This window comes from Callorhinchus milii, unplaced genomic scaffold (genome assembly GCF_018977255.1).
Source record: "Callorhinchus milii isolate IMCB2004 unplaced genomic scaffold, IMCB_Cmil_1.0 Scaffold7, whole genome shotgun sequence".
NCBI lineage: Eukaryota > Metazoa > Chordata > Chondrichthyes > Chimaeriformes > Callorhinchidae > Callorhinchus > Callorhinchus milii.
Window position 1 is genome coordinate 2803717 of NW_024704748.1, and position 140199 is coordinate 2943915.

Genomic DNA, 140199 nt, shown 5'->3' on the forward strand with positions numbered 1-140199 from the left:
ATAGATCAAGCAGAGAGCACAAAAAATCAATGCTTGTCATGATTTCCCACCCCAGGGAATATCAATTTGACCCACACCCACACTATATGTATATATTTTTGGCTAACCTGGAATTTGACACATGCAGAAACGCCTTGCCATGTGTAACCGTCTCCGATTCCAGCTGTTGAGAACTCACAGAAGCAGAGTAATCCGTTTGCCTTTTCTGAAGTGCATAAGCCCAGGAAACGCAGCTGTGTGTGGGTTGGGCCAGGATCCCTCTTCATCCGTTTAGGTTACCGCTGAAATTCGCTCGCCTTCAAAATAGAAAGTCACTACACTTTTCGGCATGTGCATCCTGTGAAGCACTCCCAGACCCCGTATGGCGCGAAGGGCACTATATGAATGCAAGTTGTTGTGAAACGCTTCGAGATGTCTTCCTGATGTGAAAGGCGCTACAACAAATGCAAGAATCATTATTATGAATTAAACTCGATAAGGCAAGATCAATTGCGTGACAGGGTCAATCGTCAATCGCAGATTATTATTATTCTTCCCGGCCCATTTCTAGTTCTGCGAAAATAATCCCCAGCGTGAATATAGTAAAAATACAGCAATTGGGATCATGAAAAACCTGGGTTACGCAGCATTAAGCGGAGTGGAGAGGAACACAGTCATCAAATGTTTGTCCCTAATGGGAAAGAAATCACAGTGAATGAAGAATGAGGAGAGGATGGAGATTCCCATGCTAAATTCAATGCCTCTAAACACATCCAGATCATCCAATTGTTCCATTGTCTGCTGTTTTTTTGCCTTCACATCAAAGTAATCCACTGTCACGTGTAGCAAGAGAATTCCATCCAGTTTCCTTGGAAACTTCTCGAATTGTATTGGGTTATATACCAACTGAATGGACCTCTGGTTCAGCCCCACCTCGGGACTTTGAACTGACACCCCCAGTGCAGTGGGTGTGCTGCATTGCTGGAGGTGCTGTCCTTCGGATGAGATGTCAAGCTGCGGTTTCATCCACGCCTGTTCAGATGGACGTTGAAAATCCCACGGCACTACTCGAAAAGAGAAGGCAGTTTCTCACTCCCTGTGTCCTGCCTGGCCAACAATCCCCGAAATAAAAATTTGGTCATTCACTTCACGGCTGCTTGTGGGACACACCGCTGTTGCGCGAGCTGTCTGCCGCGTTTGCCAACAAACACACAGGCACTACACTTTCCAGTAAAATCCTGTGAAGCGATTTAAGACGCCTGGGCGATGTGACGAGGCACCGTATGAAATGCAAGGACTGTTATATGTGAAAATGCAAATAGTACAAAGCTTGTGAGCAGTAAATGCACCTGAAAGGAAATCTCTCCTCTTAATCAGATAGCTGCAAGACAAAATGGAATAGGTTTTATTCCCTGTCAGCGGTAAGAGGAGAATTCTTTTTAAAGAATCGAAAACAATGACCAAAAGAGAATTGATTCATAAATAATATGAATGGTGTTGTTCGTAGCCTGGTAACTAAATGTATAAATAACCCATTATATTCAAGTACAGGAAGCACATTTCTTTGATAAAGGTTTTTGCACGAGGATATGTGATATAAAGTTACATTTGAACACAGGCTGCATCCATTTATGAATGATAGTCTGATACGAACTTGTCTTTATCAATCAATATGTCGGACAGTAAACATAATAAATTATCCTCACATTTAATATAGGAAGGCGTCTCAAAGAGCTTCTCAGGCCTAAAATGTAATGACTCTTTTTGTAGGCGAACGCAGTAGCCAATTTGCACAGACCAATGTCTCACACACAGCCATGGAGTGAATGATCAATTTTATTTTGGGGGGACTGTTAATATTAATTAATAATAATCCTTGCATTTTATATAGCGCTTTTCACGTCCTCAAAATGTCTCAAAGAGCTTCACAGAATAGACTGTAAAGTGAATTGATGGTATATTTTGTGGGCGAAACGCAGCAGCCGATTGCTCACAGCAGTGTCCCACAAACAGTCGTGGATTGAAGTGACCAATTTATTATTGTTTTATTTTATTGAGGGAATATTATCCCTGACTTTTGTCCAGGACACTGGGAAAAGCTCCCTTCTCTTTTCGAATAGTGCCATGGGATCTTTGACGTCCACCTGAATAGGCAGACAGGACTTCAGTTTAATATCTCGTCCGAAAGGCAGCAGCTGACATTGCAGCACATCCCCAGGATTGCACTGGAGTGTTAGCCTGGACTATACAAGTTCAAAGTCCCAACACAGGGCTTGATCCCACTACCTTCTGACTCAGAGGTGAGAGTGCTACCGACTGAGCTGGGTTGGCAGACTGACAGCTATTTCCCTCGGCAACGCGAGTGCTTTCATTTATACACCTCACATTACTTAAACATTAAACTGCATAAGTAGCTCATTTGCAGCCCGCGATGCCATTTAGGAGGTTGCCTGTTACTGCATAAGATCTTCTAAATAACTTACTATTGGAATTGTCCTGGGACTGAACATCATATAACAATCGTTCCATGTGCATTGCAAGCCCCTTTAATGTCAAAAAGTCCCAAAGCTCTTTATAGTAAATACATTATCAAGCGTAATCAGTAATGGAGCCATAACTGTGCCATTAAAGAAAGGTCCATTTCAGATAAGCTCTGGTGAACGTCCACTTATTAAGTTACCCACTCAATCTCCGGTGCTTGTCAGAGGCTCAGAGCTCATTCACAAGCGGAAGGCCAGAAACAGAAATAAAGTGGTTGAAGTACATCATGGCAAGTTGTTACTTGAATGAATGATTTCAAATAAGATTGTTCTATGAGTTTCTAAACACAGAGCGAAAACTAGTGGATTTTAGTGGGTCATTGCTGTTATGCAGATCAAAGTTACTGTAATACTTTCACACACAGACCTGCTTCCAATTCCTAGGATTACTGTGTTCTAATGACAAGGCTGGCAGGTCATTTTGCCTGAATGACCACAAAGTACAATGACGGAATGGCACATGTCCATCACCCATCATGTTGGCCATTAAGAATGTCACGAGTGTTAGGAATTGACATGACAACAGTGTGTGCTCGAGCCAAGGTTTCGGCTTCCGATTACTGTCCAGAAAGGGCCAGCTGGAAGGTACGTGTGGGCGGACATCAGGTGAATATCGTATCAAGCTCAATACTCCCACTCACCTTCCCTCCCTCTCTCCTCCTCACCCAACCACCCACACGATCAAAATCGGCAGCCAACACTCTCTGTCAAAGCTCGCACAGGAATAATGAATATTTGAGCAAAGTATTGGAGGGTGACCAGGGCTCATGGAACCACCCCCAAGCAAAGAGGAGTCAAACACCTTTGGAGAAGAGAAATTTGAAGGAAAATAAAACCGCAAACTCCCTTGAAGAAAGATATAGGAGCGTCAAAACTGATCTTATCACATACTGCAATTTGACCCTTTTCATCTCTAAAGCAATGAACATTACATTTGCAGTTAGTTCCTTCACTTTTACCTGTTTTTAAACATGCAGGCACTGGCCTGCTCCATGTCCCCCGCCCTGCTTGCTCCACTATCAGCGGTCAGACCTTCAGCCTCTCTGCTCCCACCCTCTGGAACTCCATCCCACAGTCCCTCCGCCTCGCTCCCTCCCTTGCCTCCTTCATGGCCCATCTCAAGACCTTCCTTTTTGACCATGCCTTTGATCACCTTCCGTCCTCCACCCCTCTCTGATCCTAATTCACAGCTCGGGTGAAAACCCCTCATTGACCAGAGCCTTGGAATGTCCTCCCAACGTGAAAGGTGCAATACAAGCGTAATTTTGAGGTTGTTGTTATTCAGCACAGTCTTAACAACAACAACAACAACAAAATTACATTTGCATTGCACCTTTCACGTTGGGAGAATGTCCCAAGGTCCTGGAATTCACCTTAAATTTTAAGGTGAAGTTTATGAGGAATTTGGGACCTCAAAACCCTGCCTCCATTAAAGCTAAATGTGACGGGATAAGAGAGAGATAGAAACATAGTCCTGTTTCTTAAAAAAATTGTAATTGATCCGTACGAGTTTCGACCCAGTGCTCTCTTCCCTTTACTGTCTATTACATTGAGGGGCGAGGGAGCAGAAGGGAGTTTAATCAAACTCAATTGTTTAAAAAAATTAATATTTTCATTGCATGTTTCGAATGGATTTTTACAAATTGTTTTAAATGAAGTATGTTTGAGAGATAACAAGATTAAAGGAAGGTTAAAGGAAGAGAAGATGATTGAAACTGATAGGAAACTAAGAGATTTATTTCACTTCAACTTGGAAACGATCGGTTAGTGGCACAGAAATGATTCGAAGTGTTTCTGTTGAAAAGTAATTCCAAATGATATGCTGCTCAGATACTTCTGTTTCACATTTTGCCCAGAATTAGGCCATTCTCACTTTCCCGAGGAAGTAGGATGCAAATAACCAAAAGAGCCACCAGAGGACAGCCTTGCACAAACGTCCAGATTTTGAAGGACCAATGTAATAACAGCACAAAACAAATCTAGATTTATATATATATATATCGTTCATGTCGGGAGGACGTTGCAAAGCACTTAACAGCACCAGTTTAGTGACCGAGTATCTTGTAGGCAAACTTGGCAGCCAACCCATGCACAACAATGTCCGAAAGACAGCCATGAAGCAAATTACCAGTCTTATTTGGATGATTGTTCTGCCAGGACACCCGGGAGAGAGAAACTCCCTTCTCTTTTCAAAGAATGCCATTAGATGTTTAACAGCCATCTGAACAGGCAGACTGGTCCTCGTTTTTTTGTCTCATCCAAAGGACTGCACCTCTGACAATGCAACACATCCCCAGCACTGCAATTGGAGTGTCAGCCCAGGCTGTGTGTGTTCAAAATCCTGATGTGGGGCTTGAACCCATAACCTCTATTCTCAGAGGTGAGCGCACTAACAACTGAGCCAGAGTGACGTATACATTGAATACAACTGGCATTTTATAGCCCGTCAATTCAATCGGGAGAGAAGAAAAATACACGCATGTTGACAAGCAAACAAAGTCACTACTGCTGTTACAGAATAAGATCTGGAGTGAAATACTGTATATTAGGAAATGGAAAAGAGACTGATCAAATGTTATGCAGTTTCATCCACAGATTGACTCACTTGCCTTTAAACTTGTATCAATTGGAAAGTGCTTTTTTTTAAATATAAGCAATAAATAATCCTTGGATTTGACAGAGCGCCTTATTGTGTCGTTGATAAAGTGTAGTGAGCCTACAGTTTGTAAGCAAATGAGGCAGCCAATTTGCGTAACAGCAATATCACACAGGCAGCCATGAAGTGAAGGACACAATTTTTAACTGGGGTGGGTGGGGTGGGGGGTGGTGGTGGTGGTGGTTGTTAGCCAGGGCACCGAGAGAGACAAACTCCCTTCTCTTTTCGAATAGCGCCGTGGGATCTTCCGGTCATTTTTTTGTGGAATTATTGCTGTGGCCAAATTGCTGTTGCGTCCGCCTGCAAAACACACTACACTTTACAGTTAAATCCTCAGCAGCAAATTGAAACATCCTGCTGATGTGAAAGAATGATTCTTAACGTTTAAAGCGTGGGAGCACGGGGACAGGGCTGGGGTGGGGGGAGGTTGGGGAGGGGAGTTGAAGAGGGTGGGTGGTTGGGATGGGCGATGGGGTGGGGGTGGGGGTTGAAGATGAACGAAAAAGCAATCGAAGAGGCTAGTCTTAAGGTGGTCTTTGAGAAGGGAGGGAGGAAGCGACGGTTTGTGTGTGTGTACGTTGGGGGGGGGGGTAACGAAAAAATTTTCAGCAAGCCTGTGATTCCAACCCACACAGCCGCACTAACACACAGCCAACCAACCGTTCAACACCTGAACAAGCAGAGAGCTACGTCAACATGCAAGAAAGCATCTTGAAATGTTAAGATCCACAACGTCACCGAGGAAACTAAGTCACTAGGACCTGCCCATGGACTGTCTGTCTGACTGGATGGGTCTCTCTCGCAGTTTGAGATAAAGGCAAAGAGAGAAGCCACTTTCCAAACGCCAGCCTGTGCATTGAAAGTTCAGAGGTGAGTTTGGTTGGCTGTGAGTCAATACTTGCATCTGGTCTGGTAATGTACAGTACAGTGAGAGGTTAATAGTTTTAACCCCCACCACCAACCACCAACCACCACCCACCCACGCAAACCGATTTAAACCCACTTTGGTTAAATGGCAATGGGGAGATGATAGGAAATAGACAAGTGTTATATGCAGCAGATATACAGTAAGTTAAGTGAGGTGTGGAGACTTGGAAGCTTTGCAAATCACTAGACTTAAGCTTTTCACACACACACACACACACAAAACCAACCCACCCACCAAGTGGCTACAAGTGCTGGTTGCATTTTGTCTTTGCATCCTGTCTTTGCATCTCTCTCTTTGCATTTTGCCTTTGCAATAAGCAGGAACATCTCTGGCTGGAGGAAAGAAGGAGCTGGTGGAGCACTGAAGGATGGGAGCATTGGAGAGATTAAGGGAGTTCAGCTTTCTGCGTTGGCTGAGGGAAGGGCGACAGTCTCGCAAGCTGATCCTGGTGATAGTGTTCATAGCTTTGCTGCTGGACAACATGTTGCTGACTGTGGTGGGTAAGTGCAACCTCGACCCTCTCCCTCCCTACCTGCAGCTTGAAGGGGTTTCAAGGTGATGAGGAATCAGACAGAGAGTCAGAGTAAGAGAGAGAGAGACTGTGTGTGTGTGTGGGGGTGAGACAGAGACACAGAGAGAGAGAGAGAGGACAGAGTCATTCACTGAAAGATTCATTTGCAGTGTTTTTCACTAGTTTTATTTATATTCAGAAGGAAGGAGAGGAAGAGAGAGGGGGAGAGTGTGTGTGTGTGTGTGTGTGTGTGAAAGAGAGGTAGAAGAAAAGAGATGGGGTGGGAGAGAGAGTTAGAGATTAAGAGAGGGGGAGAGGGGGACAGAGGAATTCACTGAAAGATTCATTTGCAATATTGTTTTCCACTTTTTTTAATTTATATTCAGAGGGAGAGACACAGAGAGACAGAAAGAGAAAGAGAGGGGGTCAAAATAATTCACTGAAAGATTCAATGGCACTATTTTTCATCGTTAAATATGTATTTCTATTCAGAGGGAGAGAGGAGGGCAGTCACATTGGCTCTTATTGTTATTTAGTAGTAATAGTATTATTATTGTAAATAAACCCCATCTTAAAAAATCAACGCGAAAAATGTACTAGACCCACATTTTGAATTGAAAGAAGTTGTAATAATAATCATTATTTGCTTAGAAAAGTACTCGAGTGCAAATGGGTTGTTAATATTAATAAGTTAGGGCACCCAAGGAGCAACATAGGTTTCTTTTTTGTTAGACAAATTGGAGAGGGTTTACAGTGGAGCCAGACAGAGGCGACCCACTGTGTCTGAAGGGAATGGTGTGAATTGTATAATAATAATAATAATCCTTGAATTTGATATAGCTTTTCACATCTTCGAGACGTCTCAAAGCCCTTCACAGGATATACTGTAAAGTGAATTGTATATTTTGTGGGCGAAACGCAGCAGCCAATTACACACAGCAGTTTCCCACAAACAGTCGTGGATTGAGTGACCAAATTATTATTGTCTTTATTCTTGAGGGATTATTACCAGGGGTATGTGTGGAGTAAGGAAACTTGCCCAAGGTTTTGCCCTGCCGGGAATCAAAACCAAGTCTCTCGCTTGTGAGGCAAGTGCTCTAACCACTGAGCTACATCCCATTTTCCTCGAGATTAGCTGTGATTAGCTGCTCTACTCTCCCTTCTCTGATATAACCCCCAAAACCTCTGGTGCTTTACACCTATCTGGTCACAGACGTGTATATATACTGTGCACTTGGTTGGCATTGTATCACAGGCTATAGTTTAGGCAAGCTGGGGTGTTAAATAAGAGCCCAATCACCCATAACCTACCTTCAAGGTTGTTCATTTGCAACCCCAACAGTTTTGTAGTTTGCAAATCGCTCCAACATTGGGGGGATCTTCACTTGCCGGGGGGTACAATACACAGGTAGCGAACAGTATTTTGTCTCAAGGCAAAATTTGTTACTGACAGAAGACAAATACCAAACCAGCCCCTCTAGGGATTGGGAATAGTGTACCAAATTGGACATTGACTCGGACACCCTGAGTGATGGGTTTAGTGTTAGGAAAACATGTAATCCTTGGGACCCTTACTCCATCCAATTAATAGAGGTGACTGTTTAGGATTGTAAAAGCTGTAAATCTTGGTTTTAGGATTATACAGTAAATCTTGCATAACTCTGATCTGTCGAAATCATATGATCGCACGAGTCGTACATTTGCTCAAGTCCTGTTGAATTTCCTGTTATTTATAAGTTTCTCATAAGTCATATCTTGCATGATATAATAATAATAATCCTTGCATTTAATATAGCGCCTTATCACGTCTACAAGACGTCTCAAAGTGCATCACAGAATATACTGTATAAATAATAATAATAATAATAATCCTTGCATTTGATATAGCGCTTTTCACGTCGGGTATTATAAAGTGTAGTTAGTGACTGTGTATTTTGTTGGCAAAATGCGGCAGCTAATTACAGTACAGTTTGTGGGACAAACAGTTGTGGATTGTTAATTTCATAAATCATATTCAAAGTGCGGTCCCAACTGATAGGATTTATGTGAGGTTTACTGTACAAACACTCTTGAGGATTTCGGTTATACAGTCTTGTGGCATAGGATTCTAGAGAGAGGTTGCTTTAGGAATATGGAAAGTGTAAACTTTGCTAAGAGTTTGTAAATACTGTACTAGGCTTGCTTTAGGTTTGATAGAAAATGTAACCTTGTTTGTGGGATAACAGTAACTATAAACCTGAGTTTATAAACTTGATTTTAGGATTGTTTTCACCCACAAAATATACGGTCAATTCACTTTACAGTATATTCTGTGAAGCGCTTTGCGAGGTCTCGAAGACGTGATAAGGCGCTATATGAAATCCAAGGATTATTATTATTGCCTTCGAAACCATATTCCAACTAAGCTAAAAATTTTCATTTCTTCAACAACAATAATTTACACCCATCCCGCAGGGTAGCGTACCAGAGCGCATTCTAATATTATAGACCAACCCATTTGAATGGCCCATTGTTGAGATAGGAGCAAAAAGAGGAAGAAAGAGAGAGAGAGAGAGCAGGGAGGTGCGGGAGGTGGGGAAAATATTTGCACAGCTCAGTGAAAATATGAGGATCGGTGCATTTTTTAATTGCCTTTGTGTATCAGGTGGAGGAGGATAATACTGATTATCCCCCACCACCACAAGCTTGGGATATTGTGAGTGGATGAAATTCATGCCTGGATAATGTTTGCATGGTGTGTGGCTTGGTGGAAGGGACACGAAATTTGCAATGAATGTGGGCTTCTGACGTGAGCTATCGGAGTCAAATTCCACCTGGCTTTAGATTTGCCCTGCGTCAGTGCACCCACGAATTGGCAAATTGCTGAATTCAGTCCTCAGCTTTGAATTCAGTTTCCTAAAATAGTACATCAAATAACTTACGGCTTCAACATTCAGTCTGGTAATAATTTGCCCAGTTTTGGATGCTGTAAAATGCCACATAAATAGAGTAAATCTATCCGCAGGTGGAATTTCTCCTCAGCATATGCTTTGCAAATTATTGTGTCCCAGTGCCTTGGGATTTCCTCCCGATGTGAAAGACACTATATGAATACAATTTGTTGTTAATGAAAATAGCTGTTTGATGAGCTATATAGATGCAGCCCCATATCCAATACACACTCATTACTCCAACACTAGCTGAGAATACAAGATAGGGTGTGGTAGTTAAATAATAGGCGAACACAGAAACTTGCTGTAAGCACTGTGATCAGTTTGCCTGACTTGTGTTATTCAGCTCATTGATTCCTAGAACGCCATCAATCTAACCAAAGCCAAGAAGTCGACCCGTTTTCATTGATGAATTTCCTTTGAGGACGTTTTATTGGAATAAGCCCCAGAACTCCATTGTTTTTGACGTAGCTCACATATGCTGCGAAAAAACAAGTTCTTTGTAAATATAGTGCATGACTGGTGAACAATTGGAGCTAATTAATAAACAGCATTTACTGTTGCAATACGACCATGTCATGGAGACCCTAAAGCCAACCGATCGAAGCTCGCTCTCTATGTTTTGAACCGATAGTTGGGCAGGTACCACTGCCAGGTACCATAGACATGTACAGAGGAACTCGATGCTCTCTGATGCAGTACGTAACTGCCCCCACACTCTGGACTCTATCCCGCAATACCTCCGCCTCACCCCCTCTTTCGCCTCTTTCAAGTCCTGTTTAAAGACCTTCCTCTTTGACCGTGCCTTTTTTTTTTGGTCAGCCGGCTGTTTGACACCTGCGAATGTGTACACTTGTCATTAATGATGATCAGTGTATACTGTCAGTCCAGCACTGATCGGCTGTGGTCGATGACAGTAACAGTAACCAACCATGTATCCCACCTACACATGGAAATCCCAGAGATAGATTGTTGGGATGGAATGCGCTCTCTCTCTCTTCTGGAGGAATGCAACCTGCTTTTCCTGAGAGTATTAGGCGCAGGTTGACAAGAACCAACGCTTGGGGACACCAGGGTGTGCATATGTGCGTTGTACAATCCTTCCCTTAATGCCGATGATAAGTGTTTTCTGTCAGTCCAGCACTTATCGGCTGTGATCGATGACAGTAACAGCAGCATTTAAAGGTTTCAACCCGTTTTAGTTGAGGTTCAATTGGCGAAGCTATGTTTTATGCAAACGGGTTGCGCTTATCTGCTTTTAGACTATCATGGGTTGACAGTCTAAAATGTATTTTAAATACATTTGTAAAATGTAAAATGATTTAAGGAAATCCCGATCTGATGAATTTTACTGTCAAATTGTGTACTTAAGCTGGTTGATAATGCAGCAGGATTGAACCAATGCTGTGTAGACACGGCTTGACTCATACGATCGTGCAGTGCTTTTGGGGACATGTACTTACAATGGTCCAGCCATCAGTAAGCAGTCAGTTGATCACGTGTCTTTCGGTGATGGATCAGTGTAATTAAAAATACAATTACTGTGTTTGTCTTTGCAGTGCCCATCATTCCAAGTTACTTACACACAGATGAATATGGACCACCTACACAGAATCCAACCCAAAATTCGCTCTCCACGGCCAGGTTTCAACACATATTTTCCTACTACGATAACTCGACGATGGTGACCGGGAGTGAACCGGCCACGACAACAGGTGAAGCGATCGGTTACAATGCCACGCACCCCCCGGTGGTCAATGACACAGGGCCCGGCGAATCCAATGGGAGTTGTATGGCAAAGGACGCGAGCTTGCTGAATGAAAACATTCCCGTTGGATTACTGTTCGCTTCGAAGGCAACTGTGCAGCTGTTAACAAACCCATTCATAGGGCCACTGACCAACAGGTGAGTAAGTCCTCTGCCTCCAGAATGCACAGTCACAACACTTTGCAGTATAATCCTATGACATGCTATGAGATGTCTCGACGACGTGTTAAGATGCATGTCAAACGTAAGGATTACTATTATTAACAATAATTTATTATTAATAATAATAATTAATAATAATAGTTTCGCCCACAAAATATAGTCAGTTCGCTTTACTGTGAAGCACTTTGCGATGTCTCGAAGATGTGATAAACTATATCAAATGCAAGGATTATCACTATATTATTAATTAGCAATGAGGCTCAAGGCATTAATGCAGGAACCAACAAAGAATAGCTGCCAACCAGTTTGGGTTCTGAGCGGTGTAGGGTATGTTAAAGGATTTCTCGGTTCAGAGAAAGCTCTAATACTCAGGGAATGACCGTCCATATGTAAATATTCCATCTGAGTAATACAATGCAGAAGATAAACAATCTGAACACACACATTCACTCTGCTAATCGCTTGGGAGATTGGATACAGTTGGCTGCGTGTGTAGCTATCCTCTGCTGACTCCTGACACTGCTCATAAGGTTCTACGCAATGTTTAACCTACATAGGTGCAGATAGTAAGGTGTAGAGCTATTGTAAACCCTGAGGTCTCCACAGCAGGTCCTCCGTACTGGGGAAGCTTTTCTTGCCTGTAGATTGTAGCAAAATAAAATCAACAGAACAAATTAAAAACGGATTAAAAATATCCTCATCAAAGGAACTGTGGCTCAGAAATATTTGCAATATCCATACATGTAAAGCTGGGAATCCTCACAATCAATACAAAATGACATTTGTATCGCACCTTTCGCGTTGGGAGGACGTCCCAAGGTACTGGACAGTCAGGGCTTTGGACCCACACATATACAACTAAGAATTTATCCACACCCAGATCAGAATACCCCACACATACACAGCCGAGGATACCCCAACACATACACAAATAAAAATACCCATATAAATAATAGATAATGCCCACACAATAATATTTTAGAGTTCCTGACAGTTAGTTATATGTACACGTACAGTGTTTTCTCTTTCAACTCTTGCATCCTTTGCAGTTTGGTATCACTACAGTAAACTGCTAAACCATGAATAGTTATATTTAAAACATCTTCAAAACATGTTATTTCAAAGATCCATATAATCAAATAATATGGGGTAAATAGTTGGGTCATCTATGGATACATTTCAAACGACGACAGATGAAAGAGTGGAATTTTTATGACTTTACACTTAACAACAAGGTTAATGGCTGCTAAATCTTTTGATGCTTAACTAAATCAAAGCACAGCACGAATCTGTATCAAACATCTGCCTGATGCAGGTAGCACCTACCCCCACAAAAAAACCTGACTCCTTTATGTGTGTGCGCATTTCTCTGTGTGTGTATTCGTGTTGTGTGTGTGTGTGTGTTTGTGTATGCACAGGCCTGCTAGTTCAGGAGAGGGCGAGAGGACTTTTTACTTTAAACAGGAGACGTTATTGGAACAAGAAATACAGCCTCATTTAGTAACATTGGGGCATTCTACGTTCCCACAAAATACAGTTAACCCACTTGACGATTATTCTGTGAAGGGCTTTGAGGGTCTCATCGACATGACAAGGCACTCTTATCAAAATGCGAGGATTATTATCCTTCTTCTTCAAAGGCAAATCCATTCATTCAAGAGGTTTGAGAGAAAGAAGCTGGGCAAGATTTCAGGACCCGTGTATCCGAATCAGGCGCTGAGCTTGATTTTATTTGCGGAAAATACAATGAGGGTGTATTGACTTTCAAACACAGAATATACAATGAAATGACATGTTTGACTTGCATCGTGAGCACACAGATTTAGCAGGATTCGAGTTGGAAGTTAGTTTTTTTCTCCCCCACAGAACAGTGGATATGTGAGGACACTTTTGATTCTGTTCATTCTCTAGACGTGAAGATCTGTTTGGGAGCGGGATTGATTGGAAGTTCTAGAGAGAGGTTTTAGAGGGAGAATTAAGACATGGCACAGCTGGGCTGTGGGTGCATGATGTTATCTGTTGAAGGAAGACATCCATGATGAAATGGAGGAATACCCTGAAGTTGTATTTTTGTTATCTGTGTAGAACAGGGAGCTTATAAGGATAACTTTCCCTCAGGCGACAGAGTGGATACGTCATTATACAACGAGGCACAAATAATAACAGCAACAATCCTTGCATTTGGCTTGGCACCTTTCATATTAGGACGACATCTCAAAGCTCTCACAGGGTGTATTGCGAAATATTATGACTGTTATGTTCGGACATATTGTGCGTCATCTGTGGAATGTCACAGTTTGAGTGTTAAAGACCTTTTCTTCTATCCTTAAGAGTATGAATGAATTGGCTGTGAGGAGATACTCTCGTTAAGAGTGTGACTATGACTATGTATAAGTCATGTTAGACAAAGCAAATGCATAAACATATGTGTGTTGTGTGTATATGTGAACGTATGGATTAACAGGATGTTTATACACAGAATCGAGAGGGTGAATATGTTTGTGCATACACATGTGGATAAGTAAAAATATGTGATAACAGAAGAGAAAGTGAATGAATGTGTTTAGATGGATGAGTGCACTGCAGATTCATATCTATATTGGTGCAGTCTCACTTGGCAGAATGGTCTCCTTCAGTGCTGTAAAATTCTATGATTTTATAATATTATATAAACTATTGTGCAACTAACCAGCAGTCCCTGAATAGCACCAGCAGTATTTAGAAAACTCGGTTCAGTCACTATTTGCCTTTGATAAAAAGTGTTCTACTTTAATACCTTTCACCGTGTTCTATTAAATGACCCCGTTCAGTACTTTTCCCACAAACATTCACATTCCCCTGGTTTGATTTCAAAGCTGTTGTCATTTGATATGCAAGGTTTGACAACAAAAGCTGAAATCAGATTAAATCGATTGTATGATTATACATAAATGCCCATAGGACAGTATGGCTGGTGAAGAGAGACAGAAAGTTCAGAAACCAGGGACACGATTGATTTTCAATTTCGGGTGGTTGACTGACGTCATGTCCTTTGTCTCGTTTGTGGCTGCATCTTTGGGTGAGAACTCTTCATGTTATCAACAAACTGAATAGTTTATTTTGCTCACAGGATAGGATATCAGATCCCAATGTTTGCAGGATTTATCATCATGTTTATATCAACAATCAGTAAGTATGTCATGTGTTGAAATTATTTTTTTCTGTTTCTCTCTTAAAAAAAAATGTTTTTCTTTGTTGCACCAGATTGTTTAAAGTCTCGGATAAACATTGTGCATTTCCTATATTAAAAAAAACTTGCTATTTATTTCAATCCACTATTCAATTTGATCAATGATGACTTTCGTTCTCTTAGCATGAATGTTTCCTTTTGCAACGATCGAATTGAATCGAATGTGTTCATTACTGTGTGGTATAACACGTCTCTGTTTACCTGGCAGTAAGTAGGAACCTGATTGTTAGTCGATTGGCGGATCGCTTTCCACGGAGTAATAAACCCTTAAAAAAAACCTAAATAATAATTATTTGGTCACTCAAGCCACGACTGGTTGTGGGACACTGCTGTGCGCAATTGGCTGCCACGTTTCTCCATGATATGGACAGTCAATTCTCTTTACAGTATATTCTTGCCTCCTTCAAGGCCGGTCTCAAGATCCTTCTCTTCGACCATGCCTTTGGTCTCCCTCCCGCCTTCCTGCCTTCCCTCACCACTCCCCCATTCTCGGGCCCCGACACCTTCAGCGCTTTGGGACGTCCTCCGAACGTGAAAAGCGCTATATCAAATGCGCGGATTAGTATTATTAATTATGACTATAAACTGTAAACCACATTTGACATTGTTTGGATGACAATCACATGCCTTTTATCTCAACAGTGTTTGCTTTCTCCAAGAGCTATATGCTTCTATTCTTGGCCAGATCTCTGCAGGGGGTAGGTTCTTCCTGCTCGTCTGTGGCAGGTAAGAAAAAAAATCAGGCAGCGAAGATAATTTTTACAGACTGTTTGGAGCAGCTAAATATCCAACATTCACGCTATTTATTCAGAATCGTAATCATAACTGGTGTCTGCTTTGTCACCCACAGGTATGGGGATGCTGGCCAGTGCTTACACCAATGATGAAGAAAGGGGAAACGCTATGGGCATTGCGTTAGGAGGTCTCGCAATGGGAGTCTTAAGTCAGTCTGGAATACCCAACCACACAGCATACAATCCGGCTGTTTCCTAAATGAGTCCAGCGTCCTAGCCTCACCCACTTTCCCCGTTCCAGCCATTAGCTGCTCTCTGTATAAAGACATACTTACTGAGATTGCCCTGAATAAACCTGAATTTGCGCTCGCCTGGCAAGGGGGAGGACCTGGGTTTGATTCCCGGGCAGGATGAAACCTGAGGCACTTTGCTTGCTCCGCACACTTTTATTTCCCTACCAGTAATTTGGAACCTGGTTGTTGGTCGATTGGTGGATCGCTTTTCTGGGGGTAATGATCCCTTTGGAAAAATAATGTGGTCACTCAATCCATGATTGTTCGTTGTGTGCAATTGGCTTGCCACAATAAGGTGCCATATCAAATGCAAAGATTATGATATTATAACTTGGTACAAACTATTCTAGTTAGCTAATTAGTGTTGGGTGGGGCAGTGTCTACACTCGCCAGCTTGATGGGGGAGCCTCGAATTAACTGAAAGCTTTGCAACAACTCCATTTGAGTCTGATTTTTATTACAGATCTTTACTTAAATGCCCGTTGCGATTAATCTCGGGAATCACAATGGATTTCAGGAGAGAAAAATTTCCAGCTGAACACACCACAAACAACACTAAGTTATCTCAGATAATTGAGTGGTTAATTGCAGGTTGTGTTTCTCCTTGGTAAAATAAACTAATGCTGGGAATGATAATTACTTGTAGTCTCTAATTGCGTAAACGCTTTGTAAAAACTTTTGTTTTCAGTTGTGTGGAGGTGAAAGACGTTGGTAGATTTTGGCAGCAAATTACATTTTTATGTAAAACAAAATTGAATAAGCTACAAAATTTGTTAAAAAAAACATTTGGGATGGTTAATATTATACTAGTCAGGAGAAGCATATGAACGCTTTGAAATTAATTTATTTTTCGCGACCAATCCCACTATCGGGGACTCCAAATTAAATGCAGAGTAGAAGGGAAACAAGCTTGATGTGTGCATGAAGGAGAAGGGAATAGAGGGGCAGGAAAGAGAGGATCATGTGGAATATAAGCACTGACAAGCACTAGTTGGCTGAATGGCCTGTTTCTGTGCTGTACCAATCTACGCAAACCAGTACTAACAATTCTGCTTAGTCTACACCTCACTATCCAACATCACAGGACCTCACATGGTCTAAGCTGACATTCCAATACAGTGCCAGGGATATGCTGCATTGTCGGAGGTGCTGTCTTTCGGAGGAGACATTAAACCGAGGTCCCGTCTGCCTGTTCAGGTGGATGTTAAACATCCCACTACTCAAAAAGAGAAGGGAGTTTCTCCCGGTGTCCTGGCCAACAATACCCCAAATAAAATTGGCCATTTGTTTCATGGCTGTTTTGGGGGACGTTGCTGTGTGCAACTGGGCTGCCAGGTTCACTGACAAATACACAGTCACTACGTTTCACAGTAAATCCTGTGAAGTGCTTTCTGACATGATAAGGTGTTATACCAAATGCAATTATTATTGCTATTAAGAACATAAGAATTTGCCAGGTGAAAGAAGACCAAGGTCCATCTAGTTCGCCTTCCACCATCCTGGCAGTCGCTTGACATGTCATGTCCCAAATTATATACTGAATCCCAAGATATTATTTTCTCACAGAAATTTATCTCATTTGTTCTTGAAACAAACAACATTTTCTGCTTCCACTCTCCCTAGGGAGTCTGTTCCATAAATTTACTACTCATTCACTGAAGTAATGTTTATTATTATTGTCAAAGTACAGTAGAAGCCAACCTTTTAGATCCAGTGATTAGCTTCCCTCTTTCCGTTGGTTTGAACGTTCACCCTCTCTTTTAACCGCAAGTATTTTGTACTGATTATCAAAGTTCCTCCTTTACAGTTGGGCCCCCCTTTGGAAGTGTGATGTATCAGTTTGTGGGCAAAACGGCCCCATTCCTGATTCTGTCAGTGCTGGCTCTGCTGGATGGAGGTGAGCCATAGCGAACGTGATGTTTGATTTTTGCCAAGCATTTGGAATGGACTTGTGCAAGGATAATGATGTTTTTTTTGTTGTTTGTTTGTTTTTTTCAGCTCTTCAGCTCTTTATTTTGCAGCCTTCCAAGTCGCAGCCAGAAGTAAGCATGATTTTCTAATTTATTTCCCTGACGTTAGAAAGCTTTTAAATATGAGCGTTTATTGCTTCAAACTTTTTTTTTGAAAAACAACTTTATTCCTTTTATATCTCTCATTTGATCTTTTCCAGAGTCAGAAGGGGAGTTCATTATTTGATCTTTTACGTGACCCTTACATACTGGTTGCTGCAGGTACTGTCTTTGCATACAGATTGGCCTTAGCCACGTATTATAATGGGGAATGGGAGGGAAGTTGGTCTTGTAACTGTCAAAGCAAAACAAGGCTGACATCGACAGAGCCTCTAATAGGTTTGTTGAGGACAAGGAGGTTAAAGTAATGAACTGACACTCTAGCCTGCAAGCAAACTCTTATAACGCCTTCATACAAGTGAAAGTCTAGTCCAGCTCTCTTCTGAGAAGGTCATAATTCCACAGTTAGATACATAAAAAGAACAATATTAATGGATGTACATACATTCCAGACTGATGCCCAACTATATAGGATTAATCCACCCCCAATGCGCGATGTGAATTGACACTGAAAGTAGTTAATATGTTGCCTTCAAAAAGAGAAGGAAGTTTCTCCCCAAGTTCTGGCCAACTATCCCCCAATATAATTAGTCATTTATAATAATTCCTTCCAAAAATAATAATAAAAATAATTTGTTCACTTAATCCACGACTGTTTGTGGGACACTGCTGTGCGCAATTGGCTGCTAGGTTTCACCCACAAAACATACATCAATTTACTTTACAGTGTATTCTGTGAAGTGCTTTGAGATGTCTAAAAGATGTGATAAGGCGCTATATCAAATGCAAGGATTATTATTATAATTCATTTCCAAGGCGGTTTGTGGACAGTGTAGTGCATAAATTAGCTGCTACTTTCGCCCACAGCACAGTCACTACATTTTACAAATGTGTGCAGGAGAACTTTCTGGAACAATACGTTTCCAGCCCAACAAGGAAGGAAACAGTCCTGGATTTAGTTCTGGGAAATGAAGTGGGGCAAGTGGAGTAGGTTCAGTAGGAGAGCATCTGGACAACAGTGATCACAATATCATTAGGTTTAGAATAGTTATGGAAAAGGACAACAATGAATCAAAGTTAAAAATTGGAAACGGGCTAATTTCAGTGAGCTAAAAAGGGACCTGGCCAAGATAGATTGGAAAGAAAGATTGGCAGGTAAGACAGCAAACGAGCAATGGGAAGCCTTCAAGGAGGAGATAGTTCGGGGACAGAGCAAATACATTCCCACAAAGGGGGAAAGGTAGGACAGTCAAACCTCGCTGGATGACTCAGGAAATTGGGATTAAAATAAAACAGAAAAAGGAGGCTTATGACAAATATCAGGTCCAAAATACACCGGATAATCAAATGGAATATAGGAAGTACAGAGGAGAAGTGAAAAGGGAAATAAGAAGGGCGAAGAGATTGTACGAGAAAAGATTAGTAGGAAACATAAAAGGGAACCCTAAGGTATTTTATAAACATATCAAGAGTAAAAGGTTAGTCAAAAGTAGGGTGGGTCCAATTAGGGACCCTAGTGGAAATCTTGTTGAGGCAGAGGGCTGATGTACTAAATAAGTACTTTGTAACTGTCTTCACAAAAGACGATGCAACCAATGCCACAATATCGCAGGCGTGTGAAGAGAAATTGGATATGATAAAAAGCAACGGAGATGAGGTACTAAAAAGGCTGTCGGTGCTCAACATAGATAAGTCACCTGGTCCAGTTGGGATGCATTCCAGGTTACTGAGGGAAGTAAGGGTGGAAATAGCGGAGGCTCTGGCCACAATCTTTCAATCCTCTTTGGACACTGGAGTGGTACCAGTGGACTGGAAAGTTGCAAACGTTACTCCCCTGTACAAAAAGGGGCAGAAGGATAAACCTGAGAACTACAGACCAATCAGCCTAACATCAGTAGTAAGGAAACTTCTGGAGACGATAATCCGGGACATTATAAATGCTCACTTAGAAAAATATGGTTTAATAAAAGACAGTCAACACAGATTTGTTAAAGGCAGGTCATGCCTGACAAACCTAATAGAATTTTTTAATGAAGTGACTGAGAGGGTGGATGTAGGTAGTACAGTAGACGTAGTTTATCTAGATTTTCAATCGAAAGGCATTTGATAAAGTGCCACATAAGAGACTTGTAAACAAAATAGAAGCCCACGGTATTAAAGGGACTGTGGCAACATGGATCCAGAACTGGCTAGGAGACAGAAAGCAGAGTGGTAGTAAACAGTTGCTTTTCTGACTGGAGGGAGGTGTGTAGTGGTGTCCCTCAGGAGTTGGTATTGGGACCACTTCTCTTTCTGATCTATAAATCTCTGAAGGTAGCAGGACAGGTAGATAAAGCTGTTAAAAAAGCATACGGGATGCAAGTAGTTTTACCAGGATGGTACCAGGAATGAAGGACCTTAGTTATGAGGAGAGGTTAGCGAAACTAGGATTATTCTCCCCAAAGCAGAGAAGATTAAGAGGGGATTTAATAGAGGCTTTCAAGATCATGAGAGGATTTTATAGGTTGAACCGGGAAAAATTGTTTCCACTGGCATGTGGGTCAGTAACCTGAGGACACTGATTTAAGTTAGTTGTTAAAAGAACAGAGCGGAGGTTAGGAAAAGAAATTCACCCAGCGAGTTGTTGGGATCTGGAATGCATTACCTGAAAGGCTAGTGGAAGCCGATTCAATCGCAACTTTTAAGAGAGAAGTAGATGAGTATTTGGGGAGGACAAGATTGCAGGGCTATGGAGAGAAAGCGGGCCAGTGAGATTGAGTTGGATTGCTCTTTTTGGACCCAGCGCAGACAAGATGGGCCGAATGGCCTCTTTCTGTGCTGTATGTTTCTATGATTCTACAGTATAACCCGTAAATCACTTTGAGATGTCCTCCTGACATGACGGGTACTATGCAAATTGTAAGGATTATTATTATTATTATAATGTTATTACAACAACAACTTGCACTTATATAGTGCCCTCCATGCAGGGTAGAGCCTCAGAGCGCTCAACAGCTATTACAGTTTAAATCACTCTGTAAAGGTAATTTATAAGTAGTTTTCAGTGATGGGTCAGTCAGACCAATAACACTGCCACTTTACATATGAATGGATGTTACTTTTCTTAGTATATTTGGAGTTCCTAAAATAGCTACCGTTCATAGGAGGTTGATATTTTGTTCACCAGGTATTTTGCCAATTAATTAATATTGTTACTAATATTTTACGGCATATGGATTTTTAGTGAAGTAAGGACAGTGTACATCATGTTAGAAACTGGTCACTGTATTAACTGCAGGGTACACAACTCATATACGCAACATATAATAATGCAGAACACTATATGGGGAAGTGTACAGATATCTTTACTGTGCAAAGGCCACTTTCTAAACATTAATAGGTCCAATAACCTTTAAAATGGTAATTCACTGCAGATCTTCAAGCGTTCCATGAAAGATTACTCTTGTGCAATAACATGTTGATAACATCTTGGTAAACGCAACACAGTTGACGTGTTTGGCGTTTCATTAAAACTTGTTGAAAATTGAAGACAGTTGTTTGTTTAAGTGATTTAACCTTTCAATAACAAATATTAAATGAGAGGAAGAGAAGTGATGTGTGTCATTCTGCCACAGCAGAGTTTGAACAATGTTATCCCTGCCAGTGGCCTTTGTGCTGAAGGAGATATCGTTCCAAGAGACTACAGCCTATGCAAAATTCAATCCCATTGACTAAAATGGCTGATGATTATTAATATTAATGATCATGGTCCAGTTAGAAGGTTGTGGGTTCAAAACCCACGTCCTCACTTTGATCTCACAGACCAGAGTGACGCTCCAATGGAGTACCAGGAGCGCACTGCCATATCCTTCGGATGAGATGTTAAACCAAGGTCCTCTCTGCCTGCTCAGGTTGACGTTAAGGATCCTATGCACTATTTGTAAAGAGAAGGGAGTTTCCCCATATGTCCTGTCCAACAATTCCACAAATAAAATAGGTCACTCACTTCACCACTGTTTGTGGGACATTACTGTGTGCAAATTAGCTACCGCACCTGCCTACAAAGCACAGTCATTACACTTTACTGTGCATCCTATGAAGGGCTTTGAGACTTCCTCATGAAGTAGCGGGCACTCTATTCAAATGTAAAGGATATTTCTCAATAACCTGGTGCTGTTTTCATATAAGGAACCATATGTTTTGCGAACATGGGCATTGCGATGTTGGAACCAGCCCTGCCCATCTGGATGATGGAAACCATGTGCTCCCCCAAATGGCAGTTGGGTAGGTATCCGTACAACTGCTTTGCATTTTTAATAGAATCAGGAATCTCAGAACTGTTTTACGCTGGCATTTCCTTACTTTACACATCTCCGCTTACCTAGCAGTTAGTAAGAACCCGGTTGTTAGTCGATTGGTGGATCACTTTTCCAGGGGTAATAATCCCTTATAAATTAAAAATAAAAATTATAATTTAGTCACTCAATCCACGACTGTTTGTGGGACACTGCTGTGCGCAATTGGCTGCCATGTTTCACCCACAAAATATACAGTCAATTCACTTTACTGTATGTTCTGTGAAGCACTTTGAGACGTCTGAAAGATATGATAAAGGTAATATCAAATGCAAGGATTATTATTATTATTAACAACTCAATATAACTGGAGTAGCACCTCCTTGCTTTGATATTCCAGACCTCTTGTATAAATGCTGAACATCTCATTTGCCCTATTGATCGCTTTCTCCACCTACAAACTAGATTTTAATGATCTATTGACTTGACTCCCTAGACCTCATAGTAGGTTATGCTTTCCGCATAACTTTGTGTAATTTATCTCTAAACTCTTGAACCATGAGAATGCAAGCTTCATGCTTTGCTTTAAGGGGAGCATCTCAAGCAAATATGAGATCCATCATCTTAAATAATGGACTAAAGAACAGAAATTTTACACTGTTCCTACAGGCTTTGACTGAGTGTGTATGCATGAGTCCTGTAGCTAAGCGGTTGGAGCACTCGCCTCGCAAACAGAGGACCCAGGTTTGATTCTCGGGTGGGGTGAAACCTTGGGCAAGTTTCCTTACCCCACACACCTCTGTTTACCTAGCAGTAAATAGAAACACCGGTTATTTGTTGATTGGCAGATCGCTTTCTGGGGGTAATAATCCCTACAAAAAAAATGTGAATAATAATTTAGTCACTCAACCCACGACTATTTGTGGGACACTGCTGTGCGTATTTGACTGCCACATTTGGCCAACAAATAAACAGTTACTGCACTTCGCGATTCTGTGAATTGCTTTGAGGTGTCTCGAGGTGGGAGAAGAGTAGGGAGAGAATAGTTGTCAATTTGAATCAATGCTAACTTCTCTTTCACCTTCTAATCAGCCTCAGTTTGCCTCAAAATTTAAGATTGCGCTGCGGAAAATATTGTTGCAAAGGCTCACTGCTTTGTCAAGGTTAGTGTCAACAAAACGATATGGTGAGGGCAGGGCAATTGGATTCCAGTAAATAGCACCAATGGAGAACAGGTTCCCTGGGGAGACAGTGGAAGCAGAAAATGTTGTTTGTTTCAAGAACAAATTTGATAGATTTCTGCTAGAAAATAATATCTTGGGATACAGTGTACAGTTTGGGACATGGAACGTTAAGCAACAGCCAGGATGGTGGAAGGTGAACTACATGGTCTTTTGCCTAGCAAATTTTTTTGTTCTCATGAGAGTTAGCACACAAAAGCACAAGGGTCCATATTGTCTCCTCCTTTGCTGAAATGCCTGTATTTCTGAGAAATTTGGCATCAGTTCAACTTGTAGTAAAATTAGTCTAGAGAACACAGATGCTAGCGCCTACTCTAGTCAAATCAATAAAGTGCAGGGGTAACTGGGACCTTGTCTGATAAAGGAGTTTTGTATTGTGTCCAAAAGTATATATGAATGAATGAAAAAAGACTGTAAATAAAATAAGGGAACCTGAATTTTGAAAACTGCGATTTTCAGTCGACAGGAAATTCCTTTCAGCCAGTGACAGGAAATTAAAAGTGTTTGCTCAACATTGTGACGTTTTATTAACTTTGTGGCTATCAATACATGCTTCCTGCAGATTATGATTTCATTACATTCTGAGCGTCAGAGACTTTGATAAGATGTTCTTTGATTTGCAGGCATCGCCTTTGTTCCTGCCAGTGTCTCCTATTTAATTGGGACCAACATCTTTGGAGTCCTCGCTCGCAGAATTGGCAGGTACGAAATTTCCTTGCGAGGCAGTTATCTCGGATGGAAAGGAAATATTAAAAAAAAACGGTGTGGATAGATTTTGACTCAACCTTATTCATTAAAAAAATAAGATAACTATATTGCCAGTTTTCCGGTTTCAAACTACATTTAATTTTCCAATACCTCACACGCCCATTTGTGCAAGAAATGAACCAGTCGTTTGAATTTGTTTATTCTTTGAAGGGGAAAAGGTATTAGCTCATCAGCCAAGCCAACTCACTGACAAATAAGGACTTTGACTCTCTCTCTTTTCAAAAACAAATGTAATAACTGCACACACTTGAATGGATTGCAACGCCAATAATTCCTATGAATATTTATCTATTCTCCATCTCACCCTCAGATGGCTGTGTTCTCTCCTTGGAATGATAATCGTTGGAATAAGCCTTATTTGTGTAAGTTTAACAACATTACATCATTTTAACAAGAGCTATTCATAATCAATTTAGTTCAACCAATGCTCATTTCAGTCACGCTTTATTAAATGAGAAAGTTTCTCACAATTTTTTTATATATTGTCTTGAAATCGACCATCACAACTTTTCTTTTGATATAAAATCAAATGATTCTCTGTATTCGTTGATTGGTATTTTACATCTTTATTTGATGTAGCACATGATATTAAGTGTCAGATTGGCTCAGGTGCTAACACACTTCCTTTGCGTCAGTAAATTGTGAATTCAAGTCCTAGCTTGGAACTGGAACTTTAGTATGGAGTCCCGAAGCTTAGTGGTTAGAGCACACACTTTGCAAGCAAGAGGACCCGGGTTCAATCTCCCATGGTACAAAACGTTAGGCAAATTTCCCTACTCCACATAGAATCTTAATCTTCTCTGCTCTCGGGAGAATAATCCTAGCTAACCTCTCCTCATAACTAAGGTCCTTCATTCCTGGTACCATCCTGGTAAAACTCCTTGCATCCTCTCCAATGCCCTAACATCTTTCCTAAAGCGTGGAGCCCAGGACTGAACGCAATACTCCAACTGAGGCCTAACCAGCATTTTATAAATATTCAACATAATCTCCTGCCTTTTGAATTCTATACCCCTATTTATAAAGCCTAGCATCCTGTATGCCTCTGTTTACTTAGCAAAATCCTTGGATCACTTTCCGAGGATAATAATCCCTCAAAAAAAATTGGTCACTCAATCCACGACTGTTTGTGGGACACTGCTGTGCGCAATTGTCTGCCGCATTTCACCCACAAAATACAGTCAATCCACTTTACAATATATTCTGTGAGGCTCTTTGAGACGGCTCAATGATGTGATAAGGCGCTGTCTCAATTGCAAGGATTATTATTATAGTCTAGGTTGACATTTATAGTAGAAGAGCTCAATTGTCCATGGTGTCTTTTCTCGGATGAGATGGTAAACCAATTTCCTGTTTGGCTGTCTTCAGCTGAACATTAAAGATCCCATGAATTGTTTGAGAAAGGGAAAACGGGAAAACTCTTAGAGAACTCTGAAAAAAACAGCTTCCAAACCAAGACTGAAATGAGGAATTTTGCATGCTTTTAAACTTCAAGACAAAAATATTCTTATAGGCTAAGGCTAAGAGGAAATTTTCTGACATACAACTTTATGGAATAATGGGCTCGAGAAGAATATAGACAGATCACATTGATTTTAATTATATTCATTTTGGTTAAGTCAACAATCACTCCAACGGATGGACAAAAAGAACTGATTACCAAATTAAAAACAAATTTAAGATCTTTCCCCAAATTCCTGCATTATCTTCCAAGTCAAAATCATGGTCTTAAAATTTTAGGCCAAGTATCAGAGAGACTGGTGGGTCTGATCTCTCAAAAGTGAGTCTCAATGATTTTTTTCCCCCCTCCCCTAGTGCATCTTGTGAAATATTGCAACTATTTTATGAATCATGTACAAGCCTTTGTGAAGGAAAAGCATCAGACTCCTAGTTTAATGTACATTATTAACAAAATTAACACACAATTGTTTCATCCACAAAATACACAGTCAATCCAATTTACAATATATCCTGTGAAGCACTTTGAGATGTCTCAATGACAAGATAATGCAAATGCAAGGATTATATTATATTATATCAAATGCAAGGATTATTATTAAAACTATTAATAACATTAATGTTATTACAGGTACCATTTGCCAAAAATATATACGGGCTCATTGCACCAAACTTTGGAGTCGGTTTTGCTATAGGTAAGCAAAGTTTCTTAAAAGTATTATTTTGTCTCCACGAGAGCGCTGAAACCTAGAATTGTAGGAGGTTTACAAGTGAGGAAAATGAGTCTCTCTTCACATGTTGGCTGGTTTTGGTAAACAGCAATCAGATGCATTGCGAGTATTACAATTCCATCAGCAAAATAGAAGTTGGAATCCTACTTCCTACCCATTTTGCAATTGATGTACAAGTGTCACAAATTCAATCCCAGTTTGATGTGTATAGAGTGGGAATCAATTACAGATCCGTTGTATCAAAGCCCTCCATGGCCTCCCCCACCCTACCTCTGTGACCTCCTAACCCCCTACCAACCCACACGCTCCCTCCGCTCAGCTGGCTCTGGCCTGCTCCACGTGCCCCGACCCACCCACCCCAACATTGGCGGGAGAGCCTTCAGTCACTCTACCCAACCCCTGGAATTCCATCCCCCAATCACTCTGCCTCACCCCTTCCTTAGCCTCCTTCAAGTCCCGCCTCAAGACCCTCTTCTTCGACCATGCTATCGGCCACCCCCCTCCCCTCCCCACTCCTGACCCCAGCTCGGGTCTGAAATGCTGTATGCTTCCAGCGCCTTGGGATGTCTTCCTGACGTGAAAGGTGCTATACAAATGTAACCTTGTTCATCTTGTTGTTGTATCACCTATTCCCAGTTTTAACAGTAAAAGACCAAAATAGCTGTTAGGAACTTTATCTTAATTGGTGTGGATAGGCTTGAAATGTACTCTGAATGAGCTCAATATTTACCTTGTGAGGTTATTGAAAGGGCATTGATCCAACTGAGGCTCTCACGGAAATGAACAGTCGCTTTCAGAAGTGCAATCAGTGCCACGATTAATGATTTGCTCAGCTCAATTTTAAACTAAAATTTTGTAAGCGTGTAAGGACTTTCCTAATCTGCCTAAACAACATCCCCCAGTTGTTAATTTCAAGTTCCTGTTAACAAAATGTTTGGCATATTTCAGTAATCCTTTGGACTATTGTTGATTTCTTTTGTTCATTAGTTTCTGAGCTTCTGAAATTCATTGTGTGCAGATAATTTGCTTAGACAAGAATTACAGTCTTCAATCTGTTGTGTTCTTTTTAGGAATGGTGGATTCCTCCATGATGCCCATCATGGGTTACCTTGTGGACATACGACACGCCTCCGTGTACGGTAGTGTTTACGCAATTGCAGATGTGGCATTTTGCTTGGGCTTTGCATTAGGTAAGATCCACTGTCATTAACCTACCAGATTACAATCGAATTTACTTTCAATGGCTGGTCAAACCCCAATTTTTGTTATTCTTATTTACAGTTTTCAAAAGAAAAGTCAAACAATAAAATAGGACACTGGAATGTATACATGAGGGAGAGGGGAAGATACAGGGGGAGGCGGAAGATAAGATAGAGAGGGAGAGCAGAAGATAGAGTGTGAGATTCTCATTTATCTGACCCTGTGCTGAAGTGAGGAGAGACAAATTCCACCTAGTCTTAGTCTACAAGACCATTTTGTCTTGAGATGCAAGTTTGCACAGAACATGGAGTATTGAGGGAGTCACCAATTTCGAACTAGTTTGAAATTGCCCAGCCTGGCTTCACACAGACATAGAAACAGAAGTAGGCTGTTCACACTCAGATCCTATTCCGCTATTTTATAAGATCATGGCTTATCTGTACCTCAACTCCAATTACTCGCCCTTGCCCTGTATCCCTTGATACCCTGATACCCTGAACTAACACATATCTATCTATCTCTGTCTTGAAAATGTGAATGGATCCAGTATTAACAGCCTTTTGGGAATGAGAATTACAGATTTCCACTACCCTTTGGGTGAAAAACTACCACCTGATTTCACTCCCAAACCCACAGACCCTCAAAGGAAACGAGTCTTAAGTTAACACAAGGCTGACTTGGTTCAGAAAGGCAGAGGCCAACCAGTAGGGACTCATGAACTGTGGAAAACTTGCTGCTCTACTCTGATAGCACGGTACAGTAGGTGCCGGGTTCAATGAGGCGCCAACAACAACAACTTAGATTTAAATAGTGCCCCTCGTGCAGTGTAGCATCGCAGAGCCCCAAAATGGATGGCGTGAATGTAGAGGAACACATGGGAAAACCTCAGGCAAAAAATCCTCCATTTTATTCAAGGAAAGAATCACCATTGTGGAGTTTTGACACCACAGTGACAACAACAACAACAATTTGCACTCCACATAGGATAACGCCTCAGAGCGCTATAGTAATGATTCAACAAACAGCAGTCAACAAACATACAAGGCGTTGACACTTAACAGTGCATACGGAGCATAACAACAAAAAAATCATCTTTCTTACACTGGGGAATTGGTCACCCATCAAATGAAAAGTATTACGTCAGCAACAAAATAATTTTTCCAATAGAAACCTACCTTTTAACTTTGTGTCCCGGCATTTTGTCAATCACAGGAGGAGCAGGGCAGTGGGAGGCAGGTATCCATCTAATTGCGCAGCACAGGAAGTCATGTCAGCAGTGACCTGATGACCTGGAAGTTGTTCTTTTGGGGGGGTTATTAGAGCCACTGTGCACATGCTCAGTGAAATCTACTATCCCGGTCTCTTTTATATGATTGGGTGGGATTCTGTGGACTCAATTTTCCAAAAGAGAGAGCGAGTCTTATCTCTAAGCGTCCGAGACGATGTCCGGCGCGAAGGGCGTTATATATATATATGTATATATATCTATATAATCTATATGCAAGTTGTTGTTTGTTGTGGCAGTCTATATCCTGTACTTGTCAAATCCCCAGACCGTTCCCCTTCATCAATCCCCTCCCAATGGGGAGGGGTCGCATGGCCTAGTGCATTGCTCCTCCCTGCTGGCTGGAGATTTTAACCATCATATTGCAATTGGCATGAGTTGAATGATAGCCCGCGATAAACAAGAGCAAACAGGATGCTGTGCTACATTGCCAAATTCCCCTACGTCACACTCAAGCTGTGCCATTCTCTCTTCGGGCCACACCTGGGAACACAGTACTATGTAGACATTTGGTCGGCGTGACATTAAGGGGCTAAAGGCTGTGCGGAAGTGAGCAAGCAAGCTATCCCCAGTATTAGGAAGGAATGAGCGTTAACTCATCAGTCTTAAAAATGCCCATCTCTGAGGATGCCTTAAATAAGATGTTGAATTGGATGGAGGAAGTAAACCAGTAAGACGATGTTTAGATACCTAAGGCAGATGAAAGAGCACAGGCTTAGAGTTGAGAACAGCACGTTTTGGACATACACCTAACTTTATCAAATGCCATGGATACTTACAACCACACTATTCTAGAATGCTTTGTTGAGAAGATTATTTTGAATCTTTAAACTATCTGAAGTATCTAAAATATTGGAGTAAACCCAAAAAATTATAAATTGACCAGCAAATTAGTGTTCTATGAAACATTTGGGCAACCAATTTAATCACAATAACACAAGCTACTGAGGTGGGTCCTGCAATTCGAAGATTAGGCTTCTTACAACGTGGAAAATATATTTGGGTCGATTTTTCAGTATTTCTTATCAAATTTCTTCATTATGAAATGTGGAAGTCAGTGATGCCGAGTCACAAAATCACCATTCCAAATCTACTTGTTTTCCGAGTAGGGTTTCCTGTGTAACCGTCTATATGATAAGCAGTTGGAACATCTCATAGGATTTTTGATTCACCCTGTGTATATATATATATATGTATGTACATAGATATATATATAGAGGAGACTGAAATTCCACCCAGTTTTTCCCCTGTAAGAGCTTATTGGCTTAAAGGTTAAGAGTGTGCTGAAATGTGTGAAACATTCTACGATTCAGTCTTAATTTGGTAGCTATTTTTTCTGCAGTTCTTGAAAACAACACAGCTTCCAAATTATGACCGAATTTAAGAATTTGCCACAGTGGGGCGCAATCTTAAATTTTAAGGCATTAAATTGGCCTCACAGGCTAAGGCGAGATGGAATTTTATGACTTAGGATTCGGTCCTTCTCCCGATCTCCTCTTGGTATTCCTGTTGCGTTCTCTGATTTAGTGTGTACTTTTCAGGGCCTTCAACTGGTGGAGCTATTGCGAAATATATAGGATTTTCCTGGTTAATGAGGATTATAGGAGTCATCAACATACTGTACGCCCCGCTGTGCTTTTTTCTTCGAAGCCCTCCAGCCAAGGAAGAAAAAATGGTAAGAGAAAGTTTATGATATGCTATGTATATTAGAGGTATAAAAGGAGAGTGGAATACCACCGAATCTCCCCCCGTAAGAGATATTTGTCTTAAAAGTTAAGAGTGTGCAGGTCAAGGAAGAAAAAATAGTGAACGAACGCTTTAGAGCTTGCTAAACAAACTATTGCTAGCTACTGTACAACTACCGCACAATAACGTTTGAATCTATTTCATTTTAGGCTATTTTGATGAATCAGAATTGCCCAGTTAAAACCAGAATGTACACAACTCAGGACAACTTTCAGAGACAGATTATGGATGATGAAGAGAAAGATGATACTAAGATTAACGAGTGAGTGAGTGAATGAGTGAGTGAGTGGGTGAGTGGAACCACGTTCATTAAAATCTATTTTAATGTACCATATGCAGTGCTTTTGTGTATTAACGGGTTTGTTCTAAATGTATGGCAATTATCATAGTTTGATCATCGTACTATTCAAGCATACCAAAGCTGCACTACCTGCCCAATCTTAGATTAGAAACATAACAATATGGAAAATGTTGGCTCTTGCGTATAAAATACATTGCCAGCAGCCTTATCAAATGAACGGAAATGTTTATTCCAGTTTTCTACTGAGAATCTAATAGCTTTTGATGTGTTTGATTTTACATAGGTATATTATACGATATATTTTTAATTATTGAAAGCAAATTTGTGTATACAACTGTTTTAAATATATCAAGTTCACTGTGATTAGGATGTTCGTTTTCTTATCATGTGGATTTCAGTTCCTCTTTTCTGTTTAAGATGCCTAAAAACAACTAGAATTTTGTTCATCAGTCTCTTCAAATCTAAACAGCTCATTCTATGTCAAATTACAGGATAGTTTAATAGCTGTAGGACCTTTGTACTGTAATGCACTCGCTCTCTCCCTCCCTCCCTACCCGCATTCAAAGCCAATCTCAAAACTTAACTCTGTTTTTCAGTCATTTTTCCCCTCCCCGACCCCTAACCTGCCTCAACCAGCAGTATAAAGTGCTTTGAGACGTCTTCCTGACGTGGAAGGCGAGATATAAATGCAAATTGTATTGCAATGGTATTGTTTCAAATTTAGGGACATTGAAAGGCTACCCAACGATTTGACTTAACAAAAAGCAGCTAGTTTATTTGAAATCAAGTTCAGTATTTCCCTCTGCATACTGAGATGGCTAAGAGCATCTCCCCTGATGTATGGAAAAGCTCTGTACCAGCTGTTCAGACCGATTAGATACACCAAAGTGATTACACAGTAAACTGTATGCATTCACATAATAGAATATGTATTGAAAGAGTACAAAGTAAATACCAATTGCCAATTGGAGAGCTGCTAAATTACCACTATACATGTAGACATTGTGAGCCGATCACTGTTCTGTTTTGTAACTGAAACATTCATGTGCCTTTATGAATTGTAACACGTTTGCATGCAATGTATATGTTGGGAAGTCAATAAATACATCATTCACAAAGCCAGGCGAACCCTCCAACATTGGCTTATCCTGGCAAAACGTGGCGGTGGAATTGGGTCAACAAAGGCTGTGATACCTCGAGACACTTAGCTCAACGGGCATCACAACCACTTATACAACAGTCTCTTACACACTGCTCTCATTGCATAGTGAAGAAATTATGATTTTAAGGTTTTATTTAAAAAAAGCCAACATTTCCTGTGCGTGTAAACGTGCCAACTGTCCACAGACAAAGCAGACGGCTGGTTGCTTTGTAACAGATGAGCAAATAGAGGTACAGAACATATCTGTTGATATATGTGTATGATGTTTAATCTGCGTTCAGATACACGTGCGGAGTCTGTGTGTCTATGGGTGTGGGTGTATTTTCATTAACTGGAGAAATGTCTATAATAAAATATTCTAAATAGAAAGGCATTGAGTTGTTCATTTATTTAGACTTAAGCAGTGATTTCTCGAAGGCTTGAAATCAGACCTGGAGAAAGATTTAATATTGCAGAACCTGAATGAATGTACGATCCTATTTATCAGCTTCCTAAAACATTAGCGTAGATTCAAACGATTGGATGCAGGTGGTACATGACAGTCCCAAGATGAGCGAGTCTTTAAACAGCAAAGTTGGACAACCCACAGATTTCCAATGATCGAACCAAAGCTACAGTGTTAATTCACCCTTTTTTGACTGCCTTAATCAGTTGGAGAGAATATTGGTTTCTTACTGTAGCGCCCGTTTAACATTGAGGAAGCAAAGCCTAAACAATTGTCCCAGAGTTTGGTTTCTAACTCCAGCAATTCACTATTGCATTACTGCGTCCCTTCAAACTGCAGAGGATCACAGAACACTTTAGGAAGAAGGATTGGGATTCTCAACTACAAACCGTGGGAGTTGTGTTGACCCAAAACAGTGTATCCCCTTCAATAAAATAAAATTAGTCATTCACTTCATGGTTGTTTGTGGGACATTATTCGTTAGTCCACAAAACAAAACACGGTCACTGCACTTTATAGTATATTCCATGAAGCACTTTGGGATGTCCTCCTTACGTTAAAGGCACTATACCAAATGCAAGGACTTTTATTATTATTTGAACCACTGGATTAGACTTCTATGGCCAAGTAGAAATTATATGGGTTCTGAGAACTGCACTAAGGCTGGAGATAGATAGTTATAGAACAGATACTCTTTTCAATTTTAACAAAGTAACATATGTGTCGAGCCTTGCTCAGCTAATCCTGGCTCTGTTGGGAGGCATTCTTGGCAGTGAATCAGAAGGTTGTGGATTCAAATCCCACATTGGGACTCTATGAGCACACAGTCTAGGCTGTTGGAGATGCCATCCTTCAGCTGCGACATAAATCTGAGGTATGGTCTGCCTGCTAAGGTGGATGTTAAAGATCCCTTGGGACTATTTGAAAAGTATAGTGCCAAGGGATCTTTAAACATCCTCGGTGTCTTAGGCAACAATTCCCTAAGATAAAATCGATCTTTCACTTCATGCCTGTTTGCGGGACATTGCTGTGCATAAGTTGTCTGCCACATTTGCGAACAAAATACAGTCACTTCACTTTACGTAAAATACAGGAGGACACCCGCAAGAGCTTCATAGGATATACTGTAAAGTACAAGTGACTGTGTCGTTTTGTGCGCTTAGAACTGTCTTCCTGATATAAAAGGTACTAAATCAAATGCAAGAATTCTTATTATTCAAAGGTTTGAAGAATTACTGCGGATTTATGGCAATCAGAAGGTCATGGGTATAAGCCCCATCTAGGTCAGAAGTCATGGGTAAGAATAATAATAATCCTTGCATTTCATATAACACCTTATCACGTCTTCAGGACATCTCAAAGACTTCATAAAATATACTATAAAGTGAATTGGCTGTATATTTTGTGGGCGAAACCGGAACCAATTGCGCACTCAGTGTCCCACGAACAGTTGTGGATTGAGTGACCAAATTATTATTTATTTTTCGAAGGGATTATTATCCCCGGAAAAGCGATCTGCAATACACTGACAACCGAGCTCCTACTTACTGATAGGTAAACAGAGGCTTGCGGAGTAAGGAAACCTTCCCAAGGTTTCGCCTTGCCCGGGAATCAAACCCAGGTCCTCTTGCTTGCGAGTGTTCTAATCACTAAGCTACATGACTCTACAATACCTTGGAGTACAACACCTTGGGGATCCAGTATCACTGTATCAAAGCAAAGAATGTGCATCATTTCAACAATTAATATCCAAAACAGTAATGTGTCAAGCAGTAATCTGCACCTCGCCTGTATGGGTTCCTCACAGTCAGAATTATATTTGACAGAAAATGATCCTAGAGGGATATACCACAGCAATAACTTTTTTTGAATCACTTTAAAGTACAGTGACTCTGAGTGAGTTAATTATGCAGCTGTGTCAGCATAGAAAGTACATTAAATTCACTGGATAAACATTTATTAAAGCAGCATCGCACAAAAGACAAAGTGCTAGATGTGAAATGGTTTATATTGCTGGAGGCAAGGCAATATCTCTTCTAGCAGTAAAGCGATTAGGAGAATCAAGCCTGATTTATACATTCTGCTCCTAATTGATCTAGCCTCAGGCAGAGCAGAATCCCGTCCTTGTGCAACTTTTAAGAGACTATATTACATTGTTATAGAACTGGTCGAAGGCATGTTTTTGTTGAAATGTTCCCTCGAAAGTTCTTGGCCATTCATTCATTCATTCACTGGACTTTTAAGGAATTACAGAATTTCTGAATCGATTGGAATCACTGCACATAAGACTGCCGCTGTGTGAATTTCTGTGTTTTTATTGCACAGCGTGAATTGCCGTGTTTATACTGTGTGGTGTCTGATACACGTGGAAATCCATCACTGTTCCTAAAGAGTATCCAAACCAGAGTTCCACATGTGCATGGCACCTACATATGTACACATTCATGTGTCTGGTATGGAATGTGCATTCTCTCGCTGGAGGGAGGCACCTTGCTTACCTAATTCCATACAACAGGCAGGTTGGCAAGAGCCACTTCTTGGGGAGCCCAAAAGAGTGTGCGTCTGGTTACAACTGGAGTTAAAGCAGCTAAAACCCATTGGAAGCACTGTGTCGCAAGCTTCTCATGATTTATCCAACTACGGCTACCCAAATCATTAGAGAGCTTGCAGGGTCAGCAGGAGCTCAAGGGGAAGAATCCTGCTCTCAGTTTCGATGCATCGATCATCTAGTTCTGCAATGTATAATACAGTGAGTTTTCATATAGTCCAATATCAATGCCCTTTTGGTCAAGACATAATGTCTGGAAAATGTTAATTTCATGATATAATCACCAGGCTTCTTAAAGTGCTAAAATATGCATTTATTAGCAATTTGCTTGTGACAGTATTTCCTGTATTGTTGATGCAAAGGCAGAGGAAAAGAATTACTAACACTGTTCGTAAACCTACATTATTTCCACGATGTGTTGCACACTGAAATAAGGAACGATTACCACTGGAATTCAACTTCCCTTTGCATCCGGTGGGAAACATTGTCTAATCTACTTTTTGCCTAATTGTCTTCTTAGAAAGGATAATAACACTCTGAACATCTTAATGATAATAATCCTTACATTCAATATAGCGCTGGTTCTGTCAGGAGGACGTCTCAAAGTGCTCGACAGGATTTACTGTAATGTTTGTAGACAAACACAGCAGCCAATTTGCGCACAGCAGTGTCCCACAAACAGCCGTGAATGGAGTGACCAATTTTATTTGGAGGATTGTTAGCCCAGACATCGGGAGAATGAAACTGCCTTCTCTTTTCAAATAGGGTCATGGGATTTCCAATGTCCACTCGAACAGGCAGTGAGAACCTCGGTTTAACATCGCATCCGAAGGTGATGACTGGGTCTGGGAATGAGACTGAAATCAAATGAATGTTGTTCCTCACAGTAAGATTGCATTAGGCTCTTCACAAGAGTATTATTTGATCAGCTGTGAAAGCTAGCCTTTACTTTACAGAATGGAGGTTTTATTCAGAGAAATAAATTCTGAGATAAAACTTAATTATCTGTCTGATGAAATTAGGTTCGAAGAAACCCTGGGGAAAAAAAGTAGGGACTAAATTGAATACTCATGTTACATGCATTCCTAAACAACAGAGTCTACTCTAACTCATTTGTTATAAACTATGATTTGGACAAGTGGAAGAGCCTGCAACCTGCAGAAAGACCCCATCAGAAATTGGTCAAGGCTCCAGTTACCTGCCGACTCACAATAATTGGGTCATTGGAGCATAATGAAACAGGTAAAAGAGGAGGCCATTCAGCCCACTGAGTCTGTTCCACCAATTTATTAGATCCTATTAGATCCTTTCCATTCCAATGTCTCTCCTGTTCTCTCGCCGTAGCCCTACTATCCAAGAGTGATCTACAATTTGGGGGCTATCTTTCAAAGCAGTCAAATGAATAGTGAATAACCTTCATTGGAAAAACAAGCCAAAATAAATCAGGTTTGGTCCTTCATCTCAAAGCTGTTTGTGGGATGCTGCTGGGAGCAGATTAGCTGCCGTGCTTTCCTGTAAAAGCAACAGTCACTAAATCTCAGGCCACACAAAATATTTGAGCTTAATTAGCTTGTCTGGAGAGAGTCAGACTTTCCGAAATTACTGTAGTTTTGAAACACGCAAACAAACGACATCCGACACCAAAAAATGAACAGAGTAATACATTTCAAAACAACCATATTCAAATGAAAAAAAGTTACAAACCAAACAATCTTGCGACATCATGTTTTATTGGGCAGTGCAGTCGACGTTCTAAATATCCAACCCTCTGTTTTTACGTTGAGATTTTAAAAAAATAAAAGTGATAAGAGATCGAGATCCAGTTAACAAACAAAAAGGAAACAGTGCCTTTCAAATCAACTCAAGCCCATTTCAGAAAAGACGTCCCTCGCTTCACTTAACTTTGTTTTCTCTTTACGTGAAAGTGGGCAGCGGGTTTATCAATGTGAGTGTTTGAATCTATCTGCGTTATAGTTCCGTGAAGTCACGTTAGCTGTGTTAAACCCAGCAGCGGAATGGCTTCACTGTTTAATGTATCATTTTAAATATGAATTAAATAGCCACATCTTTATCATAAGCATTATTACAATTGCTTTAAAGGTGATTTGCACAGGTCATTTTTTGTTCCCTGCATTCCACAGTAGTCATTTTCTTTAAATTATAAATATCGACATCGGAGAAACTTTTTACCAGATATACAGTAACAAACTCAGCTTGTACTAAAATACTTTTTAATAGACGCAACAAGCCCACCACCCACAGTTTGCTATTTTGATACACGTTTGGCAAAAAAAAAAAAAATGGCTATGCGATAAAACACAAATGGTGAACTTAATTATAAATTATGACATGATTGCGATTCTAAACCCTGGACCCATGACATAGCTTGAACCCACTTTTCCAACGTACAAGGAACTTGCTTGCGGAGTGCTACAATGCCAGCAGTGAGTTAAATAGGTTTCGCTTAATGCTATCCTGTGGCACACAATCTTGTTTCGGGGAGTGGCGGGAGAGTGGGGGAGCGGGGGGGGGGGGGGAGGTGAGCATAAAACGAAAGAGGCCGCATTGGCTTAATGAGGCTATAGACACATTAAAAGTCCAATTACACGAGACAGAGTAACAGCAGCATTATTGCACAGAAGCGGAAGCCAATTTTTGTTTTTTTTAAAAAAAAGGAAGAGAGAAAAGAAAACGGTGGCTATGGTGCGCGACCTTCCTATCCGGAACTTGAACTAAAGTTACGAAAGGGATTCGGTGCCGTCGATCAACTGCTCGGTTGTTACTTCGGCGAAGGACTGCAAGTCTGTGTGGCCGGCCACGTCACTGTCATCCGCTGTCGTGGGGTAGGCGGTCTCGTCCGAAAACTTCACCGCCTTCCTTCCTTGCTGTTCCGAAGCCGAAGCGTTCTCGTTTGATTCGAGGTCCTCAACCCCTGCCTTGTAGTGAATTGTGAGTAGTGTCAAGGCCTGCAACCGCTCCCCTGATTTGGAGAGAGAGGCGGCCAGCAGCAACCTCTTCCTTGGGTCGCTCGTCTCCTTCTCCTCCTTGACCAGAGCGTTGTTGTGTTCCAGTTCCTGATCGATCTCGTGCTGCAGCTTGTCCAACATCAGCTCCAGTTTCTGAAACCGTTCATCCGTGGGCAGCCCTCGGTACAGATCTCGCCCGATCTCCTTCACGGCGATGAAGACGCTGTCGTCGAGGCCTCCTTCCTTCTTGACGGACAGCTTCGTGCCCGTGTTGGAGGAAGAGGAGGAGGTGGAGGTGGAGGCGGAGGCAGAGGAGGAGGAGGACTGACGTTTGGAAGGGCTGCTGCCGCTGTACGTTTCCGTGTCGCTGCTTTCGTTGTCCGAGGTGTTGGGCGTGTGCTTGGGTGAGGGCTCGGCCAGATCGGGCACCCCCGGCTCGGCCAGGCGGGTCCGGGGCCCTTGCGTGAGGTTCATCAGGCGGGTCTTGGTATTGATGAGGTGCCGGGTTAACCCCGTCCTGTTAAACGACGTTTTAGCTTCCAGGTCGCTCCGCCTCTCCGTGGTGACACAGAAAGGGGTTTCAGCCAGACACTTGTCCTGGCATTTCTTGTGGCAAACGTACGAACAGATCATGCACTTGGATGCTGCTTTGGTCCACACCTTCTTCTTGCAGTACTCACACCAGGTGGGATTCTGAAACTGAGTGTCCTGGAAATTGTGCTTGTTGTCCGTGCTCAACATCGACCAGAGGTTAGCCTCCTCCTTACTGACCGCGGAGACCTCCTCCGGCGGAATGTCCTCCTTCTCGTTTTCCACCGCAACGCTGGAGTTCTCCGAGTCACCCTCCTGCAGATACGTAAAGTTTAACGTCAGGTCCCCGTAGCACAGTTTCTCGTTGAAGCCCTTGTGGGTGCTCAGGTTGCGCAGGGCAGTCCTACTGCCCACAGCGCGTGGCTCGGGCGCGTTCAGCCTGAAATTGCTCTGAAACTCCATCGAGGCTGTCGCCAGGCACTCCATGGCGATCTCTTCCAGTTTAATGCTGGCGTGACCCAGGCAGAGGAGGTCACCTACTTTGAAAGGCTCTCTGCACCACAGGGCCACGTTGAGATACTTGTGCTGTCCTTCCACCTCAAAGATGCAAGAAGCCTTGCTCCATTTCCCGTTCTTCTTCTTGTACAGGGTTTCCGAGGATTCCCAGGTGTGGCTACCCTCGGTCACTTCGCGCGCGCTGCCGCAGGAAGCTTCCGGAACTCGCTCCTTGCTCTCCTGCTTGGCCACGGGCGGTTTGGACACTGGCGGGTCTTCGCTTTGCTCCGCGCCTCTGCCTAAGCCTTTCTCCGCGGTTTTCTCCACGTTGTTGGTCAAGGGCAGGGGCTTGTCCAGCCTTTCGGTGGCTATCTCTGCTGTTTCGACCAAGTATTGGGTTTCTGAGGAAGCCAAGGTCACCTTGATTTGGGGTCTCGGTGGCACAGGTGGCTTGTTGGTAGAACCCAGCGTTACCTTATTTGGCTGCTGTGTCACGTCAGTAGTTTCTGGACCCTTTAGTTGGGAAGGTTTTGTTGTGTCTTTCAGTTGCGATTTCAATGGGATCGGATAATTGCCCAAGTTCAACTTGCGATTCAGAATCGGGGATATGGTTCCCATTGGCTTTGTGGCAAGTGCAGTTACGGAACGCTTTGGGCTGTGGTTGATTTGGGTCAAATCCTCCTTCAACTCTGCGGGCTGTAGTTTTATTTCGGGACAGACCAGTTCTTCAAAGTCGGAATATAAATCCCTGTTGTCGCCACCGTCTAAAGTATTGTCATCGTCAACAACCGGCTGACCAAATTGTGAACCAAATCCACTGTCCTCGAAGTTCTCTTGGAGTGAGCCGCAGTGCGGATTCTGGTGTCTGCCAACCGGTCTCTCGTAAACAAACAATATCTTGTCACCAGCTTGTTTTATGAGCTTAAAAACTTGTGGGGAAGATGTCACTTTAACTCCTGTTGAGACATCGAAACACAAATTTATTACCAGATGAAAATTCCTAAAAACTTTACACTAGCGCTACAGTTTACAGTACATCCAATGAAGCGCTTTGAGATGTGCTCCCGACCTGAAAGGAGCTATCCAAATTATTTTATACAGTAACTGCACTATCTTCCTTCATTGTCCAATTGCTGTGCATCTTGCCTCATGCTAGGTCCTTTAAGCCTTATAAGATATAATAATAATCCTTGCATTTGATATAGCACCTTATCAAGTCTTCGAGATGTCTCAAAGCGCTTCACAGAATATACTGTAAAGTGAATTTACTGTGTATTTTGTGGGCGAAACGCGGCAGCCAACTGTGCATAGCAGTGTTCCACAAACAGTCTTGGATTGAGTACCACTTTATTTATTTATTGAAGAGACTATTACCCCGGAAAAGCGATCCATCAATCGACTAACAACCGGGTTCCTACATACTGCTAGGTAAACAGAGGCGTGTGTGTGGAGTAAGGAAACTTGCCTAAGGTTTAGGGCAACCTCGGTCTGCTTGCTTGTGAGGCGAGTGCTCTAATCAGTAAGCTGCAGGACTCCATATAGAGCACCCCGGTAATTCAAATCGTACAAGAATTGCCCAGTTAGTTGTGTGATGCACTTTGAGATGTTCTCCTGACCCGAAAGGCGGGGTATAAATATAAATTGTTGGTGTTCTAAGTGATTGGCAGGGTTTTAAGTGGTATTCACACTCATTGGATTCGTATGAGATTCATTGAGATCTGAATCACAGATCTTTCCAAGTTTGTTTGGATGAAACGATTAGCGAGGTCTTTAGATCATTGTCTGATATTGTAACAGCACTCTCATCACTGGCGGGATAATGATAATAATAATGATGCAAGTAATAATAATTCTTGCATTTGGTATAGCGCCTTTCGCATCAGAGGGATGTTCCACAACACATCACAGAAATTGCTTTAGCAAACGCAGCGGATATCTTAAATGTATTCAAATCAACAAACCTTGACCCCTTCACATGGACCCATGTTAACTAGTTACATAATCGAGATAGGCGACTTCAAATATAACCTCAACCGAGAACAACTTACATTTATCTAGCGCCTTTCACAGTGTAGTATCTCAGAGCGCTTGCATTACAGAGGATGGTGGTGAGCACCAAGGTGCACCATTGAGTGGATGTTAAATAAAATCAGTGGGCGTGGGGGAGAATGAGGTCTCATACATAACAACAGCAAATTACATTTATATAGCACCTTTCACGTCAGGAGGACATATGTGCGCGTGTACAATGATGTTGACACTTTGATTCTAAACATACATTAGTGTCGACGAAAGGATCACTATGAAATAAGTGAATAGGATTTTTTCCAAGCGAGTATTGTGTGTGTGTGTGGGGGGGGGGGGGGGGGGAGAATGTGGGATGTGGGGGGTAGGAAGGGGTATTTGACGAGAGATGCAGCATGTGGTTTATGACGAAGCTGGAACACCTGCTTCAATTCTGTTTCCTTCACGTAAAGGAAAAAACAGACCTGCAAACCAGATGCAGCTAATTCAAAAAAACCTACTTTAACAAGCCAACTGCACACACGTACCACACACATATACACAGAGTTTGGTTTGTTCTTGTACACCTGCTTTTTCTTCACTCCCATCTACATAATTCTCCCCCCGCCCTCCCACCCCATCCCCAAACCACCACTGATTCAAAATTTAGCAGCCTAGGCTTTTGCAAGGCTAAGATACGTTTTCTATATGATTGTGAGCCTGGCTCAGTTGGTACCCCTTTAACCTCTAAGTCATAAGGTTGTGCGTTGAAACACCCCAACACCCCCCATTAGACCTGAACCCATATAGTGTAGGCTAACACTCCAGTGCAATTCTAGGGGTGTGCTGTATTGTTGGAGGTGCTGTCCTTCATCGGCCATCCTTCAGTCCTGTGTGCCTGTTCAGGTGGATATTAAAGATCATGTGGCACTAGTTCAAAAGAGAAGGGAGTTTTTCCCAGTGTCTTGGCCAACAACCACCCACCAACCCTCAGATAAAATTGGTCATTCACCGAAAGGCTGCTTGTGAAACGTTGCTGCTTGCAAATGTATCACAAACAGCCTTTAGGTGAATGACCAATTTTTGCTTGATGCCTACAAAGCAGCAAGCAAAAATTGGTCATTCACCTGAAGGCTGTTTGTGATACCAAATGCATTTTGGCTTGCTGCATACAAATACAGTCACATTAAATCCTGTGAAGTTCTTTGAGATGCCTAGACAATGCGAGAAGGCGCAATACCAATGCAGGGACTTTTAATGTTTACTTGAATGATGTTTGGGGGCCTTGGTTTGACGTCTCATCCAAAGGACAGAACCTCTGACAATGTCCCAGCACCTCATTGGAGCGTCAGCCGAGCTCACGTAACTTCAAAGTCCCCACTTAGGGCTCGAACCGACACCTTTCTGAGTCAGAGGTGAGAGTGCTACAGACTGACTGAGTCAGGCTGACACCTGTACCTTCAGAGCACCGTTGCTTTGGTCTAGAAAACGATCTGGTCGCAAGCTCACTGACTGCTGAGCTGGCTTTCACCTGCAGGCTCCCGTTAGCTTCTGCTGCAGATGTGAGATGCAAGGCCACTTACCCCCAATGGCAATAAGCCGGTCTCCCCTCTGAAGGTCAGCGGCCGCAGCCGGTGAGTTGGGTGTCACGGATTCCACGTTGACGTGCACCGGGTCCCCATCAGTACCCTGGACGTGGCGGAAAGTCAAGCCCACACTTTGGGAATTTCCCTTTATCAGTTCCACCTATTTTTTTTTGAAAAACGCCAAGTAAAGACAGACACACAGTCAGTAATCAAGCGAAGCAACGGTCTTGAAACATAGCTCCGAGTTTGTGAGAGAACCGAGGAACAATGAGAATTTTTTTTAAATAAAAGAGGAATAAAGACAAAATCCAAGAAGCCAACTATTCACGAGTTTTTTGGTTGGTAAAACATTGGAATGCCATGAGCAGGCAATAATTCTTGGCTTTTACTCAGAATGACTTTGCAATGGTTTCTCACCATAGGACAAGGCAGCTTCCAACAAAACAACAATTCTGGGAGCAGATGGTGGATGGAGAGAGCGCGGAAATCATATATAATCAATGAAGTGAAGACTGATAATACCAGAAAAGAACACAGTATTTATCGGAATCAATTGAGATGTATAAAAGTGGATTGGGGAGGGAGAGAGGGAGGGAGGGAGGGATGGAGGGAGGGATGAGGATTATGTAAAAAAAGGAAACTCGAGTTAAGGAAACACCATGATCTAATAAATTAACAAAACAATCTGAATTGGCGGAATAATGTATTCCTAATACTATGTTTGCACTCTTATGTCCCATCAATCTTTACGTAAAACTGGGAGAAAATATCAGATAACATATTTCCAGGAATGACAAAGAAGAAATTAGTGTTTATGCAAATATAGATATGGGTACATAGAAGACATAACACTCTAAAAATACCAAGTCTTGGTTAATTTGCACATTATAATTGTAAAGTTCAGCTTTGTTGCTGACCGTTAAAATAATTAATAATGATCTAATAATCCTTGCATTTGATATAGCACCTCATCCCGTTGTCAAGACGTCTGAAAGAGCTTCACACAATATATTGTAAAATGAAATGGCTGTATATTTTGTGGGCAAAACACGGCAGCCAATTGCACACAGCTTCCATAGTCTGGGATTGAGTGACCAAATTATTTTTATTTATTTTGAAGGAATTATTACCCCCAGAAAAGTGATCCACCAATCGACTAATAACCGGGTTCCTACTTACAGCGGCGAGTGGAGTAAGGAAACTTGCCCAACGTTTCGCACTGCTGGGGAATCAAACCCAGGTCTCTCGCTTGCGAGGCGAGTGCACTAACCACTGAGCTACAGGACTCCACTTAGGAGATCTTTAATACAAGCCCTTCTGCAAGAGAGAACAGTTGTAACTTCTGAAGGTTTAAGTCATCAGCATGACCAAAGTTGCAACTGACATAAATCTTTTTGCCGTTTTCGCCAACTTACTCACTGACTCAACTGAAAGGTCAAGGAAATGTTACTGGCTTGCTGCCGGAACAGCTGGCAGGCATGTCAACAGTGATTTTCTTACACTGAACAGAAAGGTTTGAGGATTAGATTACTGGTGGTTTGAAATCAAGCTGCATAGTCAACCTAAAGAAAAAGGCATAATTAGCCTCAAGTTATTAGTGTGCTGGAGCAGATTGCTATCAATGCCATGCAGTTAGAGAGACAGACATGGCATCATCCCTTGTGTTGATATCAGGCATCCCTCTATACATCTGAGAATCATACAGCACAGAAGGAGGCCATTCAGCCCATCGTGTCTGTGCTGGCTCTTTGAAAGCACGTTCCAACCGGTGCCACTCCCCTCCGCTTGAAAGTTATTATCGAATCTGCCTTTCGGGCAGTGCATTCCATACCGCAACAGCGTGCTGCGCAAAACAAAATTTCCTCATCTCCCCTCTGGTTCTTTTGCCAATTGTCTTAAATAATTAACCCATTAAACCATTTTAAAGGTCCACGTTTGGAACACTTTCCGTTCACTTAGAAACCGCATAACTGGCCAAATGACTTTCTATCCACTGCGGATGGTCAATTCTGTCTAATAAAATAGCGCATGAGAATGCACATCATATCTCACATCACCACAGGTACACAGCAAATCTCACAGGCTAAGATCCAGGTGGAGTTCAATCCCGGGCATAGCATGATATTTGTGGGAATTGTTGGGTGAACTTGGTTGCCCAGTTGTGCGAATTCTAGTACTGATCAGTAGAACCAGAGGACATGTCCTGCGATTGAAGGAGAGGGTGGCAGGGGTGTAAATTCAGAACAAATCTATGGAAACACAGCTTCAGTGAGCGAGTCGTAAACGTACAGAACAGGCTCCCTCGGGAGACAGTGAGCAGAAAATGTTTGTTTCAAGAACACATTAGATTTCTGCTAGAAAATAATCTCTCGGGATACGGTATATAGTTTGGGAAAGACATGTCAAGCCACTGCCAGGATGGTGGAAGGCGAACTAGATGGACCTTGATTTTCTTTCACCGAGCAAATTCTTATGTTCTTAACTTCAACTTCCGGTTGTCGGGCATTGAGTTGGTAAATCTCAAAACATTCCCAAATCCCCCAAAACGTTCAAAGTCCCAGAATCAACAACTGTGGTCTGCCCACACTCCCCAAACGTGCTTGGCTGTTATTCCTCACCATCACAACCTCACTGTCTCCTCCTCTCTATTTAACCCTGCTCCTACTCTCACTTCCTTGATATACAGGGTGACCAAAAAGTTGTGATATCTATCCTGTTATTTNAAAAAAATCATCATTTCTTTAAGGCTTATGAGACGTTGTAATGGTATCACAACCTTTTGGTCATCCTGTACAATACAAATGACATCTACACAGCTACTTTCACGTCAAGAAGACGCATCAAAGCTCTTAACAATTCTGGCTGGGCACCTGAGCTGGGAGTCTGAGCCGAGTAGGTCCGTGGGCGGAACCTAATTGCATATAATGTATGTAATGTATCACAAACCCGATGCCAATTGACGCTTTCCAAAATTGTAAGTGCAACACTTTTTCACAAGGTATTCTCATGAAACGTAACCATTCTGATCTTTTTTGTGCAGCAGAGAGATAAGACAATCAGCACATCAGGCTGCACTGAATTTTAAGCAGGGGATCAGGCGTAAAAAAGGGCAGACAGATAGCTCCATGTACAAGCCAGATCTTCAGTGTGAATACAATAACACAGCTATATTTTTTGAAAGCATAAATTCCCCCCCACCCTTCCACCTGCTACCCCCACCCACTCCGTCCATCCACCCGGTCCCCATCTAGTTCACTGCAAAAGAACTGGAGGCATTGTTCGAGTTGCAGGTCATCTCAACACGTTGTACAATGTTCAATTCATTCCAAGCTACAATAAATGACAGTAGCATTATTATCAACAGGATGATTGTTTTACACTGCTGTGTGCAATGGTCTGCTGCGTTTCGCCCACAAAATATACAGTCAATTCACTTTACAGTATATTCTGTGAAGCACTTTGAGACATCTCAAAGAGGTGATGACAACAACAACAAGATTACATTTGTATAGCACCTTTCACGTCGGGAGGACTTCCCAAGGCGCTGGACAGAGTACAGCATTTCAGACCCGAGTTGGGGTTGGGGGGGTAAGGGAGGGTTGGTGAAGAGGGGTGGTTGATGGCATGGTCGAAGAGGAGGGTCTTGAGGTGGGACTTGAAGGAGGCTAAGGAGGGGGCGAGGCGGAGTGACTGGGGAATAGAATTCCAGAGGTTGGGGGCAGAGTGGCTGAAGGCTCTCCCGCCAACGGTGGGGCGGGTGGGGCGGGTGGGGCGGGGGGGTCGGGGGACGTGGAGCAGACCAGAGCCAGCTGAGCGGAGGGAAAGAGCGGATTGGTAGGGGTTTAGGAGGTTGCAGAGGTAGGGTGGGGCGAGGCCTTGGAGGGCTTTGTATGTGAGGACCAGGATCTCCTTCAAAGTATTAAGAAAACTGCAGCTTTGTCAATCTCTAGCAGAGTATTAACAACACAGTGTTAAAATCACGTTATATATATATATTTTTTAAATGGTGTTAATACAGACGGGGAAAGTAGACTGTGTGCTTAAATGCACCTCATTTTCAGCCCGGGATACAGCACTGAAGCTCAAAGATCACTAGGAGAATGGAGACAGGCGCTAAGGCAATTAAAAGCCAATGATTAGCTGTGTGGAGAACACATCATGACAAGCAGCAGTACAATTACAGGAAGCAATAACCTTTTGCAGGCCTGAAAAGCAAACACACCACAAGCTAATCATACCTTTCATCTCAGAATTGGACCTTAACAAGCACTCCTGGCTACAGCACCTAGACAGAACCCTTGATCACAAGCCAGGACTGCTTGTGAATGCTGATGGGCATATACAGAAGAACTTTTTTTTTCGAATTTCCTATTTCCCTCGTCACACAGGTGTTTTGTGTGTGTGTGTGTGTGTGGAGACGAGAGAATCTATAGATATTGGTATCAATAAATCAATGCTTTTTTTCCTTTGCATAGAAAGCCAAACTCCTCTACCCGCAGACCTGACCCAAAGCTCATTGTCGGACCACCCTTACGGTAAATTCATAGGATTTACTGTAAAGTGTAGTGACTGTGTATTTGTAGGTGAATGTAGCAGCCAATTCGCGCACAGCCACACAAAGGCCGTGAAGGGAATGACCGATTTCATTTGAGGGATTGCTGGTAAGGACACTGAGAGAAACTCCCTTCGCTTTCTAAGGAGTGCCATGAGATTTTTAACATCCACCTAAACATCCAAACTTGGTATAACATCTCATCCAACGGATATTACAGTTCTCCCACCCCCACCCCATCCCCATCACCCCCCAGCACTGCACTGAAGTGTCAGCCTAGACCAGGGGGGGGTCCAACCTTTTGGCTGCTGAGGGACGGATGCTCTATTTGAGAAACATCCGTGGGCAGCATAAGCAATATTCTTTTGTTTCCTTTCCAGAAACACAACATAATAATTATGGGATATGGAGGTGGGCGGGTGGGCCAGATGAAATGGAGGGGGGCGGGGGGGGTAGGGATGAAATCAGCCTGTGGTGGCCCACCCTGGCCTAGACTATGAGCTCAATAATAGATTCAAACCCACCACCTTCTGTCTCAGAGGTGAGAGAGCTACCAACTGAGCCAGGCTGACTCCGACGGGTTCTGTGAAAAGATTGCGCGTGTGTGTTTGTGTGTGTTGGGAGTGGTGGGATCATTTGCTCTCTGCAGTCCCCTGAGAAGAAAGGGTTAAGGAGATAGTGGAACAAAGTGAATTGTAAGTCATTTTTTAAAAAAAAAACTAACTCTATTGTATCTTTTGTTGCATTATTTCTTTCTTCCCTCTGGCAGGTAAGGACCACATGTCAAACACTTCCGATGATAAAGAAACTGACGGAGATGGATGAAAGACAACGTTTGCTGACAGACGAAAGATACCATCAATTTCCTCAGTAGCTTAGCAGAGTGTAGGTTGGAACAACTGTTCAAACGACTGATCAGCCAAGTCATTTCTGTGGTCAAATATCATTCTACATGGGAAATGCTGCAATAATAATAATAATCCTTGCATTTGATATAGCACCTTATTACATCATCGAGACATCCCAAAGTGCTTCACAGAATATACCGTAAAGTGATTTGACTGTATCTTTTGTGAGCGAAACGTGAAAGCCAATTGCGGTGTCCCACAAACAGTTGTGGATTGAGTCACCATTTATTTTTGAAGGAATTATTACCCCTTGAAAAGCGATCCATCAATTAACTAACAGCCGGGATCCTGCTTACTGCTAGGTAAACAGAGGAGTGTGGCTTTTTCTATGCGCAGAATCAAGTCACCCCCTCAAAAAAAAAGGCCATTCGGTCCAACTAGTCCGTGTCAGTGTGTGCTCATGGGATGGACAGGGAGAAAGTATTCAAAACCAAGCTACAACATGAAACAAGGGTTACTGGCACCTAGACAGAACCTTTGATCACAATCCAGGACTGTTTGTGAATGCTGATGTGCATATACAGAAGGGACTTTTTTTTTTAGAATTTCCTATTGCCCTCGTCACACAGGTGTATTTTTTTTGTGTGTGTGTGTGGGCGAGAGAATCTATAGATGTCGGCAACAATAAATAAATGTGGGTTTTTTTCTTTGTGAGAAAGCAAACTCCTTTACCCGCAAACCCATCCCGAAACTCATTGTCGGAAACACCCCTACAGGTGCCTGACATGAAACGGCTGCTTACATTCCTACATTTCCGTCAAGCTCGGCAACTGAAAGTAGATTGAACGCCTCCAATTTTGCACGATGGCCACTTGCGAGATAAGTGCTTCCTCAGAGTGTGAAGCCTTTTAAGAACGCAAATATTTTCTGGGAATCGGGCCAGGTAGCTGGTAGCCCAGTCTGTCCCAATGCAGGTCAATGCGAGCCGAGAACTGAGCGAATAATAAAAGTAATAATCATCGCGTTTGATATACCGTCTTATCATGGACGGTGGAGTCCTGTAGCTCAGTGGTTAGAGCACTCGCTTTGCAAACGAGAGACCTGAGTTGAATTCCCGGCAGAGGGCGAAACCTTGGGCAAGTTTCCTTACTCCACACAGAGCCTAATAATAATCCCTCCAAAACCAAAAACAATAATAAATTGGTCATTTTCAATCTACGACTGTTTGTGGGACACCGCTGTGCGCAATTGGCTGCCGTTTTCACCGAGAAGACATGAAAAGCGCAATATCAAATGCAAGGATTATTATTATTATTAACATGTCTTCAAGACGTCTAAAGTGCTTCACAGAATATACTGTAAAGTGAATTGTTTTGTGGGCTAAACGCAACAGCCAAATGTGCACAGCAGTGTCCGACAAACAGTCATGGTAATCAAATTATTATTTTTTGGGAAGGAATCATTATCCCTGGAAAAGTGATCCGCCAATCGACTAACAATCCGATTCCTACTTACTGCTAGGTAAACAGAGGTTTGTGGAGTAAGGAAACTTGCCCAACATTTTGCCCTGCCTGGGAATCAAACCCAGGTCTTCGCGCTTGCGAGGCAAGTGCTCTAACCACAGGCCTGTATGGTAACCCCCTTCTTGGCTAGCATTCTTGCCCCTCTGCGAAGATGGGTGGTCCTGTGGCCCCCACCTTGGGAGTGAATGACAGAAGCCATCAGCAGTATCGGGACAACACATGGGGTGCTGTGTGGAGCCCACAGAACAGTTTGAGTCCACACTAAGTAAGAAAAAAATGGAAAAGGTTCAACGATCCGGAACATTCTATCTCTTAACGCAGAGGGAGTCGGGGTGGGGGAGGTGGGGTCGGGAGAGAGAGAAAAAGCACCGTTCCACTGTTTCTTGGAATGGTGCGAGGAGATGGATTATCTATGACATGTGAAGGAGCAAAATTGTCCTATAATTATCATGAATTGCTGTTCCATTTTGACTAAACAGCAATTACAGGAATCGAATGGAGGAATTAAATACGCTGGAAGCTCGGGAAGGTTGCTCTAGCTGTGCCAATAATGTCAGAGGCAGGTAAATGGCAAACACTGGCTACCGAGTGCCATTTTACTGGAAACACTGATGCAAACACCCCCCCACCAGCTCGTTCAGGAGCTCTTACACACTGACACCCTTTTAGTGCTCGGCAGCCGCAACTGTGATATTTTACTTTGTGTAAAGCGAGGAGGAAATATGAAGTATTGATCTGTGTCAGTTTGAGAGGCGGGGTGGGGGGGCGAGAGGGAGGGTAGGGGTGGGTGGAGGGATGGGGAGCGGAGGAGAGCAGAGAATAGAAGCTTTGATCTGAAAATAAACCAGAATGAGCAGCTGCAGATAGTAGCTTTTAGCAGCACTTCTGCAGGTAAACAAGATGTGAAAGCACTCAACAGATGTTCGGATTTGTGACAATTCTTTGCAATATGTCAGTTGCGGAGAGCGGGCAGCGCATAGTGTAGAAGTCTAGAATTTTTCATGTGAACCATTGGAACGAACCAAGAAGGGTAAAATAATAAATCCTTGTATTTGACACAGCGCCTTATCGTGTCGCCGAGACGCCTCGAAGCGCTTTGCGGGATGTGCTGTAAAAAAGTTTGAGGTATCTAACCATGTGCTTTTGTTGCGAGGGGGAGAGGAGAGAGGAGGAAGGCAGAATCAATTGAGATGAAAGGGAGATCGGTAGATACATTAGGAAATAAAGGTGTTAAGGGGTATAGAGAAAAGGTGGGGAAATGGGATTAAATGACCTCATGCATTGGTGAAACTGGCTTGATGGGCTGAATGACCCAATGTCTTTGTGGAGTCCTGTAGCTCAGTGGTCAGAGCACTCGCCTCGCAAGCGAGAGACCTGGGTTTGATTCCCCAGCGGGGCGAAACGTTGGACAAGTTCCCTTACTCCACACGCCTCTGTTTACCTAGCAGTAAGTAGGAACCCGGTTATTAGTCGATTGGAGGATCGCTTTTTGGGGTAATAATCCCTTAAAAAAAATTGGTGACTCAATCCACAACTGTTTGTGGGACACTGCTCGTGTGCAATTGGCTGCCATGTTTCGCCACAAAATATACAGTCAATTCACTTTACAGTACATTCTTTGAAGCGCTTTGAGACATCTCAAAGACCTGATAAGGCGCTATATCAAATGCAAGGATTATAATTATAAATAAAGTGAATGGTTCGCTTTATGCTGCCTTTATTCGGGCACAAATAACCTTGAGCTTTCAGCAAAGCCTCAATCACTTCAGCTACAATTATATTACAATCGTTAGTTTCTCCAAAGCGGTTTTCATGCCGTTAAGCTACTCTGAGCCCAGGCCAGACTGCGTAGATGCATTAACTTTTACTGGTAAAACCAGTGGACACTACCTACTGTAGACACTGAATGAATGAACAAAACAGCAGAGCAACAGCAAAGGTCCAGTGCGCAACCAATTAAGCATCACATCTTTGCTTTGGGGAATTCTGCCCAACTTAAAATTCTGAAAGGTATTTATAGTCTTTCCTGTGGGCAGAAGGAACTCCTTTTGCTTCTCATAGCCCCCCCAGTGGCTTTCTTATTTTCGCCCCCACAAGCTAAAGAGTCAATTCACTTTACAGTATATTCTGTGAAGCGCTTTGATACGTTTCGAAGAACTGATAAGGCGCTGTATCAAACACAAGGATTATTATTATTATTCTCCCAGCTTCAATTGCTCGCTGCTCCACAGAGTTTAAAAAACAATCTCTCTCTCTCTCTCTCTCTCTTCCTCTTTGCCTCCCTCCCTCCCCTTCGATGTGCTGTTCTGTTGCTTTCAATGGGTCCTGATGCTGCTCACGAGCCGGGGAAATGTTTGCAGTCAGTGGTTGCAAGGTAATTTCATCCAATGGCGCACGTCAGTTCAATTTGAGCATGGTTATAGGGTACAAGTCGCTGGCAGGCAAATAGACAGCAGCACCCTGCCACTTCCAATTACCAGCAACAGGCAGAAGACCTGTCCTGGACCTGGGTTTTATATCATAACCATCCACATTGATAACATCACGCTGGATAGTTTTAATTAACGCATCCCAATTGTGATTGCTCGATACCGATCTACATCATTGAGAGCGTTTGCCATCCTGCGGCAAATCTAAATTAATATCTTCAGCAAAGATAATAATAATAGTAATAATAACTTGCCTCTCATGTAAAGTAAAATAAAAGCCCTTTATGAAATATATTGGATTAGAAATGAAAGCCAATGCTGCTAAACAGGCAAAAGCAATCTCTGCTAATGAGAAAACTGCACAACGCACGTCATTCATACCAGCCAGGCTATTTGGTAATATCGTCCAGCATATTGAACAGAAATATGAAAATAAATAATAATAATAATAATCCTTGCATATAATAAAGCATATTTCATGTCATAAATTGGCTGCTGCGTTCGCCTATAAACGCAGTCATCACACTTCATGGTAAATCTTGTGATGTCCTTGTGACGTAAAAGGTGGTATATCATAAAAAAATCAAATGCAATGCTTATTATCAGTAGTGGTATTGAATCATGGCCCAGAAACTCCACTCCAGGGGCCATTCTTCACAATGTGAGTGCACTTTGGTCACGACTGTTTGTGTGACGCTGCTGTGCGCAATTGGCTTCCGCGTTTCTCTCACAAAATATACAGTCAATCCACTTTACAGTATATTCTGTGAATTGCTTTGAGATGTCTGAACGACATGATAAGGCACTACATCAAATGTAGGATTATTATTATTATTATTGGGATCTTGTCTGTAAAGAGTCCGTGGTTTTAAAGCAGTGCATGAACTGAACCTCTGAAACTAGGAAACAGCTGCTGCCCATGTTTCAACACCCACACGGACTTGCAAGCGTACTGCACAGCCACCTACGTGTGGGCCATTAACAGGTAAACGTTGTCTATTTCTGGCATGTGTGTCAGATTAGTACTCTTGCCTCTGAGTCTGAAGATCATGGGTTCAAATCCCACAACTGGAGTTGAACTGACATTGCCCAGGATGACACTCCAATGCTGTGGTGGGGGAGGGGGGGATTGTCACAGGTGCTGTCCTTTAGATGAAATGTTAAACCGAGGCCTTGTTTGCCTGTTCAGGTGGATGTTAAAGATCCCAAGGTGCTATTCAAAAAGAGAAGGGAGTTTCCCGTGGGTTCCTCCACAGATAAAATTAGGCGTTCACTTCATGGCAAGTTGTGGGGGTTTAAGATGTGCAAATTGCCTGCCACATTTGCCTACAAACACACAGTCACTAGATTTCACGGTGAAGACCTGTGAAGTGCTTTGAGTCGTCCGAACAACGGAATAAGAAGCTATACCAAATGCAAAGAATAATAATAATAATAATAATCCTTGCATTTCATATAGCGCTTTTCACGTCGGGAGGACATCCCAAAGCGCTTGAATTATTAATAGTCACGACGTGATAACGCTCATTTTTCCGCTGCAATGGATTGACTGATAAGAGGTAAAAGGGCCTGCTTATATGTGGATACACAGGAAACAGCTGTACAGCATGCATAAATTTAGCAAGAGAAAGCAACCGAGTTGCAGACTCTAATCTTTCTCCATATCTTTCGTTTCTCATATCTCACACCGCCTGCACTTCTCCTCTAGCCACCTGACCGTCTTGTGCGGTGTTCCTCAGGGCTCTGTCCTTGGTCCCCTCCTCTTCAATATCTATATGCTCCCTCTTGGTGACATCATCCACAGACATGGGGTCAACTTCCACATGTATGCGGATGACACCCAACTCTACACTCTGCCTCCATCCTCGACTCCACGACCACTGCTGTCCTGACAGAATGTCTGTCAGACATCAAGTCCTGGATGAGAGATAACTTTCTTCAGTTGAACGTTAACAAGACCGAGGCTTCCGTCAGCGCCTCCTCACCTCAGGCGCTGACAGCATCACCATCCATGGTTGCACTCTCCACCTCACTGAGCCAGTCCAGAACCTACGGGTCTTGTTTGATCCTCAACTATCCTTTCTACCCTTCATCTGCGCCATGACCTGCTCTGCCTTCCCCCACCTCCGCAACGTCGCCCGGCTCCAACACTGTCTCACACCGCAGGCTGCCAAAACCCTCAAACATGCTTTCATTACATCGACGCTTGACTATGCAAACTCACTGCTTGTCGGCCTTCCCAACACAGGCTGCAGATCATCCAGAACTCTGCAGCCCGTGTCCTCTCCCGCACCAGGCTCCGTGATCCTATCACCCCCATCCTCGCCAGACTCCACTGACTTCCCATCACACAGAGGATACAGCTCAAGATCCTGGTCCTCACCTTCAAAGCCCTCCATGGTCTTGCTCCCGCCTCCCTCTTCGACCTCCTCACCCCCTACCACGCTGTTCGGTTCCTCCACTCAGCGGGCTCTGGCCTGCTTCACATCCCCTGCCTCACTCGCCCCACTATCGGCAGGTGGGCCTTCCGCCACTCTGCCCCACCCTCTGGAACTCCATCCCATAGTCCCTCCATCTCGCCCCCTCCCTCGCCATTTTCAAGACCTACCTCATAACCCTCCTTTTCAACCGTGCTTTCGATCTCCCTGCTTCCCCCCCTGCACTCCATCCTCCCACACCCCAAAGCCTCAGCTCGGGTCCATAACTCTGTCTGTCCAGCACCTTGGGACATCCACCCGATGTGAAAGGCGCTAAACAAATGTAATTTTGTTATTGTTGTTCTCTCTGATGCTGTCCCTCTCGCTTTCTTTCTAAGGGCACACATTGTAACACAAAATGAATATCCATAACAACACAAAATATTAAGCCATCTGTGGTCAGGGCATATTACCCTTTTTAGTCCAATATATTTTGCAAAAGCACGGAATATCAACTTCTTGATTTGCCCGTTCGTCTGCGTCCAAATCCCTGTCTGTCAAGCACCTTGGCACGTCCTCCAAATGTGAAAGGCACCATCCAAATCTAATTTGCTTCTTCAGCTCAAACCCTCTTTCACCTCAACCCCCACCCAATCCCCGTCAGCTTCAAACCCCTCTTCCACTCACATTCCGCATGTGTACCCCTACTATGTGTACCAGTAGTACTAATAATCCTTGATATGATATCTTTCATGTCGGGAGGACATCTCAAAGCGCTGCACAGGATTTACTGTAAAGTGTAGTGACTGTACATGTTACAGTCTGCGGAGTGCAAGGAATGAGGAATACAAACGAGTAAGTATGCGTTCAGACGACAAACGGTATTGAGTTGAACAGCTGGATTTATTTTGCTTATTTCACTTTGTTGATGAGTTTTGGATTGGAGAGGATTATTGGCAAAGCTGGAGTTTGCGAAGTTTTACTGACCTTCCATCCGCAGAAATGCTTGCTAAAAGATTAAAAGTGCATTTCTTTCATGTAAAGGTTTTGATATTTTCTTGTGAACTTTCCTTGTAGCCCATGCCAAGAATACAGAGAGACAAGTTGCTTGCTTCCACCAGCAACCTGTCAACACTTCTCAACTCGCTTCACAACAGATCAAAGTGTAGTGACGGTGTATTCGATTTCGAACGTGGCAGCCCATTTGTGCACAGCATCATCCCCCAAACAGCCATGAACATGAATAATAATAATAATCATAATCCTTGCATTTGGTATAGGGTCTTATCATGTCCTCAAGATGTCGAGGATATACTGTAACGACTGTGTATTTTGTGGGCGAAACACGACAGCCAGTTTGCACGCAGTAATGTCCCACAAACATCCTTTGAGCGAGTGATCAATTTTATTTGGGGGATTGTTAGCCAGGACACCAGGAGAGAGAAACTGTTCTGAATGGCACAGGATCTTTAATGTCCATCTGAACAGGCAGACAGACGGGACTTTGGTTTAATGTCTCATCTGAAAGACGGCACCTCTGACAATGCAACACCCCACCCCCAGTGCTTCATTGGAGGGTCCGCTTGGACTACTGTATGTGATTCCAAGTCCTAACATGGGGATTGAGGCGAATGACCGGTCTTTTTAATCTGGAGGGTTGTTGGCCAGGACACTGGGAGAGACTCTTTTCAAACAGCACCACAGGATCTTTAACATCTTTGCAAACGAATTAAAATCACATTGGCCAGACTTATTGGTTCACTGGTTGCTTTTACAGTCAATACGTATGCTGGGGTCTGGTTGTAGATCAGAGCCACAAAGCAGCATCCAGAGGCAGACAGAGAGAGAGACAGAGAGTGTGTGTGAGAGAGAGAGAGAGAGAGAGAGAGAGCAAGAAAAGGAACAAATTCTGTATCTTGACTAGTTTTTACTCCGCACCTTTTGTGCCACTGATGGACCATAGATGTCCATCTGGACGGTCTGTGAATCAACCAGGGTACCGAGGAAGCAGAAAAGGTATGCGGGCGTTATTCAGCCTGGACAAAAGAGTCCCGAGCTTTTCCATATGTAAAAGCAGCGACCGAAACAAAAAGACAAGAGGACCTCTTCTGTGTTGCCATAACAACCCCTGTCTCAGTATCCTTCTCGCTGTGTACTGTATTATACTTATCCTTGTCATAAGCAATTGCTCACATAAAATTCAAATTAGCCTGGGATCTGAAAGCACAAATTGAGACTTCAATAGGATTTGAGAGACAAAACAACAAGCAGCTTGTGTAAGCACAGATCATTCAGCTGCAATTTTACTGCAGCCTTTCAGTGCACAAGATCCATGAAATGACCAGAAATTATACACTCTAAAGAAAACTTGACAGCGCACATCCTACCCAGCACAGATTGGACTATGCTTTCTAGTGTTGAAACAATAGGAGTCCCGTAGCTTAGTGTTTAGAGCACTCGCCTCACAAGCGAGAGGACCTTGGTTCGATTGTAGGGGCAGGGAGAAACGTTGGGCAAGTTTCCTTACTCCACACGCCTCTGTTTACCTAGCAGTAAGTAGGAACCTGGTTGTGAGTCGATTGGCGGATCGCTTTTCCAGGATAATAGTCCCATCAAAAAAAGAAATAATAATGGAAAAAAATTATGTCACTCAATCCAAGATAGTCCATGGGACGCTGCTGTGGGCAATTGGCTGCTGCGTTTCGTCCACAAAATATACAGTCAATTCACTTAACAATATATTCTGTGAAGCGCTTTGAGACGTCTCGAAGACACAATAAGGCGCTATATCAAATACAAGGATTATTATTACTTGTGAACAGCACATATGCAGGAAGTAATGTCATTGTGCAATGTGCTTGAAACAATGTCAGCAACGATTTGATGACCAGGAAGTCTGCCATTTGTTTAGTGCTTTAATTATAATGCAGTTGCTAAGCTGAGGGAGCCCAGCAGACTGTGCTAATAACCAAGTTTCCCAACAGTACATAGCAACCATCCTAAGCCAGTGTTTGGAAAATGTATTTACATTCAGGCTAAGCCCAGGGCAAAACGTTAGGCAAGTTTCCTTACTCCACACGTTTGTGTTTACCTAGCAATATATAGCAACTCGGTTGTTAGTCAGTTGATGGATTCCTTTCCAGGGGGTAAAAATCCCCTAAAAAAAACTTTAAAAATATCTGCCTCACCGACCCTCGTCAATAACAACAAACGACAAATTACATTTGTATAGCGCCTTTCACGTCAGGAAGACGTCCCAGCCCACCTGCTGTGATGGGCAATAATAATAATAATCCTTGCATTTAATATAGCGCTTTTCGCATCTTCTCGATGTCTCAAAGCGCTTCGCAGAATAGGCTGTAAAGTGAATTGACCGTATATTTGTGGGCGAATATCGCTGTGATCCCCTTGTGCAATGGTGCACTAGGGGATCACAGCGACAGATCTTACAAGGCACAGGACAAACATCAGTGCTTCAAAATTCTGTCTCTCAAAAAGAACCCTCTATCAACTAAAGATCAAAGGTTCCCAATGCTTTCCATTGTGTTGGTAGACTAGTCCATATAGAATTAATTGCTATCAACATCTCCATTGTTGTCGTTGTACGACCATCATTACAGTGGAAGACAAACAAGCTGGACCTTAGTCTTTTTTCGACTAGCAATTCCTATGGTCCTATCAACCATATCGCTAAGACCCTGCCTTGCCACATCAATGGCACCTGTAAAGAGAAACACATTGCTTTCTTGTAACAGGGAACAAAAAAACATTGATGGAGAGGGGAACATGAGGAACAAGGGAATAAAGAGGTAGGCTTGTCATTCACTCCATGGCTGTTTACTGGATACTGCAGTATGCAAGTTGGCTGCTACGTTCCCCTACAATATAATAATAATAATAATCCTTGCATTTGATATAGCGCTATTCACGTCTTCTAGATGTCTCAAAATGCTTCACAGAATAGACTGTAAAGTGAATTGACCGTATATTTGTGGGCGAAATGCAGCAGTCAATTGCACACAGCAGTGTCCCACAAACAGTCGTGGATTGAAATGACCAATTTATTATTGGGTTTTTTCGAGGGATTATTATCAGGCGTGTGGAGTAAGGAAACTTGCCCAAGGTTTCGCCCTGCCTGGAATTGAACCCAGGTCTCTCGCTTGCAAAGCGAATGCTCTAACCACTGAGCTACAGGATTGCACAATATACACATTGACTAGACTTTACAGTAAGTCCTGTGAAGTTCTTTGAGAAGTCTAGTAGATTGTATTCTTGGCCGTAGGGTAGAAAGATTTACTGTGTACAGCAGTGACTGTACATATTCTGTAGACAAATACACCAGCCAATTTGCACACAGCAATGTCCCACAAACAGCTACAGAGTACTGACCAATTTTATCTGAGTGTGGGGTGGCGGATTGTTGGTTAGGACACTGGGAGAAACTTATTATTCAAATATTACCCTCTTTTTCAAATAGTACCATGAGATCGTTAACGTACACCTGAACAGGCAGACGAGATCACTGTTTAACGTTTCGTCCAAAATATTGAGACTTGTGATCAATAAAAGAGGTTAGTTGTGAAAGGTACTTCCTCCCTCCTCCTGTCCCTGTCCAAGTGACTTATGAGAACATAGCTCGCTACATGCAGTAACTTGCTTTTAATGATCTGGTCAAAACCAGAGGTATCAATACATCTTTAAATATATTAGAACAGGGACCTGGAAATGATCACAAGGTAGTAATCAAATAGAGAGGTCCAGATGGCATCCAATTGTCACAGCAAAAGTTTGAGTGGTTTACGACAATCAGCTGAATCCCCAAATTAGATTGCCATAAAAATTACTGCCTGCTACCTGCACTTCCGCACATCAACAACAACAACAACAAGATTCCATTTATAGAGCGCCTTTCACGTCAGGAGGACGTCCCAAGGCGCTGCACAGTTGGGTCATGACCCGAGCAGGGGGGAAATGGTCAGGGTGAGGGGAGGGAAGGGAGGGAGAGAGGAGGGGGGAAATGGTCAGGGTGAGGGAGGGAAGGGAGGGAGCGAGGAGGAGGAAGAGAGTCGAGAGGGGAGCTGAAGGCACGGTCAAAGAGAAAGGTTTTGAGACCGGCCTTGAAGGAGGAAAGGGAGGAAGCAAGGCGAAGGCACTGGGGGATGGAGTTCCAGAGCCTGGGGGCTGAGAGGCTGAAGGCCCGACCACCGATGGTAGGGCGGTTGGGGCGGGGGACGTGGAGCAGACCGGAGCCAGAGGAACGGAGGGTACGGGCAGGTAGGTAGGGGGATAGTAGGTTGGAGAGGTAGGAGGGAGCAAGGCCGTGAATGGCCTTGTAGGTGAGGATGAGGATCTTGAAATCAATCCTCTGGGGGATGGGGAGCCAGTGGAGGCGAGCGAGGGTGGGAGTGATGTGATCGCGAAGCCTGGTGCGGGACAGTACACGAGCTGCAGAGTTCTGAATGACCTGCAGCTTGTGGAGGGAGGTGGCGGGAAGGCCGGCGAGGAGAGAGTTCCCATAGTCCAGCCTTGAGGTGACAAAGGCGTGAACCAGGGTTTCAGCGGCGTGAGGGGTGAGGTAGTGCCGTAATCTGGCGATATTCCGGAGGTGATGGAAGGCGGTGCCAGTTGTGGTGCGGATGTGAGGGAGAAAGGACAGCTCAGGGTCGAACAAAACGCCGAGGTTCCTGACTGGCTTTGAGAGGTGGAGAGTGCAGCCTTGGATGCTGATGGTGTCAGCGCCTGAGGTGCGGAGGCGCTGACGTGAGCCAATCAGGAGGGCCTCGGTTTTTCGCACGTTGAGCTGAAGAAAGTTGTCTCTCGTCCAGGACTCGATGTCGGACAGGCAGGCTGTCAGGACATCGGTGGTCGTGGAGTTGAGAGTAGAGGAGGAAAGGTAGAGTTGGGTGTCATCCGCATACATGTGGAAGTTAACCCCATGTTTGCGGATGATGTCACCAAGGGGGAGCATATAGAGGGTGAAGAGGAGGGGACCGAGGACAGAGCCCTGAGGGACACCACATGAGACAGTACGGGGGTGGAGGAGAAGCCATTCGTTGAGACGAAGTGAAGACGGTGGGAAAGGTAAGAGCTAAACCATTCAAGGACAGTGCCTTGAAGGTTGAGGTGGGAGGACAAGCGGTGGAGTAGGATAGCGTGGTCGACCGTATCGAATGCTGCCGATAGGTCGAGGAGGACGAGGATACAGAGGGAGCCCTGGTCACAGATGGTCAGGATATCATTGGTGACCTTGACCAGGGCAGTTTCTGTGCTATGAGCAGCACGGAGACCTGACTGAAGGGGTTCAAAAAGAGAATGGGTGGAAAGGAAAGAGCGCAGTTGGGAGGCGACAACTCTTTCCAAGACCTTGGAGAGAAAGGGGAGGTTGGAGATGGGCCGGTAGCTTGATAGCTGCAACGCATCAAGGGAGGGTTTTTTCAGGGTGGGCGTGATGATGGCAGTCTTTCAAGCTTACAAAACAATACAAATGTACTTTTATACAGCGACTTTCACATCGGGAGGACGTCCCAAGGTCCTTAACGACACCTGACTTTGTGCCCGAGCTAGGGATGGGTCGAGGAGAGATGGGGAGGGGAAAGATAACCGAAATCGCAGTCAAAGAGGTAGGTCTTGAGATGGATCTTGAACAAGATGAGGGAGGGAGGGAGGGAGTCGGAGGGGCTATAGGATGCGTGAAATGTGACTACACTCCAATTTCAATTGCATCTCAAGTCCATTCATGAACTAGAACCATCAATAGTTCTGTTTTTCTGTTTATCTGTATCACTGGCCTCTGACGACATTCATAGCACAGGATAAAGTCAATGGAATCAATACCACAAAAAAAATCCATAATTCTACAGTCGGTGCAGAAGGGGACTTCCATTCTATAGGATTTCTGCAGATTCCGGATTACATAACATTTAATTTCATCTTCCAGTGATAATGAGGAGATTTTCCCCGACATCCTGGCTGACCATCACCCAGATTAAATGGGTTATTCACTTTATGGGTGATTGTGAGACATTGCTGTGTAGAAATCGGCAACCGTGTTCGCCTGTAAAATATTCGGTCTTTACAGTCTACAGCAAACATTGTGAGGCACTCGGGTCTTTCTCCTGTGAATGTCGCTGATATCAATTACAAGGACTATTTATTTTATCATATATAAAAAAAACCTTGCGACAGGATCAGGATTTCCGGTGTTTGGAGGGAAAAGTCTCACAACAAGAGAGATAAAAATAATAATCCTTGCATTTGATACAGAGCCTTATCACGTCCTCGAGACGTCTCAAAGGGATTCACAGAATATAATAATAATAACAATAATCCTTGCATTTTATGTAGCGCTTTTCACGTCGGGAGGACGTCCCAAAGCGCTTCACAGAACACACTGTAAAGTGAATTGACTGTATATTTTGTGGGCGAAACATTCATTTTTATAGTGGTGGCAGAATAAACCCAAAATAAGTGACATTTTCTTTCCTATTTATTAACACTCTAGATGTAGCTGAAAACATGAAACTTGAACTCGCACACAGAGGGGTCAAGGGACCACAAAAGTACAAGGACAAGTCAAACCAAAAACAGGAACATAAAAACAGAAGTGGTTTGGAACACTCAGCAGGGCAGGCAGTATGTATGGAGAGAGAAAAATTAGTTAATGTTTTGGATCGATGACCTTTTGCCAGAACTAAAACAAAAATGGAACATTTGAATTCTTTTTGGTGCATTCTGAATCCTTCGTCTTTCGAGACATCTCAAAGCGTTTCACAAAATATACCACACAGTAAATTAACTGTATATTTTGTGGGCGAAATAGTACAGAAATAGGAGCATGAGCAACGATGGTGGTGGCCGACTGATTGGAGATAAGATCTTTCTGACTATCTTGTGCGATGATGACAAGATTCTGAATCACTCGTTTGGGGCAATGTCAAGCAAAGCTCGAAGTAACGAGATGGGACAGGAGCAGCAGGAACAGGCTGTCTATCACTTCTATGTCAGTGCTGCTGCTTTTGAGGATGAATGAGAAATAAAGCACCGAGACGAGTGGTTCTTGCGCACACGTCGGCAGGGCGACAGAGTTGAAAAGGTGAGAACAGACGGAGGAATCGACAGGGTTCCTGGGGAATGGCCAGTTCGATCCATCTCAACGGTGCTGAACTAAGCAAAAATCATACACGCCGTCGTCTCAAAGCAATCGACGGATTGATTGATTAATCAATAACAAAAAATGACAAAATTTAAAAATGTGGTCACTCAATCCACGACTGTTTGTGGGACGATGCCGTGCGCAATTGGCTGCCTTGTTTTGCCCACAAAATATACAGTCGGTTCATTTTACAGTATACTCTGTGAAGCGCTTTGAGACTTCTCGACAGATGTGATAAGGCGCTAGATCCAATGCAAGGATTGTTATTGTTTTTGTTCTTCCAAATAGTTATTCAGCATCTCCCTAGTCGTATTTCGTACGTCACACCACGCTCTGCAGGATTGAGCCAGTATAAAGGATGAGTCAAGCCGAGTCCAGTGAGTGCAAGAGTAGCCAATTGATCTTCATAATAGTAGAATTTAGGGTAAGAATTCCATTCACTGCTATGTCTTTGCAACAACAACAACAAGATTACATTTGTAAAGCGCCTTTCATGTCGGGAGGACGTCCCAAGTGCTGGACAGAGTACAGGATTTCAGCATTTCATTTGGCAATGTCGACCACTGATAGGATTTCTTCCATTATAATTGCACTTCCCCAAAATCGAACAGAATTTCTACCCTCCCCATGCGCTGGTCTGTTGCAACAGAGTGAAGTGGGGAAGCAACAAGAAAAAAAACCCCACAATGTTCTGTACTGTGCACTCAGAAAGCATGTGAAACCCTTTTTCACTGGCTCAACCTTGTGGAGCGTGATGTGATGTATGAAATCCGATGTGCAGGAAAGATCGCAGACGGCAATGTCCCGACGATGACATTTTTAATTATCTTTGCAACCACCTTTTCAAACACTAATTACACTAAATTAGCAGATATTAGTGAAATCCGTTAGTTGTAACCAATGGATGTCTCACTCCGGCTTATCCCATTGTACCCGCAGGAACCTTGTGAAACAATCCTTACAAACCGAGGAAGCAAAAAGCACGAGGAACAATAGAGTAACAGGCATAAAGCACGAGAGAAGATTATAATACACCTCTACATATCATCTCACTGATCCATTTGCTTTGAGTAGAAAAGGCAAACTGCTCTTTGTGCTGTAGTTGTTACTCGCCTGCTTGTCTGAAACGCTTTTAAAGAGAATGTCAATACAAGGCAACTGAAGTGCCTCTCAGAAGGTGGGTAAGGCCTATCCAGCTGTCAGCCAAGGTTGAGAGGAAAGTGCAGCTCTTTCTTCCGTCTTTTATACAGCGCACAGTCCTCGCAATCAAATCGAACTGCAATTTCAAATGTGCTTTCATATTTTGTTAAGGGTTCGGCTGGCGAGCGAGTGAGTACGTTCTGTTGCTGTTGTATCGCTAATCCCGCCTATTCTAAACATATGCACCAACTTGTTGAACTGCTTGTTGGCCACATGCAGCTTTAACGGAACCTAGGAACATAAGAACATGAATAAACCGTTCAGCCTTTGAGACGACTCCATCATCAGGTGTATGGGAGGTCTCTTCAGCTCCCATAGACCTGATGATTTCCCTGGCTATTCTCCACATCTCTTAAAATATTTACTGAGCAAGTATCCATCTGTAACTTTCTCCATAGATGCTGCCTAACCTGCTGAGTTTTCCCAGCTCTCTCTGTTCTCCATAGATGCTGCCTGACCTGCTGAGTTTCCCCAGCTCTCTCTGTTTTTGTAACTTTCTTAACTCCTTGCTCCAAGCTATATCTCCAGCAATCCATTCCATAATCTCACAAGCCTTTGGGTACTCTTAAGCATGGTGATGGGTGTCCTCATGTGTCAACTCTGTCATGGTATCTTTAAGGTCCGGCTGAACTGGGAGGGATGGAACCTCGGTTTAGAATACAAAACAATTTACATATAGCGCCTCATCCCAAAGGGCGGCACTTCCAACAGTGCAGCTCTCCCCCAGGACTGCACTGGAGCGTCAGCCTAGTCTGTGAGGTTTAATACTCGCTATCAGCGGAGCCCTGTAGCGGTTAGAGCACTCGCCTTGCAAGTGAGAGACCTGGGTTTGATTCCCGGCAGGGTGAAATGTTGGGCAAGTTTCCTTACTCCACACCCCTTTGTTTACCTAGCGTGAAGTAAGTGGGAATCCGGTTGTTAGTCAATTGGAGGATCACTTTTCTGGGGGATAATAATTCCTTCCAAATTTATTTTTAAAAGATTGGTCACTTCAATCTGTGACAGTTTGTGGGACCCTGCTGTGCGTAATTGGCTCCCGTTTTTCGCTCACAAAATATACAGTCAATTCACTTTGCAGTATATTCTGTGAAGCGCTTTGAGACGTCTCGAAGATGTGATCAGGCGCTATATCAAATGCAAGGCCTATTATTATTATTTGTTATCAGAAATAACATAGGACAGACAGTACACCCCTCGGCTCTCATCAGTTACTGCATCAGTCATGATTACAAACAAAACCTATTGAGAACTTTCGGCCCTAGGCGCAATTTCAACAGGGCTCGACTACATCCCCAGGGAGATATACAGGAGCAGAGGTCAAGCACAAACCAAGCTGCGATTCAGCACCAGCTCATTACAGGAATAACCTCTGCAATCGCTGTACTTTTCCTCTGGGATCCTGGAAGAAATACGACTTGATTCATCCCTACTCTTCCATTATAAACCATTTAGAGTGACCAGAGGTCTTAATCTATTTTTCTGAGCTGCCAAATAAAACAGTGCTATCTTTTGAGCATAATAGCCACATGCTATGGGGATTAAATGCAGCTACCTCCGCCCGAGACAGTCTATTTGCACAGCCTCACCCACAATCAACATGCGTCAATTTTGTTTAAACTCTCAAATGGAGCTGTCGTCGACAAAAAAAAAACACTTCAACTTGCTCTGCGCCGTAAATTTTTTTTTGCGCACAGTCAAACCCAGGCACGACAAATAGCAAGTCGCACCAAGTCTCGGCAAAGCTAACCCTGTATCTATGGAAATATCAGCCACGCACATTATTCCAGGGATGCCAGGAACAATTAAATAATAATAATAATAAATCTTGCATTTGAGATATATACATATAGGGCCTTATCACATCATCGAGCCATCTCAAAGCGCTACACAGGATACACTGTGAAGTGGAGTGACTATGTTTTTTGGGTGAAGCAAAATGAAAAATAAATAGGATTGTCTTAAAGCACATTTGATTTAAAATGACTAAATATGCTATCTTAAACCATCTGATAAATCAGAGTAACCACAAGTTACAAGTGGTTTTGCTTGTAAACTCCCTAACTGTAAGGTGTATTATAGTGATTGCATATTTTGTAGGTGAACCTGACAGCCAATTTGCAACCAGCCTCAAAATGAACGACCAATATATTTATCAGTGGAATTGGTGGTGAGGGCACAAATAGCCTGTTAATGACACTGTGAGCAAATAATAATAACCCTTGCATTTGATACAGGGCCTTATCATGCCTTCGAGACGTCTCAAAGCGCTTCACAGAATATACTGTAATGTGAGTTAACTGTATATTTTGTGCATTTTTTTGATCGTGCTTGCGGTCACCTCCCCCATCCTTGCTGTCAGACTCCTCCACTGTCTAGCGGTCCGGGACGCTACCTCCATGAAGGGCACTATATAAATGCAAGTTGTTGTTCTTGTAAGAACAAAGGAGACAACCAGAATAAACCAGACTTGAGCAACGAGCTCAGCAGCGTGAGGAGGGAACTGAGTGAGGTGGAACAGAGTGAGAATTCTGTTAAGGAATTTAGTGAGAGTGGGAATTCGGTGCAGAGGGGGAAAGAGGTGCATACTTATAAAATATACAATAGTTATATTAAAATAAAATAAAACATGTCTGTAAATATGGCAGGGCAGCTGAAACTGGTTACATGCCATGTGGGAACTCCAGGATGTTTTGTGTGCCCTGGACAGACACATGTTGGGATCCATAACATAAGGAAAAAAAGGGATGAGATCCTATTAGAAGTTAAGGAAAAAGATAAAGAGTAGGACCTCAAAGGTGGTGATCTCTGGATTACTCCCAGTGCCCCGTGCAAGTGAGCATCAAAACAGTAGGATCAAACACATGAATGCATGGCTGGAGAAATGGTGCCGAAAGGAGGGCTTTAGGTTCCTGGATCATTGGGACTAGTTCTGGGGCAGGTGGAACCTGTACAAGGTGGATGGGTCACACTTGAACAGGGATGGGACCAATGACCTCTCAGGGAGGTTAACTGGTGCTGTGGGGAAGGGTTTAAACTAATTTCAAGAGGGGACGTGCATCCAAACCTCCCTGGATGAATAAGGAAATTGGGATTAAAATAAAACAGATAAACAAGGCTTATGATAAATGTCAGGTACAAAATTCAGAAGATAATCAAATAGAATATGGAAAGTACAGAGGAGAACTGAAAAGAAAATAAGAGGGGCAAAGAGATTATATGAGAAAAGATTATCGGGTAACATAAAAGGGAACTCACTCTAAGGTATTTTATAATAAAAGATTAGTCAAAGGTAGGGTGTGTCCAATTAGAGAAAATCTTCTTGTGGAGGCAGAGGGCAGGGCTGACGTACAGAATGAGTACTTTGCATCTGTCTTCACAAAAGAAGAACGGTTGTTTTTCTGACTGGAGAGAAGTGTCCAGTGGTGACTCCCAGGGGTCGGTATTGGGACTGCTTTTTTTGATCTATATAAATGACCTGGACTTGGACATACGGAGTCCAAGTTTGCAGTTGATACCAAGCTAGGAAAAGTAGTAAACAATGAGGAGGATGGCAGCATACTGCAAGGGGACATTAACACACTGGTAAAATGGGCAGACAGGTGGCAGATGACGTTTAATGTGGAGAAATGCGAAGTGACGCATTTTGCCTGAAAGGGTGGTGGAAGTCGATTCGATAACGACTTTTAAGAGAAAAGATAATTATTTGAGGAGGACAAGTTTGCAGGGCTATGAGGAGAGCGCGGGGGAGTGGGATTGATTTGGATAGTTATTTTCAAAGAGCCAGCACGTCGTGATGGGCCGAATGGCCTCCTTCTGTGCTGTTTAATTCTATGATTCTATGAGGGTATTTAACGACAGGTTACCAGGAAGATGGTTGAGGCCAGGACTCTGGGACTTATTTGAAAAACAGTACGATGCTGTGATGGGAGTACAATAGGATGGGTGTTCTGGAGGGATATGATCAGGTGGGCTGAAGGGCCTTCTTCATCCAAACTAACATTGTGAACCTCGGAACAAGTGAACTTCAAACAGTAATTTTATTTGACACAGCTCTTATCTTAGGTCAGTAAAGGTTAAGCAATGCAAAAAATAACCCACTTACATCTTGCTCAGAGCTGCCTTAATTGCAAAAAGAGCAAAACAGCTGGCGGCAGATCAGATTATCTTATATATGTGTGTGTGCGTGTGTGTGTACTTGGTAACATTTACCTGACCCGTCTCATTGCTACAATTTAAAAAAAAACTAATTTATTGACTTAACCTATATATGCAACTCAAATGAAACCGCCTGCTAATTCAAAGTTATGTGCGCAGCAGTAAGTGATGAAAGAAAAATTGACATTTCCAACGGATATTCCCTCATCCTAATCGGTTTGACTTGGCAGGATACAAAAACTTTTTAAAGAGATTCAAACAAAATTGTGCATAATTGCCAAGCTGCAAGGCATTTGGCTGAAATAGGAATCCACACAAGCTAAGGATTTTATTAGTTAACACTGCAGGGGAAGAAATTCCGACTGGGTCTTCAGACTTGGACTTCTTTTTTATTCTTAGCATTTCAAGATTTTGGATTATTCTTAAAATTTTAAGAAGTTTTAATAAGAGTCCTGTACGTGGTTAGAGCACTTGAGAGGACCCCGGTTCAATTCCGTGGCAGAGCGAAACCTTAGGCAAGTTTCCTAACTCCACATGCCTCCGTTTACCTAGCAATACGTAGGAACCCAGGTGTTAGTCGATTGATGGATCACTTTTCCAGGGTTAATAATCCCTTCAAAAAAAAATATTTTTGAAATAATAATTCGGTCATTCAATCCACGACTGTTTGTGGGACACTGCTGTGCAATTGGCTGCTGGGTTTCGCCATAAAATATGCAGTCAATTTGCTTTACAGTATATTCTTTGATGTATTTGAGATGTGTCAACGACGTAATAAGGCGCTATATCAAATGCAAGGATTATAAAATTCAAGGGTTATAGGATTATTAAAACTAACACCAAAAAAATTGGCCATCCATTTCATGGTTGTTTGCGGTGAGCACAAACTCGCTGCTGTGTTCACCTACAAATATAGTCACTGCACGTCACAGAAATACTCTGTGAAGCACTTTGAGATGTTTGATGCGATAAGACACTAGATCAAATGCAAGGATTATTCTTCTTATTATGTTGGTCCATTAATTACAATAATGTAGCACTTGCATCTGACATAGTGCCTATCATGTCTAAATGTCTCAAAGTGCTTCATACAATGTTAATGGGAAGTGCAGTTGGAAAAGGCAGCAACTAATCTGTGCAAGCAACATAGCTAATTCTTGTCGTTTCATCGTGACTATGGACAAGAGGATGATATCATCCAAGACACCAGAGAAGCTCCCTGGTCGTCCAATGTGCTACAGAATGTCCCGTCTTTGGTCTAAACCCCACAAACATTCACTTACAAAACACACAGTCACTTGGCTTTATAGAATATCCTGCAAATCGCTTTTGATACATCCTCCTGACATAAATCAGGCCGAAACCTTAGGCAAGTTTCCTTACTCCAAAAGTCTCTGTTTACCTAGCAGTAAGTAGGAACCCAGTTATTGGCCGATTGGAGGATTGCTTTTCCGGGGGAAATAATCCCTTAAAAAAAAATTGTTTGGTCATTTAATCCACAAATGTTTGTGGACACTGCTGTGCGCAATTGGCTGCCACATTTTCCCCACAAAATATACTTTACAGTATATTCTGTGAAGTACTTTGAGACATCTCAACATAATAAGGTGCTATATCATATGCAAGGATTATTATTAAAGAAGCTATGCTAAGTGCAAGGATTATTATTATTAACCTCAGATCTAGAAGGGAGATTATCACAGACTAAGCCAAATTGACTTTAAACAATCAGGGAAGGAAAACACTTTTTTGTTTAAAATAAGATAATTATTTTAAAATGGCCTGTTTTAACAGCGTAGGAACCTATCAGGGTATCATGAGGACATAGAGATTCAGTGGAGAAATAGGAGTCCGGTCTAGCCGTTTAAGATAGGAAAAGGGCAGGGAAGCATTATATTATACCTACTGTAATTCAATCTTCCAGTAACTATATTACTTGATCAAGTTGCAACTTGACCTTTTCACAATATTGTATCTTGCACAGGGGTGAAGGGATCTGAATCTTATCGGGCTCTTACTATTTACAAATGCTTTCATAGAATCATGGGCAGAAGGCCAATTCAGTGCTATATGCTAATGCGAGCTACTCCACTGGAGCTAAAATAATAATAATAATAATCATAAGTGCATTTGACATAACAACAACAACTTGGATTTATATAGCGCCCTCCACGCCAGACACCGTCTCAGAGCACTTCACAGTAATGGATCCCGGGGCTGAGCCAGGGGGAAGGGGAGGAAGGTGACCAAAGGCCTGGTCGAAAAGAAAGGTCTTCAGCCGACACCTGAAAATAGGAAGAGAATGGGTGAGAAGGGAGTGAGGAAGGGAGTTTCAGAGCCTCGGGATGTAGTGGCTGAAGGCACGGCCGCTGATAGTGGAGCGGAGGATTGGGGGACAAGGAGGAGGCCAGACCCGGTGGAGTGAAGGTAATGAGTACTGTTGTGAGGAGACAGATCAGAGAGGTCGGGCGGTGCAGAGGAGTGCAGGGATTTGAAGACAAGAGTGAGGATCTTGAAGTCGATCCTGTCTGGGACAGGCAGTCAGTGCAGTCTGGCAAGGACTGGGGTAATCAGGGAGCGGAGTTTGGTGCGGGTAAAAATGCGGGTGGCAGAGTTTATATAGCGCTTTATCACATCAAAACACCTCAAAGAATTCCTGAGATTTTGGTTAAATCTAGTGACTGAGTATTTGTAGGTGAAAACATCAATTCATTTTGCTCAGAGCAATGCCCCACACAAAAAAACAAAGTAAATGATCTTTTTCTCTGGAGGACACCAGGAGAAACTCCCTTGTCGTTTTTGAACAGTAGCGGAGACTGAGCCTGAGCCAGGGGCAGAGGGAGGGGGGAAGGTGACCGTAAGCACCATCAAAAAGAAAGGTCTTTAGGCGGGATTTGAAAGTGGGGAGGGAGGGGGCAAAGCGGAGGGATTGAGGGAGAGAGTAAGGAAGGAAGCATAGTGGAGACTGTTGAATATTATGGAGTTTCTCTTCAGTGACTTTGGGGTTAAAGAGTGGAGCTTTCCGCTGGGAGGCAGAGAGGATGGGGAAACGTTCATTGCAGAGTAGGTGCGGACAACGGAGGGGTGGGAATGATAGGACTGGATGACGCAGGCCTTTTTCCGTGCTTGCTTATGTCCAAACATGAAGCCAGCAGAGTTGAGGGACGTGAATCCTGCATCACTCTGCAAACTCCCATCCATTAAGGCTTTTAATGTAAACCACAGTTTACAAACCTCCAGGACCAAGATAAGGATTAGCAACTACATTTTGTGTGTGTGTGGGTGTGTGGCGGGCACTGCTTATCAACTCGCAGCATGTCTACTCTTCAATCTAGAGAGCCAGTGTAATCTTGCTGCTTTGTTGTGCTCACAGCTGTTTGAAACCAGCATCGACGGAGAAGCAGGAAGAGGCTGATAAAAAAAACACATAACAAAGTGCATCACCAGAAGGACACTTGCTAAATACGTACCCGTCAATCAAACCCAAGCAACAGAGATTTGTGCAGAACACTGGGTTCAAATCCATTTTAAAGAGATCTTACAGACGACTCATTGGGCGGGACATGAAACAGCTTTTGAAAAAAAAATCTCCATACCCACTGAATGAATTAACATTTTCTTGCTCCTCTTCAGCACTTTTTGTGTTTGAGGAAAGATGAAAGCCTTCTCGGTGATACAGAGCACTAAATACATGGTACGCACATCTTTAAAGACTGCTGTGCGTTCGGTTTCTTCCGAGCAACCCCTTCAGTCGCTGAACATCAGGACACATAGACACAGGAGAAGCTGCGAGGAAGGAAGGATCCTGGAGATGTAGGGATAGGATAGTTGGATGTTATTGAGTTTTTCATCAGTGACTTTGGGGTTAAAGAGTCTTTTTATTCCCGCAGCAAACAGAGCGATGCTGTGGCCGTTTGTGGGAGTGAACTGCTGCCCTCAAACACGCACACACACGCACACACAATCGCTGCACTTTATAGCAAATTCTGTGAAGCTCTTTGAGGCATCCTCCTGGTGTGACAGGTGCTGTATCAAATGCAATAGATGTTATTGCCCATTATATTTCCTATAAGAATCTGGTGAAACCTCAAACTGATCTGTGGAATTATTTGCGTGCAGTTTCCCTCACGGATGACATGGGTGATATCATCACTGGAGCCATCCTTCATCCAACAGGTCAGAGACAGTAACTGGGAGTTAGAGGAGAAAATGGCCACCAATTTTCTTAGATGCTGCTGTCACACACTAATTAATGCTCAACCCCTGGGTGGATTGTCTTAAAGAGCAATATACACAGTATACACTGGTTCCCCCATGCAAATGCTTCTGTCCAATTCCCATTGCGTTCATACCTTGCACCAGATTATTGGATATACCAGGCGCTCAAACAGCAGCCTAATCAGCCTTGGTCGGTTGTTTATAATAATAATAATAATCCTTGCATTTGATATAGCGCTTTTCATGTTTTCGAGATGTCTCAAAGCGCTTCACAGAATATGCTGCAAAGTGAATTGACTGTATATTTCTGGGCGAAACGCAACAGCCAATTGCGCACAGCAGTGTCCCACAAACAGTCTTGGATTGACGTTACCAATTTTATTATTGTTTTTTTTTCTTGAGGGATTATTATCAGGCGTGTGGAATAAGGAAACTTGCCCATGGTTTCGCCCTGGCGGGAATCAAACCCAGATCTCTCGCTTGCGAGGCGAGTGCTCTAACCACTGAACTACAGGAGTCCACAAGTCTGAACAAAGCTGCCCAAAGTGACTGAGGCCACAGCATTAAAGGAACTGTTCATTGGAGGAAAGAATGGGAGGTCCTCAATCAATGGTTGACCGACCCGGTGGATTGGCCTCTTAGTTTGAGCCGCAAGTTGTTGCATTGATGAAATTGACCGACTGCCAACAGGATGCTCATCTAACCACAGGCAAATCTTCTGTCCAATTTTAAATGTCAATCGAATGGGTTAACATTTAAGCATTTAACAGTGTAGATCATAAGGCTAAGACCATGCAAAGCTTAAGGCTAAAACAACCTCAATTTTTAGAGCTCCGGAGTTAACAGGAGGAAAGAAACTGAAGGTAAAGTTCAAACCAAAGCCTTTGAGAAGACGTACGAAAAGGATGAATTTCTTTACAGAACTGTGATCCCAGATTACTCTCCTCTGCGGGATGCTGATGCCTTTGGATTGGTATGAAGGTTATAAAGAGAAAACGAGTCTTTGCTTGAGAGAAAATGGAGGAGGCGCTGGACAAGAAAACTGCAGTCTTTATGATCATTTGCTAAAGTATCCCCCAATGCCCGCCCTCCCCCACGCACACAAACACACGCACACACACACACACACACACACACCAAACAGCTGGGTAGCATTTGTTACTTGACATTTTAAAAGGAAAGGTTGCTCATTACTAATGTATTAAGATAATTATAGTATTACGTGTCAAAAGGCTGAAAAGGTATAATTAGAATCTTTTTAATTTGTGAATAAAGTTGCATTTAGTTCAAAAACAGAAAGACAACAATAGTTTTGAAATGTTGTAGTCACCTCGCGACAGGATTGATTAGATTATAAGAGCTCAACGTGAGCACTTTTTATACAAGACGTTTTGGAAAGCACAAGGCTGTCTTCGATTGTATTCTACTGCCTCCAGCCTGCTGGGAAAGGCTACTGTCTGCTACACTTAATAAGGAAAAAATATACGCTGAAACATACAAATTCTACCTGGTATATACACTGTCCAATCCATAAACTTCCACGAGAAACCCAGAAGCTTCACTTCAATTCTAAGTCACAGTAAATCATGTTTATGTGAGATAATAATATAATAATAATAATCCTGGCGCCTTAGCACAAGTTGAGACATCTCAAAGCGCTTCACAGGATATACTGTAAAGTGAATTGACTGTGTATTTTGTGGGCGAAATGTAGGAACCAACTCTGTACAGCTGTGGATTGAGTTACCAAGTAAATTTTTTTTTTTGAAGGGATTATTACCCTTGGAAAGCAAATCGCCAACCAGGTTCCTACTTACTCCTAGGTAAACAGAAGCATGTGGAGTAAGGAAGCTTGCCTAAGGTTTCGCCCTGTCTGGGAATCAAACCTGGGTCCCTTCGCTTGCAAGGGGAGTGCTCTAACCAATACTCTATAGGACTCCACCTATGCTCGATGTGTATACATTCTACTTGATATGTCCACTGTCCACTCCATAAACATACATGAAAAACCCAGAATCTTGCATGTCAATTCTAAATACAATACAAATACAAGACAAAATTACATTTGTTGGGCAAGTTTCCTCACTCCACACGCCTCTGTTTATATTGGCGAAATTGCATACAGCAGTGTCCCACAAACAGTCGTGGATTGAGTGACCAAATTATTATTATTTTTTAAAGTTTAGTTCTGTTTTGAAAGGATTGTCTTCCCAGGAAAAGCGATCTGCCAATTGCCTAACAGTCGGGTTTCTACTTACTGCTAGGTAAACATGTGGAGTGAGAAAACTTGCCCAACGTTTTTCCCCCGCCCAGGTCCAATCAAACCCAGGTCCTCTCACTTGCGAGGCCAGTACTCTCACCACTAGAGCATAGATACCTCCACCTCCCAAGCAAAATGAAGTTGCTATGCCAAGGCTATATTTAACAGATTATGAATAATAACAATCCTTGCATTTTACTTAGCGTCTTTTATTTCGAGAGGACGTCTCAAAACACTTCACAGAACATACTGTAAAGTGAATTGACTTTAAATTTTATGGACTGTAAACAAATAATCACAGCTACTCGCACCAGCAAGGTCCCACAAGGGTTTATAACCTGGAGGATTATTTAGCATGATATTTTCAGATTTTACTGGCAGTGACTGAGTGTGTTCCAGACAGGTGGGCAAGAGTAGATGGAGATTTGCAGCCCTCTACTGGAGACTGCAGCTGTACGTCCAGCAGGATACACCCGGCAGTCAAGCGAATAATTCCATGTAAAAAAATCCTACCATATAGAACAGGGAAATGCTATTTTTCATCACCCGACAATAACAACAAAAACAATAATAATCCTTGCATTTGGTAAAGCGCCTTTCACATCAGGAGGAAGTCCCATAGCTCTTCACAGGATATACTGTGCAGTGTAGTGACTGTGTAGTTGTGGGCGAACGCGACAGCCAATTTGCACGCAGCAATGATCCACAAACAGCCATAAAGTGAATGACCAATTTTATTTGGGGGCGTTGTTGGCCAGGACACCGGGAGAAACTCCTTTCTTTTTTCAAATAGTGTGGTGGGATCTTTCAGGTTCACCTGAACAGGTAGATGGGACCTCAGTTTAACGTCTCATCTGAAGGACAGCATGCTGGACCATGCAACACTCTGCAATGGAAAGCCAGCCTAGACTATGTGAGTTCAGCGAAGATTCAATCTGCCAAACTACAAGCAAAGCAGTGAGATTCCTGCCTGATCAGGAATGTTCATTCTTTGTCACAGACAAACATGGAAATTAAACACCAAAGTGCCAACATAAAAATTCTGTCGCACCATCAACTTGTACTTTCAATGCTATCAATGGAAAGCTGTGCGGCTTCAGCTGATTAAACTCCATCGCTACCTGAACTCATGCTCTGGGATCCCCAAGCCGTGCCTCTTGCCAACCTGAACCTAATACTCACTGACATTAGGTCAACAGGGTGTGTCCCTCCAGGGAGAGAGTGAGCATCCCATTCCAAACACAGGATCATGTTCATGTGTAGATGGTGTACATATGTAGAACTCTCAGGCTGGTTGGAATATTCTAAAGCACGGTGATGAGTTACTGTACGTCTCACAGACACAAAAAAAATTGTGGGGAAACATCCCGAAGCGCAATCCTGGGACAGGGCGATTCACTGAACAAGGCAGCAGGAAAGTGACTGAAAGCACATGCAGTAAGAGAAAACTGAGCGAGAGGCCGAGGGATTTCGGGAGAGATCGGGGATCTGGGCTGTTGGGAAGAATTATTTCAGCTCATGCAAACTTACTCCAGAAGCCACCTCTCAAACGGTTTTAAACTCACAGTGGAAATAGTGCATATTGACCCAATATGATGTTGAACTCTCCGTCTCACAGCTCAATAGGCTCACTGGTTTCATCGCCCTGATTTAACTCACAAATATTTGGTGATAAAAGTTACCGTTTTTATGGAGCTTCTGGATTTCTCTTTCCACACACTGGTGCTCAACTCCAGCGTACAATGGATGGGTAAACTTCGTTCATAGGATCCCAGGATAAATAACCTTTAAATTAAAAAAAAGCAGTGGTATGATTAGGTTAAACGGCTAGGACATAATTAGATATACACAACATTCTGATCATAACATTGACTACGATGGGGCTGGAAAGATGGGCCGAGAAAATTAGACCCTATTTCCTTCACTACTGCACCAAAGAAATTGTTTGTTTCAGACTAGAGTCTTTGGATTTTCAAAGTCTTTGCCAATCCTTTCACAGAGGCTCATGATTCTGGTACAGACAAGTCAAGAGGTCGTCTTAAAGCGCTTCATAGGATATACTGTAAAGTGGTGTGACTGTGTATTTTGTACGTGCAGCGTGCAGCAATATTCCCCCACAAACAGCGGTGGAGTGACTGATCAATTGTATTCGGGCGATTGTTGTAGGCCACAGGGAGAAACTCCTTTCTCTTTTCGGTTAGTGCCACAGGATCTTTAATGTCCACCAAAATAGGCAGATGGGTCCTCAGTCTACAACAACTTGCATTTATATATAACGCCCGTCACACAGAGTCATGTCCCAGAGTTTTTTTTCCCCATCCCCCAGAGGATCGATTTCAAGATCCTCATCCTCACCTATAAGGCCATTCACAGCCTTGCTCCCTCCTACCTTTCTGACCTACTATCCCCCTACCTACCTGCCCGTACTCTCCGTTCCTCTGGCTCCGGTCTGCTCCACATCCCCCACCCCAACCGCCCTACCATCGGTGGCCGGGCCTTCAGCCTCTCAGCCCCGAACTGGACAGCTCTGGAACTCCATCCCCCAGTGCCTTCGCCGCCTCCTCCCTTTCCTCCTTCAAGGCCGGTCTCAAGACCTTTCTCTTTGACCGTGCCTTCAGCTCCCCTCTCCACTCTCTACCCCCTCCTCGCTCCCTCCCCTCACCCTGACCATTTCCCCCCTGCTCGGGTCCTGACCCAACTGTACAGCTGTACAGCGCCTTGGGACGTCCTCCCGACGTGAAAGGCGCTCTATAAATGGAATCTTGTTGTTGTTGTTGTTTAACTTCTCACTCAGAAAGGATGACACCTTCAACAATGCAGCACACTCCCAATACTGCATGCAGTGTTAGCCTCGACAAGTTCAAAGTCCCCACATAGGGCTTGAGCCCACAACCATCTGACTCAGAAGGGGGAAGTGCCACTGATTGAACCAGACTGAAACCTGGCAAAGTGTAATATACTGCAAATATACTGTAAAGTGAATTGACGTGTATCTTTTGTGGCCGAAACGTGGCAGCCAATTGCGGAGCACTGCAGTGTCATGACAAACAGTCGTGGATTGAGCGATCAAATTATGATTGATTTATTTTCTGGAAGGGATTATTACCCTCGGAAAAGTGATCTGCCAATCGATTGACAACCGGGTTCCTACCTGCTGCTAGGTAAACAGATGCAGTTTCCTTCAGATGAGACGTAAGGAAACTTGCCCAACGTTTCACCCTGCCCGGAAATCGAACCCAGGTCCTCAACAACAACAACAACAAGATTCCATTTATAAAGCGCCTTTCACGTCAGGAGGACGTCCCAAGGCGCTGCACAGTTGGGTCATGACCCGAGCAGGGGGGAAATGGTCAGGGTAAGGGGAGGGAAGGGAGGGAGCGAGGAGGGGGAAGAGAGTCGAGAGGGGAGCTGAAGGCTCGGTCAAAGAGAAAGGTTTTGAGACCGGCCTTGAAGGAGGAAAGGGAGGAAGCGGCGAAGGCACTGGGGGATGGAGTTCCAGAGCCTCGGGGCTGAGAGGCTGAAGGCCCGACCACCGATGGTAGGGCGATTGGGGCGGGGGACGTGGAGCAGACCGGAGCCAGAGGAACGGAGGGTACGGGCAGGTAGGTAGGGGGATAGTAGGTCGGAGAGGTAGGAGGGAGCAAGGCCGTGAATGGCCTTGTAGGTGAGGATGAGGATCTTGAAATCAATCCTCTGGGGGATGGGGAGCCAGTGGAGGCGAGCGAGGGTGGGAGTGATGTGGTCCCGAAGCCTGGTGCGGGACTCACGCTTGCGAGGTGAGTGCTCCAATTCTAAGCTAAAGGACTCCACTCCAATAACATTTGAAAGGGAAAGTTATTTTAGATGTCTCTATTCACCAGACACCTGAGGCACATAAATCTGACGTGTGTTCCAACCTCACTGCAGTCACCAAAATGCCAGGCCTCTGCTGTCCTCTAGTGAGCACAAATCAAAGCTGCAGCTCCTTTTTCTAGCAAATTTATACTGTACTACTTAACAACCAAGATAGATTCCTGCTTAATGGCAAATGCTTTGGGAGATTTTATTTCGGGATATACATTATACGCATCCTTTATAAAGCCCTCAATGTCATTGGAGTAAAATAGTACTCAGGGAATATATCGCTATTGTTGAAATTCGCACAGTACACAGTACCCTGTACCCTCCTTCGAAGTTTCGACGACCAGAACTGTATGCAATACTCCAGGTGCAGCTTGACCATAGCTCAGTATAGGTTGAGTATGATATCTGGGAATTTAAACTCAACTGATTTGGCAATATAGCCCAGCATCCTGTGTGTCTTGTTTATTGCTGCCTCATACTGTTTTGACATGGTGAGCAATGAGTCAATCAACGCCCATAGATTTCTTCCAACTTTCTCCTTGGTAAGTTCTCCACCCATTTAGTACATTCACTTCATATTTCTACTTCCTATATCCAGTACCTTCCTATACCTAGTACCTTATCTGTATTATCTGACTCTGGCCTCCTGTTTGTCCCTCGTCCCATCTGCTCTACCATCTGTGGCTGTGCCTTCGAAACTACGCCCCAAAACTCTTGAACTCTCTCCCTCAATCCCTCCACCTTGCCCCCTCCCTCCCCACCTTTAAATCTCAGCTAAAGAATTTCCTTTTCGATCGTGCTTACGGTCACCTCCCCCTTCACTCGTTGTCAGACTCCGTCAGTGTCAAGAACTCAGGGACACGTGAAGGGTGTTATATAAATGCAAGTTGTTGTTGTTGTTATCAAACTTAATTTACCAGTTATTAGAAAATGTGCATATCTGATCACGCTCTCTCTTTGCAATACCATTGTAGCCTCCTCTGATTCCAAAGTCCCCCTCCCATACAAACACACGCACTCCAAATTGGTGTCATCTGCAAATTTGGATGCAGTGACGTACAAGATTTCACAGTGGAAATGAGGGAACACAACTAGACTGAAATGTCAACCAAGACTGTGAGCTTAAAGGGCCGAGGTGGGGTTTGTCTGACTCCGAGATGTGAGAACCAGCAAGGCTCTCTGTCCCTTGTCTTAAACTTTAAAGCTATATGGTCTGATAGCTGAGACTGGGTGAGTGTTGGGCACCTACCTGCTACATTCCACCACCGTGACTTTCAGACGTCCTTCAACTAGGCTCGAGTCTTGGGCATAAAGTTCACAGTTCGCTGAGCCAGCTGTTGGAAGCACCTGGAATGGAAAGAACGGTTTGTACCTGAAGGAGAGTCAAAAGAAAAAAAATAGAAGTTAGCTTAGAAGCAACAGTATTAATACAAGTAAAAATATATAGCTCCCAGATAACGCTGCATAACATGGCTCTGAGTTTCAGCACAAATTAAATGACTGGGTGCACTGCAGATTGTTAGAGAGGGATTAAAGTCAGGCGGGGGTGGGGGAGGAGAAAAAGAGTATTTTTTTGTTCAAAATGTCTCTCCCAGAAATAATTCCCTGTAAATCTACTTAAGAGATGCAGCTCTGATGACCTGAAAGGTAGCCAGCCAAGGATCAGGCTCCGATCAGTAAGCAGATTAATAGTAGACAACGCTGGAAGTCTACAGTCTACGAGTCAGTCAGCCTCTGAGAGGAGCCCTCAATAAACAGAAGGCAAAATAATAATAATAATCCTTGCATTTGATATAGCGCCTTATGATGTCTTCGAGACGACTCAAAGCGCTTCACAGAATATACTATAAAGTGTAGTGACTGTGTGTTTTGTGGGCGAAACACAGGCCAATTGCGCACAGAAATACTGCAGATTCTGGAAATCTGAAATAAAAACAGAAGTCGCTGGGAACAAGAGGCATCTATGCAGAGAGAATGCTGCCTGACCTGCTGCGTGTTCCCAGCAGTGGGTCTATGGCTCTCACTGAACACGCAACCTGGACTGAATGTCCAAAATGTGGGGCAGTCCAACCAGATGATGGGAGTGGACAGAGGCTAATGACCAGAAGATCGCTGGTTCGAATCCTGGTCCATCCTACCTTTGCTGGTCAGGGCCAGGGTCAATTAGTGCAAGCTAAATTAGGGAGGGTGAAACAAGCCAGGGTTCCTGCTCCTAAACCCTCTACAGTTCATGTGCATGAATTCAAGCTCTGAAGTGACGTCCTATACAGTCAAGTGGCCTGACAGACACTTATTGCCAAGCCTGAACAAAGGTTCTCTTCGGGTGGGGTACTCTGCAGAGGGCAACCAGCATGCAGGAAACAGCACCCCATTAACGGGGAGACAGTCCAGAGGGACCAGGGCGGAAAAAAAAATTGGGCACACTAAATCAGCAAGAGGAATATTCAAACTGCTATCAGATCATGAGGAGGCCTCAAGCTCATGGTGATGGAAGGCAATTTCAGGATAAACAACAACAACAACAAATTATACTAGTACGGGTCCCTTCACGTTGGAAAGACGTCCCAGGGCGCTGGACAATCAGGGGTTTGGGACACGAACGGGGAGTTGGGCTCAGGAGCGGTGGAGGGCAGGGTGGGATGGGTGGGTGGCCGAAGGCACGGTAAAAAAGAGGAAGGTCTTTAGACAGGACTTGAAGGAGGCACGAGAGGGAGTGAGGTGGAGCAATTGCCGGGTAGAATTCCAGAGGGTGGCGGCAGAGATGCTGAATACCCAACCGCCAATGGTGGGACGGGATGTGTGGGAGACCTGGAATAGGCCAGTTTCCGCCAAGCGAAGAGAGTGGACAGGCTGGTTTGGGGTTAGGAGGCCAGAGAGGTAGGGGGGAGCAATGCCATGGAGGGATTTTAAGGTGAGAACAAGGGTTTGGAACTCAATCCTCTGAGGAATGGGGAGGAAGTGAAGCCGGACAAGGATGGGGGTGATCGGTTTCCACAGCCTGTTGCGGGGGAGAACGCGAGCTGCAGTTATAATACAATAATATTCCTTGCATTTGATATAACACCTTATCACGTCTTCTAGACATCTCAAGACACTTCACAGAATATACTGTAAAGTGAATTGACTGTATATTTGCGGGCGAAATGCGGCAGTCAACTGCGCACAGCAGCGTCCCACAAACAGTCGCGGATTGAGTGATCAAATTCTTATTGTTTTTTTTCTCTTGAGAGATTATCAGGCATGTGGAGTAAGGAAACTTGCCCAAGGTTTCGCCCTGCCGGGAATCGAACTCAGGTCCCTCGCTCTCACCACTGAGCTACAGAACTCCAGTTCTGAATAACCTGCAATTTGTGGAGCGAAAAGTTGGGAAAATATGAACAGGTTACTGGGGAGAACGGTTGAGGCCAGGATTGCTGCAGCCATTTAGGAAAGTGTTTGTAATGGGAGGACGGTAAGTTGGGTATTGTGAAAAGACGTGGAAATCTCTTTATAGAATGAGATGAATTGGAAATATCATTACAGGTGACAAAAGCAGCAATTGATTTGCACCATCAATACTTACACAAACTCAACACAAGACATATTTTAAAGTGTAGGAGGTAATAGAGTTGAACACATTCACACTGATGAAACTAAATGAGTCCATGGCACAACTCAAACTAAATATATTTAACACTTTTTGTCTCAAACTGAACCTATTATCCATTTGATACTAATTGGAATGGAGGCTTGGGATAAGAGAGCTACATAAACATTGGTTTCTAATGTATTAATGTAGGGAAGTCCTGCAAAGGGCCATATTCTGGAGCTTTGAGCTCGCGTAGTCTATATGACTGTCTTTCCAATTCTGTGTTGAGGGAGCATTGTATTGTCAGAGATGTCGTCTTTTAGAGGAGACGTGAAACCAAAATTTCTCCACCTGTTCAGGTGGCTGTGGAGTCCTGTAGCTCAGTAGTCAAAACACTCGCTTGGTAAGCGAGGCAACCCAGGTTCGATTCCCAGACAGGGCAAAATGTTGGGCAAATTTCCTTACTCCACACTGCTCTGATTACCTAGCAGTGAGTAGAAACCTAGTTGTTAGCTGAATGGTGGATCGCTTTTCCAGGGCTAATAATCCCTTTAAAAAAAGTCACTCAATCCACGACTGTTTGTGGGACACTGCTGCGCGCAATTGGCTGCCGTGTTCACCCACAAAATATACAGTCAATTCACTTCACAGTAGTCTGTGAAGCGCTTTGAGATATCTCGAAGTCTTGATAAGGCGCTAGACCAAATGCAAGGATTATTATTATATTAAAGGTCCCATTGTATCACTCAAAAAGAAAGTTCCTACCGGTTTCCTGGCCACCAACTCCCAGACACAATTGGGAAGGGAAAAAGGGTAACCTTGGGACTGATTCAATGATACTGCTGTAACCAGAGACACAGGTGGGTGGGGGAAGGTTTCATACAATAATGAACATTAAAATACTGCATTGCATAGTACAAGATGCAAATGTGTTTTATATTTCAAAGTTGAGCACAATTATTTGACGATGCCTCAATGCTAGAGAAAATGACATTTGTATAGGGCCTTTCATGTCGGAAACGACGTTCCCCACTGGGGCACAGCCCTAGGTGGGCCTAGGTCCAATTAGCACCAGACCCACGCACCCTCTACGGCCAACAAAGAAGCCTTGGCTATGTCAAAGGCACGAGCTCAAAATGCCCTCTCCTTCGCCCTACCCCATGTAGGGGTATGTGCATGTACAGCTCACCCACACTTGACACACATACACAGCACCCGCCATGTTTGTGGCTGTGAGGGCGTGCGCTCGCCATCTCCGCAGGTGTAGTTAATCCACACAAAGCAGGCTAGTATCAACGGCAGCACCCTCTCCTTCCTCCATCGGTCATTGCCCGTCCGCCATAAATTGGTGGCCACCCAAATTTCCATTCCTACTTATGCCACTGTGCCCCAAACTTTATTGATTCGCTGCAAAAATACAGTGGCTTCATTTTACAGTGCACCTCTAAAGGGCACTGAAACATCCGGTATCAAAGAGGCACTGCATCAAATGCAACAGATGACAATTATTCATTCCCTCTGTATTTCCGGGTTTGGTTCCCACGTTCTACCACTAGATGTCATTTCAACCTTTGGCAATCCTTTCAATTCCAGTACCACAGATACCTTTGCTCTATTGTCAAGAATAATAATGCCTTGGAAGGAAAATTTTTAATTAGTTTAATTTAAACCAGTAGCAGATATTTATGTCAACTGGTATAGGCTCTCATATGCTCCAAGTGGGTTTGAATTGAAAGATTTTTTTTTAAAAAAAAGAAAAAAAGCAATATGAAAATTCCTTTTTCAATTTGCGGAGAAAAATAAATTGATTCTTTTTAAAAAAAAGTCCAGGACCAAGTATTCTCCAAGAACCAGAATGGGACACAGTGGAAATCCTATTCTGTTACTGAAATTTCAGCAAAATCTTAAACCGCCTCACAGAATATACTGCAAAGTGAATAGACTGTATTTTGTGGCCGAAATGCAGCAGCCAATTGCGCACATCGGTATCCCACAAACAGTTAGGGATTGAAGTGACCAATTTTTTTTTGAAGGAATCATTACCCTCGGAAAAGTGATCCACCAATCGACTAACAACTGTTCACTGCTAGGTAAACAGAGGGTGTGGAGTAAGGTAACTTGCCCAACATTTCGCCCTGCCAAGGAATTGAACCCGGATCTCTCACTTGCGAGGCGAGTGATCTAACCACTGAGCTACAGGACTCCACCAAATAGCATGTCGTGGGATTAATCCCACTTGCTTCCTGTTCTGTTGAACCTGCAAGCCATGGCTCCGGTGTAGGGTGGTTCAAGTTGAACTAGCCACAGGAAGCTTGCCGGTGTTAGCAACAGAAAGTTGTGAGGTTTTACCCTTCTATTCTGGCTTCATTTAGCCTCAACGCATCGAGTTGAACACTCTCCTTCTGTCCCTCCGCATTCCCCCCTTCCTTCCCCATCTTCAGGTCGCACTTGAAGACCTTCCTATTTGACCGTGCCTACGGTCACCTCCCCCTCCCCCCGGCTCAGCGTTGTGTTCCGTCACTGTCAAGTGCTCTGGGCCACTGCCTGTGTGAGGGGCACTATATAAATTCAAGTTGTTGTTGTTGAGTTAGACAGGAAAAATAGACGGCTCGAGCTTCGAGTGGGAACCTCAAGCTTACTCCATTTACTATGAGATCACGATTCACGCTGGGGGTAAATCATCACATTTAGTCAATGGTACAATAAGGGCTGATTCCCAGAGGCTGGTCTTACTGACAAGCTAAGCAGCGATCAACAGCTCCTGCCAGTTTAATAATACGAAGTCACGTTTGAAGAACAGAAACTCCAGGCTTCTCCTGAAGGCTCGATGAGGAAAGATTATTTTTATAATTTTTTTATTATTACTAACTCTTCAGAGGCTTGGAATCCACATTGTTTTAGCCTTAGAAATGCTGTCTTAAAATTCAAGGTCATGTAGAGTTTCGAGGGTTTTGGGGGAAAATAACTTAAATTCAGTCTTAATTTGAAAGCAACAATAACAACTTGCATTTATAAAGCACCATTCATGCGGGGTAGCATCCTGGAAGCAGAGGGAATGAAGACAAGGATAAGTGCTTTGTGGGGATAGGGGTGGAGGCAGACGACATGTTGGAGGTGAAGGAAACAGTCTTGGATCTTGGGTCTGGATGAGAGAGAGAAAGTAAAACAGTCTACATTTTGATGATCTCCCAAAGGAAATGTCACCAACACCAATAGGAGGCAATAAGATCATGTCGATCCAAGAGCAAGAGTAAGAACTGCTGAGTATTCGTAATCTGATGCTGTACATAGCGAAATTTTGCTGGTTTCAATCTGAAGCCGAGGCCAATTTAACTTCATCGATCAAAACACCTGAATGCTGACGCTGACCACTTGCCAGGCTTGGTTTCCCCTTCAGATATGGGTCTCCTACACACACACACACACACACACACCCCGTTTCCAAGCCAAGCTACCGAAACAGCGACAGACTGTGCTTTCCTAATAACAATAATCCTTGCATTTGATATAGTACTTCATCACGTCTTCCAGACGTCTCAAAGCGCTTTACAGAATATACTGTAACTGAATTGACTGTATGTTTTGTGGGCAAAACGCGGCAGCCAATTGCGCACAGCAGTGTCCACAAACAGTCGTGGACTGAGTGACAAATTATTATTATTATCTTTTTTAAGGGATTATTATCCCCGGAAAAGTAAATTCACCAATCGACTAACAACCAGGTTCCTATTTACTGCTAGGTAAACAGAGGTGTGTGGAGTAAGGGAAATAGCTGAATAGCTCTAGGTTTTACAGCACATGTGAAAAGAATTGTGCTGTGCTGTGCTGTGCAGCATACAAGACCACTGCAGAATTAAGACTCACCAGAATGAACCCAGGATTGCAGGGTCTTAAGCGCTTTGGGACGTCCTCCCGATGTGAAAAGCGCTATATCAAATGCAAGGATTATTATTATTATAATAATACTACTAACAACCCTTACGTTGTGTGAAACACTTTGAGGCGATCTTTGAGGTGAAAGGAGCTTTATCAAATACGAGGACGATTATTATAATTATCATAATCTTTTTTTACAAACTTGTTACTTAGTTGCACAAAGTTGCAACCCAGTATTCTACTCCACTCAATCCCCACGCCGGCTTTTGCTTCTGCTCCACAGAGAATAATAATAATAATAAAATAAATAAATAGCAAAACATTTCCAAGCGCTTCACGAATTGCTGAAAAGTGCAGAGACCTCAAGCACGGGTAAAGGCTGCAGCCAATTTGCACGCAGCAAGGTCCCACTCACAGTCACTTGATGAGTGAACAATCCGCTTGATGGCCCAATACATAGAAACAAAAAGAATCTGCATTTTTCATTGGTTTTGTCTCAGAATAGAAGCCACAACTAGTTACTGGACGCCTCAATGAAACCCTGTGAAGCACCTTGAGACGTTTTGATGGCGTGACAAGACGTGGTATCAAATGCAAATATTATTATTGTTATTAACAACAACAACTATTGCCAAGTCTAGGATTCAAGATATAATTGAAGTCTCTATTTTGCGAGGGTTTTAGCTTCAATACAGTTGATTTTCATATTCCTGTAAGAATGTGGTCAAGGATCAAACTCAAACACGAGTCATTTGCACACGTGGTTGATCCTTGATTCATGGTTCTCAAACTGTCATCGTGCTTGAATTCTCGGTTTAATCCCAGTTGATCTGATTTTAAAGATGGCAGCTAAACTCTACAGGAGAGATCGCAAGGAGAGGGCCAGACGAAGAAGAGTTTTGACTTTTTTCATGCCATCTATCCAGAATCCTCTCTCATTTTCCCCATTAAGTCTTATGCAAGTCCAGTCCTGGTTGACCTGGTCTCCATCATATTTCCTGGTAGCCCGTTGCTGTTAATTACCTTCCATGGAAAGAAATACTTCCTGGTGACTGTCTTAAACTTGCCCTACACAACCCTAAGCTTGCACCCTTACCAAATCTGAAGTAATAATAATTACCACATGTTTGCATTCAATACAGCACCTTTCACTTGAGAGGTGGGAGGTGGGGGAGTGGGGGGTGGGGGGGTGAATGGACGGACGTCACAAAGCGCTTCACGGGATTTACTGTAACATGTGACTGTGTATTTTGTAGAAACCATTCTGGATTTACTTTCCCTATCCCTATCCCATTTAGCAAGATGATTTGCCTCGGAGTAGCGTAAAAGTACCCTTAAAATAGTTCCAAACCAAACTGATTTTAAAGATAGCTTTTTTTTTTAATCATGCTTATCGTATAAACACAGCTTGATTGTGGGTGCTTTAGTGCTGAATTTAATCAGAGTGGAAACAGCAGAAAACACAGCGGCGTACATGAGCCATTGGATCCCGCTCACTTGTGGGATTCCGCAACAGTCGGTCTGGCAAAGTGGGTCAGGCTGCAGGTGCTTAGGAAACCGCAGCTGTTCTATGTTGAGCCCTCAGGCAAGGGAGCAAGAGTAATATTTCTGTTTCAAATTAGGATCCTTTTTTTAAAAATAAAAATTGGTCGGATGAGAACGTCAGATTTGAGCTCAGAAGGTTCGACGGGGCTGTGTGAGCCCCACACAATGTCCGGGTTAAAACAAGCACCGTTCCTAAAAAGATCAGTAATAATAGTAATAATAATAATAATAATCCTTGCAAGTGATATTAGCACCTTATTCACATTGTCCAGATGTCTCAGAGTGCTTCACAGAATATACTGTAAAGTGAATTGGCTGTATATTTTGTGGGCCATCCCACAATCAGTCATGATTTGAGCGATTCGATTATTAGTGTTTTTATTTATTTTTATTTTTGGATGGGGTTATTACCCCCCTAGGAAAGCGATCCGCCAATCGACTAACAACAGGGTTCCTACTTAATGCTAGGTAAACAGAGGTGTATGGAGGAAGGAAACTTGCTTCAAGTTTCGCTCTGTCCTGGAATCGAACCCAGGTCCTCTCAATTGTGAGCGTGCTAACCAATACGTTACAGCATCGTAAAGAGAGGCTGAATGTATGCAGGGAACCCTACCCCTCAAACTGGGTTGCTTGCGGTGAAGCAAAGCACTGAGCAGCCTGTCTGGCTCATCGAAGAAACAGTGGAGGTGCAATCATGTCCTCCACTGCCTGAGTCAAAACTCAAGCGGACAAATGCACCAGTGCTTGGTACTGGATAGAGTTCCCTACCTTGCAGGCATCGGGAGAGATCAAGTTGAATAGTGATCTACAACTTCATTGAGTGTAGATCTCCAGGGAGAGCGGGCATTATGGAGTGGAGTCCCGTAGCTCAGTGGTTAGAGCGTTTGCCCCGCAAGTGAGAGACCTGAGTTTGATTCCCGGGCAGGGCAAAACGTTGGGCAAGTTTCCTTACTCCACACGCCTCTGTTTCCCTATTAGTAAGTGTTAGTAGATTGGGGGATCGCTTTTCCACAGGTAATTGGCTGCTGTGTTTCACCCACAAAATACACAGTCAATTCACTTTACCGTATATTCTGTGAAGCGCTTTGAGAAGTCTCAAAGCCGTGATAAGGCGCTGTATCAAATGCAGAGATTATTATTACTATGGATGTTCAGCAGGCCTGAGTTTGCAGAGCAGAGGGAACAGTTGGTGGGGAAAGCGGAGCTAAAGGAGACTATAGGGAGAGTGGAAGCTCACAACCTTCTGACCCATCAGCGAAAGTGCTGCCAACTTGTAATCCCGGGCTGGCAACCCCAGGACTTTGGTCTGTATCCTCTCTCTACTTGTCCATTTATAAAGAGTGAAAAAGAAATGAGTGGGCAATGAAGGAAATTCTTGTCGAACGCTCAGCAAAGCAGAGATCCGATGCTCTCAAACAACAGCTTGCAAAGGCCTCAGATTCCAGCTGAGCCTCATGGGTGTTGAACCGTCACATCTAAAACGCTGGCAAAGTAATTCTTACGCTACAATAATTAGCAGGCAGCTTTTATAAAATTACACTGCGGCATCCCTGTGATGGAGCAGCAGATTGCAGCGTAACCCACTTCATCAGGCTCCGTCTATCTTGCTCAGCTTTTTATCTAATTAATAGCAGCATGTCACGGACTGGGCTGTTTGGATGTAGAAAGCATATCAATGCAGCTATGCTCTAGCTGTTGCCTGAAGTCAAATAGCAATACAACACTGCTGTATTTCCTCATGACTCAGGTGATCTGTCTGGCTCAGTTGGGTAGCATTCTTGCCTCCGAGTCAGAAGGTTGAGGTTTCAAGCCCCACCTCGGGACTTTGAATTCCCCTAGTCCAGGCTGACGCTCCAGGGCAGTACCGTGGGAGCGAGGCATTGCCCTCACCACAGGCACAGGCTGTTCTGCGGCTGGCGTTTCGGTTTACGAGCCTTCGCGCAACTTCAACCTACAACAAGTTACGGCTCATCGACGGGTGCATTCCAACCAGGTCAACAGCATTCTGTCAAATCAATTACTGGATCCCTGCACAACAGGAATTCAGATCAGGCGTTTGATTTGACAACACAAGAGTAACCTTCCAACAGAGTAATCAGAGCAAAACTAAGGGCAAGGGGGAGTGGGGGGGAGGAGGAGAAACAGGGTGACCCTGTCGGTAATCACCTCACTAGTTCACGAATGAATAAAAATAAATTTGGTCACTTCAATCCACGACTGTTTGTGGGACGCTGCTGTGCGCAATTGGCTGCCACGTTTGGTCCCCGAAATACACAGTCACTACACTTTACAGTACATTCTGTGAAGTGCTTTGAGGCATCTCAAAAACATGGTAAGGCACTATATCAAAGGCAAGGATTATTATTATTAAGAATTTACTTATGACGCTGAGCTCCTATTTATTGGAACTGCTGTACACTTTTCACAGACCCATTCCACATGCGTCAGACACTCGGCTGCCCCTCGCCCCACCCAACCTCCCGAAAAATGAATCAATGATTTCAAACCATTGGTTAATGTCGCTGTAATTTTTCCCCTCTCTGAACTAAAAGCAACAGCAACACTTCCTCCTGATTTTTGTCAGAGGGCGGCTGAAAGAAAAGGATTGAGTTCATGCGTGCGTGAAAGGAGAGACTGCATTTATTCACCAGCTGGCAACTGCATTCTGTAACTTTCTTTCAATAAAAATATAATGTTCTATCTTTAAATAGTCCAATTAATCCTTTTAAGTCTCTATTATAACTGTGGGGCCAAGCGGAAACACGGCATCAGTTCCAAATAGAATATCTTGATCCCATTGAATAACGCCATTAAATGCGACGTAAGATATTCAAGCATGTGGTATCTCCATGTCACTAGGGTCACCGTCTGTTGGTTGGTCACAAGATGCAGTGGCGTGTTCAGTGTAGTTAATAGATGAGCCAACTCGGGCCATTCAGTACCATGTAGCAACTTAACAAAACCAATTGTATTAGTCCATTATAGCGTTCATACAGAATCAAATTACTATGGTATAGGGTTACAGAACAGTCTGCTTAGCACAATGAGCAGCATGTCAGTGCAAACCGATTCCACCTTCTCCTCCCAACTATGAAGACTGCACAACAGAAATACAGTAAACCGCACATAACTTGTATCAGTTGGGGCAATGCATTTAACATGACTTAGTAATAATAATCCTTTATGCAAAGTATGAGTTATGTCAAACTTGTACAGAGTACATATATACTTGGGCATATGTATAACTTAGGCAATTATACGATTTATACAGATCAGACTTATGCGAGTTTTACTGAATTGAGGGGAAATATCCTTTATGTTATTATCAGATTGCCTACTGCAAACCCCCCTCCTCTTTTAACAAAATGTAAATACTTTTGTCCTAAAAGTTTCCTAGAAATCTCTTTCTCACAATATCTTAAGGAAACCGTATGATATCGTAAATTAGGAGGCTGTACGATAGAGTAAGTCTTGTAAGGAGGCTGTACTGCAGACACAAACCACCACCACCGAACCCACAAGCAGACACTTTCATACCATCACCAAAGGTGAACCAATTATCATTTGCTGTTTGTTTTGGTCAGCCAGGTGTCTGAACTTCCTGGTGAGCAGCAGAACTTTGTGAAATGCGTGAAAACATCACCGCTATCCTCCTGTCCATGGCTCGCACACACAGCCCTACCCGCTGAGCGAGGGTTCCACCGATTGGAAAGTACATGAGAGCAGAAAAGATATCAGTGCCTTGGGACGTTCTCCGGACACATTCAACAACTACAACAACGCGCATTTCACAGGATGAGTGTCTGTGTTAAAGCAACGGGTGATACTGTAATATAGAAAAGCAATAATACAACAAAAAATACAACAACACAATTACATTTCACGTGGGGAGGACGTCCCAAGGCGATGAAACAACATAACCTGGATCTTCCTGAGAAACTGCATTAGTCATGGGAAATATGGAACCAATATATAATAATAATAATAGCATTCATCTGTCCCACGTCATATCGAGGATTTCAGCTGCATTTGGGGTAAGGTACGGTCAGAAGCGGGCAAGGGGGCAGAGGTGGAAGAAGGCGGTGCTGGTCAGGGACCGGATGTGAGGGAGAAAGACCAGCTGGGGGTCAAACTGGACCCCTAGGTTGCGCACTAGTTCGGTGAGTCTGAGAGATAATATTAATTATGCTTACATTTGATATAGTGCCTTATCACGTCTTCAAGGCGTCTCAAAGCGCTTCACAGAATATACTGTAAAGTTTATTGACTGTGTATTTTGTGGCCGAAACGTGGCAGCCAATTGCATACAGCAGCGTCCCACAAACAGTTGAGGATTGAGTGACCAAATTATTATTATTATTTGAAGGAATTATTACCCCCAGAAAAGCAATCCGCCATTCGACTAACAACGGGTTCCTACTTACTGCTGGGTAAACAGAGGAGTGTGGAGTAAGGAAACTTGCCCAACATTTCGCCCTGCTAGGAATCGAACCCAGGTCTCTTGAGAGTACTCTAACCACTGAGCTATAGGACTCAACAAAGGATTATTATTTTTATTGTTAATTATTATAATAAGATGACCCAATGCCTGTCTTTGCAAGCGCAGTGCAACCTCTGCACTCTTTGGTTAAGGTGTAAGAACTATTGGCTGCCTACCAATTTTGCTTTTATTTTTAACCAAAAAAAAGCAGCTGGCACAGTTTTAAACAAAACAAAGTAACAAAAGAGTCACGTAACCTGATTGTTGAGATCTGGGCGTGTCGAAGAATATTAAAAGGCATTAACAAAACAGTGGACATTTGAGCACAAAGTGTGGGAAAGTCCTATTTGGAAGAGTCACATTGTGCTGTTGATCTGTAGTTAAACAGCTCTGATGTTCTGATGAAAGGTCATCGACCTGAAACGTTAACTCATTTTCCTCTCTCCATAGATGCTGCCTGACCTGCTGCGTGTTCCCAGCCACTTATGTTTTTATTTCAATAAAACCATGGATTGAGCAGTGTGATCAGAGAAGATCTGAGGAGGGGAGGTGAGTCTGATCAATGCTAAGTGATGTGATGGGGAAGGGGAATAAGGCAGTGGAAGCGTGGATTAAATGGTAACATACTGCAGGACGCAGCACAGAAGAGAGACAAGGGGTTGCCGGTGGATAGATGGCTTCGCAGGATTTTGTCTGTAAAGCCGAGTGACTGTATATTTTGTAGGCAAACGTGGCAGCGAAGTCAAGGCAAAAGCATTCAACAGATGCATGTAATCCCCACCAACAGTAGCAAAACAGAGCAAGACCCAACTATAGGGCGTAATTAATAACCAAAACAGGGTTAAGAGAGAATTCCCCTCCACCCCCTCGTCCGCTATAAGTTGACCAAACATGAAGAACGAACCACCAAAAACCACTTGTAACTCAATCGCATCTGCACCGTGAACTTTAGAAAACGTCAATAAAAGACTATAAAACAACTGTCTCGACTCTTGACCTCCCGCGATAGTATTATCTGCCCAACAAAGGAGACGGTTTAACTGTGACCGGATCCATTTCACTTTTACCTCCAGCACTGCTGCTGAGTAACACTGGCGGTGCCCGGCAGTGAGTGGATTGTTAGCCAGTTTGCCTTATTAATACGGAAAGGGATATCTGACTTACCACGACCTTTCAATCTCCCTTCCACCTATTCTCATAAAGGGTTACACTGTTAACCTGACAAGAGTAGTCTATCTGAAAAGGAATGCTTCACTCTCGCTCTTGACCTGCTAGTTAGCTGCAAGCTGGAGACTGTATGGTTTGAAGCAGGTGGATTAACACTGAGGTCATCTCAGTCTTGTGCTGCTCCAGCAGTTACCCCAACGTGCACTCTGGGGTCCCTCCCCTCAAGTCTCAGCTCTTATTAACCTACTAAACCACTGGCTGCAGATCCACCGCTGGCCACAAGAAGCACATCTAACAACAAGTAAAGGAAACATTTATTTCCTTTTGAACTACTGAAAAGAGCAGCACACAAAAAGGTTCCCAGAGCAGAGCTTGACGACTGCAACGAAATGTCACAGATCTGATAACATTCATGAAGACACTTCAGTTTCTCTCTGGAAGCTTATAAGGTCACTCGAACCCCACAATTTGCCAAAAGCCTTTTAAGTCCCTTCAAGGTATCCATTATTCTATCGTATCTGTCTTCTGTCATACTGCTGACATAGTCTCTTCTGTCATTGTGCTGATTTTAAATACTTTTTTCAAAGCATTTAAAACCTTTAAAATGTAAACGGTTGGTGGATGGGGAGGGGTAAGCAATGTTTGCACACCACAGACAGTATGGTTCCCCTGAGAAAAGGGCATTAAATATCAGAATTTCAATAAACTTGGCCCCAAACTAATTACTTTGCACATGGATCAAACGGCCAGTCTGTGAAAAAAAGATATCAATTCAAAACTTTCAATAGAATTAACGGGGAGAAAGACTGCATGCTCCTCTAAAATAGCAAAGGCAGGAGGCAGCTTTTATATCAATCCAGGTCACAAAGCAGACAAGCCCAGAAGTTATCTGGAGTGAGAGCCTAGACACTTATTTCACAGGTCATCTATTTGAGACCTTTAATAATAATAATTTTATTCCTTCAATTTGATACAGCGCCTTATCACATCTTTTGAGACGTCTCAAAGCGCTTCACAGGATATACTGCAAAGTGGGTTGACTGAAGCATTGTGTGGGCCAATTGCACACAGCAGCGTCCCACAAACACTCATGGATTGAGTGACCAAATTATTATTATTATTTTTTTGAAGGAATTATTAACCTCGGAAAACCGATCCGCCAATCAACTAACAACTGGATTCCTACTTACTGCTAGGTCAACAGAGGCGTGTAGAGTAATGAAACTTGCCCATCATTTCGTCCTGCCCGGGAATCGAACCCAGAAGAGGCGAACGCTCTAACCACTGAGCTGCAGGACTCCATAAAGGCTGTTCTACTTCAAACCGGTAGAACGGCTTACAAAACGGTTACTGAGGGGCTTGTAATCCAGAAGGCAGTTTTAAACAGGTTAGTTTTTAACCTTTCTTGACCTTCTGTCAGTGTGGTTCAGCAGGTGGTGGAGTCATCCATGAGGCAGAAAGTTGTGGGTTCAAGGTTCCCATCGGGAAGTCGAACACACAGTATAGTGTGTCACTCCATTACAGCAGTGCTATATTATCGGAGGTGCCGTCCTTCTGATCAGACATCAAACCGACCTCCCTATCCGACTGTTAAGTTGGATGTTAAAGATTCCATGGCACGACTCAAAAAGAGGAGGGAGTTTCTCTCTCACTCCCGCTGTCGCTGTCCTGACCAACAGTCCCCCAAATAAAATTGGTCACTCGCGTCAGCGCTGTTTGTGGGACATTTGCTGTGAGTGTAAAAAAAATGGCTGCCTCATTTGCCTACAAATAAACACTCGCTAGACTTTATAGTAAAATCCTGTGAAGTGCTTTAAAGTGCCTCCTGATGTGAAACGTGCTATATCCAATGCAAAGATTGATGTAATATTGTATAGACCGGGGTGGGGGTTGGGGTGGAGCAACAGCATTTGATCTGTAAAGACGAAAGCTGATAAGAATGATTTAGATTTCACCTTAGATGGTTTAGTCCACGGAGTATTTAAACTCGTAAACTACCACTCACAAGTGTCAGAACTACTGGGATAGTGTTACTGCTGGTAACAAGATAACAGGATTCTTTGCTTATACACAGCACATTATGCATGAATATCAGGAAGGTTAAGAAGCAGAATTATGCACATGAAGCATCATTTATGCGGGGAGGTGTTAACTCAGTAACATTTGTTCCTGTGCAGGGCACGGAAACAGCCTGAACTTGGCCAAAGGCATGTGTAGTTCCTGGAAGCCGCAAAACTAGTTAAATATTCACCAGATCAGTGAAAGTCCACGATGTAACGTCTACTATTGTGCATCCCACTTACGCATTCCTTTAAATCGTAATCTTTCCAATACTCCACTCTCTCTCTCTCTCCCTCCCTCTTTTATTTCCGCTCTCTTCTTTTTCTCTTGTGCTTCATCTCCTCACCCCACCCCACACTGCCCATGCAGTTCAAAATATATTTAAAAAAACTTGCTCCACCTTAAGAGACAGACTCCTATAGTCCTTGAGTCAGCGCCAAGGACTTGCCCACCACACTGCAATACAGCACTTACTTGCGATCGCAAGTTTCAAAGCAACACAGCAACAAGTTTGACTGATGTAGCACCTTTTACACATAACGTGGCACTTCTCACAGATGCAAAGTGGGAGCCTGAGCTGGTTGGGAGATAGGGGGTGGAAGGCACAAATTTAAAGCAGATTTTAAATAATCCTTGCATTTGATAAAGTGCCTTATCATGACTTTGAGACGTCTCAAAGCGCTTCACAGAATATACCGCAAAATGAACTGACTGTATAGTTTGTGGGCGAAACCCGGCAGCCAATTGCGCACAGCAGTGACCCACAAACAATCGTGGATTCAGTGACCAATTTATTATTATTATTTTTTGGGAAGGAATTATTATTCCCGGAAAAGCGATCCGCCAATAGACTAACAATCAGTTTCCTACGTACTGTAAAGGGAAACAGAAGCGTGTGGAGTAAGGAAACTTGCCTAACATTTCACCCTGCCGGAAATCAACCCCAGGTCTTCTCGCTTGCAAAGCAACCACTGAGCTGCAGGAAATGGTTAAATACCACAGAAAGCAACTCATTATCAGCATTCTCCACAATAATCCCTATGGCGCGTTTAAAGCGGACGAATTAGTGAAACACGCCGAGTTTATTCAAAACCAGCAAAGACGTCTTACAAGTGTGAATGTTCACACACACAAAAAAAATCCTTTGACGAAATTAGTGGAATCTCAAGTGAAAGGAGTGAAAGGGAAGTGGAGCAAAGCCAAGCTGCTCCTTTTGTATCAAATTGTGAGCGACCATTCTATTCCACGAGAAGATTGCATTCTAGTTTTTAACACGTATTCTGCGCTGCAAATAAAAAAGCTACAAGCTTCTAATCTGGCAAATAAATGCCTTTAAACCTCCGATGGAATCAGCAAGCAACACGTTCAAGGTCTGCAATGAGACTGGGAATCGTTATTTCACAACCAGTGGAGCTGGACTGTAAATTCAAACCGCAGACATCTATCTCACAGTGAAAGCATTCTTCACGTCCTGTACTCTCTCGTGTCAGACAGGAGGTGATCTAAATGACTGTGGAGTTCTGTTACTCAGTGATTAGAGCATTCGCCTTGCAAGTGAGACACCTGGGTTCAATTCCAGGTAGGGTGAAACCTTGGGCAAATTTCCTTACTCCACACGCCTAATAATAATAATCCCTGCAAAACAAAACAATAATAAATTGGTCATTTTCAATCTACGACTGTTTGTGGGACACTGCGGTGCGCAATTGGCTGCCGTGTTTCGTCCATAAATATACGGTCAATTCATTTTACAGTCTATTCTGTGAAGCGCTTTGAGACTTCTAGAAGACGTGAAAAGCGCTACATCGAATGCAAGGATTAGATTAGATTGTCACTCTTGATTTGACTTGCAACAGAAACTGACAGCAGCAAATTACTGGGGATTTCCTCTACTCTTTAAATCTGACATTGGTTACGATGATTCAGCACACATCGGTACAAAAAAACCTCTGCTTCGGTGCAGCATCTAAAGCATACCACGAGGTATTCTGTAAAGTGTAACTACTGTATATTTCTAAGGCGAATCCGGTAGCCAATTTGCGCACACAAACAGTTATAAAATGAATGATCAATTTTAGCAGGGGGAAGGAGTGGGGGAGGGGGTTTGTTGGCCAGGATACCTGGAGACACGCCTTTCTCTCTTTCGAGTAGCGTCATGGGATCTTTAACACCCACCAAAATGGGTTCATCTGAAGAATGGAAACACAGAACCCGGCCACAATATACACAGTGGAAGGAATGTGAAGCTGATCCTGCCTCAGTTTCCATAGCTGCATCTCCGAAGTGGGAAAGGAGAGGGAAAGAGAGCAACAGTCTCGGAAATGTGACGACGACACACTTGATCATTGACTGAAGAAGTCTGAATAATAATAATCCTTGCGTTTGACCTACAATAAACCTTGCTTACACCTTGTCTTTATAATTCGTATTATCATCGCCCAAGCACATGAGTGCCGTTCAGTTTTCTGTCAAAATCCACTTAGATTTCTTTACTCTGGTCATATATTATAAAGCAAATCATCTCCTAATTCATAATGCCGCTACCGCACTTACCAGCTGCATTGAATCGCGGGAAATGAAGGCCTGACCCATCGACCCATGTGCACTTACCAACTCCACTGAAGTACGCATGCGTACATTATTGATTAAATCGGATTTTATACGACTTTGTATAAGGTTTGCCTGTAACTCATACTTCACGCACCTAAGTCATATTGAATGCTATGATCCTGACTGATACGACTTGTGAGTTTTACTGTTGGCACCTTTTGCATCCTCTTTGTTCACAGGATTTACACTGAAGTGCAGTAACTGCGCATTTTGTAAGGTGACTGAAGCAGCCAATTTGCATACAAATTCTGTTTGTGGACTACAGATGAAACAAAACTCTTAAAAATAACTCCAATGATGGGAGTAACTCCAATTTCGGGAGTAATAATTCCTCCAAAAAAAATTGGTATTTCAATCCACGACTGTACGTGGGACACTGCTGTACCCAATTGGCTGCCGCGTTTCATTTCGACCACAAAATATACAGTCAATTCTATTTACAATATATTCTGGGAAACGCTTTGAGATGTCTCAAAGACGTGATAAGGCACTAAATCAGATGCATGGATTATTATTACTATTTTAATTCCAAATGAACGTCAAAACAGTCAAATGTTTTTTTCCCCAGAGCATTGGTATCACTGAACACCACGGAGGACGGAATGGATGATTCCAAGAAATGATTTGAATCGAAAAAGGACAGAAGGGAAATTATCTTGAATCAGTGTGTTTGTGTGTGTGCTATCATGCCTGAGAGTGAAGGATTGCTGCTTAATGCAATATATGACACAGGCAACAGGCACAAGGGCCACACTGCATCTCATACTTTGCAACTGACTAGAAACTGTAAGCATTTCAGAGCCAATTATTACTGCATAGGTAGAAATAGATTCATTCAAGAATTGCCTTTGACCAACAGATTTCTGAGGCCAAGTGTACAACCGATAAGTACAATTTTAATAATAATCCTTGCATTTGATATAGCACCTCATCACGTCTTCGAGACATCTCAAAGATCTTCACAGAATATACTGTGAAGGGAACTGATTGTGTATTTTGTGGGCAAAATGCTTCCAAGTAATGTTCCATTTGTCGGTTACCGGCAAATGCTCTGATTAAATCAAATAAAAAGCAAACAAATTCATTTGGTTCATTGTAAACCCTTTGATCTTACAGTCTAGGCTGACACTCCAATATAGTGCTGGGGGGAAGACGGTATTTTCAGAGGTGCCATCCGTTGGGTGAAACGTTTAACTGAGGCCCCGTCTGCCTGTTCAGGCGAACGTTAAAGATCCCATGGTACTATTCAAAACGTTAAGGGAGTTTCACCCAATGTCCTGGCTGACAATCCCCCAGATATACACAAAAGAATTGGTCATTCACTTCACGGCTGTTTGTGAGCTGCCGTGTCTACTTAAAAAAAATACATAATCACTAGACTTTATAGTAAATCCTGTGAAGCACTTTTTACTTGTCCTCCCGATATGCTGTATCGATTATTATTATTACACTGAAGGCGAAGACAAAAATGGTCTTGCATACTGAGACCAGGGGGTACTTTGAGCCTCTAATCTTAATGAGAAGTCCAGACAACATTTCCAGCTTGTAAAGCTTCCCAATGCTGTTCTTTATGTAAGTTGACAAACTATCCCATTGCAGGTAATTGGCTTGGTAACGCAATGTATGCTCATTTGACCCATTGCCTTGGATCCTTTTTACAGACAACAGCTGCCATTGTTGTAGTGATAGAACATTCACTGGAATGTTTTCAGCTTCAGCAGTGAGCTGGGTAACCAACAAATGCGCTGCGTAAATAAAATAAAAAGCAGACAAATTGCGATTTGTTCAACTTGCCAACAACTTGTTCTCTGCAGCACACTGAAGTCCCATTTAAAGTAGCGTGGCTCTACAATACGGTGATGGGTTGAGTTGGGGAGAGGGCAGGGTGTGTGTGTGTGTGCCCAAAACGCAACCATTTCAAACGGGATTACTTTGTTAGAGAATCCGACTGAGTTCTCTTTATTTCCAGTAACTGAGTAAGTCACGCAGAGCAGCAGAAATTCTGCCCCCAGAACTAGGCCGTGTCAGAGTCAAATTCAGAGTGGGCCAGAGAAACATACTTCCGGAGAGTCTGTCATTAAGGAATGCCACCTGAAGTGGTCGCGTATTTGCTCTATGAAAAATATACAGTCACTACACTTAACCATCCTGTGAAGGACGGAATCTCGGATAATGAAACCTATCCATAGCGAGTTGTTGGGATCTGGAATGCACTGCCTGAAAGGGTGGTGGAAACAGATTCAATCACAACTTTCAAGAAAGAAGTGGATAGATATTTGGGGAAGACGTGGGAGAACGCATGGCTTTGGGGAGAGCGCGGGGGAGTGGGACTAGTTGGTAGCTCTTTCAAAGAACCACACGGGCACAATGGGCCAAATGGCCTCTTTCTGCTCTGTACAATTCTATGATGATTCTATGATCCACAGGCCTCCATTGGAGCATTAGTCTATACTGTGAGTTCAACATGGGGCTTGAACCCACGACCGTCTGATTCAGAGGCAAGAGTGCTGCCGACTGAGCCAGGCTGACTGGCACCTGTATGATGACACATCACAGACCTATTTGATTCAATTTGACCAAATAGTAGAGTGCACTGAGGCTCCATCGGCTGCAAAGTCTCAACAATCCCAAAGCATGTGCCAGTCCACTGCAGATTCTATCGCAAGAACTACACACGGTGCCAAGATTTCTAATCTTACCTCTCTTGTGTATCGCCACTTTGTCTCAGCTCAGCAAATCTCCAAGCAGTCTGGGCAAGAAGCAGAACTTGGGCTTGGCACATAACGCAATGCTACGTCAGTAACATGCAATGCCGTGGCACGCACTGCGTCTGCCGCTTATTACTCCCGACAGTCACAGTAAGAGAGAGATTTGTCTCAGAAAGGAGAATTCTCTTGTAGGATAATTAAGGGAGCAATCCCAAGTGTCATATGAATGCCCTTCTCCCCCCACCCCACCCCTACACGCACGCACACACACACATACACATACCATCCACGCACTTTCTAAATCTAGTTTTAGACACAAAGAAAATGTCACAGCTTGAGCACTGGGTTGTACAAATCCAGCTAATTTTTCCACTCCTGTTTCAGCTAGTAAGTTATGTAAGTGCAAGCTCTGTCTTTCACGGCTAGCCTTCAGTCGCGGGAGGTCACAGTATTGCTGACTGGCTCTCTGGAAATATGATGAAGACTTTTGACATTGTAAGCATTACTATATCCGCCAACCAGAAATTAGGTCCTTCTTAGCTTCTCACAGGGCAAAGCTGAGTTCAGTAGAGGGCTGAATAGAGTTCATTAATATGATGACATAGTCTATTCATGGAGGGGGATTATTAATTAATATTAATAAATAATAATAATCTGGTCGCTCAATTCACGGCTGTTTATGGGACATTGCTGTGCACAATTGGCCGCCGTGTTTCGCCCACAAATATACAGTCACTAGACTTTACAGTATATTCTGTGACGCGCTTTGAGGCTTCTTGAAGACATGATAAGGCGCTATATCAAATGCAAGGATTATTATTAAGAAATAACCCAAAAATATTAAATTAAATAAAGTAACAACTTTACATTTATATAGCGCCTTTCATGACAGGAGGACATTGCAAGGAAATTGACAGTCCTGGCTTGGAACCAGGATATTTACTATTATTGTTATTATTCATCGTTGTTAACCCTTGTATCTGCTATCATGTCTCATCACATCAAAACATCTCAAAGCACTTCAGAAACGTTTGCAACCGGGCAGACAGAAACTCAGTCTCAGCCAATGCACGGTACCTCCAACAGTGTAGCGTTCACCCAGAATTGCACTGGAATGTCATCCTGGATTATATCCTGTCGCAAGAGGTGAACAATCAAGGGCGACTCAGAGGTGAGAGCGCAACCAGCCTGAGCCAGGCTTGGCACCTGAATTAACTTCAAACGGACTGTGGAAATATTTGCTGCAGGTTTTTCTGAAAAATATTTCAGCTAATCCGAGCAAATAATTAAATATGACAAATTATGGGTTAGAAGCAAAAACTCTGTACAAGGTTTCAACTTTTTCAAAAAAATCAAGGATAGATATATTGATTAATTTTAAGTTATTTTTCCACTGTCCCGGCCTACATAGTGACATTTGAAATTGCGTCAATGTGATGATGCTTTGTAGAAGAATTACACTCCCCAATTTGCACAGAACAACTTGAATGGTTAGAGCGTAACTGGCAACACTTCAAGAAATGTTTACGAAGGAATGAAGATTATTTTCTGAATAAGAGACCTTCTGTTGTTGAAAAGATACCTCGTGGACCTTGGAGAGCACAACCATGAAAAGATTGATTCAGAATAACAACAGACACGCAGAACAGCTAAGTACCAGATAGATCTCAGGGACATAGACAAGTGTCTCAGTAACACAGTTCTCTTGCTTCTCCCAAATGCTCAATTCACAACTGTTTGTGGGACGCTGCTGTGCACAATTGGCTGCCGCGTTTCGCCCACAAAATACACAGTGACTTTACAGGATATTCTGTGAAGCGCTTTGAGACGTCTCGAAGACGTGACAAGGCGCTACATCAAATTCAAGAATTATTATTATAATAAATATCATTCTACCCTATGAGAACAGTATGATGGAGCTTTGATAAAACCTTCTTCAAAACCTCCCTCTTTGACCGTGCCTTTGGTCAATGCCATTGAACCATACAAACAACAGCAACAACAAATCACAGTTGAACCTATTGAAAAATTGCCACTTTCACTCTCTGAAAGTGGCATCCATTTAATCCCATTCCTCCTGCCCTTTTCCTCTGAACTGTTTTACTATTCTCCCTTCTGGAAATGTAACTAATTCCCTCTTAAAGTAATACAAATTCTGTCTCATCAACCATTCTCGGCAGAGGACATAAGCCTAGCAACACTAGGAAATATTTTTACTCACCTTGTCCCTTTGCTCTTTTGATCAATATCATTCTCCTACAAAATACACAGTTAGAAATATAGAAAGAGAAATAGGCCATCCAGTCCCTCAAGCCTGTTCTGCCATTCTATAAGATCATGGCTGATTTGTACCTCAAGTCCAAATCCCTGTATCCCTTAATACCCTGACCTATCAAATATCTATCCACCTCAGTTTTGAAAATGTGAATGGATCCATCATTCACAACCTTTTGGGGGATAGAGAGAGTTCCAGATGTCCACTACACTTTGGGTGAAAACCTGCCTCCTAATTTCACTCCTAAATTGCCTAGCTCCAATTTTAAGATTATGCCCCCTTGTTCTGGATACCCCCACCCATCAGAGGAAATAGTTTCTCTGTATCCACCCTATTGAATCCCATTATTATTTCAAAAACCATTATCGCAGTTACCACACTCTACAGTAAATCCTGTGAAGCGCTCAGAGACACTTCAATATCGTGATAAGCACTATATCAAATGCGAGGATTATTATTGTCTAAAGTTTATGCCCTCTGGTCATTGACACAGCCTCAAATTTCCCTCGTTGCTCTGGCGGACTGACCTTCATTCTGAAGAGCTTAGAGCCATTCGCCTCATGGTGACTGGAGCATTATCGTGAGTTGGGTGTTTCTCTGACTGAACCATAGCCGTGATTCTCAGATCAATAATATGAATCTTTTAAAACCATCATTAGCAGTTTTGAAGCCTTGAGCACTTGATGCATTGTTGTTGCAAATGGTTATAATTAGAGTTAATAACTCCAGATCCACTCTTACCTGAGTTAAGGCATTTAATTCCTGTCCATTTAATTATAGCCTTATGAGTCGAAGACACAAAGACATTGTTCAACCCTGATCAAATTAATGGCTGGTGCAGAGTTTGGCTTATGAATGTGCAAACCAAACTGTGTTCGTTCACCGCCTCAGGACGTCCCTCCCGAAGTGAAAGGCGCTATACGAATATAATTTCGTATTGCGTTTTTGTATTGTTCTGCTGCAAAAACACAGTCACTGCACTTCACAGCGAATCCTGCGCTAAAGCACTTTGAGACGTCTGCCTGAGTTGAAAGCTGCCAGATCAAACGCAAGGAATTTTTTTCCTGCGCCACTTGATCTTCCACTCGAGCTTCTCACTGTGAGTAGATGCTCACCATTCAGAGTAAACAGTAGCACTCACTCCCTGCACTGCTCCTGAACCATACACAAAACATCACTGGTTGCTCAGGTGGGATATGAAAGTCAACTAAAGGTGACAGGTTCAATGCATCGTCATAGGTAAAGGAGATGCCTTCATCAACAACCTCTCGTGACATATCGCAACCTCAAATTGTTAGTCTACTCGTTTGCTTTATGTTGGGTTTGATTGTAAAAGCAGCCCTAGAATTCAACTTCATTTCTGAACATGAACATATAAGATTCTTTTACCTAATGATCCTCCAGATCCTAAAGGAAAGTCAGATGCCAAGGCTTGCTTGATAGGGTCAAAAGCTCCAAAAACAAGTGAGCCACAGTCTCAAACTCGAAAGGGAAGGAAATAAATAGTTTGAGTTAAACTACGCAATAGTGAAGTTAACATGTGGAACAGTTTGCCAGGCGGCAGTGAATGGTGTGAGCTATTTCAAGAGGGAAATCTTGACAAGCAAAGGGAGATTCCGGAAAAGGGTAGGAGGCTGGAATGCTAGGAGTGTGGACGAGATGAAATTTGAAAAGGAATTGTTGACACTCTGTTCTCGAGTGTTTTTGCAGATAAGACAAATAGCGAATGTCAATTCAACATTGTGTAGGCTAATGCAGTGAATGCAGAGCGAGTGGGGCAGAAAAGTCAGTGGAAATATACACTAAACAGAATTATTTATTCTACAAGACGTGACACATAAGAGATTCAGGGGTATTGACTAACATAATGATCGTAAAGTAACAAACACAATGAAACAAACCTCATGTAACAAACATAATGTAACTAATGACCATTTGTTGTAGTGTCTGTATTGCCATTTCTGGCAGAAAAACATAACTAGGTTTCTTAGTTTAAAGGTACATTGCAGCTAAGGTTTCCACATTTCACTTATAAAAAGTCCCATTCAGCTTTCTTAGAGATCCTCTAGTGGGAAAAGGCACTCCCCAGATTAGCATTAAGCATTAATAAACTGATGCTCCCCGGTTAAGTTTTCAATCGGTGCTGAATTATCTGAACTCAGCTGTTCTCCTACAAAATACACAGTCACTACACTTCATAGTGAATCCTGTGAAGCCAGGGTTTATACTGCACTGATTATTATCCACCGATCCCACTGAAAAGTGCACAAAATAAACAGTCAATTCACTTTGCAATATATTCTGTGAAGCGCTTTGAGACGTCTCGAAGACGTGATAATAATAAATAATAAGGCGTGATATCAAATGGAAGGATTATTATTATATTATTGCTATTATATGTGAACATCCAGAGAGCACAAGATCAGACTTCTGTGATGCTTGTGATGTCCCCCTCCCCCCCAACCCTCTCACGCACACACACACACACATACGGTTGAATAAAGTGTCTTGACTGTGGGCCCAATTGGGAAAGGAGTCAACAAGTTGGCCACTAGGGACACGAACGTATCTGATGGAGATGCCGATGCCCTCTGGAATTGCCCCTTTGGGAAAAGAGAAGGGGGGGGGGGGGAAGAAAATGGGCAAATAAAGATAACGACGGGCAAAAAGATGAAGGTTGTATGCAGAGCAGAAGAGTCCCAGATGTTTTCAGTGACACACCTGGACGGCAGCAGCTCTGAAATGTCTGTAGACTAGCAAAACATTGCACTTGTTCCCCCCACCCACCCCCTCCCACTTTCTGTACTGTGCCTCCCCCCTCCCCAATATTTAAATGAAATAGAAAGCAGCAGCTCCCTCCCGCCTGCTCCACGTCCCCGCCTGACTCGCCCCATCGGTGGTCGGGCTTTCAGTCTCTCTGGCCCCCACCCTTTGGAACTCTATCTCACATTCCTTTCACGTCACTCCCTCGCTTGTCTCCTTCAAGGCTAGACTGAAGACCTCCTACCTTCGGCCACCCTCCTACCCCTACCCTCCCGTATCCCAAACACCACCCCCTCACCCACCGCTTCCCTGCTCGGGTCCAAATCCCTGACTGTCCGGCACCTTGGGATGTCCTCTTGACTTGAAAGGCGTTTTACAAATGTAATTTTGTATCGCACAATCTACTCTTCTGCGGCTGTTTCAAGGCTGACATGGAAAAGGGTGGGTGTTTGGGGGTTTGGGGGTTTGGGCGGAGGGGGTGATGAGGGAAGAAAAGATTTGGGCCATCCGTTCAATGTCTGCAGTCAAGCGCGCAGTGCAAGACAGCTGTCTCTCTCTCGCTACACCTCTGGGTAAGCCTCATGCCAAACGAGCTCTGTGAAGGAAAACAATTGTAGCTGAGAGGCGTTGTACACTGGCTCCAGCGATCAGCCCCCCCTCCCCCGCACATAACTACTGACTGAGCAACGTAGTGCAGGGGAAGTTTGCCAGAGGTGCCGTCTTTCAGATGAGATTGAAACCAAGGTCCTGTCTGCCTGTTCATGTCCAGGTAGATGTTAAAGATGCCATGGCATTATTCAAAAAGGAGAGGATTTCTCCAGTTGTCCTGGCCAACAACGCCCCAGATAAACTGGCTAATTCACTTCATGACTGTACGTGAGAGACATGGTAGTACGCAATTTGGGTGCCGTGATTGGACATAAATACACAATTACTACAATTTACAGCAATTATCGGTGAGGCCCCATGAGACATTTCACATGTTATAAGGTTCTATACCAAATGCAAGGATTGTTGGTAGTAAATAGACTGCAGCGATGCCTAATTGAGAAACAAGGGTATTAAGGAGGGAAATTAATAATATTCCTTACATTTGATATCGTGCATTATCATGTCTTCGAGACGTCTCAAAGCGCTTCACACAATATACTGGTAAGTTAATTGATTGTAAATTTTGTGGGCAAAATGTGGCAGCCAATTGCGCACAGCAGCGTCATGGATTGAGTGACCAAATTATTATTTTTTTTAAGTCATTCTTACCCCCGGAAAAGTGATCCCCCAATCGACTAACAAGACCCTACTTACTGCAAGGTGAACAAAGGCGTGTGGAGTACGGAAAGTTGCCCCGCCTGGGAATCGAACCCAGGTCCTCTCATTTGCAAAGGCGAGTGCTCTAACCACTAAGCTAAAGGACACCACAGGTGAGATGAGAAATAAGGCATGAAATGATCCGGTGGGGACTCATTGAATGACAGAATATGGCTCAATGGGCTGAACGGTCTCCTCTTGTTCCTGTAGACAAAAACCCTGGACTGCTCTCTCCTCCCCTTTGAGAACACGATACTGGAAGTCCGCTTTGCAGGTGACGCAGCTCAAATGTCCAAGTACTGAGGTACATAATCACAAAGTGAACATTTAAGATCGAACAGCATTCAGACTCGAAACAGAACAGATGAATAGTAGCCTAGTCTTTTTTTTCTTGCAGTCATTGATCTTGATTAGTTTTCTCTTGGTTAGAAATGCTGCACTACACATTGTACTGATATCAAAGTGTAGATTTTATTCTTTATGTTAACAGTTCAAAGTTATTCCACTCCCCCCCCCACCCCCATCAGACATATACAAGATAATAATTATTCTTATATTTAATATTAGGTTGTTGGGACGTCTCAAAGCGCTTCACAGGATTTAATGTAAAGTGGCCTGACGGTGTATTTTGTAGGCGAAACTCGGCAGCCAATTTGTGCACAGCAATGTCCCACACACAGCCATGGATTGAGTGACCAATTTTTGTTGGGGCATTTGTTGGCCATGACACCGGGAGAAACTCCCTTCTCTTTTCAAATCATGCCATGGGATCTTTAACATCCACGTGAACAGGCAGATGGGACCTCAGTTTAACGTCTCATCCAAAGGATAGATGGGAACTGTCCGGTTAGGTATTTTCAAACGGATGAAAATCCACTGTAAGTTTTTTTTAACAATTGACTACTGTTTCATGCATTTAACTGGTTAAGTTCCCTTACAATTAAAGTCCAGGAAAAAAGCAGCTTTACTTCAGCATTAAATGATTCATGTTGAACCACCCTTGTTCAGTTCTATGCCAGACCAACAGCAAATCCCAAATGTTCTTGACATATCAAAAGAATTATGAAATGGACATTTTTCCTCAAACAGTACCAGCTTCAGAGAATAAGTAACTTATAAATCCTCCAATAAACTTAAGTGCATTTAAAGGGCTTAGGGCTTACGCCAGGCTATTTCTGTAGAAAATAGAGTCACGTGATGGGATGTTCCTGAAACACTCAGCTATTTTTAATTTGGGCAGGCTGAGAAAAACACATCTGTGATCTCCCACCCTTCTTCATGTCAGACTTATTTCTACCACAATCCCATTGTAAACACACACACTCACTCACGCAAGAACATGCGCAGGCTGGTGAGGCTGTGAGGACTGAGTGATATGCGACTTATTATTTTTCAATGCCATTTACTTTTAAAAGACTCCATAAAACGAGTCACTGCTGTTTGTGGGACGTTGCTATGTTGAAATTGGCTGTCGTGTTGGCCTACAAAAAATACAGTCACTACACATTACTGTAAATCCTGTGAAATGCTCTGAGACATCTTCCTGACATGTATGAAATACAAGGATTATTATTATTATAATTGTTATTACAATTTAGTTTCTAAATGTTTTTCATTGATGTGTCAGCCAGATCAATAACATTGCTAAGTTACATGTGAATGGATGTTACTTTTCTGAGTAAACTTGACCTTCCTAAAATAGCTACTTTTTGCAGGAGGTTGATAATAAGCCTTGCATTTGATATAGAGCCTTATCATGTCGTTGAGACGTCTCAAAGCGCTTCACAGAATATACTGTAAAATGGTTTGGCTGAGTATTTTGTGGAAAAAAAACATATTTTGTTTCACATGTATATTATGGTATTTATAATTTATAACATATTAAAATACAGTATATTAATTTTATGTATATATAACTGTATATAAATACAACTAAATAAAATATTACCTGTATTTGATACGGGGTCTTATCACCGTCAAAACGTCTCAAAATACTTCACAAGATTTTACTGTAATGCCTGACTGTGAATGGAGGTGAATGGAGTTGCCAATTTGCACATAGCAATGCCCCACAAACAGTAATGAAGTGAGTGACCAATTTTATCCGGGAGATTCTTGGCCAATACACTGGGAGAAACTGTCTTTACTTTTCGAACAGTGTCAACTGAACACGCAGAGAGGACCCAGGTTTAACATCTCATCTAAAGGATGGTACTTCCGACAATTCAGTGCCCCCCACCCCCCCCAATGCTGCAGTGAAGTGTCAGCCTAGACAGTGAACTCAAAATCTCAACGGGGGACCTTGAACACACAACCTTCTGTCTCAAGAAGCGAAAGTGCTTCCGACTGAGGCGCGATATAACTGAAATGTCTCTGCAAAGCTGCGATTTTAGCTTCAACGCAATTGATTTTAAAATTCAAGCAAGAACGCGAAGGCAGGTAACAATTTCGAGCACAGGCCATTTATTTGCACACATGGTTCTCAAGCTGTCCCTGTGCCTCTGTTCTCAGTTTGATCTTAGCTCAGCAGATCTTCAAGATGACAGCTAGACTCTTCAGGAGACATCACAGGAATGGTGCGGACAGAGAAGCCCCTTTGAATCATTTGATCTCACCCTTCCAGAATATTCTTTCTACTGTCTTCCCATTGCTGCTTCAAGATGTTTTTTTTAATGAGTCAGTTCAGTGTTCTGGTCTCGAACACTTTCCCCAGTAACCTGGTCCAGCTGCTTTTACCATCTGTGTAATAAAATACTTCCTAGTATCTGTCCTAAACTTGCCCTTCACCATACTAAACCTTTGTCTACAAATCCCTTCATACCCTGGCACCTCTCCATCTCTCCCCCCATCCACGAATCCGCTACTCCCGTTCAGCTGGCTCCGGCCCCCTGCTTGTCCATCGTCCCCTGCGCTCCACCATCGGCTCCACTACGCCACAGCACTCTGGAACTCTCTCCCTCATTCCATCCACCTTGCCCCCTCCATCCCCATTTTCAGATCACACCTGAAGACCTTCCTCTTCGACTCTGCTTACAGTCACCTCCCCCCCCTCCCCCCGGCTCAGCATCAGGCTCCACCACTGTCAAGCTCTCCGAGACTCTTTCATGAGTGAATGGCACTCTCTAAATGCAAGTTGTTTTGTTGGCCCTTTTCATGTATCTGAAAGTATTATTATGGGTTTACTTTCCCTATCCTGTTAAGCACCTTATATTACGCACCTTATATACCTTCTACCACGGTCACCTCTGAGTCCTTATTTTCAAGATGGGAAATATGTAGCTTATCGACTAATACCGAGGATCAGCCTGGGTAATGCCTTCAGCCAAAAGAGGCACCAGCACCTTCTCACGTATTCTACTCCTGCTGATCACAGCACAGCCCAGCTTGGCTCATTGGCCAGATCTGGAAGGGCAAACCAGTCACTGGGGGCAGGGATCATCCCACTCAGCTCCTGTTAACCGTGCAAGCCAAAGCCCTAACTGGTAGTGTGGTCCGAGCTGGACAAGCAGCAGGAAAGCTTTCCAGACAGCAATGTCAATGGCGAACTATGCGGTTTTAGCTGGTTAGACTCCAGCAGTTACCCCAACGCACACTCTGGGCTCCTCCAAGCCTTGGCTCTTGCCAACCTGCATCTAATACATTCCAGAATTAGGTAAACAGGATGTGTCCCTCCAGGGAGAGAGATAGTGAATTCCCTGGGATTTCCATGTGTAGGTGGGAGGTATGGAAATCTCAGCCTGGTTTTGATGCTCTTAAACACTGTGATGTGTTTCCACATTTGTCAGACACCCGGCTGGGTAAAAAAAAATAGATAATGGGACTTACAGCACAGAATAAGCATAAGTGCAGACAGAACTTTGTAGGGCAAACCAAACAGGATGTTAACTAAAGGGAGAATATCTAGAGATTAGAAACTGAGGAAATGACAATCAAGCATTTCAGAATAAGAGAACCTGCCTCAATGCTATTTTTAAAAAAAACACACAACAAAGGGCATTTTGTTGAATAAACTGGAGCAGAAAAGAAAATGCTTAGCAAGAAAATAATGCATCATGTTGTGTGGGAACAGTTACAAGGACAAATGGTACTCTCCTAGGTATTTAGATTGAACCGAAAATAAAAGTTCACGGAAGCATTTTTCATGCAACTGGTGTCAGCTTCGCTCAGTTGGTGGCATTCTAACCTCTGAGGCAGAGGTTGTGGGTTCAAACGCCTTATCAGACCTCACAGTCTTAGGCTGACTCTCCAATGTCGGGCTGGGGGAGCACATTTGGTGTAGGTAATAACAACTTGCATTTATGTAGCGCCTTCTTTCCCATTGGGTAGAGTCCCGGAGCGCATGACAGTGGCGGAGTCTACAACAAGCCAAGGAGAGATCTAACACATTCTGTCGGGCATCTGACAGATGCGGAAACCCATTGCCATGATTAAGAATATTAAAAATCAAACAGAGTTGCACGCCTCCCACCTTGACATAGAAATTTCAGAGATACATGTTGGGATGGAATGCGGATTCTCTCCGTGGAGGGAAGCATCCTGCTCACCTAATTCCAGAAAGTACCTGCCGCAGGTTGGCAAAAAACAAGGCTTGGGGTCAAGAGTGTGCATTAGGGTACTGCTGGAGTCTATCCAGCTAAAACTGCATAGCTTGCCATTGAGAGCACTGTCTGGCAAGCTTTCCCGCTGCTTGTCCAGCCAGGACCACCCTATCCTTTAAGGCTTTGGCTTGCAGGGTTAACAAGAGCAGAGTGGGATGACTCCCTGCTGTCAGTGACTAGTCTGCCCTCCGAGGTCCTGCAAATGAGCTAAGCTGGCTGTGCTGTTATCAGCAGGGCCCTGGAATACTGCGGACCCGGCTGGCTCAGGAACTGGACTACCGACACTGCCACAGAAGTTTGGCTCGATTCCCACATTCGTTGCCAAACACGTCTTGCGTATAAATCAAATTCAATGTGGTTCAGTTACTCTTAATCATCGCAATGGGTTCCCACGTGTGTCAAATACCCGCCCATCACATCCTGCGTGTCACAACAGGCAATAACGCGTAGACGAATCGCTAGCCACAATTTGGGGTGATGTAGTTCTGTGGTTCTAAATGTCGACACGCCATCAAAACAGACAACAGAACATGTCCAGCCTGATTGTGAATTTATAATGCTCAGAGATTACTGTAAATCCAATCATCAAATTCCACGCTGCAGTATGTCATGCATTCAACCATCATATCTGCACTGATCAATTATCCATATGGGCCCATCAAGATTCCACATACAGTACATTGTTTCATCTATCTACCCTGAAACAACTGTCACTACTACTTTAAATACAGAGCATAATAAATCTATTTACTGCATTTGCACTTAGCGTTGACCTTTTTAACTTTTAATTTTCTTACCAATTTTTGACCGATCATATCGGCCTTTATTTTACCTTATTCATGTGTTTTTTTATTTCTAGCAATCTTTGCGACTGCCCCAAAATAGTATGGCTCCTGAATGTTAACATCCCCAGAGACATCACTTCCTACAGCTAGGCATGCACCTCTCACGTCACTTCCTGTGCGCTGAACATCTACAACGACGACAACAACAACAACATTACATTTGTATAGCGCCTTTCACATCGGGAGGATGTCCCAAGGCGCTGACTTCAACGTCACAGCACGCAGGAACCAGTGTCCCCTGTAGAAACATAGAAACAGGAGTAGGCTATTCAGCCCCTTGAGCCTGTTCTGCCATTTTATAAGATCATGGCTAATCTGTACCTCTCGTCCAGTTTCCCAACCTTGCCCCATATCCCTTAATACCCAGACCTAATAAATAAAACATTGTTGAACTTATGACGCAGAAATCTGCCACTTTTGTCATTTAAAACAATACCAAAAAAAATTAACAGGTAAACCTACCAGGCTTCAAAGATGGGAATTAATTTCCCTAAATTTGGAGAAACCTGGAAAATCCTACCAATACAGATCTTTACCGATTAAAACCAGAAACTTATGCCAGTGCACTGCTAACATGATCAAGACAGGTTGTTTTTGGCATGGATTGATTTTACATTCTAGCATTTGCTGTGTGAAGTTGCTGTACATTCTTCCATAGGTTTGGATAGGATATATATAAAAAAATTATGGTGCAGTACACCAACTATCATAGTATCCTCATTAATCCCTTTGGTCTATAAAAGTGTTATTTTGGTCAGGGTTATGTTATTGCAGTATACAGTGCAGATAAAATATTTTTTTCAAAGCATAGAGCGAAGTTTTCAGGGTTGAGTAAGGAGCAAGAGGAGAATGGTTAAAAGGGACATAAGTTTTATTTCACATTGGAAATAAAAAGTGCCACTGTCTGCATTTGTAGAGTGTGACATGTTGTAAAAGAACATTCTCTTTCAGATAATGCCAGGTCACAAGAATACAGGGCAGATTTCGATGAAGAAGGCCCCTCAGCCTGTTGGATCTCATCTTTTCAGAATACCTGTCAACTGTTCCCCTCCTGATCAAGGAGCTTCTTAAATAAGTCCCAAGTACCCTGACCTCAACTACCTTTCGTTGTAACCTTTTCCATTGGTTAATTATCGTCTGTGTAAGAAATACTTTCTGCCGCCTGTCCTAGAATTGCCCTTCACAACTCTGAACTTGCACCCTCTCTAGCATATCTAAAAAATATTGCTTTTGGTTTGTTTTCTCAACGATAAACACGGCCACTTTTAGCCCACACTTCCATCTGCCAAAATAGCTCCCACTGGCTTGTTCTCCATCCTTTAACTCATTCATGCCTCAAGATCTCTTTGACCGCGCTTTCAATCATCTTTTCCCCTCACTACCCCCTTTGGTTTTCGCCCCCAGCTTAGGGCGCCCAAAATGTAAATTGTACGCAATAGTAGGATAGACATTTTGGAAAGATGAGATCCATTGGGCCCAAGTTCCTTCTACAAACGACAGGTTTGTATTTGTGAAGAACGAAGCGCCTCGTGGACGAAATTACTCGCAGAACCCGGTAGAGCCCGGTGGCAACTTAAGAGTTAGACAATTTGCTGGGCGAAATTGCGAGGCAAAACAGATCGGCAACATACTGCCAGTCGCAATTGCATTTTCCCATCGGTGCCCTTTAAAAGCAATGGTAGCAATTGTGTTCCCTTGCTAACCACCTGCTGGGGGAGGAACAACGTCACTGAGTAAACGATTGGCACAAGCCACACTTAGTCAATGTAAAAAACAGGGGTGCCCTTTAATAACTGCTTGGCACCTTGCCCCTGGAAGTGGGTTATTACATCATCTCACAAAGTGAACACACATGAACACATGGTACCATTCAAGTTGTGAACCGATTTGTGGCAATTATAATAATAATACGTACATTTGATATAGCGCTGTTTCACGTCATATAGTCAGTCTCGCCTGGGTTCGACTCCCGGTACGGGAATCACATGTTTTAAGCGCTCCAAGATGTTGCTCCGAATGAAGGGTGCTATTGTTGGCGTTGTCATTGAAACAGTTCAAAGCGCTTCACAGAATGTACCGTAAAGTGAATTGACTGCATATTTGGCGGGCGAAACATGGCAGCCAATCGCGCACAGCAGCGTCCCCACAAACAGTTGGGGATTGAGTGGCCAAAATTTTGTTGTTGTTGTGTTTTTCTTGGGGCGAGAGAGAAAGAGAGAAAGAGGGAGGTGGGAAGAGGACGGCGGGGAATGAAAGTGTATCTGTTACGCTCTTGTTATACCTGATCTTGTAGTTGGGCAAGGTGTGCTTCTTCTTAATGACCCTCTTGAGCTGATTGACGATGATGGACGTGAGCTGAGGCATGGGACGGCCCTCGAACTGCGACTTGACCTCGAAGTCCATGAAGGGCTCCTCCATGAAGGCAAAAGACCAGTGGGTGAAGGGCAGGCGGGTGAACTGCAAGCGGAGCCTGCCCACCACCCTGCGCATCTTCACGAACAGATAGGCCGACTTGCCGAAGACCAGGTCCACATCGATGGCCAAGTGGAAGCCTCCGTTGTACTCTAGGTCCACCTGGAAGTCCAGTTGGTCTGGGACACCTTGCTCGGTGCCGGCAGAGGCGGAGGTGGCGGGAGGAGGGGGTAAGAGCTTGGCGCTCTTGAAGACTGGCAGGGCATTGCCCAGGGAGATGTCTCTGAGACTGAGACCCTCCAGCAACCTGCCTGCGGTCCTGGTCTGCAGGAGCTCCTCCAGCTCCACCTTGATCTTCTTGGTCAGCCAGTGGCGCACGATAGGGGTGTCGCGGAGCTCCCGAAAAAGGAACAGGAAGATGGCGTTGAGGAAGTTGCAGCTTTCTGGGCCATTGCCGCCGCCGCCGCTAGTGCCAGTGTTGCCGCTGCCGCTAGTGCCGGTGCTCTGACCGGTGCTGTTGCCCGTGTCTGCGGCAGTGCCGGGCCAGGTAGGAGAGGAAGAGGAGGAGGAGGAGGAAAGAGAAGAGGAGGAGAAGGAGGAGCCAGGCTGGAGCGTAGGAGAGGACGACGATGATGATGGAGGAGGAGGAGGTGATGATGGTGGTGATGGAGATGATGATGATGATGGAGCAGCAGCAGCAGGAGGAGGAGGAGGAGGAGGAAGGAGAGAAGTCGGTGGCCAAGTCTCTCCTCGCTCCCTCCCGTTCAGGTAGTCCCTGAGCCCCGGTTGGACCACTGGCTTGACGTACTGCTCGGTCCTGGGCACCGGCTCGGTTTTGTTCCGGTAAATGAGCAGCAGCTGCAGCAGGAGAACGCACACAGCCCCGGCCAGAGCCGACAGCAAGATCACATACACCATCACCGCTGCTGCTGCTGCTGCTGAATAATAATAATTATTATTAATTATTAATATTATTAATAATAATAATTCTTCTTCTTATTCAATGCTGGTTCTCCTCCTTGTTCTGCTCTGTGGTTGTTGTTCGTGGGGTCATCGATCTTTCCTGTTTCCTCTCCTCTTTCTCTCTCTCTTTCTCTTCCTCTCTCTCTCTCTCTCTCTTTCTCTCAATCTCCACCACCTTTTTTTTCGCTTTTCTTCCCGCACCTCCTTTCCAGTGCTTTCTCTCTCTCCTCCTCCCTCCCTCCCTCCCTCGCTCTCTCTCTCTCTCTCTTTCTCTGGCTGCTTCTTCTGTTCCTTCTCTACTCAGGGCTCCATGTTGACATGAGCTGGTTTCTCTCTACCTCTCACCTCCCCCTTCCCCCCACCCCCACAACCACCCACCCAGCCAGCACAAATGGAGAGATAGAGACAGAGAGAGAGAGAGTGTGTGAGGCAGCGAGAGTGAGAGGTGGAGAGATAGATGGAGGTAGAGAGCGAGAGCTCTCCCTCCTCACTCTCACTCACTCACTCACTAGTCCTTTCTCCCCAGCTTCAGCTCAAGCCCAGCCCACAACGGCGGTAGCATCACGGGTAAATGACTGACTGGTTCGACCCAATCTCCCCACCCCCACTCATCCCTGCTCTCTCATTTCAGATGCTTGTTTTATTCCCTTCCTTTCCACCCACCACCCCTCCCCTCCCTTCCTTCCCTGTCTCGCTCGCTCCCTCCCTCCCTCCCTCCTCCAAGACACGACTCAGCTCTCAGTCCTAATGCAGCTGAACCGGTCTCTTGTTTGGCTTCTTGAAGGCAGTGTGACACAGGGCGGACAGGAAACAGACAGATTGAGAGAGAGAGAGAGAGAAAGAAAGAGAGAGAGAGAGGGGGAGAGACGCTAGGTACAGAGAAGAGGGAGACAGAGAGGGAGAGAGAGGAAGGGAGACAGGGGACAGAAAAGGGGAGACGGGTAAGAGAAGGGGGGGAAATAATAATAATAATAATCCTTGCATTTGATGCAGTGCCTCATCACGTCTTTGAGACGTCTCAAAGCCCTTCACGGAATATGATGTAAAGTGAATTGACTGTTATGTTTTGTGGGCGAAACGCGGCAGCCAATTGCGCACAGCAGGGTCCCCACACACAGCCGTGGATTGAAGTGACTAATTTTTTTTAAAGGGATTATTATTTGTTGGTTATAATCAACAAACAGGTGCAAATTCACATCCCTCGGTTCAGACCTGGAGAGTGCCTGTCTTCCTGTGATCGGAGACTCTTATCAACAGATTGCACGCACACACATAAAAAAATTCTTATTCCGTTGTATATTAGCTTTCTTTCAAAATCATTTTTTTTAACTTCCACCATTTGTTTCACTTTGACTTGCCATGATTTTTTTTAATACATTAAAAAAAACACAAATCCTTATTTTACTGTACTGTTGAGTTGGCAGCGGTTTCTCTGTGATAACATCAACAAATCCTTTTTTTATATGCAAATAAAAATGTTTGATTTGCTTTAAATTCCGGGTTAAAATGCACATTGAATTGACATTGCACACACATGCACAGAAGCGATTCGACTGCAGTTCCTTGCATGAGGATTCCCCTTTTGTGATAAGTTATTAAGCATTCCCACAGTTTGCAACGGGTTTGGTCTGTCCTCTTCCCCATCCCCTCATGTGGACTCTTGTGAAATACTCTCTATCTCTGCTGAGGTGTTTTGGTTTAGATCCAGCTGGAACTGCATCACTGCAAAAAGATCTTCCTCATTCTTTTGCTCTGCAGCAACCTCCCACCCAGACAGACGGAGAGAGAGAGAGGAAAAAATAACACAGACGTTGCAGAAATTCCTGTAAATGTTGTTTCCTTGATAATGAGGGGAAAGGGTGGATCTGGTTTATTTAATCTTTCAGAACGCTGCCACGTTTTCCAGATTGAGTTTAGGTCTTCCTCTAAATCTTAATCATAATAAATAATAATCCTTGCCTTTTTATACAGTGCCTTATCAAGTCATTGAGACGTCTCAAAGCGCTTCACAGAATATATTATGATATTGTGGATTGACTGTGTATTTTGTGGGGCGAAATGTGGTCGCCAATTGGGCACAGCAGTGTCCCACAAACAGTCGTGGATTGAGTGACCAAATTTTTATTGAGGGATTATTGCACCCGGAAAGCGATCTGCCAATCAACCAGCAACCAGGTTCCTATTTATTGCTAGGTAAACAGAGGCGTGTGGAGTAAGCAAATGTACTTAAGGTTTCGCCCCGTCTGGGATTCAAACCTGAGTCCACTTGTTTCCGAGGCGAGCGTGCTAACCACTGAGCTACAGGACCCCGCAAATTTTGAGCTGGCTCATTTGGCAGCGCTCTCACATCTGAGTTGATGGTTGTGGAATCCAAGCCACACGTGGGGACTTTGAGCTCACATAGTTTAGGGTGGCTGACACTCCAATGCAGTGCTCCATCCCAGGGTCCCTCCATCCTTTCCCCTCCTCTCATTCAAGATCCTTTTCAAAACTTACCTCTTTGACCGCTTTCGGTCATCTTGCATATTTCCCCCCCGCCCCACCGCCCCCTCCCCGGCTCCCACCCCCAACACAAATGCCCATCCAGCATTGTCAGGTGCTTTGAGAAATTCTCCTGACATGACAGTACATGCCATTCAAAACGTAAATTATATTGTATTGTGTTGTGTCGTTGGAGGTGCCAACCTTAGGATGAGACATTAAACCGAAGCCCCATCTGCCTGTTCAGCTGGACGTTAAAAATCCCATGGAGCTATTCAAAAAAGAGAAGGGAGTTTCTTCCAGGGTCATTCATTTCAAAATACATGCCTACAAAAAACACAGTAACTACACTTTACAGTAAATCCAACAAAGTCCATTGAGATGTCCTCCAAATATAAAAGGTGCTATGTCAAATGCAAGGATTAATATTATTATTGTTATTTTTGCCCACATTAAAATGATAACAGTCACACCGTGTCTGGGTAGCTGACTGCAGTGCATTAAATACCTTCAGTGTAATATTTAAGAGAGAAAAGCTTTCAATAAACCTGGAGCTTTAGTAGCGATGATAAACTAAGCACGAGAAAGAGACAGACGCAGAGCTAAACACTTAATGTAGAATGTAGAAGCACATTGTGGTACTGCAGTGTTATTGAATTTTACTTTTCTCTTTTAAACATACTTTTTAACTCATCCTCCCAGTGGAATTGTTTACAGGAATCTCTCCCATTCTTCCTGTAGCTGTCTCATTCCTCAGTATTGGTTCTGATAGCAGAGTTGAAAATAAGGTCACAGTCGGGAATTAGGGTATTATTATTGCGGTATATAGTGTTTGCTACAATTAGCTATTGAATGATTTCATATAAGACTTCACGAAGAGAGGCCTTTCCATTTCCCATTGCCTTAGGTTTAACGCCATTATCATTATCATGTTTTAAGTGGAAAAAAGGTTGAGAGGAGAGGGAGTAGCATCCTGGACTTTAAAATGCAGGGAGGTGCAATAAGAGCATAAGAATTTGTTAGGCGAAAGAAGACCAAAGTCCATCTAGTTCGCCTGCCACCATCCTGGAATCGTCCTACTCCACACACACGCCTCTGTTTACCTAGCAGTAAGTAGGTTGCTAGTCGATTGGTGGATCACTTTTCCGGGGGTAATAATTCCTTCAAATAAAATAATAATTTGGTCACTCAAATCATGACTGTTTTGGGACACTGCTGTGCGTAATTGGCTTCCACGTTTGCTCACAAAATACACAGTCAATTCACTTTACAGTATATTATGTGATGCTCTTTGAGACGTCTCGAAGACGTGATAAGGCACTGTGTAAAATACAAGGATTACTATATTATTATATTATTTAAGGGTATGGGTATTTAGCAATGATTTTGGAACCACATGTTTGAAGAAGTCTAGATCACGAATATTAGTCAAATTAATAGTCTCCAAAAATAACTTAATTTGTTTATTCCTGGGGCTCTTTCTCTTTCTGACTCTCTCTCTCTCTCTCTCCTTTCCTTTTAGCCAACAAAGCAGCTGCACCAATGCTCCCCCAGTGCTCCTGCATTGCACAACACACTTGCATCACTCTTATGGATAATTCAGATAGCAATCAGTACAGAATAAAGAACATTAGATCTGGCCTAACAGTGTACTCGGCACAGTTTATCTTAGACTGTTTGGCACTTTGATCTTTAATTACGTAAACAGAAGTGATAAGACAGGAGTAAAATGTTTCCATTATACAGTAGTTATATTTGGGGTCTAATATGTGGCAATTTCCAAACAAGATTCCTTAATTAGGCGTCTGACTTGTTCTTGTAACCGGAAATATACAATGCAGATTATGCTCCAAATGGAGACAGCTTCGGAGTGCAGTTCCCATTGGGTTGGTCTGATGCGCAAGAAGTAGATTTGTTTACCATAAGGAATCCCGCGTCGATTACTTATGTCTTAATATGCAAAGTTAGTGTTTTTTGCGTACCAGATAAACCCCATTGGTGATTACTTCCTATTTGTGTAGTCTATAAAACCAGCTTGCTGTTCGCTTTCAACCACTACGCTCCGAAGCTCTGGAACACTTCCTCAATCCCTCCGCCTTGCCCCCTCCTTCCCTATCTTCAGGTCCGCCTTCGACCGTGCCAACAGTCACCGCCCCTCCCCCCCTCCCCCATGGCTCAGTGTCGTGTTCTGCCTCAGTAACGCTATGGAACATTACCCTGCATGAGGGGCACTATATAAATGCAAGTCGTTACTGTTCTCGCTTTAACTCCACTCCATTTTCCTGTTCAGTATCAGATGTCTTGCTTATTTTGTCCATCAAACGTCCAAGAAACTAGTTTGATTATTTCCACAGCCCGCCACCACAATCAGGCACATCAAATGTAATGAAAGATAAAGTACTAAAGCTTAATTGTACTCCCAAGAAAGATAGAATATCAATAATTCCTCCTCTATGAGTTGAACGCTATGATCTTTTTACTACTGACAAAATGCAGCTCTTAACTTTATATGGCCGTTGTAAGATAACAGACTTTGATTGAGCAAAGGGCACAGACGGGGGAGGAAACAAAGTCTGGTTTGTAGGATTTTCATCTCACATACAAGCTGCATTTTTTTAAAAAACACAGATAAACCATCCTTTTATGTATGTATAATAACAATTTGACAGTTTTACCACAAACATTCCAAGATTCCATTTGTCCATTTTGAGAATACACTGAATTTATGGGTTCACAAGATCATAAGATCACAAGATTGATTTGAATGAAGAAGGCCATTCTCGTCCCTCCAGAACACCCACTGTACCATTCCCCCCATCACTGCATCAAGCCGCTTTTTAAAATGACACTTTTCGCACCAAATTGATCCAAATTTGGTGTAAAAATTGTTAGTCGATTGGCGGATCGCTTTTCCGGGAGTAATAATCTCTACAAAAAAAAGTTAAAATGAATGATAATTTTGATCACTTAATCCACGACTGTTTGTTGGACACTGCTGTATGCAATAGACTGCTCTATGTTTCGCCCAGAAAATTTACAGTCAATTCACTTTACAGTATATTCCGTGAAGCGCTTTGAGACATCTTTGAGACATAATCCTTGCACTATATCAAATGCAAGGAATATTATTATTATTATCAAATTCATGCTTTGCAGAAGCCAAATGCTGACGACGACAACAACTTGCACTTATTATTACTATTATTATACAGCGCCCTCCATGCTTCTCAGAGTGCTTAGCAGTGGCGGAACCTGTCTCCGAGCCGGGGGGTGGGGGGGTGGTGGGAGGTGACGATAAGCACGACCAAAGAGGAAAGCTTTCAGGCGGGACTTGAAAGAAGGAAGAGAAAGGGCAAGGCAGAGGGATTGAGGGAGAGCCTGGGCCAGAACTGGTGAGATATGGGATGGAGTTTGGTCCAGGTCAGTATGCGGGCAGCAGAGTTCTGAATGAGCTGATCTTGTGAATGGTGGAGGTGGGGAGACCGGCGAGGAGTGCGTTGGAGTAATCCAAGCGCGAGGTGACAAACGCATGCACGAGGATTTCAGCTGCATTTGGGGTAAGGTATGGTCAGAGGCGGGCAAGGCGGCAGAGGTGGAAGAAGGCAATCCTGGTCAGGTTGCGTACTGGTTCGGTGAGTGTGAAGGAGAGCCCAGCGAGGCTGAGGAGTTTAGATCTGCAGAAGGGAAGAAGTTGACAGGAGCTAAGGAGTATGGCTTCTGTCTTATCCATATTCAGCTGCAGGAAGTTTTCACTCATCAAGGCCCTGACGTCTGCCAGACAAACTGATAGAATATCGGCGGACATGGAGTTGATACTGGAGGAGACACTGGACTAGCCGCTCTAAAAAGCACAAATAATTGTTTGTATTAACAAATTGAACATGAGTAGCACAGACATCAAACTCTTGTTCTCCACAAATAAAGCGGCTAAAATAAACCAATGTTTAATAGGTGTAGTACTGTCAATACAGAACAATGTCTAGCAGCATTTAAGGGGTCAATTTTGTAGTGTTTTTTGTTATGTTTCTGAGTGGGGATTCCTTCTGATAAGTGGAATTATCTCACGCACATCACTCTGACTCAAGGGAACCCCACTCTGAATGTAGATCAATATGGAACAGCATTCCTGCATCACAGACTTCTGATTTCTCAACAAAGAAATGCTCTGAGAGATACTGCAAGATAAACCCTTAAACTATTTCCTCTCTGAGTACAGCGACCAAAATGATTCTTTTGGAAGGAAGCGTGTTTTGATGGAATATTGTAAACCGGAGTCATGTAATGGTTTATCCTACAAAACCTTGATTGAGAGTTAATTTAACATTTCCTTTGTGGAATGCGACTGTTGAGTAGGTCTACACTGCATTTCGCACATCACATCCCTCTTATCAGCACAAAGATATCTTCAGAGCAAGGACTTTGTTCAACATCAACAGACGTCTTCCAGCATCAGAAGCTTTGGCTAGAAAGAAACATCATACATTTCTATCGAAGAACTGTAAACATAAGCAAAGTTATTTAAATTGTTAAAATAATAATAATAATAATCCTTGCATTTGATATAGCGCTTTTCACGTCGGGAGGACGTCTCAAAGCGCTTCACAGAACACACTGTAAAGTGAATTGACTGTATATTTGTGGGCGAACGCGGCAGCCAATTGTGCACAGCAATGTCCCACAAACAGTCGTAGATTGAAAATGACCAATTTATTATTGTTTGGTTTTGGAAGGATTATTATTAGGCTCTGTGTGGAGTAAGGAAACTTGCCCAAGGTTTCGCCCGCTGCCTGGAATTGAACTCAGGTCTCTCACTTGCAAAGCGAGTGCTCTAACCACTGAGCTACAGGACTCCAAAAGAATCAGTAGAACATTTAATAGTTTATTGTGTGCATTCTAATACTAGGGAATAATTGCTTATTTCATTTGAAACAAGCAAGGTTAAAAATTATTCCACCAGTGGAGGTTATTATTTATCATGCATTATTTTGAAAGGAGTATATTGATTATAAAGCCATGCGAACCATTTTTCAATCATCAAAGTAAGTATCAATAGCATTGACTTGTCCTAAGCTGCATCATTCGTTGCAAAGCTCTGACAGAGTGTTCGACAAGGTCAAAGAGTCTTAACCGGAATATCAGCATCATTGCTCCAAATATTCCACAGTGCGCTAACCGCACCTTCAGAAACATCACTAAAGTTAACTTCTGGAATTCTGCCCTTTATTCCGTGAGCCTCTGGTTTATGTGGCACTACGAGCTATTTTAAAGAGAATTTGTTTTGCGTGGTGTGGAGAGAGAATGCACTAAATCAAATTAGCAAAATGAGGCAGGAGGAGTAGCTGTTAACCCTCGGATATGTAACTGTATAAAGGGCAGAACAGAGGAAGCTTTCTGTACTGAAAGGGGATAAAGGCTTGCTTGCAGGATAAGCTGTGAGAATGTTGGAGGAGAATATAGTACTATAAGCCTCAAAATGTAACAGCTCTCAAGAGTGAAGTTGGAGGTTGGTGCAAATAACACAAACCAGTTTCATCATCAGTCGACCCACAGTAAATCAGTTCTCGGGATCCATTTTGTCACATTCTCCACAGGGTTGGGAAACGCAATAAAAGCACTCAGTGTAAAACACACGTCCATGAGAGATGACATTTCACTCTCAGGCTTATTTGTAGCTTTTGGAAATCACAAATCATCGGCTTTGTGAATGTCTAAAAAGTAGTCCCCACTCTTACCATTTCGTCTCTGGTCAATTTAACCATAGCACTGTTATGACTATAGAACATAATGAAACAGTTTCATTACCACAAAGAAATACTTGTGAATAGCTGAGTACAGCAAGTTACACAAGATCACAAGATATCACATGAAAGGCTAGGCTGATCCTCCAATGAAGTGTTAAGGGAGTACTGTATTGACAGAGGTGCTGTCTTTTGGATGAGACGTTAAACCGAGGTCCCTTCTGCCTGCAAAGATGGATGAGAAAGATACCTTAGCTATTCAAAGGAAGTTTCTCCCTATGTCCTTGCCAACAGTCCTCCAGTTGGTCATTCAGCTCCCAGCTCTTTGTGGGACATTGCTGTGCACAGTGCTTTGGGACGTTCTCCTGACGTGAAAGGGGCTCTATAAATGTAATTTTGTTGTTATTGTTGCACAAATTGGCTGTTGTGTTTGTCTATAAATAGTAATAATAAAACAATATCTTTGCGTTTGATATAGCACCTTATCATGTCAATCAGATGTCTCAAAGCGCTTCACAGATTATACTGTAAAGTGAGTTGAGTGTATAATTTGGGGGTGAAATGCGGCAGCCAATTGCGCATAACAGTGTCCGATAAACAGTCGTGGACTGAGAGACCAAATTATTATTCTTTTCTAAGGGATTATTTCCCCCGCAAAGCGATCCACGTATCAACTAGCAACTGGGTTACTTACTGCTAGGTAAAGAGAGGTGTGTGGAGTAAGGAAACTTTCCTAAGTATTCGGGATTGAATCTGGGTCCTCTCACTTGTGAGGCGAGTGCTCTAAACCAATATGTTACAGGACTTCAAGCAAAATGAGTACCTCCAATATTCACGGTGAACAATAAAAATCTACATTGGCCGCAGTTTAGAACTGCAGGAGATCAATAGCTCAAGTACAAGCTTAGAAATTAACTGCAGGCCCAATGGCCTATGATCCAGACCCCAATTCCATTGTGGCATCAAGGATAGAAATGATAATTCCAGCTCTGTCTCACGGAGTTTTACATTCTGCTGCTAATTAGGTTAAGTGGCGACACACGTGAGTAAGGGCTGTTCAGAATTTTTCCAAAAAGCAATGTTGTTGCTGTTTGTTATGAAAATATTAATTACAAAGCAATGGCTTTTCTGTTACGTCAAATCCCCGAAGCGCAATTGTTTCCTCTCAATCGCCGCTTAAAGTTCAGAAATTCGGCACGGCACTGCCCTCCGTGGATTTAAAATAGGCTGTCAAAGGAGTTAATAACCCTTCGGATGAGATCTTAAATAAGTTGAGGTGCTTTCAACCTGTTCAGGTGGACCTTAAAGATCCCATGGCACTATTTCAAAAAGAGAAGGGAGTTTCTGCTGATGTCCGGGCCACCAATCCACCAAGTAAAAAAATTGGTCAGTCAATCCATGGCTGTTTGTAGGACATTGCTGTGTGCAACTGGCTGTCGCGTTTCAGCCACAAAGTACACAGTCAATTTACTTTACGCTATATCATTTGAAGCACTTTGAGACGTCTCGAAAATGTGATAAGGCGCTCTATCAAACTCAAGGATTTATTACTATGCCTCTGAATGGAAAAGGGACACTGAGCTGTCAGGATTATAGAATCACTTCCAATGCAAGTGATGATATCATGCTTCTATTTGGTGTGGTTTGGTTCAAAACTGATCAAATTAGTTTCGGAACCTTGCATGCAGTTGGTCACTATGTAGTTTAGATGGTCTACATGTTACATTTACAGTTCAAGCATTTAGAGCATCATTTCAGCGCTATTACAGAAACTTAATAGGTTGAGTTGAAGGGACAGACTGAAACTTAACATCACGACTCAGAGTGCAAGATTTTTTCTTTTAATGACCTTTTATCAGAACTTTGTTAAGTAAGGACATTACCTTTTTGAACTAGTGAGTAATGGATACTATTACTACTAATAATAATAATAATAGCACAGATGTTAGCAATCCAAAGCACTGGCATTGCCCATTGAGGCTTTGTTGCAATAAAAGGAAATGCACGCTGTGTTTTAGGGATCAATAAGGACAATCACAATTTGGAGAAATATCACCCAGAACCACACAGAATTGTATTTATTCACTGAACTCACACAAAATCCACCTGCAATGCTTTGCTGTTACAGCTCCCCCAAGTGCTGAAAAGTCATATGCAGTAATCCAATATGCATCAAGGTTAACACCTTTAAGTGTTGCTGAGACTGGTTAGAAACATCAGCAATATCTTGGATTGCAGTCTTGGGGACTTCCCTAGGTTCCTAACACAGGTTTGTCTTTGCCTTCCCTTCGGGATTTGGTTAACGTGGCAATCATTTTAATCACCCTAACCGAGTAGAATCCCTGGGATTTTAATTTTAATAAAGCCTCTAAATCCTTTGAAATGTATCAATCGTGGATTGAGTGACCAAAANTTTTTTTTCCAGGAGTAATAATCCCTTCCTTNAAAAACGATTAAATAATAATTTGGTCACTCAATCCACAACTGGTTGCGAGACACTGCTGTAGCAAATTGGCTGCTGCATTTCGCCCACAAAATACACACTTACAATATATTCCGTGAAGCGCTTTGAGATGTCTCAAAGGCGCGATAGAATGCTACATCAAATGTAAGTATTATTATCATCTTTTTAGCAAATCAAAACTGGATCAATGTGAATCCATTCATTCCACCCTCAAAAACCCAAGTCACTACTCTTAACAATAAATCCTATTAAATCCTCTCGATGTGAAAAGCCTCTATATTAAATGCAAGGATTATTATTCATTTGTGGTGCTTTTGTGTCACCTATCCTCCTGGATCGATGCTGTGGTAAATAATCACCTGAAACTAATTGCATTTGGAAGCTAATCGCACCATTGAGAAACCTGCTAAACATTTGAGCCCAGATCTGAGGGTAACAAAACAAATTCCTTTTGTATAGCACCGTTCAGGCTGACGTTCCTTCAATGTGCTCACCTCCCGGTCAGGTTGCAAATGTTACAAATACCACCCTCTGCTCCGGTTATGATGTCTTGAGGAGCCAGTTAAACACAACACATCATGGGGGGGGGGGAGAGAGAATGACATATAATTGCACTTTCTTTGTTGTGTTAGCACTTTATATGTTTGCCTGATCTGATTCATCTTTCACTTCAGTTTGTGAATTGACGTTTAACTGGATAAGCTACCCTGGAAACTACCTGTTGGTCTGTTCATCCGTTCATTAATCTGATCATTAGTGAGCATTGCCCTTGTTCTGCAAGTATTTTTACATAGAGATACACACTCGCCATACAGAGGCACTATTTCAAATGCAAGGATTATTATTATTAAGGGGGAACTTTGAGGTCTTTCATTTTTACTGATCAATTTACTTTTGATTTGCAATACAATACAAATTACATTCATTTATATGATGTTTTTCATGTCGCGCGGGCATCTCAGAGCTCTGGACCATGCTGGCTGGGCGAGCTGGGGGTGGGAGCTGAGGAGTGGGGGTGGGCAGGAGAAAAGTGGCCGAAAACATGGTCAAAAAGGTACATTTTGATTCAACTGAAATTAGGCACCCTCAGTACAGATTGGGAAAACACTTGTGCGACTTAGATCAAGGTAACACAAGCGTTGGTGAGAATCTCGTTGCAAATACAAATTTTAACTTACCCTGATTTAAAGTGTATCTAGAATCCTGTAGCTCAATGGATAGAGAGCTTGTCTTGCAAGCGAGAGGACCTGGGTTTGATTCCCGAGCAGGACGAAACGTTAGGCAAGTCTCCTTATTCCACACACCTCTGTTTACCCTGCAGTAAGTAGGAACCCGTTAATTGATTGGCAGTTCGCTTTCCAGGGTTAATAATCCCTACAAAAAAAAATAATAATTTGGTCACTCAATCCACAGCTATTTGTGTGACACTGCTGTGTGCAATCGGTTGCCGCGTTTCGCCCACAAATTACACAGTCACTACCCTTTACAGTATATTCTGTGAAGCCCTTCAAGACATCTCAAAGACATGATCAGGAGCTATATCAAATGCAAGGATTATTATTCATATTATTATTAATATTATCTAAAGTGGGCCAGAAATGGGGTTGATCAAAGTAAAAGTATGATAGAAAAGCCTGTTGCTGCAGTGTGTGCTTCTTTTCAGGATTGAAAAGATTTCTCCTGCGCTCACAGTAGCCACAAATTCTCTTGTTCTCACCTCCTGTTTGCTGTCTGATAGTTTTCTCCTCACACATATATACACACACACACACTCCAACACAAACCCTTGTTAGTCACCATTAATTGCACCAAGTCATATTTCACAATCTTTTTATTGAATATTTTTTTCCCCACCGGAGGAAATGTTAACGCACGCCAAAACCAAAGTGCGAAATTAAAAGCTCATGTAAAGCTCCATGGCCCTCTCGTATAACGTCCCATTATAGTTCAGAATTCACTGCTTTTTCTCGTCCGTTTGACTTCAATTCCCTTTGTGACACCAGGAATCCAGTCTGCTGTGCAACAGACGGTTGCCAAAAAAACTCAGTCTGGTGATTTACTGAAACCTTATGGGCAAACACAATAAAGCTGTGAACATAATGGATTCCAGAAGCCCACTTGCCTTTTTTACCCCACCTCCCCCCTTTTATCAATCATATCGTCAGCTTTTGTGATAAAAGAGCAGTTTCACTCATTCAGTAGGATGGAAAACTTGACACCCTTTCACTTCCTTCCCTTGGTTTTGATCAGTCGCTTGATATATTGGGTGAGAGGTGACCAATAGGATTATCATAGAAGCTCAGAATTGTAATGGCACAGAAAGAGGCTGTGCGACCTCTTCTTGGGATATTGATCCCTGCATTATCGTCAGCACATGTGATGTTTCCTCTAGCTTTCTTCCCCAGAGCCTCCTCTCCTCACTGAAGGCGGTCAAAGAGGAAGATCTTCAGACACGACCTGAAGATAGCGAAGAAAGGGGCAAGGGGGAGGGATAGAGATAGAGTGTTCCAGAGTTTTGGGGGCACAGTGGCTGAAAGCACGGCCCCTAATGGTGGCTTGAGAGACAAGCTGGAGGCCGGAGCCAATCGATTGGAGGCAGCAATTTAAAAAGGATAAACGCTGGATTGTGCTTTGTGGGTTCAGAAAGATAGAAGTGATTTACAAAGAGCGAACCTTCCAATGGCGCAAAAGGTTTGCCTTATGACCATCAATGTAGGGATGCGTTTTCAATTGCTTTGAAGAGCACAATGAATTGAAAGTCTCCTTGCCAAGGTCACGTTCAGGGGAAAGCCAAAATGAAATTTGCCTTTTGATAAATTCATGGTAGGAAATCAGAAAGGTCAAACCATTCAATTCCCTGTGGAGGGTCAGCTTTCTAAATGCAATATGCGAGAGACCTGCTGTGCCAAAAGAAGTTTGAAATATAGTAATTACGTCCAGCTTTTGTAAAGTAACTGTAACACTATAGAAAGCTAGTATGCTTGTTATGTCATTTACCTGTGGGGAAATTATCCTTACACAATCTGAACTGCCATGCAAAATGATTGTTGGCCGATAATAAATGAATAAATAATCCTTGCATTTGACACAGCACTTTTCGTATTAAGAGGACATCTCCAAGAACTTTGCAGAATTTACTGTAAAGTGTGGTGACTGTGTATTTCTGTATGCAAATGTGGCAGTCAATTTTATGCACACCACTGTTCCACAGACAGCCACGACACACAAAGAGCCATTATGCGAATGACCAAACAAATAGAAAAGATAACAAGACTGCAATTAATTCTGACCTGAAGTCATTTTTAACTCTCTAAAAGAAATAATAATAATAATCCTTGCATTTGATATAGCGCTTTTCACGTCAGGAGGACGTCCCAAAGCGCTTCACAGAACACACTGTAAAGTGAATTGACTATATTTGTGGGCGAACGCGGCAGTCAATTGCGCACAGCAATGTCCCACAAACAGTCGTAGATTGAAAATGGCCAATTTATTATTGTTTTTGGTTTTGGAGGGATTATTATTAGGCTCTGTGTGGAGTAAGGAAACTTGCCCAAGGTTTCGCTTTGCCTGGAATTGAACTCGGGTCTCTCACTTGCAAAGCGAGTGCTCTAACCACTGAGCTACAGGACTCCACGAATAATCATCATCGGAATCAGATGTGAAGCTGGGTGAACAGGGCTGATTCAGTTTCAATCATCTCTGAGAAGGAGATCTATCAAGCCAGTGTAAAGCAATGAGAATGCTCCCTCTTTGTGAAAGTCTCACACTGCCTCTCTGAAATAGATTCTCGCTCAAGGTGAGATGTGGAGGCCTGTAGCTCGGTGGTTAGAGCACTCGCCTTGCCAGCGAGAGAACCCGGGTTCGATTCCCAGGCAGAGTAAAACATTGGGCAAGTTTCCTTACTCCACGCTCCTGTTTACCTAGAGGAAAGTAGGAACCCAGTTGTTAGTCAATTGGCAGATCGCTTTTTTGGGGGTAATAATCCCTTCAGAAAATAATAATTTGGTCACAACTGTTTGTGGGACACTGCTGTGTGCAATTTATTTTGTAGTATATTTTGTGGAGTGTTTTGTGACGTCTTGAAGATGTGATAAGGAGCTATATCAAATGCAAGGATTATTATTATTATAATGCAACTGACACAATCATAGTATCTAACAAAGTCATGATTATGACTATTTACAAAGCCACTTAAAGCAAAAGAATCTCTTGTGCTCTGGCTATGAGGTACGCAGTTATTTTTAGGATTGCCTTTGGTCACCTCAACTCTTATTACCTTAGTTGCTCATTTTCTCCTTACAGATGGACATGTAGAATTACTCACTGGATGTCAGTTATATGTGACCGAGTAATAAGAATGATAAAAGTAGTTCCAGGTGATCTCCCAGTGGGTTTTCCCTTAACTAAAGCAATATTGCCAAACAGAGTTATTGCTAAGTGGACTTGCATTTTGATAGAGATTTATCACGTCAAAACATTTCAAAGCGCTTTTCAGTAATTGCTGTCAAATGGAGTGACGTTTTTGTAGGCAGGAATGCCTCTGCAATCCCAGTGCTGAACAAGCTATCAGCCGGTTGTAACACCCAGATAGCAGATGTCTGCTAAACTACCATACTCTTGTTCGAGCTGTTTCTGACTCCCCACGTACACTTTGGAGGAAACAGGAAGGTTCTCTTTTGCACGTTTGGTGTTATTTTTAAAGCAACAACAGTTACAGTTTACACAGAGCCTTTCAGGTCGCGTCTCAAACCTCTTCACACAGTTGAATGGGTCCTCTAGCCGTGGGTAGGGGAGGGAGTTTGAAGAAGGTGAGGAAAAATGACTGAAAATGTCGTCAAAGAGTTGCGTCTTAAAATGGGCTTTAAAAGAGGGAAGGGAGGGAGTTTGAGGGTCTCCAAAGAGCTGAGGCGGAATAGTATATAGATAATGGAGTCCTGTAGCTTTGTGGTTAGAGTACTCGCCTCGCAAGCGAGACATCTGGGTTCGATCCCCGGCAAGGCAAGTTTCCTTACTTCACACGCCTCTGTTTAGTTAGCAGTAAGTAGGAGCCCGGTTGTTAGTTGTTTGGTAGATCGCTTTTCTGGGGGTAATAATCCCTTAAAAAAAAATGGTCACTCAATCCACAACTGTTTGTGGGTCACTGCTGTGCGCAATTAGCTGCTGGGTTTCACCCACAAAAAATATACGGTCAATTCACTTCACCGTATATTCTGTGAAGCGCTTTGAGACATCTTGAAGACCTGATAAAGTGCTGTTGCAAGGATTATTATTATTCTTAACTGACTGAGAGGATGAGAGGTTTAGGTGGATGACATGTAGCAAGCTGGAGTTTGCTAAATAGAGGGAGCAACCAGGATCAGTAAGATATAAAGTCAAAGGACATTTACTAAAACAAAGTTCGTCTATTGGACAAAAATTAATCTGAACCAACTCAATATCAAATTTCCATCCATGTCTCAGAGAAACATGACATTGAGTAGAAACAATCGCATTCTGTTCCATAACCTACTTACTTACTCCAAACAATCACAGTATGGATTGTCTTAACTTAATTTTCACTGAATGAAAGCAAGAAGCTGTTTTAATAATAATAATAATAATCCTTGCATTTGATATCTTCGAGATGTCTCAAAGTGCTTCACAAAATATATTGTAAATTTTCAGGACTCCACATTCCACCTTCCACCTTCGTTGCAAAATCTACCTCAATTTCAATAAGTTTCAATTCAGTGATAGAACTGCCCAGTTTGTTTTGTCTACAATGGTGAGCAATAGATTAATTAACTGCAAAGCCATGTTCCTTCTAGCCTAACCATCTGTGCTTGCTCACCGATGACCTTTTCTCTGGCTTCACATTTTTGTTCCTGATAGTTGAGAGCAGATGAATCACACCAGTGAAAAAGAACATTGTGTCAGTCCCCACAGGGTAACATTGATCTCAGAGCAGATAGCACAGTAATTGAATAAATAAACTCATTTCCGCATTAAATTAAATGGCCAAGCTCCTCGGCTGACAGTAACAATATGCTTCACCCCCCCACACCTGTTTTAGGACAATACAACAAGCGCATTCCAACATCTGATATTGCATCTGCAACATCAAAAGGTGCTTCATGTGTAATTACTATCTGCGTATTTGTAGAACACAGCAAGGTTCCACAAACAGCCATTAAGCGAATGACCAAAATAATAATAATAATCCTTGCATTTTTGTATAGTGCCTTATCATATCATTGAGACATCTCAAAGTGCTTCACTGAATATACTGTAAATTGAATTGACTGTATATTTTGGGGGAAAATACATAGTCAATCCACTTTACAGTGTATGCCGTGAAGCGCTTTGAGACGTCTTGATGACGTAATAAGGCGATACTTCAAATGCAAGAATTATTATTATTAATAACTGGAGAATTTTTTAGCCAGAATACCAGGGCAATAAACACTCCTTTCTCTTTTTGATTTGTGCTACGTGATCTTTAACATCTGGGATGTTGATCTGCATGAGGGGCGCTACATAAATGCAAGTTGTTGTTGTTGAACATCCATCCAAACAGGCAGACAGGACCTCGGTTTAACAACTCATACGAAGTGCAGCACCTTCCTCCCCTCCAACCCCTTATTGCTGTTATTGGAGCGTCACCCTGAACTATGAGCTCCTAATCCCAATAAGGAGCATGAACCCACAACACTTTGACCCAGAGATGGGAGCGTTACCAATTGAATCAAGCCTGGCCCATAGAGGATGGCTCTGTGTAATTAACTTAGAATAACAACATTCCTTTGGATGATATTGAGTCAGATCAGGCTAATTTGGGGATCATAGCCAAATGTTTGGCTCAGTTGAGGTCCTTTGTATCTAGTTACACTTGACCTGTTTGAAAAATGACTCTGTACACGCAAAAGAAAACACTATGAGGAGAATCGAAGAGAGCTCTTTAGGCCATTCCCCTTCTTATAACCATATTAAACATCACTGGGTGAGCTGCACCATGTTTAGACTCACTTTGTTATTTCAGGCTCAATAAAACAATACGTTCGTCATAAATTACAAATCCAATGAAATATTAGTTTTGCTTACAAAAGTTCACAAAGTTCAGCTGAGATTCAAATTTGAAGGAACAATTTGTACCCTTGTTACATTGCCTATCGTGAAGTACTATAAATAAATGGTTGTTTTTTTGTTACAATTATTCTTTCTGTTTTTTTTGGCTTATCTATCTCCTGAAAACATCCAACGCATTACTGTAGTGATGAACATAGCATTAGGAAGGAGGAATTCTACCCAGGTCAAAATTTACTCTCTTAGTGGTTCAGCGCATTTAAAATTATGAGAGAAACAGCAAAAGATAATAATAGTAATCCTTGCATTTTATATTACGTTTTATCACGTCTTCAAGATGTCTCAAAGTGCTTCACAGAATATACTGTAAAGTGTTGTGACTGTGTATTTTGTGGGTGAAACGTGGCAGCCAATTGCGCACAGCAGTGTCCTGCATGCAGTTGTGGTGTGAGTGACCAAATTATTATAATTATTATTTTTGAAGGGATTATTATCTTATAAAGATGAATAAATACAGCACAAAATGAAGACATTGGAATGGTTCACAGCTGGTATAACATCTGCGACTCTCTGCTCAGAGCAAATTTCACCCTCCTCAATATGGCATTTGGCTGGGTTTTTGTGAGTGTGTGTGTCTAACAAGATCCAGTACAAAATTCTGCAATCAAACTATTCTCTCCTGCCGTGCAACCTACAAGAGGGAAATTGTCCTCTGTGATGTTGTGAAATAGTGCCATCTATGGGCATTTAAGCCTAGTGCACCACTTATTGGTTTTTTGGGGCCAGGCAGGTGTCTGACATCTACGGAAACCCATCACCATGCTTAAGAGTATCATATTCAATATATGTACAAGCACTGGAACATAAGAAAGTGTGAGGTGACGAAGGAAAGATCAGATCACCATGGTTTCGCAAAAAAAAATTGTTAGTTATTACTTGATCAGTAACATTTTTCCTAAAACAGTTTACTTTCCAGGCATTTTGTATTTCTGTCCTCTATTTCCTTGGTTTACTTTGAAGTAAATGTTTAGTTTCACCCTAATTGTATCAATATCAATAAGTAAGGCAAACCATTTGGCTCCAGTGTGTGTGTGTGTGTGTGTGTGTGTGAGATAGTGATGAGTATGTGAACAGTCTAACTGGGAAATGTACTCGGGAAACGGCACGTGGTTATATTAGGAAAAATAATAATAATTTGGTCACTCAATCCACGATTCTTTGTGTGGGACACTGCTGTATGCAAATAGCTGCCATGTTTTGCCCACAAAGTATACAGTCAATTCGCTTTACATTATATTCTATGAAGTGCTTTGATACGTCTCGAAGACGTGATAAGGCGCTATATCAAATAATAATAATAATAATAATAATAATCCTTGCATTTGATATAGCGCTTTTCACGTCGGGAGGACGTCCCAAAGCGCTTTACAGAACACACTATAAATTGAATTGACTGTATATTTGTGGGCGAACGCCCGCTATTAATAGTGTATTTACTTCGACGAGGTTCCATCCAAATCATGTTATTTCTTCACCCCTTAGCTCTAATATTTCTTCGTAGCTCATCTCCTTTGTGATCAGTCTCAATGCTCTTTTCTACACCTTTTGCAATGCAAGTAGTGTATTTCGTTTGTCGTGGTGATGAAAACTGAATGCAATTTCCTACATGTCTGACCAATACATTGTGAGGTCCAAGCATAACCTAGGTAGATGTGGATGGCAAAAGAAGTCTAGATTAATTAAGCCCTTTGCCCATTTGATCCCATTTTTCCAAAAATACCCATCCTACCATCATCCCATTACAGTTCAAGCTTTTTCTTGAATGGCCTCTGCCACCTTTTCTAGTAACCTGTTCCACCTGTTGATTACTCTCTGGGTAAATTATAGATCTTTTTATTGAGTGGAACCAATATCTTGCAAGCCTAATACCCCAAACACTGCGATCTGGGGCCAGTGAGTCGGTGGAAGGAGGGTGGGTGTGACTCCCACAGCCAGATGAAAACAACAACAACAAATCACATGTCGGGAGGACGTCCCAAGGCCCTGGGTAGTCGGGGATTTGGACCTGAGCTGGGAGTTCGGATCGAGGGTGGGGGGGTGGATGGCAGGGAGGCTAGGGGTCGCCGAAAACGTGGATGAAGAGAAGGAGGCAAGGGAGGGGGCGAGATGAAGGGACTGTGGATGGGGCTCCAAAGAGGCTGAAGACCCGGCTGCTGATGGTAAGGCCAACCGAGTGGGTTGGGTGGGGGACAATAAAAGACCTTTCTGTTGTGTGATAATTATCACCGGGGAAATTCAGTCATTTTCAGCCCACTATGTAATACGACTTCTGACAGTCGCATTGAGACATCGAAAAAGCCTATAAGGTTAATTAGGCAACTTCTACCCCTTCCAAAGCAATGCTGACTGTCATTCATTAGATTACTATTAGACACGTAATCTTCCACTCTGCTGCCAATGAATGATTTCATCAGTTTTTCCGTTATTGAGGTTGGGCTCACAGGTCAGTGCTTCCCGGATTTGGCTCTGACACCTTTCGTGAATATGGAAACCACATTTCCTTCCTTCTATTCTGTCGGAAACTTTCCAGAGTTTATAAACTCCCTCAAAATTTGTCAGTGCTTCACAAGTTTCATCCCTTGTCTAAGTACCCTGAGCCACAGGTCATATATCCTATGGGATTGGTTGGGTTTCAACCCCTGGAGTCTATCTGGAAAACTTGTCTCGATAATAATAATACTCCTTGCATTTGATATAGCGCTTTTCACGTCAGGAGAACGTCCCAAAGTGCTTCACAGAACACACTGTAAAGTGAATTGACTGTATATTTGTGGGCGAACGCAGCAGCCAATTGCGCACAGCAATGTCCCACAAACAGTCGTAGATTGAAAATGACCAATTTATTATTGTTTTTGGTTTTGGAGGGATTATTATTAGGCTCTGTGTAGAGTAAGGAAACTTGCCCAAGGTTTCGCTCTGCCTGGAATGTCAATGTTCTGGAGCTTACATGACATATTGCTGTGGACCTGGCTGATATTGACCTCCAATATCTTTACCATATGTTTAGTCTGTTTTTTTATGGTTGATTTAATATCTGTGCTTTAACAAAGCTTTTAAAAAAGCACAGGAGAACATCAGGGTAGAAAACCAACACAGGCGTTTGAAAGCTTAAATTGCTCAAAGAAGAGCGTGCATTAGATTAGCTCCAGGATATCTAGTGTCAGATAAAGGAAAATAGTTGCATTGGTGCCCTATGGAGAACTCGCATTTATCTCCACAGTAGAAGGAGATTTATTCTAAATCTATCGGTTCTATATTAGACCTGTGCATTCTTGATATGCAAACTGAGAGCCCAAAATGCAATGTTCCATTTTTTTCAGCCTCTGATCCTTAACAACAAAGATGACGACAACTTGCATTTATATAGCACCCTTTACGTGGGGTAGCGTCTCAGAACGCTCAACCATGTCGGAGCCGAATGCCGAGTCAGTGGCAGTGAGGAGGTGGCCATTTAGACCATTCCGAACAGCATAATAATCATCCTTGCATTCGATAAGAGTATCTTACCACATCGTCGAAACATCTCAAGGAGCTTCACTAGATGCAACCTGTGTGTAATGATTGCGTATTGGGAAACACTTGAACCACCTCTCCTCTTCCAGATGCTGGTCGACAATACTGTGCATTTTCATCTTTTTTCAAAATTTCCAGCATTAAACACTTTTTCTTCTTACCTTTAGAACACGGAATAACTGGTAAATGGAGTGGGAATAAATCTGGCAGCTCTTCCCAACAGCAACTTGCATTTATATGCAAAAGAACCAGAGGAGAGATGAGGAGACATTTTTTTTACACAGAGAGTTATTGTCTGGAATGCACTGCCTGAAAGGGTCGTTGGAAACGGATTCAACAACAACTTTCAAAAGGGAATTGGATAGTTACTTGAATAGGAAAAATGTGCAAGGCTATGGAGAAAGAGTAGGGGTGGTGGGACTGATTGGGTAGCTCTTCCAAAGACGTTACCTGTCTTTTATAGTGTGCTTTTGCTTGAGCTCTGAAAAACACCAAAAGCACTGTCCACTGCTCCTTGTGCTAATGGTGGGATTGCATGGAAGAGAATTAGCACCAGCTGCAGTATGAATGGAATTAGCACAGATTGGGACTCTCACCTGAGGTCTTCCTGACCTGTGTGATCCTTCAGGTTCACTCCATACAGCGGCTTTAACCAACTAAGCTACCAGAGGATTGTACCGTTATCTTTTTGGCATAGATCCAAGCCCCATTCCCCGTCAATATTAATGTAACATTGTCAGTACACTAAAACTAACACAAGTTAACCAAGACAGGACCATAATATTTAATATGACTTACAGGAAATCCGAGTTACAGGCAAACTATATAAGTCGTATAAAAGCCGATTTAATCAATAATCTACACTGTGAATGTATAATTCACCCCAGTAGGTAATTGGCCATGGATTGATGGGTCAAGGTTAAGTTTCCTGCGATCCAATGCATCTTGACCCATTGTCGCATGTGCACTTACTGACAAGCTTTGGCATCACTTTGAATCGTGGGAAATTAGGTTCTTCTGTGCAAGTGGAGATAGGTCAAGAATATTTTTCTTGCGATTCAATGCAGCCGGTAAGTAGAGGAGTAATGGAGTGTAGGGGAGCAGCGTTACAAGTTAGGAGGTGATTTTCACGAGAAGTGCAAAGAAATTACGTGGTTTTGACAGGAAACTGAATGGGACTTGGGTTCATGTACGACTTAGGGGTTTATATGATTTATAAAGATAAGACTTATGTGAGTTTTACTTGGTACTTCACAAGATCCCTGAAAGAGAATCAAGCCAATGCCAAAAGGGTTTCAGGCACAGTGTGACTTTATTATAGAGCCAGGATTGAGACCAGAAACAGTAATAACAACCTTGAAAATCTCCATTCACTCTCTGTCCTGTTAATTGAAGCCTACAATTACAGCCATTAATGTATAGAGCCCTGTTTGAATGAACGTTAATACTCCTTGACTGCGTTCAGTCAAACCAAGCCTTACGTGAAGCAAATGTGAGCACTGCATTAATTTCCCATTCTGCAGGTACAGTATAAAGGGTCATTTGTTTAATGATTGAGATTAGTGCGATTTCATAAATCGCTCCTTAGCTGTAAACAATTACATCATAAACATATTTGACTATAAAACATGTGGTCACCATATGATCTTGCAAACTCCTGAAAGGTTTCTAAAAGATCAGGGGATCTGATGCTAATCATCAGTCAGTTGTCCTTAAAAAAGGCTTTGTCTTCCATGAAAAAGTACTTGGCAAACTTTTTCTATTGTGAGAAGGGGCGGGGAGGTGGTGTGGGAGAGGAGGGGGGGTAGGGTGGTTGGGGGTGGGGGGGCGGTGTTTGTGGGGAGGGAAGGACTGGAAAGGACAAAATGATACATTTCAAAATGATTTACACACCGTATGCAAGCTTTTAACAAAGATACAGTCAATGTTTCGCCCACAAAATACACCGTCCATTCACTTTACAGTATATTCTGTGAAGCGCTTTGCGACGTATCGAAGATGTGATAAGGCGCTATATCTAATGCAAGAAATCTTTTTATTTATTATAATGTTCAGAAACACTTTTTTTTCATAAAAATCAGTCTACCCCTTCGTTAAATGGGTTCCAGGGAATATAACCTCTGTTTGTAATTGATTTTGAAGATGAATGTCCATTATAGAATTTTTAGTTTTGACCAATTGTAATCCCATTTTTTAAGAGTTGATTTTTTAATGCAGTTCCATTGCACATTTTTTGACACAAATTATAATGTGTGTCAGACACCCGGCTGATCAAAATTAAAAAAAATGACATTGATGTAGCACCTTTCACTTTGGAAATAAAAAAAATCCATGACAGTCTGTGGGACACTGCTGTGCGCAATTGGCTTCCGTGTGGCACCCACAAAATACACAGTCAATCCACTTTACAATATATTCTGTGAAGCACTTTCATACATCTTAACAATACAATCCAAAATGATATACATATTAACGACATGAAAAGATGCTATATCAAATGCGAGGATTATTATAAATATGTTGGGAGATGGGGAGGTGACCCGAAAGCACCATCAAAAAGATAGGTCTGAAATTAATGTTAAAAATGATAAACAATACAAAATACAATGCAAAATTACATTTGTAAGCGCCTTTCACATCAACGACATTGCAATAAGACCGTAACGGAGTGAAAATGCAGAATTTTATTCTAAACTTCACTGCTTTCAACTCACAAATGCCACGTGCTAATCACAAAAGATGATTATTAAATATGTTACACAGTCATTGAAAGCAATCGACTCCCAATTAATAATAATATATAATCTTTATATTTGACATAGCGCCTTATCAAGTCATTGAGACATTTCAAGGCGCTTCACCGTTTCACAGGATAGCTTTACAATAGAATACTGTAAAGTGAATTGACTGTATATTTTTGTGGGCCAAACGCGGTAGCCAATTGCGCACAGCAGCGTCCCCACAAACAGTGGACTGAGTGACCAAATTATTATTATTTAATAATAATTTTTTTAATGAATGCTTTATGGGTGGATTTAGTTGAGCGTGAATTCACTCCTACTAAGTGGTGAGACGATTTTTGCATTTCGACTTGCAGGTATCAGGGTCAATGAATAATAGTCTGTCAACATCATGCCACACATTCTTTTGAAAGATAGTGGGGGTCAAAAAAACACTGAAATCGTTTGGGGCGTGAAAATAACCGCAACGAACTAGACGATGGCCATTTCTACTAGGATTTTTTTCTCTCAGCAAACTCTGTACGGTCTTGAAATGTAGTTTCCAGGTTGCAAAATAATCATTTCATTGCATCGATATGGCTCTGAGCTGGAGACGGTCAGTCCATTAAACACAGGCAAATCTAACCCCCCCAGACTCATGATCAGTTAGGATTTCAGGAAGAAAATGATCCCTTTATTGGAGTCACTCTTAACGTGTTTCGTTTGGATGTCAATAGCCCATATTATTGCAGGTACAAGTACTTTGTTCTTTCACTGTTTTTTTTAAAAAAAGCGTATATGAGAATCGATGCTTTCCAGAACTTTATCTTTTCAGCTAATTAG

The 140199-nt window shown here is 42.9% G+C and overlaps 2 protein-coding genes across 2 annotated transcripts; one reads left to right on the forward strand and one right to left on the reverse strand.

Annotated features, from left to right (window-relative positions):
* Positions 1 to 6358: 6358 nt before the first annotated feature.
* slc18a2 (solute carrier family 18 member 2) lies at positions 6359 to 32333 on the forward strand. The gene is made up of 15 exons (XM_007903599.2): positions 6359 to 6603; positions 11104 to 11449; positions 14583 to 14641; positions 15345 to 15428; positions 15553 to 15645; positions 17537 to 17626; positions 17728 to 17771; positions 17900 to 17960; positions 21966 to 22061; positions 23937 to 24015; positions 24392 to 24443; positions 26171 to 26234; positions 27341 to 27460; positions 30297 to 30430; positions 30651 to 32333. The coding sequence occupies exons 1-15, from the start codon at positions 6471 to 6473 to the stop codon at positions 30765 to 30767; spliced, it is 1572 nt and encodes a 523-aa protein (XP_007901790.1). The 5' UTR covers positions 6359 to 6470; the 3' UTR covers positions 30768 to 32333.
* Positions 32334 to 36670: 4337 nt separating this feature from the next.
* pdzd8 (PDZ domain containing 8) lies at positions 36671 to 115271 on the reverse strand. The gene is made up of 6 exons (XM_042336793.1): positions 115072 to 115271; positions 114222 to 114879; positions 79386 to 79508; positions 75976 to 76078; positions 42537 to 42699; positions 36671 to 39905 (listed from the first exon to the last, which is right to left on the reverse strand). The coding sequence occupies exons 1-6, from the start codon at positions 115268 to 115270 to the stop codon at positions 37696 to 37698; spliced, it is 3456 nt and encodes a 1151-aa protein (XP_042192727.1). The 5' UTR covers position 115271; the 3' UTR covers positions 36671 to 37695.
* Between the last annotated feature and the right edge of the window lie 24928 nt (positions 115272 to 140199).

Bases quoted from the DNA above. Each gene is read 5' to 3' on its own strand.
- slc18a2 (XM_007903599.2), top strand. From the start codon at position 6,471: ATGGGAGCATTGGAGAGATTAAGGGAGTTCAGCTTTCTGCGTTGGCTG. The intron at 15,646-17,536 runs GTCAGTCTGGAA...CCTCCTTTACAG, and splicing joins TCTCGCAATGGGAGTCTTAA to TTGGGCCCCCCTTTGGAAGT. The intron at 17,772-17,899 runs GTAAGCATGATT...GATCTTTTCCAG, and splicing joins CTTCCAAGTCGCAGCCAGAA to AGTCAGAAGGGGAGTTCATT.
- pdzd8 (XM_042336793.1), bottom strand. From the start codon at position 115,270: ATGGTGTATGTGATCTTGCTGTCGGCTCTGGCCGGGGCTGTGTGCGTT. The intron at 79,509-114,221 runs GTATAACAAGAG...ACTCTCCTTCAG, and splicing joins TTGCCCAACTACAAGATCAG to GTACAAACCGTTCTTTCCAT. The intron at 39,906-42,536 runs GTAAGTGGCCTT...ATGTCTCAACAG, and splicing joins CCGGCTTATTGCCATTGGGG to GAGTTAAAGTGACATCTTCC.